Source organism: Vulpes lagopus, chromosome 22 (genome assembly GCF_018345385.1).
Source record: "Vulpes lagopus strain Blue_001 chromosome 22, ASM1834538v1, whole genome shotgun sequence".
Classification (NCBI taxonomy): Eukaryota; Metazoa; Chordata; class Mammalia; order Carnivora; family Canidae; genus Vulpes; species Vulpes lagopus.
In genome coordinates this window covers 16,580,386-16,724,564 of record NC_054845.1, presented here as the reverse complement: position 1 = coordinate 16,724,564, position 144,179 = coordinate 16,580,386, and the positions used below count along the sequence as shown (strand labels likewise).

At 39.0% G+C, this 144,179-nt stretch overlaps 2 protein-coding genes and 1 pseudogene across 7 annotated transcripts; 1 reads left to right on the top strand and 2 right to left on the bottom strand.

Annotated features, from left to right (window-relative positions):
- Window positions 1–36,447: 36,447 nt before the first annotated feature.
- LOC121480581 lies at window positions 36,448–36,915 on the bottom strand (annotated as a pseudogene).
- A 20,812-nt stretch (window positions 36,916–57,727) lies between these two features.
- On the bottom strand, window positions 57,728–142,345 carry PIKFYVE (phosphoinositide kinase, FYVE-type zinc finger containing). Of its 6 annotated transcripts, none has more exons than XM_041737258.1 (43): window positions 141,949–142,345; window positions 137,573–137,753; window positions 135,337–135,489; window positions 135,035–135,070; window positions 132,685–132,803; window positions 131,790–131,961; window positions 126,458–126,665; window positions 124,280–124,369; window positions 113,993–114,131; window positions 112,306–112,463; window positions 110,969–111,080; window positions 109,885–110,032; window positions 109,195–109,362; window positions 103,197–103,256; window positions 101,531–101,660; window positions 100,927–101,107; window positions 100,209–100,283; window positions 97,897–98,004; window positions 95,387–95,527; window positions 94,180–94,306; window positions 92,737–93,899; window positions 90,710–90,810; window positions 88,363–88,434; window positions 87,277–87,448; window positions 85,536–85,714; window positions 83,788–83,901; window positions 83,300–83,408; window positions 83,044–83,198; window positions 82,037–82,127; window positions 76,939–76,999; window positions 75,966–76,103; window positions 74,593–74,713; window positions 72,738–72,833; window positions 71,159–71,242; window positions 70,213–70,310; window positions 68,178–68,342; window positions 66,594–66,653; window positions 65,545–65,721; window positions 64,659–64,762; window positions 63,583–63,711; window positions 62,228–62,489; window positions 61,748–61,822; window positions 57,728–61,007 (listed from the first exon to the last, which is right to left on the bottom strand). In XM_041737258.1, the coding sequence occupies exons 2-43, from the start codon at window positions 137,742–137,744 to the stop codon at window positions 60,892–60,894; spliced, it is 6,339 nt and encodes a 2,112-aa protein (XP_041593192.1). In that variant the 5' UTR covers window positions 137,745–137,753; window positions 141,949–142,345; the 3' UTR covers window positions 57,728–60,891. The 6 variants fall into 6 exon arrangements, with proteins under 6 accessions (XP_041593192.1, XP_041593191.1, XP_041593194.1 ...); XM_041737257.1 differs by lacking the exon at window positions 141,949–142,345 and adding an exon at window positions 141,808–141,942; XM_041737260.1 differs by lacking the exons at window positions 109,195–109,362; window positions 141,949–142,345 and adding an exon at window positions 141,808–141,942.
- Window positions 139,495–142,105, top strand: LOC121480831 (translation initiation factor IF-2-like). The gene is made up of 3 exons (XM_041737746.1): window positions 139,495–139,514; window positions 139,574–139,601; window positions 141,242–142,105. Exons 1-3 carry the CDS (start codon window positions 139,495–139,497, stop codon window positions 142,103–142,105), a joined length of 912 nt encoding a protein of 303 aa, XP_041593680.1.
- Window positions 142,346–144,179: the final 1,834 nt, after the last annotated feature.

Below are 144,179 nucleotides of genomic sequence, written 5' to 3'. Positions count from 1 at the left end.
AGTCTCAGAGGAAATCAAAACAATACACTGAACTGACTGAAAATGAAAATTCAAAATATCAAAACGTGAAGGCATAGCTAAAAAGATGCTGAGAGAAACTTGCAACACTAAATACCTGCATTGGTAAAGAAGAAAAACCTCATATCAATAACATAAGGCCCTACCTCAAGAACCTGGAAAAAGAAGAGCAAACTAAAACCAAAGCAGGTAGAAAGGACACAATAAAGATAAAAATAGAAATCAGGGGCACCTGGGTGGCTCAGTCAGTTAAGCATCTGCCTTCGGCTCAGGTCATGATCCCAGGGTCCTGGGATCAAGTCCTACATTGGGCTCCCTGCTCAGCAGAGAGCCTGCTCCTCCCTCTCCTGCTCTCCCTGCTTGTGTGTGCTCGCTCTCTCTCTATCTCTCTCTCTCTCTCTCTCAAATAAATAAAATAAAAGAGCTAGGTCTTTGAAAAGACAATAAAATTGACAAACTTCTAGCAAATGAACAAAGGAAAGAAAGAGAGAAGACACAAAGTAAATTATAGAAATGGAGAACAGATTAGTAGTTGCCCTGGGGTTGAGGAGGAGGAGATGTGAGTGTGTCTATAGAATGGCAACAGACGGGGAATCTTTTGGAGATAGAAAACTTAATATCTTGACTGTATTGATGTCAATATGTTGGTTGTGATATTTACTATACTTTTATAAGATGTTACCACTGGGAGAAACTGGATAGAGGGTATTAGGTTCTCTCTGTATTATTTCTTACAACTGCATATGAATCTATAATTATCTAAGTTAATTTTTTTCAAAAGAATCAATCTGTCCTAACTTGAAAAAACACAATATATATAAAAATATTACCTCATTTTAGTACATGATGATCTGCCACAAGGTGGTTGTAAAAAACAAAGGTAAATAAGAAGTGTTAAAATATGACTATAGTTTTGCAAAAATATCTCCTTTATAAAGTGAAGTTTCCTTGATGTACATAATGCCTTCTTAGAAAGCTATTATAATATTCATATACTAGATTTGGCTCTAATTCAGAAACGATTGAAAGAATATGTTTAAAGAGAATGCATTTCTTTGGACTACTTTCCACAGCCCAAGAGAAAGGTGAGCTGGTCTACAATAAGGACTTTTGTTTGGAATTCAGGATTTGTCATATGGTCTAGTATCAATGAGCCAAATAATAAACCAGTTTTATTAACTTTCTACTCATGTTTTTACACAGGTCTCAGAAGAGTTCCTATAGACCTATTAATATTTTATTTTACTTTCTTAAGTACTGATCTCACTCTTAAGAGTGTGATTCCCTTAAGAGCAGCCAAAGTTTTACATTGTAAAGTGAATCTGAGATGAAATATGTTTTTAATTACTTAGAATTTACTGTCTGTAATATTGGGTTCAAATAGAGAAAAGGATTCTGTTATAATAAACTGATAGCCTTGGAGAAAATATTGAACCATCCACCTTTAATTAAAACATCAACTATGAAAGTGTCTCCCCCTTTGTCCTTTTTTAACTCAAACAAGTAAAACAAGTTATGTAGATAAAATACACAGCATAAACACACGCACACATGCACTCCACCACACAAGTGTCCATACCTCTCAAGTTTTTTAATCCTTTCACAAACTGAACTCTAACTCGGAACCAAATCTAAAGACCAGTCCATTTTGCATATTAGACAGTAAATCATAAAACTTCCCAGGACTCTGTTCATGCAGGAAGCAAACTGAAAACAGTTTAAGAATGCAATGTATTAATCTGTGGCCTCACTGAAAATCAGTTAGGATCCTTCACACCTATCATTCAACCTTCTTCTTTCATTTTAACCACTCAAAATTATCAGGTATGTGTAGAGCTCCAATACTCCGTAGAAACCAAGAATAGGGGGCACCTAGGTGGCTCAGTGGTTGAGCATCTTGCCTTTGGCTTGGGGTGTGATCCCAAGGTCCTGGAATTGAGTCCCCCAGTGGGCTCCCTGCTTCTCCCTCTGCCTGTGTCTGCCTCTCTCTCTGTGTGTCTCTCATGAATAAATAAATAAAATCTAAAAAAGAAAGAAAGAAAGAAACCAAGCATAGTTAATTTTTTAAGTCATCTAATGATTATAGAGATGGAGAACAGATTAGTGGTTGCCAGGTATTGGAGAGAGCAAGGGACACGATAAGAGAGGGAAGAGGCTGTAGCTATGGAAAGGTAGCAGGAGGGATTCCTGTGTTGAAACTCGTCTGTATCTTGACTACAGAGGTGGTCACGTGCATCTGCACATGTGACAAAACTGCATAAAAGTAAATGCACACACACACCATCGAATACAAATAAAACCAGTGACACCTGAATTAAGCATGTGGACTGCATCAACAGCAATTTGCTGCTTGGGCTATTATATTACAGTTATAAAAGATATTACCACAGGGAGAAATTGGATAAAAGGTATACAATATCCCTATATTATTTCTTACACTATATATGAATCTACAATTTTCTCAAAATACTTTCTTCATTCATGTAATAAAGAGTTTTTAGCGAATTGTATTTAGTTTAATGATTATAACTGTGACAGAAAGACCAACCAAATTTTCAATTAAATGCAATATAATCTACTAGTTTGAACTAAATTAAGTTCAAATATGTTTAGATTATTTGGCAAAGAACTTGAGTGCAAAAGAAAATCATGGATTAGGTAGCTCCCCAAAATTTATAGGCTCCTATAAATATGAAAGATTCCCTACCGTCTCAAAGAAAATCAATTACAACTGACAATTTTTAAATTCCCACCCATTACTAGATCTCCCAAGCAAGAGATTGTCAACTATTAATCATCAACTAATTTAAAATGACTCCCTTGGCAATTCAGTGAAGTAACTGCATCTTCCTCAAAAGTAATTTACTTATTTTATGGGAAGTTGCCATCAAAACACAAATTCTGAATTAGCCAAGTTAAGAACTATGCACACAGGGTCAAGTAGGTTTGTGCAACATTCAATTCCCAAGTCAAAAGCTCTATTTTCAAATCTCAGCAAAATTGGCACAAGAGTTTTAGTTACTTAAAAACCTAACTAGCTAGTACATCTAGAATGGCTTTCAAAAATCATTCCACACTGAGAATTTGGAAAGCTTTCTACAAACATAGAAAAGCTAAAAATTTGCTTTGAATGGTGTCCCTGTAATTATGGGGAAATACAGAATTTCAAAAACAGGCATACCTCGTTTTAGTACACTTTGCTTTGCAGCACTACTCAGACGCTATATTTTTTTACACTTGAAGGGCTGTGGCAACCCTGCATCAAGTGAATCTGTTGACACAATTTTTCCAACAGCATTAGCTTATTTTATGTCTCTGTGTCACATTTTGGTAATTCTCATGATACTTCAAACTCTTTCATTTATTATTATATTTCTTATGGTGATCTGTGATCAGTGATTATGAAACACTGAAATCTCAAATGATAGCATTTATTCAGCAATAAAGTATTAATTAAGAAATGCACATTGTTTTATTCAGACCTAATGCTATTACACACTTACCAGACTACAGTATAGTATAAATAAAACTTTTATATTCACTGGGAAACCCAATAATTTATTTGACTCACTTTCTTACAATATTCGCTTTACTACAGTGGTCTGGAACCAAACCTGTAATATCTCCAGGGTAAGCCTGTAGATCTTAAGTGTTCTCATCACACAAACACACAAAAAGGGAGGTGATGAATTTGTTAATCAACTGGATAACCATTTCACAATGTATATATATACTAAATCATGTTGTACACCTTTAAAAGAATCACATTGTACAACCAAAGGGAAAAAAATGAAATGCAATACAAAGTAAGTAAGCTACCCCCACCCTAACAACCAGTGTTGGCCTGTTTGGGGATGTAACAAATCATCAAGAAGATGATTATTTCCTTCAGGCAGTTGGCAACCAGAATTTGAGGTAGAGAAAATCAGGCTGCAGGCCAAATTTCAGTGGCCAACATTCCATCCATTTGTATCTATAGTGTCACCACCCCAGGCAACACATCTGTCATGCAGCATAGCTGTGGGATCCCGGGAAAGAGTAGCGGCTGGGAAAAATAACATGATTGATATCCAATGGGAATGAGAAGGCTAATTCTGAGCAACAGCAATGAGGTAAAATCACCATTAATAATAAGGTCAACAAACCATAAGGTAAGTTTCACATAGTAGAAACTCTGTGCACTCAGTAGCTATACAAATTATGCATGTCTGTTAAGAGAATAAAGGAAATTTATGAGAACTTGTAAAGTAAACCATATTCTTTGACCTCTCAAAAAAAAGGAATGAATATTGGAATGAAACTTTGATTTTCCTAATTTCTAACATAACGATGTGACCACCTATCACACAACAGTTAGCTTTATGGATGAGAGAGGAGGTCAAGGTATGATTGTTTCTAGATAGCTGAATGAGTAATAGGGGGCAGGGAATAGGGAAAGGTAACATGTAATGAGGAATTTAGTCAACAGATCTGGGAATAATACAGGGGTTCTAAATCAGTGAGAAGAGTCCACATGGACTTACTGGCAGAAAAAAAAAAAAAAACAACTGAATCTAGTGGGCCAAGAGTTGGGGGAGCAGGAAAGAGCTGTATTTGACAAGACTGTGTGAGGTCAGTGTAGTCTGGGACCCAAACTTTTGGACAGATGAGGAGACACAAGAGGGAGCCACTCAACGATAACAGTGCCTTACGAGGTTGACTTCTCTCCCAAAAGAAAGGTCATCACTCAAAGGTTGTATTAAACATTAATTCAAATGTAGAAATCTTTTTAAGAATGCTGAACATGATCTGTTTGAAAATGTGGGCATGTGCTTGACTGTATTTCTATTTTCAGTGATTTTTACAGTGTCCAGCATAAGTGAGACCCTCAAAGTACTTGCTGAACTGAGTTGTCATGTATTGAAGGTTATGGGGTTTTTTTTATTGTTGTGTTTTAATAGACACATAATTGGGGCAGCCTGGGTGGCTCAGCGGTTTAGCGCCACCTTTGGCGCAGGGCCTCATCCTGGAGACCCGGGATCGAGTCCCACATCAGGCTCCCTGCATGGAGCCTGCTTCTCCCTCTGCCTGTGTCTCTGCCTCTGTCTCTCATGAATGAATGAATTAATAAATAAATAAATAAATGTTTTTTTAAAAAATAGACACATAATTGATATATAACGTTATATGAGTTATATGATTTTCAGATGTACAGCATACTGATTTATATTTCTATATATTGTGAAATGATAACCACAGTTAAGTCTAGTTAACATGTCACCATATATTTACAAAATTTTTTTCTCCTGAGGAGAAACTTTAAAATCTACTCTCCTAGCAGCTTTCAAATATGCAATACAGTATTCTAACTATGGTTATCATGCTGTACATTATACCCTTGTGACTTATTTTAAAACTGGAAGTCTGTACCATTGACCACATTACCCATTTTATCCTGGAGTTTTTTGTTTGTTAGGTAAGGTGTTCAATTTTTTTTTTAACAGCTGTATTGAAATACAAAAAACCAGAGGTTTTTTGCCTGGGTGACTTGGTCTGTTAAAGCATCTGACTCTTGGTTTCGGCTCAGGTCATGATCATAAGGTTGTAAGATCGAGCCCCACGTTGGCTTCCATGCTCAGCACCAAGTCTGCTTCTCCCTCTCCCTCTGTTCATCCCTCCAGCTCGTGCACATGCATGTTCTCTCTCTCAAATAAGTAAAATCTTAAAATATATATGTGTGTGTGTATATATATATATATAAATGTATATATATATATAAAGAAATACATATATTTAATGGGCACATTTTGATTGGCTTGGACATATGCAAACACTTACGATACCATCACCAAAATCAAGGTAATAGATGTAGCCAACATCTTCCAAAATGTCCTCATGATTCTTGTTTGTTTTTTGTGGTAAGAAGAGTTACAAGATTTATCCTCTTGAATTTGGAAATGAACAATGCTGTATTGCTGTTAGCACTAGGTTGTCCTGGAGACCTCTAGAACTTGTTCACCTAGCACAGCTGAAGCTTTACTAAAAAGCTGTTGGTCAATAGATAAGGTGTTTTTGTTTTCCTGTATCTGCATAATAAAACACAAAGCTTATTTTGCCTTCAATGTAAACCTGTGTCAATGTACATTTGAGTGGATAACCTAAGGAAATGTCTTGGCACGTGCATGTGCATCCATGGGTAGAGCAGGCTTCAGGAGAACGAGAGAATGCAAAATTCACAAGGGTAGAGATTTTGAGTCTTGCATTTTTTTTCACAGTGCATCCTTACTCAACCACTTGTACTCGCTTGCCACAAAGTTGGTGAGGAATGGGATGGATGTTAGAGAGGCAGTAAAAATGTTCCTTCCTTCCTCTTAAGTTTGTTGTAAGGATTAAAGAAAATGCACATAGGTGCCTAGTTAAGGGCCTTTATAGGGCAAACCTGTATACATATTAACCAGTATTAACAAATCTATACTTTTATGACCTTCTACTTATACTTGACCAACATAGACTTAACGAAGCAAAAAGACAAAAATGCTGAATGTGAAAACCTCTGGCAGAAATCAGGCAGGCCCTTCTCATCTCTAGCTGAGGACTTACTGTCTACACCACACAAGCATGGGAGTAAAAGGCAAGATACACTGGGAAGAAGGAAAATGGACAGATGCAGCAGGACAGGAGATGCCAGGCACAGAGCCCCACTTCGCACTGTTGGCTTTCTGTCTCCCCCTCGAGTGGAAGCTCCTTGGAGAACAGGGCCATCTCTTAATCACCTTGAGGACCTACACAGTGAAGACAAAACTTAAGGGACGCCTGGGTGGCTCAGCAGTTGAGCATCTGCCTTCAGCGCAGGGCATGATCCTGGAGTCCTGGGATCAAGTCCCACATCGGGCTCCCTGCATGGAGCCTGCTTCTCTCTCTGCCTGTGTCTCTGCCTCTCTCTGTGTGTGTCTCACATGAATAAATAAATAAAATCTTTTTAAAAAAAAAACAATTAAAAAAGCTTACTAGTCCAATGCAATTTTGCTGAAGTGAAAATGAGAAGACCTAGGGAAAAAATTTTTTGGAGGTACCTCCTTATGCTCACAGAAAACCTGTTAGCCAGTTGTCTGCTCATTCTACACAACTAGCTGTGCTGGTTTAGCAGTGAGGATCGTCGAGTATATTTATTCTACAATATTTACTGAGACCTTTCATGGACAAGACACTATTCACAGACATTGTGGCAGAAGATAGATATAAAAGAAACCCAAGCCATGGATCTGGCCTTCAAGTACGTCAGGGGCTACAGTATGGCTCTTGGGCACTTCTTACACAATGAGCATGAATGGTAAAAAATGTGTTAAACTCACAAACAAACTGCCATTACTAATATATTACCAATCTGGTGGGAAAGAGAAGCATGCTATGTCTTTTGGATTGATTTTAAAAGGCCTTTTTAAGACTGCAGGAAAGCCCCACATGTCTCCTTATGGTTTCTTCTAGTTTTTTAGGTATCTCTGAGTTCAATGAATCAAAGTGAAAATCATGCTTAAGTTTTGCTTACATGACTACCCAAAAGCTTCTGGATGTCGTGTCTTACGACATTATTCATCTAGGAAATAAGACACCAGAATATATATTGAAAGAAATTCCACCTTGGTGCTCGTTACACACATGAGCGCCTTTCGGAAGGCAGATTCTCTCGCGGTGTAGGCAGAAGAATATGCAAGCTTATCTCATGCCCACAACATGGGCTTAAATGCATTTTTTAAACACAATCTTTGCTCTTAGAAAGTGCATTTAAAAAAATAACGAAAAATTTTGTTCTCATAGAAAACAGAACTAGCCTGATTATAGAAGTAAGGAAAGTGACAAGAAGTATAAATGACTCTCATTTAAGAAATTGCAGCCAGTCTGCAATTTGATGTAAATGGTCTCACAAAGGAGAGGCAGCAGTTACCTCAATCACACACAGAAGTCTGTTCCAATCTAGTCATATAAATATTTGGCCAAATAGTAGTATGAAGCAACATTTTTGTTTGTTTGCTAGGTTTTTAAGGGTGTTATCAGTATGTATCTTATTATTAAGAAGAGTATTTGACTTATTTGGTGATTCAAGCAGCAACGTATAATAATATATAACATCTTCCACCTATGATCATGGAAACACCGATATTGAATGAGTATCTAATCATCTAATGTGAGGTACCATATACTGTAGAAAAGTTATTAAGAACCAGTTCTTGCCCTCAAGTAGTCCACTGTCTGTGGCAGAACTTCAAAACAATTCATATGACATATTTTTAAGGAAATAGCATATCAGGAGCGCCAGGGTGGCTCAGTCAGTTCAGTGTCCAACTCTCAGTTTTAGCTCAGACCATGATCATGGGGCCCTGGGATTGAGCCCCGTGTCAGGCTCTACACTCAGCGTGGAGTCTACTTGAGATTTTTTTTTCTCTCCTTCTCCCTCTGCCCCTCCCTCTCATGCTGTCTCTCTCTCTCTCTCTCTCTCTCAAGTAAATAAATAAAATCTTAAAAAAAGAAATAGCATGTCATTTATGGCTTTAAAATAAAAATCCTACATGATATAACTCAGAACTTTCTACAATAGCCTACCATTTAACAATTTAATAAAATTAGCACTGATGAACATGAACAAATATCATACTTGATAAATCTTTAGAAGTCTCATTGAAGTAATAAACAAGATAAGACACATGTAATAACTACTACTGTCCAACATTACATTGGGAGTTGTAGTTAATGCAGTAAATAAGACAATAGATAAAAAAAAATAGATATAGTTATTGGAGAAAATTGTTACTGCTCCAGAATAAACTTGGTAGGTGTGAATCAGTAAATAAAAATAATCAAGGGACGTCTGGGTGGCTCAGCGGTTTAGCGCCTGCCTTCGGCCCAGGGCGTGATCCTGGAGTCCTGGGATCGAGTCCCACATCGGGCTCCCCTCCAGGAACCTGCTTCTCCCTCTGCCTGTGTTTCTGACTCTCTCTCTCTCTCTCTCTGTGTCTCTCATGAATAAATAAATAAAATCTTTTTGAAAAAATAATTGAGTCTCTATGCCAGCAATAGCTAGTTAGAAAAATAATAGAAATGATGATGACGATAGTAACAACAGTAAGAGAGTGAGCAAACTCTGTGACAGGTGCTACAGGAAATGTTCCTTCTGAGGTTTCCATGGTGTGTAATCCATACAGCAACTCAATGAATTTGGCATCAGGTCATCCCCACTTTTCAAATGGGTTCTTGAGATGTTAGTAACAGCTAGAGAGAAGGAAACAGATTCCAAACTCAGTTCTGATATCAAAGTCCATAATCTTAACCATTTTATATACTCCTTCCCCCTCCAGAAAGCTATGATTTACTTTCAGTGAGCATCTATAAAATTCCATCAGCCAATGGAATAACTGTCAAGCTCAACACTGAGCCTACTTTATCAGCCATTAGGAAGAGGGAGCTCTCGAAACACTGAACTCTCTTAGAGACCAAGGGCACTTGTCTCTCCATCTCCATGACCAGATACTGGATCTGTGACCTTTGCCCCTCAGAATAGAGTGACCTTTTTAAAATTAAAACAGAGAAAAAAAATAAAATTAAATTAAATTAAAACAGAGTAAATGATTAGAGCCTTCGGTTCCAAGTGGTGTTAAAGAGGATGAATTGTCTTAAAAAGAAAAAAATACAAATAAGCTTAACATTTAAATGTTAAATACATTATTGTATTTAAACATTAAATGTTAAATACATTATTGTATTTAAACATTAAATACAAATAAGCTTAATACAAATAAGCTTCAAACATTTTTGCAGAACCTACTATCCAAAGACACCATGCTGATTGTCACAGGGCATTTCAAATTGTTTGTTTGTCCATTTTTCCCTGTGAATTTACAATTTCGAGGTAATCTTATAGAAAATCTATCTGTACACCCTCTTTTAAACAAGTTAGCCAGTGCTTTTACTTCCATGATACTCTCATTGAGAATATCATTCACACATGTGGTTTCAGGTACTCCCTATAAAGTGCTGGTGCTAAATCCAGAGTTTTCTTAAGCTTTTAAAATCCAATATCCAACCATCTAGTCAATATCTCAGGCATTTCACTCTCAGCTTATCTAAAAATTTCACTCCTTGTATTTGCTCCAATCCACTCTTCCTTCAGCTGAATGTACCTTCTATCTCTTGAATCCATCTGCCTTCTTGCATCTCTAGTTCTACAAGGACACACCAGTGATTGTCAGAACAGTTGCAACTGCCTTCTGATTAATGGCTCTGTCTTCAGAATGACTTCTTCAAAGGGCAAGACAGATATTAACCAAGTACTGGTATTAATAAATGTAAAATTATAACATCTGTCAGTGCGAAGAATAAAATGTCCAATTGCTGTCAGAATGCAACTGGGTTCTAAAGGGGAAACTGTAAGGTATAGAAGGCACATTTTTGGAGGCAGAAAGAATACACACACACACACACACACACACACACATACACCATTTAAAAGCCTTCAGTGCAACGGGGGTGCACCTGGGTGGCTCAGTGGTTGAGCATCTACCTTCGGCTCAGGTCGTGATCCCTGGGTCGTTGGATAGAGTCCCACATCAGGCTCCCTGCGGGGAGCCTGCTTCTCCTTCTACCTACATCTCCATGTCTCTGATGAATAAATAAATAAAATCTTTTTTAAAAATAAATAAATAAAATCTTTCAGGGACTCCCAATCAGTTTAGAAATAATCTCAATCTAATAATCATTCCATTAAAAAGCCCTTAATGAATCTACTAATAGAAAAGAGCTGGCATTTTCATTATTGGGCACCTTAAGGCTTTTGTGCATTTGCATATTTTTCAATTCAATATTCCCACATCCCCTGAGATAAACACCATCATCACCGCCACAATAGATTGGAGGAAACAGGAGGCTCAGAAGGTACTGACTGCCAAGAGTCACATTGCTGTTAAAAGATTTAAAGCCTAACTCACGGAGAAAGCAAAACCTGAACAGAGAGACAAGAGAACATGGATTCTAGTCGATGACAAAACCCACTGAAGCTCACAACTGGAAAATAAATGGAATGTGTGAATGTTAGATGAAAATGTTCAATTTTTATTCATGAAGAGTTGAGGAAGTTCCAAGGAAATGAAACCTCCCTGTGCGTTGCCAGGAAAAGGCCACCCCTGCTCCCTGCCCTTGCAGCTCTGAGGCCCTGGGGGGCTGAGGATTCCACCCACAGCTGGCGCAGCCACCCAGAAGGCCGCACCCCAGGGATACAAGGCTCACCCAGGCCCAGCAGACAAATGAAAACCGTCCTGGCTGTCGAAGGGAAAGAAGGAGAACAAATGAACCACTGGATCTTTAACCACAGTAGCGCTTCTGGAAGTATGCATGATGCAGACACACTCAGCAGCCAAGTTTCACCTTGATGTTTTTCAGAGTAGTCTCTTAGCCAGCGTCTCGGAGAAGCTGCCTATGTCCTAATGACGTCCTCATCCTTGAATCTACCAGTGATGGCTTGTTGCTAGTTTCATCTGCTATCACCACGATCTCCACCTGATACAGAGCTTGAGATGTGGCTGTAGGCCTATTTGTTTTTCTATCTATCTCTCTTTTTTATCTCTATGCCCCACTCCTACATCTCTGCCTTCCCATATGCAACCACTTATGTGAAACTTATATACACATATATCTCTTATCTGGATGTCTACACAATATGTATGGCTGCTTGATTGTGCATATATTTAAATATATGTAAACAGCACTGTGTCATATATCTCATTGTTTATATGCTATATCCTATTCTGTTTGAAAGATCTCATACATGCTGTTTTGTGTACATTGAATCCACTGCTTTTTATTGCCTCGTACCCCACTATAAATACCCATATTGACCCCAATACCACAGAATTATTGCAATAACCATTATGAACTTGTGTAAGAAATTCCTTGGGAAATATACACAGGGGTGGATATTGTTGGGACAGAGGGCTGGAGAGACATAATTTAGCTAAGCAGTACCCAACTCATCTCCACAATGAGGACACCAACCTGAGGGAGGGGTTCCAGGGTTGAAATCTGGGTGTGAATCATGACTACTCGTTAGCTGTGTGACCTGAGAATATCACCTAACATCTTAGTCCCATTTTCTCACTTATGAAATGAATAATTACAGCGTCTATCTCACAAAGTTACTATGAGAATTAAATGACATAATAATGGATTAAAGTGCTTAGCACAGTATTTGGCACTTGGTAGGTAAATAAATATTATCACTGATTGTCGTCCCCTCCCCCCTAATAAGAGATTTCTGATTCCCCAAAGACTGAATCTTCACACCGGAAGGTCAGTAGAGCTAATCCTTCTCACTGAACAGAGTAAGAGTAGAAACATCAAGTTTCACACCCAACGAGGTTGCATGTTTTCAGAGGAGGGAATGTGAATGTGGCTTTTGGGTTCCCAGGCCATTCTTTACCCACATCAGAATGTCCATGAGAGTGTTGGTATTCCACGCAGGCAAAAAATGAATGATTACTGGAAAACAAAACCTGCCCACTAGTATCTGCTCATGCCTAGTATTGTATAGAACTTACATACTCCAGTCATGGTGATGGATTTGTACTCTCTTCAGGCACATACACTGTCAGAACCACTGATATGCAACCATGGAGCCTGGGGAAGGTGACTGAATCACATGGGGTCAGCCCATTGTCAAGCCCAGCAAAACCAACATTGTTCCTTGATAATTTCATAAGGAAGGCAGACACAGAGGTGCACCACTGACTCAGTCCTTCAAGAAAGAACCAACTATTTGTCTGGAAGGAGTGTGGTTTTGGGACAGCCTCCAGCTGCAGTACTTCAAACATCTGTCTCAAGTTTGAAGCCAAGTGTACAATTACATAAACAATCCTGAGCTAATGAGCAAGCAACAGTTAGAGTACAAGGACCTGGCCATTCTATCATCACATGGGGCTCCTCTGGTGGGCAACCTGTATCCTGAGCTCTCCACGAGGTTGGCCAAGACTGTGCCAGATTTGCGTCCTGGTCTGTGGCTCTCCCTGTCCAAACCTACTTTCTCACTATTTTCTCTTTCACAGGCATCTCTTTCACAGGTACTTTTCAAAGTACCCCCAATAAACCTACTGTACCACTAATTCCATCTCAGACTCTGTGTCCAGAAGGACCCATTGACATAGCAAACAAAATACTACACATACTTATACAGTGCTCCCCATTCCCATGTGATAATCTGACTTCAAGAAATGTGTTACGAGGCACCGTAATGACACCTGATACATGATGGCATGAGTTCTGAACTGTGCTTTGAAGCAAAGGGAGCCTCCTCTTTGCCAACCAAAAACCACAGGGATTTTTAAAAACAATTAATAGATACTAGTCTATATTATCTATTTTGTGATGTTTATTAAATATTAAACATTTGTTCGACACAAGCTATTCTGCTTTGATACATTCCCTTCGTTGTTCTATCAATATAGTTTCTAAATTTAATATATACGTTAGGTAGGAGTGAAGATGAAGAGACTGAAGACCAGAGAAGGTGTCAACGTGTCAATGTAAATCACTTTATTTTAACCTTCAGATTTTGTTTAAAGGGCCAAAAATTTAATACACTACTATAAACTACCATTTCATACATTCTTAATTAACAAACATAAACGGAAGTCAACTTAAAGCAAGGTATCTCCACCAGGGCTCATTTTTGAGAGAGACTTTCGGCAACATCTAAAGACATTTACATGATATAACTCAGAACTTTCTACAATAGCCTACCATTTAACAATTTAATAAAATTAGCACTGATGAACATGAACAAATATCATACTTGATAAATCTTTAGAAGTCTCATTGAAGTAATAAACAAGATAAGACACATGTAATAACTACTACTGTCCAACATTACATTGGGAGTTGTAGTTAATGCAGTAAATAAGACAATAGATAAAAAAAATAGATATAGTTATTGGAGAAAATTGTTACTGCTCCAGAATAAACTTGGTAGGTGTGAATCAGTAAATAAAAATAATCAAGGGACGTCTGGGTGGCTCAGCGGTTTAGCGCCTGCCTTCGGCCCAGGGCGTGATCCTGGAGTCCTGGGATCGAGTCCCACATCGGGCTCCCCTCCAGGAACCTGCTTCTCCCTCTGCCTGTGTTTCTGACTCTCTCTCTCTCTCTCTCTGTGTCTCTCATGAATAAATAAATAAAATCTTTTTGAAAAAATAATTGAGTCTCTATGCCAGCAATAGCTAGTTAGAAAAATAATAGAAATGATGATGACGATAGTAACAACAGTAAGAGAGTGAGCAAACTCTGTGACAGGTGCTACAGGAAATGTTCCTTCTGAGGTTTCCATGGTGTGTAATCCATACAGCAACTCAATGAATTTGGCATCAGGTCATCCCCACTTTTCAAATGGGTTCTTGAGATGTTAGTAACAGCTAGAGAGAAGGAAACAGATTCCAAACTCAGTTCTGATATCAAAGTCCATAATCTTAACCATTTTATATACTCCTTCCCCCTCCAGAAAGCTATGATTTACTTTCAGTGAGCATCTATAAAATTCCATCAGCCAATGGAATAACTGTCAAGCTCAACACTGAGCCTACTTTATCAGCCATTAGGAAGAGGGAGCTCTCGAAACACTGAACTCTCTTAGAGACCAAGGGCACTTGTCTCTCCATCTCCATGACCAGATACTGGATCTGTGACCTTTGCCCCTCAGAATAGAGTGACCTTTTTAAAATTAAAACAGAGAAAAAAAATAAAATTAAATTAAATTAAAACAGAGTAAATGATTAGAGCCTTCGGTTCCAAGTGGTGTTAAAGAGGATGAATTGTCTTAAAAAGAAAAAAATACAAATAAGCTTAACATTTAAATGTTAAATACATTATTGTATTTAAACATTAAATGTTAAATACATTATTGTATTTAAACATTAAATACAAATAAGCTTAATACAAATAAGCTTCAAACATTTTTGCAGAACCTACTATCCAAAGACACCATGCTGATTGTCACAGGGCATTTCAAATTGTTTGTTTGTCCATTTTTCCCTGTGAATTTACAATTTCGAGGTAATCTTATAGAAAATCTATCTGTACACCCTCTTTTAAACAAGTTAGCCAGTGCTTTTACTTCCATGATACTCTCATTGAGAATATCATTCACACATGTGGTTTCAGGTACTCCCTATAAAGTGCTGGTGCTAAATCCAGAGTTTTCTTAAGCTTTTAAAATCCAATATCCAACCATCTAGTCAATATCTCAGGCATTTCACTCTCAGCTTATCTAAAAATTTCACTCCTTGTATTTGCTCCAATCCACTCTTCCTTCAGCTGAATGTACCTTCTATCTCTTGAATCCATCTGCCTTCTTGCATCTCTAGTTCTACAAGGACACACCAGTGATTGTCAGAACAGTTGCAACTGCCTTCTGATTAATGGCTCTGTCTTCAGAATGACTTCTTCAAAGGGCAAGACAGATATTAACCAAGTACTGGTATTAATAAATGTAAAATTATAACATCTGTCAGTGCGAAGAATAAAATGTCCAATTGCTGTCAGAATGCAACTGGGTTCTAAAGGGGAAACTGTAAGGTATAGAAGGCACATTTTTGGAGGCAGAAAGAATACACACACACACACACACACACACACACATACACCATTTAAAAGCCTTCAGTGCAACGGGGGTGCACCTGGGTGGCTCAGTGGTTGAGCATCTACCTTCGGCTCAGGTCGTGATCCCTGGGTCGTTGGATAGAGTCCCACATCAGGCTCCCTGCGGGGAGCCTGCTTCTCCTTCTACCTACATCTCCATGTCTCTGATGAATAAATAAATAAAATCTTTTTTAAAAATAAATAAATAAAATCTTTCAGGGACTCCCAATCAGTTTAGAAATAATCTCAATCTAATAATCATTCCATTAAAAAGCCCTTAATGAATCTACTAATAGAAAAGAGCTGGCATTTTCATTATTGGGCACCTTAAGGCTTTTGTGCATTTGCATATTTTTCAATTCAATATTCCCACATCCCCTGAGATAAACACCATCATCACCGCCACAATAGATTGGAGGAAACAGGAGGCTCAGAAGGTACTGACTGCCAAGAGTCACATTGCTGTTAAAAGATTTAAAGCCTAACTCACGGAGAAAGCAAAACCTGAACAGAGAGACAAGAGAACATGGATTCTAGTCGATGACAAAACCCACTGAAGCTCACAACTGGAAAATAAATGGAATGTGTGAATGTTAGATGAAAATGTTCAATTTTTATTCATGAAGAGTTGAGGAAGTTCCAAGGAAATGAAACCTCCCTGTGCGTTGCCAGGAAAAGGCCACCCCTGCTCCCTGCCCTTGCAGCTCTGAGGCCCTGGGGGGCTGAGGATTCCACCCACAGCTGGCGCAGCCACCCAGAAGGCCGCACCCCAGGGATACAAGGCTCACCCAGGCCCAGCAGACAAATGAAAACCGTCCTGGCTGTCGAAGGGAAAGAAGGAGAACAAATGAACCACTGGATCTTTAACCACAGTAGCGCTTCTGGAAGTATGCATGATGCAGACACACTCAGCAGCCAAGTTTCACCTTGATGTTTTTCAGAGTAGTCTCTTAGCCAGCGTCTCGGAGAAGCTGCCTATGTCCTAATGACGTCCTCATCCTTGAATCTACCAGTGATGGCTTGTTGCTAGTTTCATCTGCTATCACCACGATCTCCACCTGATACAGAGCTTGAGATGTGGCTGTAGGCCTATTTGTTTTTCTATCTATCTCTCTTTTTTATCTCTATGCCCCACTCCTACATCTCTGCCTTCCCATATGCAACCACTTATGTGAAACTTATATACACATATATCTCTTATCTGGATGTCTACACAATATGTATGGCTGCTTGATTGTGCATATATTTAAATATATGTAAACAGCACTGTGTCATATATCTCATTGTTTATATGCTATATCCTATTCTGTTTGAAAGATCTCATACATGCTGTTTTGTGTACATTGAATCCACTGCTTTTTATTGCCTCGTACCCCACTATAAATACCCATATTGACCCCAATACCACAGAATTATTGCAATAACCATTATGAACTTGTGTAAGAAATTCCTTGGGAAATATACACAGGGGTGGATATTGTTGGGACAGAGGGCTGGAGAGACATAATTTAGCTAAGCAGTACCCAACTCATCTCCACAATGAGGACACCAACCTGAGGGAGGGGTTCCAGGGTTGAAATCTGGGTGTGAATCATGACTACTCGTTAGCTGTGTGACCTGAGAATATCACCTAACATCTTAGTCCCATTTTCTCACTTATGAAATGAATAATTACAGCGTCTATCTCACAAAGTTACTATGAGAATTAAATGACATAATAATGGATTAAAGTGCTTAGCACAGTATTTGGCACTTGGTAGGTAAATAAATATTATCACTGATTGTCGTCCCCTCCCCCCTAATAAGAGATTTCTGATTCCCCAAAGACTGAATCTTCACACCGGAAGGTCAGTAGAGCTAATCCTTCTCACTGAACAGAGTAAGAGTAGAAACATCAAGTTTCACACCCAACGAGGTTGCATGTTTTCAGAGGAGGGAATGTGAATGTGGCTTTTGGGTTCCCAGGCCATTCTTTACCCACATCAGAATGTCCATGAGAGTGTTGGTATTCCACGCAGGCAAAAAATGAATGATTACTGGAAAACAAAACCTGCCCACTAGTATCTGCTCATGCCTAGTATTGTATAGAACTTACATACTCCAGTCATGGTGATGGATTTGTACTCTCTTCAGGCACATACACTGTCAGAACCACTGATATGCAACCATGGAGCCTGGGGAAGGTGACTGAATCACATGGGGTCAGCCCATTGTCAAGCCCAGCAAAACCAACATTGTTCCTTGATAATTTCATAAGGAAGGCAGACACAGAGGTGCACCACTGACTCAGTCCTTCAAGAAAGAACCAACTATTTGTCTGGAAGGAGTGTGGTTTTGGGACAGCCTCCAGCTGCAGTACTTCAAACATCTGTCTCAAGTTTGAAGCCAAGTGTACAATTACATAAACAATCCTGAGCTAATGAGCAAGCAACAGTTAGAGTACAAGGACCTGGCCATTCTATCATCACATGGGGCTCCTCTGGTGGGCAACCTGTATCCTGAGCTCTCCACGAGGTTGGCCAAGACTGTGCCAGATTTGCGTCCTGGTCTGTGGCTCTCCCTGTCCAAACCTACTTTCTCACTATTTTCTCTTTCACAGGCATCTCTTTCACAGGTACTTTTCAAAGTACCCCCAATAAACCTACTGTACCACTAATTCCATCTCAGACTCTGTGTCCAGAAGGACCCATTGACATAGCAAACAAAATACTACACATACTTATACAGTGCTCCCCATTCCCATGTGATAATCTGACTTCAAGAAATGTGTTACGAGGCACCGTAATGACACCTGATACATGATGGCATGAGTTCTGAACTGTGCTTTGAAGCAAAGGGAGCCTCCTCTTTGCCAACCAAAAACCACAGGGATTTTTAAAAACAATTAATAGATACTAGTCTATATTATCTATTTTGTGATGTTTATTAAATATTAAACATTTGTTCGACACAAGCTATTCTGCTTTGATACATTCCCTTCGTTGTTCTATCAATATAGTTTCTAAATTTAATATATACGTTAGGTAGGAGTGAAGATGAAGAGACTGAAGACCAGAGAAGGTGTCAACGTGTCAATGTAAATCACTTTATTTTAACCTTCAGATTTTGTTTAAAGGGCCAAAAATTTAATACACTACTATAAACTACCATTTCATACATTCTTAATTAACAAACATAAACGGAAGTCAACTTAAAGCAAGGTATCTCCACCAGGGCTCATTTTTGAGAGAGACTTTCGGCAACATCTAAAGACATTTTGTGGTTGTCGCAACCGGGCAGAGGGGACATTACTGGCATCTAGTGGAGAGGACGGGAATGCTGCTAAATATCCTACAATGCACAAGACAGTCTCACAACAAAAAAATTATATGGCCCAAAATGTCAGTAGTGCCAGTGGAGGTTTAAATTATAGAAAAATTGTCCAATGTCTTGAGTGGTTTACTGAAAACTAAAAGTAAGAGAAATATTCTGCCCACAATCTCAAAATGATATTTCGTTGTGGTGCTAAGCCATATCTCCCCCATTCCCTTAACAAAAGCAATCTGGAACACTGAATAAGGTAAATGGCTACAGATCACTTGCCCCTTGTGCAAGGGAGCAGTGTTTTTAAGCATATTATTCAAATACCTTATAAGATACAAATGTAGGAAGTATATTAGAGATCACCAGAGTTCCATAACTGTCACCAAACCCTTTTTTTTCCCATTTGCTCATATTCCTTCTGTTACCTTGGTGAAATGTTTCAGGTTTGAGCATACCCTACCTTCAAGCATCCATTGCTAATATTCTTAGTCAACAACACACATATTGTTTGATTTTTTAACAAAACAAGTTTGCATTAAACATCCCAGCCATGTTAGGTGAAGCCCAGTATTTAGCAGGGCAGGGTGCTATAATTTTTTTTAACTGATGTGGGCTATATGGTAAATAATAATAGTAATAATAATAATACTTTTTTAATTGCGCTTTTAGGATAATTGACTTTTAAACTGGTCATCTGGGATCCCTGGGTGGCGCAGCGGTTTGGCGCCTGCCTTTGGCCCAGGGCGCGATCCTGGAGACCCGGGATCGAGTCCCACATCAGGCTCCCGGTGCATGGAGCCTGCTTCTCCCTCTGCCTGTGTCTCTGCCTCTCTCTCTCTCTGTGACTATCATAAATAAATAAAAAATTTTAAAAAATCAAAAAAATAAAATAAACCGATCGTCTGAAAGCCAAGAACATAATATTAAGTTTAGATAGTATTAGTACATAAATCAATGCCTTAATATTCTCACGGTTAAAGAATTAAAAACCAAAAAAAAAAAAAAAAAAAAAAAAAACCAAACTATTTAGGGCTCCATTTGACGGTCGAGGTGCGCCCCCTGCTGAACAGAAGAGGGAAATGACGTTGATACAGTTTAAATTCACGGGGCTCCTAAGCCTGCATTGACCCACCTCGCCATACACCTCGTCCATACAGCTCATCCGAAAAGCTGGGTGTAAACCTCATATTTTATTTGACTCAAAAAAAAAAAGAAGAAGTGAGGTTGAATTGCCACTTGCACACTAGAAAGGTCCTATTGCAAAAGATCACCCAGAAAATCTCTAAAGAGTATTAGCAACACGAGATGCCAACTAACATTTGTTCTTAACGTGGACGAGCTGAGCCCTCCTGAACACTGTGTCCTGTTTTCTGTCAAGTCTCTTCTCTTTAATGACCCGTGGTTCTCTGTCGGGGGAGCCGTCACCCTCCATCCGAGAAGTTTAAGTTCTCTAAAGTGACGGTAAACTGCCCGCAGGCAAAAATAGTCTAGATGAGTTAAACGGGGCCCAAGGAGTCTCCCTCCGGGCAAGAAGACTTCGTTCGCCTCCCAGTCCGGCCCTCCTGACCCGGAAAACACCCCGTGCACGCAGCCCCGAACTCTCAGACGCCCCGCGCTGGTCCGCACCGTGCCGGGCCCGGGACGCGCACCTGGAACATCCCTCGCGGCTCCACGAACTGCCCGTCGAACCCTGAGGGGCGCGCGCGCGCGTGTGTGTGTGTGTGTGTGTGTGTGTGCGCGAGTGTGTGTGTGTACCCGCGTGTGTGTGAGCGCGAGTGTGTGTGTGTGTGTGCGCGCGTGTGTGTGTGTGCGCGAGTGTGTGTGTGTGTGAGCGCGCGTGTGTGTGTGTGTGTGAGCGCGAGTGTGTGTGTGTGTGTGTGTGCGCGCGAGTGCCTGGGTGTGCCCGCGTGTGTGTGAGTGTGCATGAGCGCCCGGCTGTGCGCGTGAGTGTGAGTGTGTGCATGAGCGCCTGGATGTGTGGGCAGGTGTGAGTGTGCATGAGCGCCCGGCCGTGTGCGTGTGTGTTCGTGTGAGCGCGCGAGCGCCGGGCCGTGTGCGCGGGAGGCGGGAGGCGGGAGGCGGGAGGCGGGAGGCGCGCGGCGCGGTGTCCGCCCGTCAGCGCCGAGCCCGAGCCCGAGCCCGAGGCTCCCGCGGGCCGAGGGGCAGCGCCGCACCTGCTCTTACCTGGGCTCCGGCGAGAAGGCAGCCGCCGAGCAGCAGCCACGCCCGCGCGAGGGGCGCCGCTCCCGGCCCGGCCATCCCGGACCCGCCCTCCCGGAGCCCGGAGCCCGGAGCCCGGCGCCGCTCGCAACTTGGCGGGCGCGGGGCACCCTCGGGGCGGGGAGCGCGGCGCGGCGGGGGCGGCCCGGGGCGCGCGTCGGATCCCGGGCCCGCGCCGAGGCCCGCGCCGAGGTCCGCCCCGCCCCGCCCCCCGCCTCCCGGCCCGGACGCGCCGCCCCGCGGGGCCCGGTGGGAGGAGGGGGCGCGCGGACCCCCGGCCCGGATCGCGGGGCGCCCCGCGGGGCTGCAGGGGGCGCTCCCCGTCGGGGTCCCGGCGTCCCGCCGCCGCCGCCGCCGCCGCCCCAGCTCGCGCCGTCTGCACGTGCGTCCGCTCGGACCCGGTCCCGGCCCCCGGCCCCTCGGGGCGCCCCGGTGCTCGGGGAGGGCTCCGGAGCTGCCTGCGCCCAGCCGCGCGCTGCCCCGGGTCACGGGGGGCCCCGCTGGTGCGGCCGGTCTCCCGGCCCCCTCCGGTCCCGCCTGCCTGGCTCCTAACCCCACTAGTATCAAGTGTGTGTGTGCGGGGGGCGGGGGGGACTGAGAGAGAGGGAAGGAGGGAGGGACAGTCTACTCCAGCAGAAACCTCTAGGTCAAAATTTCTTTGCATCATTTTGCGAGTTTTGGGTCCAGGCATCATAGACAGACAACGGATATTTGTTTATAGAGTGTGCGCGTGTGTGTTTAAATATCTTCATTTGGGACAAAGCCTGTTCCCTTATTTTTCTAATAGGTGCAACCATCAAGATGCCAGAGACCTTGCTTTAGGGCCCTTGAGTCCGGGAATATTTAGTCTCCCAGCATCTGATCCAGCTTGGAAAGAGTGACCCCCGTAGACAGAACATGGTCATTCCCTCCTCGCTTGACCATGACGATCTGTGATTTGTCACCGTCAGCTTTCATGAGTGCCAAAGTGAAAACTGGGTTTGCTTTTAAAACTTCCCGGTTGTGAATGGTTGGCCACCCTAAAACACTAGAAAGGGGTAACTTTTATTTCCACTTCCCCAGGTCTGAAATGTTCGCTCCTATCTCTAGCTTAATAGCATTGTTTACATTATATGTGTGTATTGTGAACTATCTTGTGCTTTTTGGAAGTAGCAAAATATATTCAACATATGCATATGCACAGAGCGGTAAAATTACCAAGTAAAGTTCACTTTCTACTATTCTATCAAAGATTTATAACACTCTCTATGGTGACTATTATCTCAAGTCTTCAGTTTGGTTAAATTATTTAGAACTGAGGCACTGAGGTGGCTCAGTTAAGCGTCTGCCTTGGGCTCAGGTCATGATCTTCAGGTCCTGGGATCAAGCCCCACGGTGGGCTCCTTGCTCAGCGGGCATCTGCTTTTCTCTGTCCCTCTCCCTCTGTCCCTCACCATTGATCGTTCTCTCTCTCAAATAAATAAAATATTTTAAAATAAATAAATAAATGAGAACTGCTACCTTTTCTATTATCCCACTCAAGCAAGAAAATAGTGGTAATAGTATTAATACTGATACATTAGGTATCTATTATCTATCAGTATAAAGCATTAAGTGCTTTATTTCATTGCAGTTACTCTTCTGAGTACTTTACATAAAATTAACCAATTTTCCATTAACCCTGTGAGATAGGCATTATTGCTTTCCATATTTATAGATGAGGAAATAGATAATAAGTCACTTGCCCAAGGTCCGGGTGTCCTATCATTGTGGCACCACTAATCATGTGTCCTTCTATTTGTGCAAAAGTATTATTACATATTTTTTCCATATTCCTTAGGCCTCAAAAACCAGAAACACTCTTCCAGGAGTTTTTATTTTCATTTGTTTGTTCCCCATCTCTAAACTAGAGAATAATTTACTGTGCATTATAGTAGTGGTTCTAAGCCAGGGACAATTTTGTTCCCCAGGGACATCTGGCAACGTGTGGAGAAATTTTGAGTTGTGTCATATTTTTGGTGTGTCACACTACACATTACTAGCACGTACTGGGCAGAGGCCAGTGATGCTGCTCAGCATCCTATAATTCACATGACAGTTTCTCGTGACAGAAATATCTGTCATTACTGATAAGGTTGAGAAACTCTACAGCACAAAGGGTACCCCAAATTGTTAGCTGTTTATCAACTAGATAGTCAATAAAAAAAGATAGGCCTATACATTGGAACTTAAAATCAATTTGTGAAATTTCCGCCATTCAAATGGTTCATTCAAAAAAACAAAAAAACAAAAACAAATGGTTCATTCATATAAATGGGTAAAAATCCACAGGCTCTACTAGAGCATATAAAGTTTTGAAGATATTAAATTATGCTAAATGAAAAAAGGTAGGTAAAATACAAAAACTGCTGTGATATCATCAGGATATTTGTGACTCTTGTCATAAAATATATGATTCTGATATTAGGGGTAAACTTGGAATAAGTATTTTAGTTGTAAACTGATAAAAAAAAAAAAAACACCCTTAGGGGTAATTGGGTGGCTCAATCAGGTAAGCATCCAACTCTTGATTTCATCTCAGGTCATGATCTCAGGATTATGAAATCGAGCCCTGTGTAGGACTCTGCACTTGGCAGGGAGTCTGCTTGAGATTCTCTCCCTCTCCCCTGCTCCTCCCCCTGCTAGCACTCGTTCTCTCTCTCTCTCTCTCTCAAATAAATAAATCTTTTTTAAAAAAAACCTTTATGACTTGACGGGATGAGCACTGGGTGTTATTCTGTATGTTGGTAAATTGAACACCAATAAAAAATAAATTTATTATAAAAAAAAACCTTTATGCAAAAATGGAGTGACTTAACCCAACAAATCTCTGCAAATGACATCTTGTCAATCCTTAAAATCAATGAAAGATAATGAGAGTTCTGATCATCCCCACTCACAAATGAAAAACAGGATCTTGATCATTAAGAGACTCAACCCCCAAGAAAATCGTAGCCCCAAGGAAATTATGTGATTTCTGGCCGTTTTGTTTTGCTATCTTTTGTAGGTCTGCTATGTCACATACCGACCTGTATCAGGATTAGTCAGCATTCTTGTTAAAAATGCACATTCTTGAGCTTTACTTCAGACCTGCTGAACCCCAATTTCCAAACCTGGGGTTTGGAAATCCACATTTCTACAAGCTCCTGGGTGATTCTCATACAAGATGAAGCTTCAGCACCACTGTCTAGGCTGATTGGGACACGCAGCTGGTGTGAGCTTCACAGGCAGTTGTGAGGTCTGATGGCCCAAGACTTCTCTTCCATGAAAAGTGCACTATCCTCTGCAAGGAAGGAGCAGGGGTGACGACGGGTCAACAGCCTGCTCTGTAAGGTGGAGATATGGGGACAGTAGGTTGTTAGGCCGACTTCCCCACAACTATATAAGAATAGTCACATTGTGAGGCGGACTGCTTTTGTTTTTGTTGTTGTTTTTCCATTTCTGAGTGTAGGTATCTTTCCGTGTTTTCACGCTGTGCTTTTGTGTTTGCATTTGCTTTTGTGTTTGCATTTGGTGCAGAGGACAGAAGGACCTGAAGCCTTGCTCTGCTCTTTCAGGCTCCCGTGCTCCTTGCTGAGCTTCTCTTGAGCAGACCCACACACGGTCTCTAAGGACCAATTTGAAAAGCTTTATTCTGGGAGCAAAGGTCCCTGCTATCAGCTGCTCTGTGTTTGGGGAAAGGGCAACTAAAATGCTAATATAATTAATTAAATTAAGATTCATTAATCAATGTAATTTAATTGCCTTAATGACTTCTCTAAGTTCTTTCAAGCTTTTTAATCCCAAGCTTGTGTCTGGTCTCTGCTGCTGTTGCTATGTCTGTGAATGTGTCTCTGTGTGTATCTGTGAATGTGTCTGTGTCTCTGTTTTTGTGTCTGTGAGTGTGAGGGGTGCGTAAGTCTGTGACAGTATGTGTTTGAAGGTGTATCTGCATTTAACATTCCAGGAATTTCTCAAAAATTTGAGTGTACAAATCTCATTCTTTGATGTTTTCCAGGAAGATGAAGTTTGATTCTTTAAAAATCCAGAGTTGGGGCACCTGAGTGGCTCCGTGATTGAGCATCTACCTTCGGTTCAGGTCATGAACCCGGGGTCCTGGGATCAAGTTCTGTGTTAGGCTCCCTACAGGGAGCCTGCTTTCCCCTCTGCCTATGTCTCTGCTTCTCTCTGTGTCTCTCCTGAGTAAATAAATAAAATCTTTTTTAAAAAATCTTAAAAATATAATAAAATAAAATAAAAATAAAAGTCCAGAGTTTGATCCCTGAACAATGCCGGAGTTAGACGCACTGTCCCCTATTCAGTCGAAAATCCATGTATAACTTTGATTCCTCAAAAACACAACTACTAATAGCCTACTGTTGACCAGAACCTTACCAATAACATAAACAATCAATTAATACATATTTTGTATGTTATCTGTATTAAATACTGTCTTACAGTATTTATTCTTTATTTATTCTTACAATAAAGTAAGCTAGAGAAAAAATACAATTAACAAAGTTGTAAGGAAGAGAAAATTTATATACAGTGCTGTATTTATCAAAAAAAAAGGCCACATATAAATGGACCCTTGCAGTTCAAACCATGATGTTCAAGGGTCAACTCTATATACATTTTCTCTCGTTCTAATGAGGCTTTCAGTAGGAAGTAGAAATAAATATATTCCCAGCCCACCATCTTTTTCTGGAAACGCAAGGTAAAATACATATTTAGAAATTCTTAGTCACACTTTTATTTTTTTAATTTTTTTTTTTTTTTTTTTTTTTATGATAGTCACAGAGAGAGAGAGAGAGGCAGAGACACAGGCAGAGGGAGAAGCAGGCTCCATGCACCGGGAGCCCGACGTGGGATTCGATCCCGGGACTCCAGGATCATGCCCTGGGCCAAAGGCAGGCGCCAAACCTCTGCGCCACCCAGGGATCCCACACTTTTCTTTAACAATACATACTCCAAAAGCAAATTTTGAGAATACAGAAAAATCACAAAGAGAACAAAAATCAGCCAAACTTCCTTTATCTCATCTTGTGTCTACTCATAATTATTTTAAAGTAAAATTGGCCTTGCAGTGTACACAACATGTTTTAAAGGAGGAGAAACAAACAGATTCAATAAGAATGTTGTGCTGGATGGGCTTTATTACTTTTAGTTTTCTATACTCTCTATATGGCTATTGTATGATAACATTCTGGAAACAAAAAAGTCATAAAAATATTCTAGAAACAAAAATATCACTGTGATAACTTTCCTTGAACATGTATATTTATGTGAATCACTGAATATTATCTTAAATTTTTAAATCAGAATTTGTATTAAAGATATGCTCAAATTTAAAGATTATTGTGGATATTTACAAAGTGAGACTATTTGTAGTCTCAATAGAGCATTCTCCTCTTGCTTTCATTGGCATTACGTTTAGAATCCTGTCCATTTACACAAAGATGACACGTCATTATTGCCTTAATTTTAATTTTTAATTTGCTGATAAGGTTCACTATTATGTGGGTTTACTGGGCAATTGTATGACTTCTTAAAATCTTCCATTCTTTCCTCTTGTTGGAAGAAATGAAGTGGCACGTGTAGTCTGAGGCCGGATAGCCTGGATTTGAAACCCTAGCTTTGCAACCTGGGGCAAAAGTTGATTGGAAAAGTTAAATGAGTTAACAAAGGATGAAGAGTACAGAAAAGCACAGTCTACATTTAGAATAGTAAATCTTTCCCTGGTATAAATACCAAAATGTTGTCCCAACACTATTTTCAGCCTAATTTGTACAATTAAACACTTGTCATGCTTTATCAGTGCAGAAACTTTTCAAAAACTTTTATGTATCTAAATCTATCAATGTTTTCTGACAGTTCTTCCTTAGTTTCTATGCTAAAAGGAAACTGCACACTAAAAATTAGAGTGGCTTTTCACCAGATTTTTTTCTAGTTATTTTCTACTATTTCATAATTTTACATTTAACATTTTAAAGAGTCAAATTTGTTCAATGGTGATTTGAGAGTTTTCCCAAGTACCTAACCAGTTAACACAGTACGAGGTGTTAGAGAATCCATCTCTTTAATGGGAAAGACATTTTGAAAAGAGACGAGGGATGAAAGTTTGCTGATGGCTCTGAAATCACAAACTCAGGCCCACATGAGGCTGCTATGCTGGAAGGGGCTTAGAAAAAAAGCAGAGTTTGCAGAGGGTTTAACAGAGCATCTTTCCATTTTACCCAGGGTAAGAATCCCATTCCTCAAACCCAGATGTGAGAGGCCCCTGTCAAGCTGTTGGAAGGGTTCCCTCCAAGTGTATAACTGTTAAGATTTGGAAAGCTGGAAGGAATGAAGCCTCTGAGGTTCAGATCTGAGGGCTTTCTGGCTAGAACTCAGGAAGTAGGCAGATAGCAGCAGGGAAAAGCCTGGCCTTTTTTTTAAGATTTTATTTATTTGAGAGAGAGAGTAAGCAAGCAAGCCATGAGCAGAAGAGCAGAAGGGCCAGGGGAAGGCAGTAAGCAGAGGAAGAAGCAGACTCCCCACTGAGCAGGGATCCTGACAAGGGGCTCCATCCCAGGACCCTGAGATCATGACCTGAACCAAAGTCTGAGGTTTGGCCAACTGAGCCACCCAGGCACCCCAAGCCTGGCCACTTATACACAGGTGTAGGTCAGTTACTCAGAAGGGAAGAGGTGCTCCACAAGGAGTGGGCTTCTGTCCGGACCACAAACTGATGTGCAGTGGCTCTCATGCAAGTGGCTTTCTGTCTGTTTACTCTGGGATGGTTGTTGTTATTAATAACTTGCTCCAATGTTCATATGAGAATTAAGTGAGGCAATTAAGTCAAAGAAAGTTATCAGCTGTACAGAATTACACAAAGGACAGTGAGTCGGTATTTACAGGATACTTTCATATAGCTATTACATTCAAGTTATAATTGCTAAGACGAAAAGTCCTACAAAATACTCAGTAATTAATTTGTAGCTTAAGGAAAAATAATGAAAAGGAAGCAACAGCAAATCTTAAGGTTTTCCTACTGAGAATTAAAGGAAATAATAAATAAAGTCAAAGCCCACCTCAGTCAGGATAAAGCCTAAAGAAAATTAGGAAGTTGGACAATTACGTGTTTGACATCATCGCACTTCCTCTCGCTCACATCTCCCTTTTCCCTGGCTTGTTAAATGCCCAGTATTTCTCATTTGTTTCTTGAAAATTAGATGTGAACCTCTTTCCCAATAGCTAACTCACACCCCAACTTACCCTTGCCTCCAAGACTTCTGCCCCCTGTTTTCTCTTTATATTCTCTATCTGTAGAGATTTTAAAATATGTTCCCAAAATTCTTTGAAAATCTTCCCATCTGTGTAGGGGATTCTGTGTCTCTTCCCCTTGATTTTGGGCTCTGTGACTGTTCAACCTATAAAATACAGTGGAAGTGAACGCTAGCCTTCAGAAACTGGTGGCTCTCACTTCTAGGGACTCCCTTTCACTCTTGGAATTTAGCCACCATGCTCTGAGGAAGTCCAAAAAGCCCACAGAGGAACTCACATGGAGACACCTGAGGACCTCAACTCTCATCACTGACTGATATTCCAGGCAACAACCAGTGCCAACTCAGCAGCCATATGAATGAGCATTGTCAGAAATGGATCCTCTAACCCAAGCTGAGCTGCCTCAGCTACTGCTATAGAGCAGAGATTTCTGAGCTAATAAATGGTGGTAGTTATTTTAAGTCATTAAAATTTGGGTTAGCTTGTTACACAGCAATAACTGAACACCATTGCACCATCAAACAACTTTTCCTGTGGTCACGAGATCTCTCTATAATGTTTATACAGAGAGACAAAAGACCCAGGATAGCCTACACAATACTGAAGGAGAAAAAAAGTTGGAAAACTAACACGGTCCCTACCTGCTGCTGTGTGTCCTTCTGCAAGTCATTTGACTTTTCTCTGTGTTTCTCTTTCCTCATCTAAATGGTCCCATGACTGAAATGAGTGCCTTAGTTTCCTCATCTTCTAGGATTGTTTGGGGGCATCAGGGATATCTTGTTGACACAAATATTTTGTAAGATATGAATTTATGAAGGGAATTTGTAAAAATTTTATAGAGCACTATGAAATCCAAGAGATTGTAATTGGCAGCCGACTGTAGCCCTTTCATCTGGGCTACTGCTCTGTCCAGTCAGATGCTTTCCATGTAAATCTCACTACCTCAAGAATCTTTTTATTGAGGAAATATGGCTATAGGTTTGTAGAGGTGATTTAAGTATCAGGAAGAAATTGAAAGATTTTTCAAATACTTGTATTTTATGGCATCTCTGGGGAAGAATCACATTTCTCAGAAATTCTTGACAGAAGAATGAGTCAACCTTGAGAAAGCCATATGATTTTGGAAAGACAAAATGGAGTTTTAAGGCAGAAGGGGTTACCTGTCTAGTCAACATTTGGCCAAGATTGAGTCATGGTTACAAATGACCTAACAATGAAACCAAGTTATTCTCATATTCTATGCCAATGTCTAGATGAGATTTTTAAGAAGAAGACTTTATTATTTTTTTAGAGTAGTTTTAGGTTTACTTCAAACTTGAGAGGAGGGCACAGAGATCTCCCATATGCCTACTGCCCCCACACATGCATAGCCTCAGTTTTGTCAGTGTTCTAGATTTTGGCCATTCTAATAGTTGTATAGGGCTATCTCCTTACTGTTTTAATTTGAATTTTCTTAGGGACATGTGGTGTGGTGAATGCACTTCAGCATCTACGTAAAACTCCACTCTACTAAGTGACTTCTCAATTATTTTCCCATTTCTCCCACAAAGACAATTTCCAGCAGAATCACATTTTTTTTTTCAAGAGATTCTTGTTAAACCAAAGGATTAGTCACATTTCAGGCAGTATGAGATATCTATCAATGATTTATTTTTTTGAGCCTTTTAACACAGGGAGCCATATGCTCCCAATGATATACTAAATAACACTTAAAAGTGAAATTTAACCCTGATAAGAAAAAGAATGACACTTTAATTTGGAGATGGATTAGGAAAAAACATTGAAAATTGTTTTTAAGATTTTATTTATTTGAGAGAGAGAGCATGAGTAGGGGAAGGAGCAGGGGGAGAGGGACAAGCAGACTCCTTGCTGCTGGGGTTCCATCCCAGGACCCTGAGACCATGACCTCAGCTGCAGTCAGATGCTTAACTGACTGAGCCACCCAGGCACCCAGAACATTGAAAATTTTAATGTAGTTGTTTCTCTAACTCTTAAAAAAATAAAAGGTTCAAGGAATCTTGAAGAAGCTAATCTGATTAAGACTTTAAAGTGAAAGTTTGTTAGCAATTTCTACTAGGAGCTTTCTAGATATCGAAGCTCACTATAAGAAGTAATATTGACAAAAACGAAGAAATAGAACATATTATTTGTGTCCTAAAGAATATATATGACAAAGCATAATGCCAACATAACCAAAACAATGTATTACGAAAATAGCTATGGGGTACAGAGTGAGGGAGTGATCAAGTTGGGACTGAGGGGACCCGAAGGAGGCTTCTGGAAGGTAGGAAGATTTGCAAAGCTTCTCAGGTGATATGACGACAGGAGAGGGCACTTATGTGCTTTGCCATGGCACAAACTCACTACAAAGCTGGGTATATCATACGACTATGATAGAACCACATTGTATAATAGGTACAAGGAAGCAGGAAGAAAATGGCCTTGCCAGTGAGAACAGGAAGGTGAGAAGTACCAGGGGCTGGGCATCCCTCGTTACCTAAGGCACAGAACTGGCAACGGCATGGCAGCCAATCATGCACTACTGCAAAGCTGAGACATTAAAATGTTTCCATGAGAAAAAGCGTGCTGTTGGGTCTGCGCAGGACAGATGCAGGAGGAGGAACCAGGGAGCCACGTCAGAGGACCAGTTGTAGTAGGAAGGGCCAGAGCTGGATGCCAGAGCCTCACAGGGAGCATCCTCTCCTGCCTCCAGTGTGTCCCCAAGAGGGACACGTAGCCCTGTGTGGGTGAGAGAGGATTTCGGAGAACATGGGGACTGAGTGTGCAGAGCGGCTGTGCCCGAGTCAACGCAGGACACAGAAGAGGGGTTCCAGGCAGAGAGAAAAGTGTGTGCAAAAGGAGGGAGACTCGGAGAGCATGATGGGCTCTAGAATAGCAGTTGTGAGGCGGAGGAGGCGGTGCAGCCATAAACCCAGAGAATCAAAATGAGAAGTAGGAAAATACACCAGAAGGGACAGCGCTGTGAGAAAATGTGAACAAAAACATTAACAGGACTTGGTCACTGACCGACATTGAAAGATAAAAGGGATGGTGGGGTTAAAAACAATCCCCTTTTGGGGCTCCTGGATGGTGCAGTTGAGCACCCAACTCTTGGTTTTGGCTCAGGGTCATGATCTCAGGGTGGGATGATGGAGCCCCTACTTGGGCTCTGCATTAGAGTCGGAGCCTGCTTAAGACTCCGTCCCTCCCCCTGCTCTCTCTCTCTCAAAATAAATAAATAGGAGCACCTGGGTGGCTCAGTGGTTGAGTGTCTGCCTTCGGCTCAGGTCATGATCCCGGGGTCCTGGGATCCAGTCCCACATGGGGGGACTGCTTCTCCCTCTGCCTGTCTCGGCCTCTCTCTCTGTGTCTCTCATGAATAAATAAATAAAATCTTAAAATTAGTTAATTTTTTAAAATCCCCTTTTGCAAGTTTTGGGGACCAAAGAATGGGGACAGTGTCAAAGGCAGGAAAGGATATACTGTTTTGTGAAGGGAGAGATGCTCATCCTTAACACTTCATGTTGCCTTTCCAGTAACATTAGAGCATACGGGTGGCAGGAGGGGGACAACTCGTGACTTTAGAGAAGGGGAAGTGGGACAAAGATGAGCCCTGAAGACATATTTTAAATTTGGAAGAGTCCAGATACAAGTGGAAGCTGAGACCACGAGTGGATGAGTTACTTGAAGAAACTCAATATACACAAGAATGCAAATGATTTCCTTATAGGATTTGTATACACACATACCTGGAGTATAATTAATGAACGTGCAAGCACAATGCTGCTAAACTAGATCGATTGCCTCTGGTATCCTATCCAGTTGATTTCTACTCCAGAAACAGGAAGTCAACACTTGTCAAATATTGATTAAGATCTATTATGAAATGTACATTTATCTTCTTCACAAAACTTTTTTGCTTGTAGGGAAAGGTTCAAGAGATACAAATACATCTGTTTAAATATCCAGTTAGACATCAAATGTCTTTCAATAAAAGAAAATCTTGCTTAGTTCAATATAACACACATATTTCTAGTATGTGAATATATATAGAATGTATATTGTAATGTGAATATATATAACACATACTTCTAATAAAATATAGATAGGCTTTAGAAATTAAATAAACTATTCTTTTTTTTTTTTTAATTTTTTATTTATTTATGATAGTCACAGAGAGAGAGAGAGGCAGAGACACAGGCGGAGGGAGAAGCAGGCTCCATGCACCGGGAGCCTGATGTGGGATTCGATCCCGGGTCTCCAGGATCGCGCCCTGGGCCAAAGGCAGGCGCCAAACCGCTGCGCCACCCAGGGATCCCCCCAAATAAACTATTCTTAACGATTATATATTTAACTCTTACTGACTTAACTTGAAAAAATTTAGATAAAATTAAGTTACTGATTTTCCCATGTCTAAAATAATTTTCCCTAAATTAGAAGAAATCAACAGGATCTGTATAAAAAGTTATAGATAATATACTACGCCTAATGCCAAAATAATCCCTAATATAATTTATTCTGAACCACCCCTTAGCAATCTGAGTAATGTTGCTGTTTTTATCACAATACCAGGCTAAATTAAATACCTTTTTAAAAAGACAAAGAAAAAAGCTCTAATGAGGAAATTCAAATAGCTCTTGCTATTTTTGAAAATATAAACATATCCCACTGCAGTGTAAATAGACATATCCTTTCATTTTAGGTGGTCCCAAAGATAGGTACTGATGACTAATTTAATAACTGAGCAGATTTTTTGGCAAGTTTTTCTCAGGATATTAAAATATTACAAAAGAGAAAATTCTACTGAAGTCAATTCTATCCCCTCACATTTTGGGAAATTTGGACATTACTATTCAAAATTCATATTCTGTCTTGTTGGTGATAAGCAAGTATGTTACCAGCCTCTGGACATAGAACCACTATAATATTTATTTTGGTAAGCAATAAACGCAGCATTCTCTGCAGAAGCAAATTGGGCCAAATAACTAAAAGAAGTAGCGTGAGATTTAGGAAGAGTTTAATTTTCCAGGTGATTTAACTGAAGAGCTATTGAATTTTTTTCCCTATAGGATTATCATTGAAAGTTTAAGTCTCCAGAGACAGAGTGAGTGAATGTCAATATAAAGGACTGGGAGGATATTACAGAGAGGTGTGGAGCTCCACTCTATGCTAAGAAGAAAAAGGTAAGTAGAAAGTCTGCAAACTTTCTATCAGAAAGGAAGGTCAAACCTCAAATCTCTTTGCAAACAAGCGGTATTGGGGGTCTCCAAGCCCACCATCTTCACTCTGGGTGTTTTGTTAGAAGGACTCATAGGACTCAGAAGCTGTTATACTCTTGGCCTCAGTTCATGGCAGTGAAAGGATACAGATTAAACTCAATGAAGGGAAAATGCACACAACGCAAAGTTCAAGAGGAGTCAAACACAAGCTTCCAGGTGTCTTCTCCCAGTGGAGTGGCACAGACAAGCTTAACTCTCTGAGGAATGAAGCATGACAACTCATGCAAAGCACTGCAAACCAAGGAAGTTCACCCGAGGTTTGATGGCCATTGTTTTTATTAACTTCATCTACTCCAGCCTTCTTCCACCTCAAGCAAAAACAGACATTTGCCACAGATCACATTGTTAGTGCAAACTACCTGGTCAAACTGAGGCAAACAAGCCCTCAAGCATATAAAACCACTCTTATCCAGCAGAGTATTCCAAAAACTCAGATCTGGTCACCCAGGAGCCAGCTCAGGGCCAAGTCCTGAAGATCGACCTTTCTTGGGAATGTGCAGGGTTTGAGCATCCCAGGCCTGCTCAGTTAACCCTTTCCTGCACATACGCTGATGACCAAATGTCCCAGGAAACTTACTAATGGTATTTACTAGGAGAGGAAAGATGATGGAGGGTTGGTATCTATAAAATGTTTGGGAGGATTTATCTTGATTATGTAGGTTGTCTATTAAAAAAACATAGAATTTGCAGATTTATTGGTGATATGGTTTGTTGCTTAATAAGGGCTGATCATTTAAAGAGTTAATCAATGGGCTATGAAGAAGAAATATTCCCTAACCCAAATTACTCCCTTTGTTTGAACAATGTTTCCACATACATTGCTTAGGAAGAATCTTGTCTATTAAATCTAAACCAAAGCTCACCCTACTGTGTAAGAGTAGGGCCATTTTAAGAAGCCATACTGAATGGACTCAGACTTCTCCAAGAAAAGACAGTTTTATTCGTGCCTGGTGTTTGCCTGAACTTTTGAACCATTAGTCAAGTTTGGTGCTGGTTAAGAGCTAGTATTCAAGAGGGTCTAATTTGACAAGTCAAGCCTCTGCAGTGTTATCACAAAGGACATCGGTCAACGAGACAACTCTTCTCTACATTAAGACCCAAATTGTTCTAGGCATGTATCAAATGGCACAAAATCAAGATAAAAGATTAAATTTTTTTAATTTTAGTAAAATTAAATTTTACTACTACTAAAAATTAGTAGTATACCAACTTTGGGGAAGAGAGAAGTCCCCTTAAATATTTTTAGCAGAGGGATCCCTGGGTGGCTCAGCAGTTTAGCACCTGCTCTCGGCCCAGGGCATGATCCTGGAGTCCCGGGATCGAGTCCCACATCAGGCTTCCTGCATGGAGCCTGCTTCTCTCTCTGCCTGTGTCTCTGCCTCTCTCTCTCTCTCTCTCTGTGTGTGTGTGTCTCTCATGAATAAATAAATAAAATCCTTAAAAAAAAAAATTTTTTTAGCAGAATGGTGTAATTACATTCCTAAACCACACTCATACTCCCCATATACAGGTTCTAAAATGACTCTCTTAATAATGATATCCCTTAAAAAGCTTTTCATTTTGAATGCAAGAGTGTAATTGTCTGCCCTTTTTCAGGTTCTGTATCTAATGACACAGATTTAACTCATCCATTCCAATCACTACGGTGATTGGAAAGGGGTAGAGCATTGATCTTAGCTGCTAGAAACAAATAAACCCTTCCAAACAATCACTACTATACACCCACTGTGAATGTGTTAATCCATTTCTTGCAGGAGACACATGTTTGGCTTTCATGGCCATTTTGGCATCAGATCCTTGAAGACAACACCAAGGAGTGCTAAATGTGGGATATGGATGTTATATATTAAAAATTAGGTAAACATTACCGTTTCAATAAAAATAATGAAGATCTATGTGTACTAAAACTAAAACACCATTCTGAAGGAAAAAGAAACCAGTATTTTTTAACGAAACAACTAGAGTAATAAATTCAGTTTTTTGTTTTCAGGGTTTTTTTTTAAGATTTTGTTTATTTATTCATGAGAGACACAGAGAGAGAGAGAGGTAGAGACATAGGTAGAGGGAGAAGCAGGCTGCATGAAGAAAGCCTGATGCCGGACTTGATTCCGGGACACTGGGATCACACCCTGACCCAAAGGCAGACACTTAACCACTGAGCCACCTATGTATCCCATAAATTCAGTTTTTTCCAAGACTTCTATGGCTTAAAGAATATTAAGAATCAAAGACTAAAAAAAAATAATTTTCTATTGCTGGACATTATTTTTAGACTGGATAAAGTGCTTTCTAGTAATAAATCATATGTATTATAATTAATTGGAGAATAAATATTTATTTTCTTTTTTTTTTTTTTTTTTTGGATGCTAATAAGAACTCAGTGTATTGGTTCCCTACAAAGCCTCTTCCAGATAAAGGGAAGGATTCTTGTTTGTTTTCTTACACCCCCAACAGTGGCAAGTTGTAGTTGTCCCAGGACAATGAACCCCAATCTGGGCCCCAAATATCTGAGCTTCCACTGCTGAGATTTTAAGAAGTGTGGTGTAGTAATAAGGCAGTGTTCCAACAGGGCAAGTAGACCAAGAGTCTTGCCCAATCCCTGTTACTTAAGTGTGTATATATACATAGTATGGCCTCCCTGAAACCCAACCAGAAGTCAACAAACAAACATATATGGTGAAAAAATTTATATTTAGATTTATAGCCAGCTGGACTCAGCTTAGATGATCCCAATTTTTTTGGCAACATCAAAAGCATCATAGTCAGGAGCCAGTCGAACATATGCTTTCTTCTCTCCATCAGGCCTGATCAAGGTGTTGACCTTGGCCACATCAATGTCATAGAGCTTCTTCCCAGCCTGTTTGATCTGGTGCTTATTGCCCTTGACATCCACAATGAACACAAGTGTGTTGTTGTCTTCTATTTTCTTCATGGCTGACTCAGTAGTCAGGGGGAACTTGATGATGGCATAGTGATCAAGCTTGTTTCTCCTGGGGGCGCTCTTTCGAGGATATTTGGGCTGCCTTCAGAGACTCAGGGTCTTGGGTCACCGGAATGCAGGTGATGTGCGGAACTTTTTTTTGTGACTGTGCACGCCTTTCAGCACAGCTTTCTTAGCTTTCAAAGCCTTTGCTTTGGCTTCGGCTTTGGGAGGGGCAGGGGCTTCCTTCTTTGCCTTTGGTGCCATCTTCGTGAAAGGGCTAAATATTTACTTTCAATAAATATTTTCTGATATGTGATCTTTGGAGACCAAGAAAAATATTAGTGCCCTCTCAAAGAAAGTACTAAAAGCAACTTGTTCATCTTTCTAACAAAATTTTTTGAATACCTAATATATTGCAGTGGCTTTTCTAGATTATGGCAATACAGTAATTTTTTTAAAAAAATCTTCTTTCAAGAAGGTTAAAATTTTGCTGATTGTTGATTTGCAATAAAACATCAATGTCGGGAACACTGTGTCAGCGGTAATGCAAAAGTCACTTTAACATGATTCACTAACTTCTCATGGGTCACATACAGCCTAGACGTTGAGGAAAGCACTATTCCAGAGTCTACACATTGACAAGCTGCCAACCAACATGAGCTAAATTTTATTTGTAGGCTAGAAATTAAAAGATGCATTTAATTATCAGTCCTCCAGTGCTTCTGTTATCTTTTGGCATTTATGAGAGTTAATAAACCACCATGGTTTCTGCAAACATAACTGGCAGTAATCCACAATTGATTGAGTTAATTAAGCAGAACAATTGGCAAGAGCTAAAAATAATGAGAAGAATTTTAATGAAATGGTGCATAATGCTGTAGACCTGCACTAAGGAGTATAGACAATCTATTTAGAGATTTTTTCTTAATAAATTATGTGTGTGCTTGCTTTTAATATATGTAAAAAGTATAGCATACTTTTAACATTCTGAGTAATGGAAAATAAATTAGAAATTTAGGCTTTTCCAATATCTTGAATGTATAATACTCTCTAATGCTTAAATTCGGATATAGTGAGAGCATCTTCATTATGAACACCCTGTAATTATTAATCAGAATCTCTTGATTCTAAGAAGAGGGTAAAGATATTGATACTAAGGCTACTTTATTCAATTCAACATATTCATGAAACGTTCAAATAATCTTCCACTGCTTTCTTATGTGTGTGTTATACTCCAAGGAGTCTGGGCTACAGGATATGTGTTGGTTACATCCATGAGCACTTACTGGGTATCAAATCCCCGGTTAGTAGTCTCTCCTTTTGTGTAGATGCCCGCTAAAAATTGCATTTGAAGCTATTGGGGGTAGAATTACAACCAAACACCAAGAGAAGCAGAAGTTCAAGGATACTGGGCAGGGAATTGCTGTTTCCTCCTAATAGTTTGGCCAAGGTCTTTGAAGGTTTTCTTTCTAAGTCATGTTTATTTTACCACTTCTACTTTGCCCAATGATATGATTCTTATCTTAACACGACTGTGCCATAGCAATTACTACTACTTGAAAATTCAAAGCACACAATTCATAACAATGCATTTTATGCAAAGATAGAGGATTTCAGGATTCACAATATCTATGTACCAACACAAAGTAGGTAGATAGGGAGATAAATATGACCTAAAAAGGTTATTTCAAGCCATGATTGAATGAGACTCAAGTGCGGCCACAATGGAAGAGAAACATCTTATGACTGTCAATCAATGGCATGGAACATCACCCAAGGTGAGACCTCACAGAAATAATGTGTGGAATTAGAACTTCAGTGCTGTTGAGACCAATGTGGATTGAAGGCTGAAGTCTTCAAGCATTGCAAGTCCACTTGTGGCTCTATCCACAACTCTGTAACCTATGTTCTAGGAAGCATGGCACAGTGTTAATGGACTGACTTTGAGTAAGTGAGCTCTGCACCCTAATCTAGGTTATGAAACTACCAGGATCATCTGCGATCCTGGGATAAGTTCACACTTGAACACCAGTTTCCTGCTCTTTGTAAAATAAACAGTGGGTGAGGCACCTGGGTGGTTCAGTCAGTTGGGTGTTGGATTCTTGATTTCAGCTCAGGTCATGATCCCAGGATTGCGAGATCAAGTCCTGAGTCCAGCTTCTTGCTGAGCATGGAGCCTGCTTAAGATTCTGTCTCTCCCTCTATCCCTCCCCGCTCTCTTAACTAATTAATTTAAAACGGGGGGGGGGGGAAGGGACACTCAGATCAGAGTTGTTGCAATGTTGTAATTAGTGATTGAGACAGATGCGGTTAACTCCCCTTTAGAGAATAGTCAAGTAAAAAGATGACAATGGTGTGACATCCTCTAGGTAATAATAGCATGATGGGGGAACAAAGAAGCAAAATCACCTGAACGTTATTTTGTCTCAGTGATTTTCATTACGGAAAATGATCATCTAATTGCAAAGAACAGAGCCACGCTTTCAAGAGGGGGATAGAGTTCTAGTGTAATTAAGTGGCTCCACATTTCTGAAGCCCCAGGAATTTTTTCTAAAGGAGCCAAAGCAGCAGACACAGGAGCTTCAGTGATCAGGAAAGTAAGGACAAAAAGTATAATAGGGTAGAGACTTTCAGGAGGGTGTTCCTTTGAGGGTATAGTGTACTGCCTGTCAGATTAATGGGATGGCTTGGGATGTGGATACCTGAATGTGCATTTGGAAAAACAAGCCTGTTTATTTAGGATTTAACACCACTATGTTCTAGCTGTATAAGTTACCCCAGACACCACCTGGAGCTAATCTGAAAAATAAACATGTATGACCTTTCTACCTTGTACAATGTTTCATGAAAAACCAAATTTGATACAGCACATAAAACTTTTTAATAATATAAAGTGCCATCTCTGCAAATATAAGATTATAGGATGATCATTATTATAATAGTGCAAATAACAATCCAGATTTCCAAAAGCAGAAACCTTTAGTCAAACTATTGTTCCTTTGCATATGGAAGTTCAAGAACTGAAAAGTAAAAGAACTTTTTTAAAGAGAGAACACAGACTACAAATTGCCATTTAAACTTAAATTTCTGTCATTAATGACAGATTCTTACATAAAGAATGCAAATTCTTGACATATTGCAACTTACCTGTGCTGGGCTTGAACATCTGGTCTCCCCAAAATGTATATGTAAGCCCCAATGTGATGGTATTTGGAGGTGAAGCCTTTGGGAGGTAATTAAGTCCTGAGGGTGGAGCCCCCATGATGGGATTAGGCCTTAGACACAAGGGACCTAATCTCTCTCTCTCTCTCTCTCTCTCTCTCTCTCTCTCCCTATCTCTATCTCTGTCTCTGTCTCTATCTCTCTGCCATCTGAAGATACAGCAAGAAGGTGGCCAAACCAGGAAGATGGCCTCCACCAGGAACCGAATCTTCTGGAACCCTAATTCTGGACCTCCCAGCCTCCACAACTGAGAAATGTCTGTTGGGTAAGCCATCCATTCTGTGATATTTTACTGTAGCAGCCCAAACTAAGATATTACCAAATAAGTTACATTTATTAGCAGGTTCTCCCTGTGTCTGGCTCTCTCTGCCTGTCTCTATATTTCTCTATCTCTTGCTCTTTCTGTAATTATTATTGATTACATTGTGCCAAGTGCTGTGCTAAGAGTTTCACATGTATCACCTTATTTATGCCTCAGAACTCAATAAGCCAACCTGGTTGGCTCAGCGGTTGAGCATCTGCCTTTGGCTCAAGGTGTGATCCCAGGGTCCAGGTGTGATCCCAGGGTCCAGGATCGAGTCCCACATCGGGGAGGAGCCTGCTTCACCCTCTGCCTGTGTCTCTGCCTCTCTCTCTCTCTCTCTGTGTCTCTCACGAATAAATAAAATCTTAAAAAAAAAATAAAGGAAGAAGAACTCAGTAAGATATTGGTGTTAGATACATTCTAGATGCATATGAAATACAAATGGAATTCTACAGCTGTGCTGTGTCTATGACAATATTATGCCTACATCCACCTGTACCATCATCTGCATGTACTTACATCTAAATACATCACAACACAGGGGCACTAGACGGGTCAGTCTGTTAAGCATCCAATTCTTGATTTGGGTTTGGGTCATGATCTCAGGGTCATGAGATCAAGCCCCACTTCAGGCTCCACGCTCAGCACAGAGTCTGCTTCCTCCTTCTGCCTTTTTCTCTTCCCTTCCCCTGCTCATGTGCTCTCTCTTTCCTTCTCTCTCAAATTAATTAATTAATTAAACTACAACACAAGCACAACGTGCTATATGTATATGCATATCGATGTGACTTATGTGAGTACAACTCATCAGGATTTAATCTGTGATGTCCAGAAGATGAATATGATAAAGAATGTAAGTCTAAATCTCACTTTCTCTGGCATAAGGTAATGAGGACACCTTCTTGTGCCAGATATATGAAACAAATCAAAGATTTGATGATTCAAATGTTTCCTGGGACTTTCTGTATCTGAAGAGACATAGTAAAATCAACAGTGGGGACAGAGATCTAGTTGCTAAAAGTAATCACTCACACAGAATATAGTAAAAAAAAGAGTGCCTAGATTTTGGAGTCTCTGAGTCAGGGTAGAGGTGGGCAGTTTCTTCATATGTGTTTCAGGTGGGTAGAGCTGTTTTGTTTAATAAGAAGAAAACTTTACAGTTTTTCCTCGGTTTAGCTCTTTTGACCTAGTAGGTGGTAATTCCGGCAATAAGGTATTTGTCTAGGAATTTTTTTTTTTTATCTTCTGTGTCTAGCTCTTCAGAGGCCTTTGAGTGTGAAGCTGGGAGAAGCCATAGCATGTCTAAAAACCCGAATCCCCTTCAGATCCAGAGTCCTACAAATAAATTTGACTTAGGAGCTTGACTTACCCTAATATTGAAAGTCAGTGCCAGAACCACTGCAAGAAAGACCCAGGAGAGGATCGCATTGTTCTGATGCCTCTGGACCTCATCAGGCTCTCTCTCAGATGACCACAGAGCTCTATACAGCAAAGTCTAGAAGTAGAAATGCTGGGGCAAATCATAAGGGTTTTTATTATGAGCATCAATTGCCAAAAGAGTTGTGTTGATTTGCAATCCCATCCATAAAATTTACACAACAATTTTCAAAGCATTAATTTTAGAGGCAAAATGGTATCTCATTATTTTAATTTGCATTTCTTTGAATATTAGTAAGGGAACACTTTTAACGTGTTTATTAACCCTGCTTACTGCTGGTCTTTTAAATGACCTGTTCATGTCCTTTACTCAACAGGCCATTTTAAAAATAATCAAAGCACATACACAATTAAGCTAAAGGACACAGTTCTTGGAACATGTCATTTCCTTGTATTTTTAAAAGAAAGGTACTAAATAAAAGTATTAACACTATCAAGTGTTGTAACATGGAGAAGGGCAAGCACAAATAAAATTTCTCTAGCCAATATTTTAAAGCACAAGGCTTTTATGTCTGTTCTAAGAAGGGAGTGTTGGAAGGGAGATGAGTGTTTCTCAAATGTTCCTGCTGTTTTTGCTTACGCTCTTTTATTTCAGTCCAAAACACTGAACCGGAATTGGGTTTGCTATATATACTTAGCGATAATCTCCCTTGTGAGGGTTAGCAACTAAATGGTCTATTGTTTTACAGGACTAGTGACTTTAGTCTAAAACAACAATTCTTCTGTCTGATAGAAAAATTCTCAAAAGAAAAATGTGTGTGTGTGTGTGTGTGTGTGTGCATATAAAGAAACCGGCACTCAACAGTAGCACTGAATCAACAATCTTTTTCCATACTAAGTTGTTATCAAGGGTACTATTCCTTGCCAAAAAGGTAACAGAATGGTCAGATGTTTGGGGTTTAACTCATTCTGCTGATCAAGTTCAGATCTTAAAAAAGCTTTCATATGTAGCTCTTTAAATTTCCAGAGTGCCTCATCAACATGCCTCCAAATGGAAATCAAGAAAGAGCCTCTGTACTTTCAAGGATTCCTTCTTTTCATCACACGCTACATTTACTGGGTTTTCTGACTCGAATACTCATGTGTCCTCAAATCCACTGGCATGGCTGGGTTTTGGCGTGAGACACCCACCTTTTCTTTCCACCAATCCAAATCCTTAGGGACCTGGTCAAGCCCTACCTTCACCAAGAAGCCTGCTCATACCCATGTGGCCCACAAAGAGGGAGTACTCTGCTAAACTGCTTGTGCACTTGTTTTTCTGTGCCCCAAATGCTGCTGCTTGGTCATACACTCACTTGTTTGGAGTGAGACTCTATTTTTCACACAGATATGTTCCCTTTCAAAGTAATATTAGGTAGAAACATTCATTCCCTACTCCTAGTTTACACAGAGAAGGTCCTACTTGGAGGGAAAAGCCTGATCTTTCCCCATGTCCCACCCTCCATTTGCTCCAGATGAGTATCTTTGTCATGGCAAATAGTCATTCAACATGGAAGAGCTCTGTCTTGCCCGGATCATGTGGATCCCACTGATGCTCAGTGCGGGACTGGGATGTGCCCCTCGTCTCATCAGGGGAGTGACAACAGTTCTCATGGGGGATCATCAACACCCGTGCTCACACTCATGCATCATGCTTAGGTTTGCATGTTGCTGTTGGGAATCTATATGTTCCCCATTCATGACATCAGTGAAATGTTCTATTGCTAGATTGTTTCTCTGGGATCATTAACAGGCCAAGAAGCTAAAAATAATCACGTTTTTTTCTATGCTGCACAATGTAGCCAGAACAGACCAACCTTTAGAATTGTTAGAGTTGTCACTGCATGTTGTATGAGTGTCACAAGAATCTTAAACATTTATGCATTTCTACCTTTTGCAATAATTCTACCAGAAAACTTAAGGAATACCTTACTCTTCTAAAGTGCCTTGGGAAAAAAATAAAAATAAAAAATAAAGTGCCTTGGGGTCCCCGACAATATTATTTCTCCTCGGCTGTGTGTATGACTCTCCTAAATCTCCACTGGCAGTTACCTGTGAGCGGTTCAGCAGAGACACCAGGCTGTTGGAAAGGTCATCGGGAGGACATGACCACCGATTACCATACAAGCTGGACCCAGAAAATCAAAGTTTCCTCGTCCTTTCTCTTGTCCTTGGAATGTACATTCTGTCCCCCATTCTCGCAGCTGGAGCCATTTCAAGGATGCAGCATTGAGAGAATCATGTGTTGTTCAGACCACCTGGGTGGTACACTTACTGAAGGCCTCCATATAAACTTTTAAGATTCTCATGAGGGTGGTGGGAGTCTGGTATAGGGGTCGGGTTGCAGAGTTCGGTTCATCTTGCAGGTGCCCAAGAGAAGTCCCCTATGTAAGTTCCCTTGCTTATTAAAGCTGCCACTTACCAATGTGAAATGGTCTGCTTCCTTCCCCAGTCTCTCCCTTTATCCCATGTACTGGGGACTAGTTTCAGACTCATCCAGGGCTGCAAACAAAGATATGCCATGCTCTTTAACACATTTCTGCCCACATAATAATTCTGTGCAATTATTATGTGCCCATTGTGCACATAATAAAAGTGTAATCCAAATTACACTTAAAAGAAAGAAAAAATATTTAGCACCTTACAGTTTCTAACTACTTCCCTGCAAGTATTTTTTTCACTGATAAATTTCTAGACAACCTAACAATTTTACTGTAAAAAAGCCTTGGTATAGCCCCAGATCTTTCCATAAGGATGAAACAGAAAGAGTGACCTGATGAATGTGTAGGTACAGTTCTTAGGCAGAATAGACTAATCATAATGATAAGATGGAGCCCAGGACCCAAGGGGACAGCAATGGGAAGGCAGAGCAAGGAGTCTGTGTAGAACCAATGCTGAAGACCCTGCTTTTGAGCCAGGGCACACACTAACAGCATGAAGCGAACCTCACACAATGACAGAGTGTACTGGTCAACACAGCGCTAATAAACCTCCAGCTGAGCTGGCAGCTGGGGTGACCTGCATGGCCATTCAGGGAATCCATAAATACAGAGTAATATCAACATTTCCCTGAAATAGCATATATCCTTCCTGCCTCTGTGTGCTAGTTCAGTAACTAGAACAGAAAAGGGCCTGAAGGCTGAAGAATCCATCTCTTTGTGTGTACAGGTCAGACTCTACAAGGTGGTAGGATGAGCAAGCTAAAGCAAAACTTTCCAGCCCTGGTTTTCCATGTACCTGCTCCATCTCTCCACCCTCTCCATGCATTACCTGCACAATTCCTGCACTGACCAGGAAGCTATTGATTCTCTAAGGTTGTGGATATATGGCCTCAAAGTAGCTAATCTAGGTCTTCTTTTAAAACTCAAGTATGGTGAAACCATTGTAGAAAACAGTTTGGTAATTTATCATTATAAACATATACTTGCCATAGTACACACCATAGCCATTCTACTCCTATGTATTATTTAGCTTGATGAGGTAGCTATTATCACCCCCATTTTATCAACAAATAAACCAAGACTCGGGTGACTTGCCAAGGCCACAGAGTGCATGTGTGATGGGAGCTGAAACAGAAAGTCAGGGCCATTGTCCCGTCTTCCCTACCAAACGTGGCATTCCATCATAGCAAGGTGCCTCCTTAAAGAAAAAAAAAAGAAAAAGAACCCAAGTTTAGCTTAAAAAGGCAATGGAAAAATGAAAGGAAACATCTTTTTTTAATGACTCAAAAGTAAACCATATTTTTCTGAATATTTTCTTTGTACTGATTTTAACACCATTCATGCATTTCTTGTTCTAGTAAAGTATTTGAATATTTAATATGCCTAATCAATTTTGTATGGTGCTGATTTCATGAAAATAGGGGTTGCACAATTATTACTAAAAATATTTTACTCAAGCTTTATGGAAACCAAATTCTCCTTTCAAGACTGGTTTGGGAAAAAATAAAACACAATCTCTTGGGTGGATGTCATAAGTTAAACAAGACTTTTTTTCCCCTCTGGAAGACAATTTTACATTTATATGCAATTTGCTTGTTAGCCTAATATTACAGATCTGTAGAACCCACCTTCAATAATTTCTCTATTCTCCAGACAGGCTATGTTTATGTCTACAGAAGAGAAATTACTAAAGGTAGGCTCTACTGATCTATAATATTAGGCTAGCAAACAAATTGCAATGAATGTAAAATTATTTTCCAGGAAAACAACAAAACAATTATGTATTTTGATTAATATAAATAAGCCAGGATCTTACCTCTAGTTTAAGATGGAAAATGCCCATAATGTGTAGACTGATTGTTCGTTAGAACAAAAAATCTTGATTGCACCAAATGAATTTTTTACATCAAACTGGTTAGAATCCAAAGAGAATTACTGAGAACAGGTATCTCTGTAATATGCTGCTGGCATTACTCCTGTTTAAGAGGAAGTGGCTATTTATTGAATTTTACTGAAACAGAAATAATTATTCATTGCAGAAGAGGGTCTTCCTTGTATGTGAGTCATTATTTTCAGTAAGTAAAGAAGATCTCCCAAATACATGAATCAAAAGCAAGGTAACAAACAAAGAAGAAAAGAAAAATGCCCAAATCTACACAATGGTGGATCAGGCTCTGTTTAGAACTTCCATAATCTTGACCTAGCAATAAATGCTTGCCTGTGATTTCAAGACTTAATTTAGTAGGAGCCTAATACAAATCTAGCAACAATTCTTAATCAATTGGCTACCTCCTTGCCTTCCTATATTTTTCCAGGTCCTTATGAAATTCTTGAACTTTTATGAAAAGGCCATTATATTTCCAATACGTATGCTTATTTTTATGTTATACTTATTTATAACATTTGCTTGCGAAAGGCCTGGGTTGATCATTTTAAATATTTGCTAAATGCTTTTAAATCCACAGAGCAGTGGAAACTAGGGAAATCACACTCATTGTCAGATGCCCTACAATGTCCATTCTACTTGGAAACCCTTGAATGTCACAGCCACTGAGTTACCTCTATATTTAAATTAAATTAAAACACACCTGAATTCTATTAGAGCTTGAATCAGTATTCAGTATCAAGGATACCAGCTCCATCTGGGAGACCAAACATACATTAATAATTGAGTTTTTCCTCATTTCAATCTGAATTCCCGGTTTTATGTTCATGAATAGCACCATTAAAAAAGAAGAAAAAAAGAAAGAAAGAAAGAAAGAAAGAAAGAAAGAAAGAAAGAAAGAAAGAAAGAAAGAAAGAAAGAAAGAAAGAAAGAAAGAAAGAAAGAAAAAGAAAAAAAAGAAAGAAAAGGAAAAGGGGGAAAAAAGGCACATGTTCTCAAATCCTTGAAGGAGGGGAGGAAGCATTAGGTGCTGAAGGCAGTTGTCGATCAAATGTACCCTAGATACTTGAAAGAGGCAAGTATCAATAGGGGACTAGAAACTAAGGAAAGGTGAAAGGAGAATTGGTCTACTGCAGAAAATAGAGCCCATCCATGTGAATATGACAAATGCATATGCTAAGAAATAAAATGCTGTGTCTTAAAGTGTAACCTAGACTTTAATAGATGATTCAGATGAGTGTTTCCTTTTTTTCCTCGCTCTTACTTAATTGCCTGTGTGGGTTGGGGAGCAAGTCCAAAAATAATAGCTAAAACCCTGCGGGTACTCTTATAAATCAATTTACCAATTGTAAATGAGCTTCTGCTGATCAATTCTCATGGTAACATGAAATTTCAACTTCAAACAGGTTTTACAAAAGCATTTAATCTTCAAAGAAGTCTATCTGATGAAAATCATGTTTTTGCCAGTCTTGATTTTATTTATATGTACAAAACACATTAAAATAGAACAGCAGGCATTTTGATTTAAATAAGAACTATTCCAAAATAATATGTATAATAAAATTTCCTTCTCAGGCTTACCTAGTTAAATTTGGTTTGTAATACTTTTTAAAGTGCTAGTTTACACTAAAATCACAGTTTTTCAAGCATTACAATTTAACAGTATATTATCTTGGCAAAAAAAAATGCAAGCATTACTAATTGGCAAACAGAGTCAACATAAGGCTAAACGTGAATAGTATGGTGAAGTTGGCATGCTGTTACATTGTGTGATATGGCAATGGAAGCATTAATTCCTTTTAGAATTATTACTGCCTAAATATTGTATGAGACTCTTAGAGGCTGTAAGGAGCAGGTGATGCCCACCTCACCTGATGGGTATTTATTATGCACATGCGAGAAAGCAAGGAAGCCCTAGGACCTCTGTGGACTTCATGCAGATCTAGAAAAATCGTCGTTATTCAGGAGACAGTGGCAAGGGCTGGAGACAGGGGCATCTAGTCAACCTTTCAGAAGCCAGCTTTGTCTCACTCCTTCCTCTCCTGAGCCCACTCTACTCATGACTCAGCTGCCTTCTCAGCTTCTCCCTCAGCTACCTCTACTTACACACACAGTCCTTGCTTCTACTGCCTTCTCTGAAAATCCAAATGACCAAAGAAGAGAATTTGACTGGATCCATTAGGCACCATCCAACATGGAGTCCTTCTACTGGACACACTTCTCAGACCAGATCATCTCACAGGCTGGTAGGCTCTGTATATCTAGCCTATTTGGAGAGTTGCTCTGGGCATAAAGGAAGGGGGAGTCAACCAGTAAGAATCATGAAAACCACCAAGTCACATGACAAAAATCATGAGAGTTTATTATACAGAAGAAACTGTGGCTGCTTAAGTAGCACTCTGTCCCCAGAGTGTCATCGCTTTGTTTCCAGTTCAACTATGCAAAGAACTGTCACGGGGGACACAATAATGAGTAAAGAAAGGTCTCTGCCTTCACAGAGCAGTTTCAATCTATTAATAGTATGTTTTTAGGTGGGATTTCGCTTAGATGTCTTCACAAGGGTTTTGAGTTATCCTCCTGCCTAAACTTAGAGAACCTCCCTCACTGAACAATTCAGTCAGTTCCATGAGAGAGGCTTAAAATTATTCACGTTAAGCTTTCTTCTTCACATTCACAGGGGAGACGCAACACTTTACAAAGCAGACTGCATCAAGTTCACACTGTAAAGAAAAAAAAATATTTTTGTAACATTCTCTAAAATTAAAAAAAACAAACAGATCTCTTCTAAAGTCGCTTAAACATAGCATTCTTCAAACCAGCAAATTTGTCATGTAGCTAATTGTATATTCTCAGAGAATACAGCTTACCCCCATTAACAAAATAAACATTTATCAGTCTTTACCTCACACCTTATGGTTGTTTTATATCCATTTCCGCCACTGAACCATAAGCTTCTTGAGGCTGAGAGTGGGGTTGTTCATGTCTGCAGCAGCAGGACCTAGTCAAGAGTACACATTCCATATGTGTTTCTTGATTGAATGAGTGAAGGTGCTTATTACCACCAGTAGCCAACACAAAAGTGTTGCTGATTCAGTACTGTGAAATAGCACATGCCCTGTTAGTGGGAAGTAGCAGATAAAAATCTCACTCTGGCAGCAGCCAGATGGAATGCAACAGATAGCAGCCTCCAGGCCTGGACTAAGGCAGTGCATGTCCATCTTCCATCATAATCGTAGAGCTAGGAGTTCTCAGAGCCACCACACCCATTTTCTGTAGCATCACTTATGATGCACTCACTTCTAGTGGACAAGGAAAAAGCAATACCTCTGAAATTAAGAGCAACATCTGCAATTTCCACCTCTGGGTATTTAGAAATGAGGGCGGAAAAGATCCAACAGGGCCCCAATACAATGATGGTGTGACCAGTCAAAACAGATGGTACTAGAGGAATCACTTCTAGAACATCAAGGTGTGCTTTTCTGTTAGCAGCTCGAGCTGGACTCCCCCTAAGGAGTACTTGCTTAATGATTAGCATGTTGCAGTTTGGCACTTTATGTGGCATCCCTGCAAGGAGTGACAATAATCAGAGTCTGCAGGGCTGGCTGGAGCTGCCCGTTGGGTTTCCCCCAGATCCATCAGTGTGTTAGCAACAGAAATGCCTGTCGAATTCTATGTGGAAAAATCTAGAAGTTTATCTACTAAGCTCTGCTACCAATAAACTAGAGGGCAATTCGTTATGCCTAATGTTTAACATTCTTGAACAACCTTGAAGTTCAATAGCATTTTCAAGATGAGAAACCAAAAGACTGAATCATGGTGGCAACACCAGGAGCCTGGCTCAGGGTTCTTTGCTCCCCAGAACATGCCCTACCCGGTGACATTGTATATTCGTGTAGAGGATCACAATTACCTGCTGGCACCCCAAGGCATATTTCTGCATATTGAACTAAAATTTCCTTTCCTAGGAGCACTTGGGTGGCTTGGTCAGTTAAGCATCTTGACTCTTGATTTCGGCTCAGGTCGTGATCTCAGCGTTGTGAGATCAAGTCCCACATCAGGCTCCACGCTGGGCATGAAGCCCACTTGATATTCTCTCTCTCTCCCTCTCCCTCTTCTCCTCCCCCCACCAAAAAAATAAATACAATTTTTTTCCTACTTACATTTTCTTTTTTTTTTTTTTTAAGATTTTATTTAGTTATTCACGAGAGACACAGAGAGAGAGGCAGAGACATAGGCAGAGGGAGAAGCCAGCCTCCTTCGAGAAGCCTGATGTGGGACCCGATCCCAGGACCCTGGGATCATGACCCGAGCCAAAGGCAGACACTCAACCACTGAGCCACCCAGGCATCCCTACGTTTTCTATTTTAATTCGTTGTAGAAAACAGGATTCACTAGGAAAAGATTATATTTTTTTAAATCATTTTTACAACAGCCAAGAGAGTATTACTTTTTACCTGACAGAGAAAACATTGTATCTTAATTCAACACAGCATTTAGATATAAGCTTTATAAATTCCACCTAACTTGGGCTTCTGCTTCTGGCCAAAGTGAGGTAGTAGGGTCCAGATTTACTGGAACAATCATGAAAACCAGGCAAAATACATAGAACAACAGTTTTCAAAACTGGGGATCAGACAATAAAGGACAGTGCATCCTTGAGAGGTGACAAACAAATGGGGTGAGCCCAGTTTGTCCCAGATTATGCTCAGAAAGTTTCAAGGCCAACACAGAGGGAGGAGCAACTGAGGAGGATCCTGTTCTACTCCTTGGGGAAGACCCAAGGCAGATGAGTTTGTAGGACAGAGTACAGGAGACGAGAGGTCCTCCCAGAGAGGGCCCCAGAGACCTGCAGCTGGTGGGTGCCCAGCAGCACTGCTCTTCGCTGCACGAGGAGGCTGCCCCCAGCAGGATGGGGGGGAAGAAGCCACCAGAAATGCAAGCATAGCCTCTTTTTGCTTGCCTATCTTCTAAAGGACAGCTAGTTTTTTTGACTTGGGAAAGGAAGAAAGCATTTTAATAAGATAATAACAATAAAGGACAAAAACGACCCCCTGCTTTAATTTCATTAAATTCAGTATCTCTGAAGTGAGGCTCTTCCTATCTACAATATAATCCCTTGTTTAGTTTTTTGATTCAGAAAAAAAATCACAGAGTAGAGATAGTTTCCATACAGCCAGCTTCTCCTACTATTGGTATCTTACATCCGGTAAGGTGCACCTGTCACAATTAATGAACTGATATTGATGCTTTCTTCTCAAAGTCCATCCTTTGAGATTTGCCTAGTTCTTCCTAATGTCCCTTTTTCTGATAGTCACTTGTTTGTACTTATGACTCTATTTCAGTGGTGTATGGACATCAAATTTATCAAATATGTGCTCTTTCAAATGAAAAGCTTTTAGTGCTACTTTCATTTTTTAAAAAAGAGTTCCAATTCTGAGTAGAAAATATTAAATTAGAGGCACCTGGGTGGCTCAGTGGGTTAAGTGTCTGCCTTTGGTACAGGTTGTGATCTAGGCGTCCTGGGATCAAGGCTGAGGCTGCGTTGGGCTCCCTGCTCAGGGGAGAGTATGCTTCTCCCTCTGTCTCTGTCCCTCCCCCGATTGCACACACACACACACACACTCTCTCTCTCTCCCCTCCATCTCTCTCCCTCCCTCAAATAAATAAATAAAATATTTAGGGGGGAAAAAAAGAAAATACTAAACTACTTCTAACTTAACACCTCTCTCTGAAAACTACATATTCTAAGATATTACAGACTCTTGTCAAAAAGTAACTTCAAGGCACTTAGGACCCTGGTTAAAAAAAAAAAAATCGGCCCATGGGTCCCCTTGTCCCAGGGGGTACCTCTGAAGAGCTAGTTCGCATTATTTTAGATCCTAGTACTTCAGAGCCCTCTAGTGGCCACTTCTCACCACCGCAACCTCATTTGGGTTCATTCTCAACCTTAGCAAACTCCCCGAAAATACCTTCCTTCCTCAACCTTCCTCCCTCAACCATGAGAGCAGGGGCAGCTTTTATGGTATCTTGCTGAGAGCCATATAAGCACATTCAAAGTCTTAAAGGTAGGAATGTATAAGGTTAAAAGGTTTTCTCTGCCCTGTTACACATATTCTGAAAATTTGAGAATTTTAAATGTAATAAGCAGCAAACAGCAAATGATCAGAGCCAAGTTCAAGAGAGCTAACTCCAAGGATGCATTAAAGGACATTTACCAGAGTATAATTTCATAGCTTTTATTTTAAGTTTTAAAAATCAGGGATAGAGATTAAGAGGGAAAAAGAACAAACCGCCTTCTTTCAATAGGTGAAAACATTGAGAAAAACTCCTAGGGTAGCAACTGGTAGTCAGTCATGTCTCATTCATGACATTCAATTTCAAAACTTTTTACTCGGATATCTCCCTTCTCTTTTGTTCCAACCTAAGACATCAGAAGACATGTTCTAGAACATAAGTTTTCTCTTGGGCATGAATTGTTAAGATTGGAATCATACCAAATATCTTTACCAATCACAATGGAATAAAACTACACATCAAAGCAGTTGGAAAAACAGAAAATCCATAAATAGGTGAGAATTACACAACACACACTTGAACAATCACAAATTCAAGGAAGAAATCATAAGGGAGATTAGAAAATATCTTGAGACAAATGAAAAATTAGACAAACCATACCAAAACTCAGGGATAGAGTGAAAGCAGACTGAAGAGGGGAGTTCAGAGGTGTGAACATGTATACCGAAAGAGAAAGATCTCACATCAACAGTGTAGCTTTACACCTCAAGGAACTAGAAAAAAAGAACAACTAAACCCAAATGTGGCAGATGGAAGGATTTAATGAAGATTACAACAGAGAAAAAGTAGAGAATAGAAAAAAAAAACAACAAAAGAGTTGGGTTTTTGGAAAGATCAAAAAAATGGGACAGTCCCCCAATCAATAAAGAAAGTAAGACAGAAAATTCAAATATGTAAAATCAGAAATGAAAAAGGGGACATTATAACTAATGCCACAGAAATAAAAAAGATCATAAGAGAATACTTTGAACAACTGTAGGCCAACAAATTGGATAACCTATAAGAAATGGATAATGTCCTGGAAGATACAACCTACCAAGACTGAATTAATCATAAAGAAATGGAAAGTCTCAACAGACCTCTAACTAGTAAAGAGAATGAATCAATAATAAAAAACCGGGACGCCTGGGTGGCTCAGCGGTTGAGCGGCTGCCTTCGGCTCAGGGAGGGGTCCTGGGATCGAGTCCCACATCGGGCTCCCCACATGGAGCCTGCTTCTCCCTCTGCCTATGTCTCTGCTTGTTTCTCATGAATAAATAAATAAAATCTTAAAAAAAAAAAAATCAGAGACCTCCCAACAAAGTAAATCCAGGACCAGATGGCTTCACTAGTAAATTCTACCAAACATTTAAATAAGAATTAATGCCAATCTTTCACAAACTCCCCCTAAAAAATGAAGAAATGGAAAAATTCCTAAAATGATTTTATAAGGCTAGCATTACCCTGAGGTCAAAACCAGAGAAAGACATTACAAGAAAAAGAAAACTATAGGCCACCATCCCTGCTAAATATAGATGAAAAATTCCTCAACAAAATACTAGCAAGCTGAATTCAACAGTGCATTAAAAGGATTAGACACCAGCACCAAATGAGATTTATCCCCAAGAGGCAAGGATGCTTCAACATAAGAAAATCAATCAGTGTAATATACCACAGTAACAGAATGAAGGATAAAAACCACTTAACCATGTCAATCGATGTAGAGAAAGCATCTGGCAATACTGAACACACTTTCATGATACAAATACCCAACAAACTAAAAATAGACAATGTCAATATAATATAGATCACATAGGAAATGTCCACAGCTGGCATCACTCTCCACAGTGCAAGACTGAAAGCTTTTCCTCTAAGATCAGGAACAAGACAAGGATGCCCACACTCAGCATTTACATCCACAGTCACATCGACACCTGGGTGGCTCAGTTGGTTAAGTGTCTGCCTTCAGCTCCGGTCCTGATCCCAGGGTCCGTGGGATCCAGCCCCACATCTGGCTCCCTGCTCAGCGGGGAGTCTGCTTCTCCCTCTCCCTCCACACCTCCCCCCTGCTTGTGCGCAATGCATGCCTGAGTGCAGCACAACGCACTCTCTATTTCAAATAAATAAATAGTCTTTTAAAAAACAGGGATGCCTGGGCGGCTCAGCGGTTGAGCATCTGCCCTCAGCTCAGGTTGTGATCCTGGAGTTCCAGGATCAAGTCCCACGTTGGGCCCCCTGCATGGAGCCTGCTTCTCCCTCTGCCTATGTCTCTGCCTCTCTCTCTCTCTCTCTCTCTCTCTGTGTGTGTGTGTCTCTCACGAGTAAATAAGTAAGATCTTTAAAAAAAATAAAAATAAAAAACAATATTGAAGCCCCAGCCAGAGCAATTAGGCAAGAAAGCAAAATAAAAGGTATGGAAATTACAAAGGAAGACTAAAAAGATAAAATAACATCACCTTATATGTAAAAATCCCTAAGGAGTATATACACACAAAAAATGTTAAAGTCAATAAAATTGTAGTATATGAAATCAACACGAAAATCAGTTGTGTTTCTATACACAATGACTGCTCTGAAAAGGCAATTAAGAAAACAAGTCCATTTATAACAGCACCAAAATAAATAAAATACTAGAAATAAACCTAACCAAAAGGTGAAAGATCTGTTCTCTGAAAGCTTTAAGACACCAGTGAAAGAAATTAAAAGCAGCACAAAAGTGGAAAGACATCCTGTGATCATGAGTTTTGTTAAGAAGGACATATTACTCAGGACACCTGAGTGGCTCAGCGGTTGAATGTCTGCCTTCAGCTCAGGGCGTGATCCTAGAGACCAGGACCAAATCCCACAACAGGTTCCTTGCATGGAGCCTGCTTCTCCCTCTGCCTGTGTCTCTGCCTCTCTCTGTGTGCGTCTCTCATGAATAAATAAAATCTTAAAAAAAAAAAGTCCATATTACTCAAAGCAATCTACAGATCCAACACAGTCCCTAAAATGCCAATGGCATTTTTCTTTTGGCAGAAATAGATTCATCCTAAAACATATATGGAATCTCAAGGGCCCTCCAATAGCCAAAACAATTTTGAAGAAGAAAAATTAAGTTGGAGACCTGACACTTCCTTATTTCAAAACATATTTCAAAGCTACAGGAATCAGTGTGGTCCTGGCATAAAGACAGACATAAATGGGACTCTGAAATAAACCCTTGCTCATGTGGTCAAATGATCTTTGATAAGGGTGCCAAGATCGCTTAATGGGGAAAAGATAGTCTCTTCTGGGATGCCTGCATGGCTCCGTGGTTGAGCATCTGCCTTTGGCTCAGGTTGTGATCCCAGGCCCAGGGATCGAGCCCCTTATTGGGCTCCCTGCGTGGAGCCTGCTTCTCCCTCTGCCTGTGTCTCTTCCTCTCTCTGTGTGTCTGTCATGAATAAACTGACTATCCACATGCAAAAGAGTGAAGTTGGACCCTTACTTTACACCATATAAAATAGCTCAAAAGGGGATAAAGACCTAAATATAAGACCTAAAACCGTAAAACTAGAAGAAAAGAGGGGGCATGCTTCAAGACATTGGATTTGGAAATGATTTATTGGTTATGACACCAAAAGTACAGGCAAAGGGAGACAAATAGGACTATGTCAAACTTAAAAACTTGTGCATCGGGATCCCTGGGTGGCGCAGCGGTTTGGCGCCTGCCTTTGGCCCAGGGCGCGATCCTGGAGACCCAGGATCGAATCCCACGTCGGGCTCCCGGTGCACGGAGCCTGCTTCTCCCTCTCCCTCTGCCTATGTCTCTGCCTCTCTCTCTCTCTCTATCATAAATAAATAAAAAAAATTTTAAAACAAATAAATTCACAATTACTATTCTCAAATGGGCTTTCAAAATTGCTTGGCAATCCTGTAATTCTCTCGGTAATTCACTCTGCCATTCTCAAAGACAATCATTTAAAAAAAAAAAAAAAACTTGTGCATCAAAGGACACAATCAACAGAATGAAAAGGCAGCTTGTGGAATGAGAGGAAACACTAACAAATCATACATCTGATAAGGGAGTTAACATCTGGAATATATAAGAACTCCTCCAATGCAACAACAAATCTTTAAGATGTCACCTATTTATTCATGTGACACATAGAGAGAGGCAGATACACAGGCAGAGGGAGAAGCAGGCTCCCCATGGGGAGCTCAATGTGGAAGTTGATCCCCAGACCTCGGGATCACTCCCTGAGCCAAAGGCAGACACTCAACCACTGAGCCACCCAGGTGCCCCAGGAAGCCAAATTTTAAAATGGCCAAAGGATTTGGACAGAATTGTCTCCAAGAATAATATACAAATGACCAACACGCATATGAAAATATGCTCAACATCACTAATCATGAGAAATGCAAATCAAAACCACAATGAGATATTACCTCACATTCATTAGGATGGCTACCATCAAAGTGTTGGAAAAGATGTAGAGAAACTGGTACCCTCCTATACTGGTGGTGGGAGTGTAAAATAGCATAGTTGCCAGGGGAAACAGTGTGGAGGTTGCTCAAAACAAAAACAGAACTACCATGGGATCCAGTGATCCCACTTCTCTGTATTTATCCAAAACAATTTTTCACTTTTTCAAAGGATCTTGAAGTACATTCGCACTTCCATGCTCATGATTCACAGTAGCCAAGAGGTGGAAGCAAATGTCCACTGATGATGAATAAAGAAAACAGTGGTACATCATTCAACCTGGAATGTCACTGAATTTTTAAAAAAGAGGAAAATGCTACAACATGGACGAAACTTGAGGACATTATACTAAGTAACATAAGCCAGCCACAGACAAATTTGTATGGTTTTGTTTAAAGAAGCTAAAGTAGTCAAATCAGTGAAAACAGAAAGGTGACCAGAGTCCAGGGTGAGCAAGAAGAGTGGTTCAATGGGTATAGTTTCAGGTTTGCAAGAAGAAAAAGTTCTGGGGGGTATAATGTGCAATGTGGATGCAGCTAACATTACCAAACCATATATTTAAAAATAGTGAAGATGATAAATTTGGGGTGGTTTTAACCACAATTTTTAAACTTAGGTTAAAAAATCTTAGTTTTGTTAAGCGCTAATCTAGAATTGTACAAGAAAGGACTTTCCAACACAAGACGCTGCCAGGGAGGTGGGCCAGACAACTGGGTGCCTGGCCCCGAAGGAGCACCTTTCCACCACAGCAGGGGGAGCACCGCCCAGAGGCTCTCCTGCTCCAGGGTGAGCCCAGGCTTGGTGGAGGGGAGCAGGTGCGCCCACTGCTGCGGGTGGGGCACAGCTGGATCCACTCCAGGCAGACTCCTCTGAACATGCTAGGGACCAATTCATAGCTTAGAGAGTCTGCCAAGGAGGTGAATTCAGCCGTTCCTGGCTGAGAAAGGGCAGTACTTTCTTGAGTGTCCCACCAGGAAAGCAGAAACACATGGAGAAAAGGAGGGCAGGAGAGGCGAAGCCATTACTTACACAGGCAGAAGCAAACATGCAGATTTAAGACCCCCCCCCCTTTCTGGGACTTAAGAAGACCATTTACTAGTGAAAGACTTAAATTCTTTGGTGGGGAGACGAAGGGCAAGAAAATGAACAGAAGGCAACACTGCGAGGCGAGGGAGGAGTGGGGGAGGCAATGGAGGAGGTAGAGGGGAAAGGGGCGAGGGGCGAGGCTTGGACACCAAACTCCATCTCCCCCCTACCCCCCACCCCCATTAATTTCCGCAAACCGACTCAAAACTAAGTGAGGCTGATTCTCAGTTTATCGTAAGTCTTCTTTATTTACAGTATAAGTCTCCAAAAGGTCAAGGCAGTTTTATCTCTTAAATAACATGTCAATCATATAAAAGAGCTAGAACCAAAGTAGAGAAATATATACAATATAATACATTAAGTATTTTCAATATTGTTAATTGAATTTTTCATATTAAATTAAAAGAGGATATTATGATTTACAATGTCATTTCTCTAGTTAAAATTAAACCTGTCAAAAGACATAATGTACATTTTTTACAAAACCAGCACAGCAGCATTAATAAAACTGCTCGTGATTGTAATTTTTGTTTTTCTATAATACACTGCACCCGTGTTACAAAAACAAACAAAAAGGCATTGCACTAGATGGTTTGAATACTGCATAAGTCAGTATGTTAATACTTGAGGAACAATGAATGGCCTGGCCTGCTTCACCACCAGGCGCATTCAGGAGAGTTTTCACTCCCCTAGCTAAGCAAACTTTCTACAGGTAGATTACTTTTCCTTGGCAATTTTTTTTACAAGCCCAGTGCTAATGGGTAAAAAGCCAAGGAGACACTGATGCCACCGAAACCAATACAAACCTATTTACAATACCCAATAAAAGCCAAAGCTAGAAAACCACTCACTGCCGGATCGAGGAAAACATTATAAGCAGCACATTTTGTAGGAAATTTTAAACGTCTACAAATTTAAATAATTCAACAGACTACAAAAGGGCTTGCAATACCCGATTCCCCTTATTTGTCTCAGACTTGGCTAGGCAAAAAAGTAAACCTTTTTTATTTTTCCATAGAGTTTTGACAGCATCAGAAACCTTCATATTTATAAACAAAATTTTTATACAATGCAAAGCGTTCACATAGTTTTCTTGTGCAACTATCAGATATTATCAGGATTCATGTTTTATTTTAAGGAAGAAAGTAGTAAGATTTCTTCCTCAGTCTTTTCAACATGAATGTTCTCCAAGCCTCGAAAGGAAATTCAAGAGAGGTGAGTGGTCATTCAATGCTTAACACCAAGCAGCACGATATTTGAAACACCTTATACAGACATATACAGACACTACCGTGGCCTCAACAAAAGCACCGGGGCTGAGGATGTCGTCCTACTACTCACAATGAATTAATTTCCCTTTCATTAAGACAGTTTCCAAAGGACAGATCACCCTTGCAAGGCAGCAAGTGTTGCTTCAGATTATAGTATACTGGAATTTTTTTTTAGCCCCAAAATTATCTGAGAGGCAGCTGTGCTGTAAAAAACAGTTCAAGTCATGGGCAAGGAAAACAAAATCAATGTGACACACGCTACTGTCAGGAATTCTTCCAGTGGAGGACCCACACCTGCCATATGCAGGGTGTTGAGGCTAAAACCTAGAAACGACCCGATTACGGCTAAGGGAAGCCACCTTCTCCTGGCGGTGGACATGGCAGAGGGGGCAGGAAATGCACAGGTGAATAACCCTAAGTATCCTGACGGAAGAGTGTTTGTATTCAAAAGGAGTCGCAAAATCCACTGTTCCTGGACTCACAAGAAGTTAGCAGTCAGCGACGGTCCATCCACACGTTTCACTCGGGCAGGCGTCCGTCCTGTCCTAGGCTGTCACATCAAAATTAAAACCACCAGTGTGTTCTGTGCGTTTTCAAAAGGCACACCACATGTTTTTTTTTTTTTTTTTTTTAAAGTGCTTATCATCGGTCATTAAGTCCTTGGCCAACTTGTTTCTAGTTCAAGACAAATCACGTTTCCAATATGCAATGAACACCAAACTAATGTTTCCTTACTGCTTTCATTCTCTAAAGCAGACTTTCCAAAATGCTCCTATTTCACATACTTACAGAGTCTCTGTAACCGGAATGTACCCAGATTTCTTTTTCTTATTTTGTGAAAGTTACAATAGAAATGTGCTATTATAGGAAGCCTGAAAAGAGGAGAATGTTATAAAACTTTACAAATCCCCAAATTATCCTTGTTAGGGAAAGAAGCCACGAGGAAATAGTTGGCATTCTGTTATTTCCTCAAAGACAATTCAGCACTGATCACTTTTTAAACAAACAAAAACTCTATTAAACAAGAAGTTCCTTACTACAAATATTTAATCTCTTTAACATTTCTCAATAATCAGAACTGGCCTAGAAACTGGTGCAGAAAGTTAAGAAACAGATGTCCACACTTAGAAACCACTTAGTTTTACAGATGCCACTTGAATTGCTATTTATATTGAAAAAGACACTTTACCTTTACAAAAAAACAAGCAAGTGTTTACCTCTCACCCAATTTCTTGGATAAGGTCTAATTTCTCTTTTACATTAAAAAAAAAATCCTTAGTAATTCTCCCTTTGGGAATTTAGTCATTATAGACTCATTTACTGTTTCCCTGAAAGTGGAGGAAAACCTAGAATGCGGACAGGTACAGAGAAGTGCAGTTTAACATATTAATTGCACAAAAGTTATAAGTAAGCTTAAAAAACAGCTCCAAAAGAAGGCTGCTGATGAATGGCTAGTCTCCCGTCACCAACAGAGAAGACAAATAGCAAGCACGCTCAAAAAACAGGGCAAGGTAAGGACATGACAGGATTCCCAATTTAAGTCAAATTCCGCAAACAAACAAGGACAGACAGGGTCGATCTGTTTAACTGGCCATGAACAGAATAATTCAGAATTTTTTTAAAGGTTTCAGAAATTCTGATAATAGGCAACATTACACCATCACAGAAGAAACACAAAACAAATTCACCAGCTCTACCAATACTAAGTAAAGAACGTGTCAAATATGATGCCAGGAAAGCCACAATCTAGGAAGCGTTATTTTCTTAACAGGATTGGAAACAAATCTGACAACCCATGTTTCACCCTATCTCCTCATCTCTGACCCTACATTTGTATTTAGCCCTTTGAAATGTGCCTCTATTTTAGCTTATGTGGGAAAATGTTCATGAAACTTTCCAGCAGAAGGACAGCTAATTTATAGGTATCCAAAGCCAAAGTGCAAATCCGCGGAGTTTTAACCCTTCAGTTACAGACAGCCCACACAAGCACGGAATGGGAAGGCCTTGGCATGCAGTGGTGAATGTGATGAAGAAATAAAACATGGAGCTCCTTTCTGGTCCTTTGTTCCAGGGCCTTTTCACTTCTGGTCCATTTCAAAATCACGTGCTCCATTTCAGCAATTCAGACCTAAACCTGTCCAGTGGTCTGGTACCATCAGGAAATACTTGTCCATTGCTTCACAAAATCGAGTCCTGTACAACTCTGGAGAGACCACAGTTGGCATTTTACCTAAGATTATGAAAGAACAAAGGGAAAAAGCTGTTAAATGGTTGATCAACAACTGACTTGAACAGCTATATTCTTTCATGAAAACTGTCATAAAGACACACATACCATGACAGTCTCAGAAAGAAAGAGGGAGTGTTCACTGTGCCCCACGATGTGGGACAGGCCCTTCCTAGTAGGGGTTCCCATTTTAAAAGATCAGTTCTTGGAGCATTGGTGGCTCAGTTAGTTAAGCATCTGACTTGATTTTGGCTCAGGTCATGACTTCAGGGTCGTGACACTGAACCCATGTCAGGTTCTGTGCTGAGCATGAAGCCTGCTTAAGATTCTCTTCCCCTTTTCCTCTGCCCCTACCCCTACCCCACCCCAAGCCCCGGCCTCTAAAAATAGAGATTAGTAGCTCTTGCCTCCAGGTGAGAGATGTATGAAAGTACAAGTGTAGCTAGCAGTGCTCAGAGAACCAGAAGCTTTCAAGTGTTAATTAAAAATAACCTCTTATTCACACTCTTTGGCCTTTTTTGGGTAACTTTTCATTCTGGCATTTTAACACAACTTTAAAACCAATTATTTCCCCACCTATATAGATCCCTTTATTATTTGATCATTTTGGAAATGATAAAATCAGAGATAACCACTTCTTTACTTATTTTGGGGGGTGGGGATTTTAAAAAGTACCCATTTTTTAAATGTTAACTGATAAGGAAGAAAAGAGAACAGTTTAAATAAAGAAAAATTCTGCTCACCTTGTCCTCCTAAAATTCCTGTTGATTTCACAACCATCTCAAGTTTTTTGTCCCATGTAAATGTTCGAATATAATCTGTTACAGGAGGTGAGATTAGAAATAAAGTTATGCTAGTAAATAAGGAGACAACAACAGTAATTACTGTTACTTCTACAATGTTTACTGAATACTAACAGTATTGCCAAGCACTGTCCCGAGGGTTTTTTCCATAGTAATTCTTTTAATCCTCCTAATGACTTCCTAGGGCTTCATTTATGAAGAACTTTTTGAATACAGATATTTTTGGTAAAGAAAATGAAAATGAAAATGAGGACGCTGAATAGAAGGTAACTAGAATTTAAAAGCTATTGTTGAATTTTCAAATGAAAGTCGATGAAAATGTTTAATAAGCTATGACTAGACCAAATTCAGATAATCTTCAAATGTACTCTGGCTTTAATCGTGAACTATAATAGAAGTAAGGTATGCTTACTGACTTACCTATAATTCCGACTACCAGCTCATTGCTCGTATCATCTCGCCCAACCAGCAAAGAATAATCTATAATGAGGTGGCTAGAAAGGAAGTGGGAATCACTACGAATCGAGGCTCTCAGCACGGCTTTGGAATGAGAACGGATATACAGAGGGTTGTCTCGAACCATCTTTAAGAGGTTTTCATCCAGCAGGACTACATCACAACTCTCTTTCCCGGTATCGGTTTTTACATTTCTATTCCTAAGTGAACCCTTCAAATCAAAAACCTAGCAGAAAGAAAATTTTCTGTTATTTATGCATGAGTTGCATAATTAATGTAATTAAATTGGAAATGCAAAAAGATGCCCTATAGCCTATACCATTATATATGCTTCTAAATTTAACTTTAAAACTTAATAACATATAAATGTATTAAACATATTGTTTATGTATTAAAAATATATGTAACACGAGTATTAAGATTGTGTAATAACATAAAATAAATGGTGATATGATTCATCATTAAAAATTAACACCTAGGAATTCAATTACTCAAACATTTCAGGAATACACTAACCCACTTAATCAACTTTAAGAAACATTAGCAAATAACGCCAAAAATGTATCACTGGATCATAGAGCAGTTTAAAAAACTGATGCAAACAGTTTTAGGAAACTTAGCTTTGATACCAAAACTCCATTCAATACTCATGGCAGTGCAGAAGCAACTGTATGTCCCTAGAAATGTTGGGAGTGGTAAAAGCCACACACTCAAAGGTCAGGGGACTTAGATCCTAGACCAGTTGCAACAGGAAGTGTATTCTACAGACCAGTGCTAAGTCAGCTGTTCCTGCTCATGATGACCTAAGCAGCTAGTGCCAGAATGTGAAACAATCACATCAGTAAGTAAGCACACTGTTCAGTTCAGCAGAGCAAGACATTCTCAATGAAGAAAGCAGTGCACTGAATGATATTCTAGTGTAAGCTCCTTACCTCATCACAGACAGGAAATAGTTCAAGGACCAACACTTTGAAAGCTACTGTTCTAGAATCTAAATCAACCTGAGTTCCTGGAATACCTGCGTGACTGTCACAAATTTAATTTTTCTAGGCCTTCGTTTCTTCAACTTTAAAAACTCAAGTGACAGAAACAGATCAGTCTTCTAATTCTATGATTCTAATGTTTCTAGGATATTGAATAGGTTAAACTTTAAAGACCAGTCTACAATATTCTTTAATCTTTCCTATAAGGTTCAACAATTCCAAAGTTAAAGTTTAATTCTATCAAGTAACACGCTATTTTCTAATTCACTATATTCAGGAACCAGAAGTGCTAAAGGTTCCAGTAGCTACAGGGTTTGCACAGTTCAATGTCCTTACCTGTGCCATCTTTCTCCCATAGAAAAGATTTTCCATGACAAGGAGATCTAACTTCTTTTCAGTGTTGTTCTGAGAATTCTTATAACCAATTCTGTAAACTCCAAGAATTTTGGCCAAAGCAGTGGGCCTCTAATCAAGAAAAGATAAACTCGATCAAAAATGATTATTTGTAATTTAGTACCCATATCTGGATGATCCATGTAATATCCAAACATGATATTCTATTAATATGACCAGTCAAAGGACCTTGAAAAAAACTTAAGCCCTTGAATCTCAGAAGTAAAAAGTAAAACAGTAATGCTAATAAAAAACATTAGATCCTTTGCATCTCCCCAAAGGATAATGCTTTATAATTTCTCAAATCACAAATTTTGTTATGACATATAATTTCCCCCCAAAACATGCAACAAAACCATAAATGGAAAAAAAAAATCTACGTGACTCCTTTATACCCTTACTGGGAGGATCAATGCTAAATGTCAAGTGGGCAACCCTGAGCCAATGGCTTCCTTTCTACTTAAAGATCCATATACTCATGTCTCAACAAACATTTCTAATTTGTCTCAACAAAATTATAAATTACAATGTGCAGCTATTTTCATCCAATCTTTTTTTTTTTTTTTTATAATAACATTTTTTTTTTTTTTTTTTTTATGATAGTCACAGAGAGAGAGAGAGAGAGGCAGAGACACAGGCAGAGGGAGAAGCAGGCTCCATGCACCGGGAGCCTGACGTGGGATTCGATCCCGGGTCTCCAGGATCGCGCCCTGGGCCAAAGGCAGGCGCCAAACCGCTGCGCCACCCAGGGATCCCTATTTTCATCCAATCTTAATGTTTCTACACACACACACACACACACACACACATTAAATGCAACCTGCTCGAGATCTCTTGGCTCTCACTGGTGAAGTAAGAAAGAAAGTTTGAAATAACTGCATTCTATCACACCTTAATAACATAACAGATCCAGTCGTGTCCTGCTCTTATCTTAGCATGGAAAAAACTGCCACTGGGACTCTCAGGATGTAAAAAAGTCCAGAAAACTCTAATTATGGACCAAAGTTTGAGATTTCTACCTTTTGTTGAACAGCATTTGTAATATAATTGAAGTAGTGCGGTGCGAAGTCAAGGAAAGACTGGACTTCCAGACGAGGCATTTGCTTCAAAATGAATCTATCATCTAAAAGGCAGAAGTGTATATGTGTTTATTCAGTCACAATATTTCCTGACGTAATTTACAATAAATCACTCCAAAGATCCCAAAAGATTTGTTTCATGGCTCTAAGGGAGATTTTCTGATGTCACAGAGAAGATTTTAATCAGAACATAGTTCTCAAGGAATTGAGGGCTCAGAAGGTTTCTGAGGATTTACAGAGTCAAGAAGCCTCTACCTTTGACAGTACCACACCTAAATTCATAGCTAGATCATCTACTTTTTAAAACTACTAAGTAAAATTTTATAAACTCCTTTGTTAACAATGCACAGTAAGTCACAGTTATGAAATAAGCTCTTATCAAGCAACATCCTTCCTGCTGCATTTTCTCAGATAACTTAGTTTTCAGGGTATGGAGAATGGAATGTGAAGTACAAACAGTCATCAACTTCTATAAATCTCTGCAGGTTAAGAACTTGGCCTTCCTATTTTCAGGTCAAGTATTTGTATTTTTATCATTCTCTCATCAGCTCTGAAGTATCATTTTGAGTCTTCTAAAAGTTCGCTACCACTACTTACATTTGTACAAGTCAGGACCAGAGAGAGTTTAGTAAGGATCAGATCAATGTCTGTCTCTAACTGCACATCATATACACGCGTATTCTTTTAAATATTGTTATTACATCCCCTCAAACAGAAAACTTCATTTGCCAGTTGACCATATCATACAACCTCAGCTCAAGTGATTCAAATTATCTGAGGGGAAAAGATGGCTACGACTCAGTGAGTGAGTGACTAAAAGACTTACCCTCAGTTGCATAGAAGGCAGCTCCTGATTTGCCCCCACGAGCCTGCCAGGGCGAGGAGTGGGAAAGAGAACGAATGAAATCCTCTTCACTGCTGCCCAGAATCACTTCGCGCATCTTATGAAACTCTCCCGCATAGTAGAGCCGACAGTAAAACTTGGCATTCGCATCAGAAAATTCTATAAACAGAAGTGTTGAAAGGAGGGGGGGGGGCTTTTATGAATCAGAAATCTCTCTTCGTTCCTGCCCACTCCCCATGCCTGACGAATGCAACCATATCATTTTCTCCAGGATAGCATTTCTCGTGTTAAGTCTACATCCATTTATGTAGCTCTATTAAAATGATTCTTAGGGAAGACTGAAAAGCATCTTATGACCTTACAGAAAATCAAACATAAAATAAGACCCACTTCTAAATTTATACTGGATACCGTACTTTCATCATTATACTTTCACATCTTAAATTTTACTGTATGATTATTATTCTGGATGATAAATTTTTGCCACTCACCTATACATACACAATTCTATTTTTTTTTAATATTTTTTTTTTAGATTTTTATTTATTTATTCATGATAGACACAGAGGGAGAGAGGGAGAGAGAGAGAGAGAGAGAGAGAGAGAGGCAGAGACACAGGCAGAGGGAGAAGCAGGCTCCATGGTGGGAGCCCGATGTGGGACTCGATCCTGGGACTCCAGGACTGTGCCCTGGGCCGAAGGCAGGCGCTAAACCGCTGAGCCACCCAGGGATCCCCTACATACACAATTCTAGACAGCTGGTCAAGGCTCTATGGCTCGAGATTACCCATTAGTTAAACATTAGTAATTAAATCAAATTATAAGATACATTAAATTATAATTTAAATTTCTTTATAAATTTTTATTTTATAAACTAAATCTAGATTAAATAAAGCTTATGTCGGCACACAGACTTAATATTCATTCCAAGAAACAGGATATTTATCTAGTATAAAGATAGAAGTCTTAAATAATATTTTTCTCAATTACAGTCCCTGTCCCCAAACCAACAGTATTCTATCTCATACTTACGAAGCTCCACATGAGGATTTATGAGTTGTTTCTTTTGTGTATCTCCTCCATCTCCTTCATCTAAAAAGTATAATATTGTTAGGAAAGCCAAAGTTTTCAATGGGTTATCAGTTCATTTTGTTTGTTCTTTTTCCCCTCACATAACAATAAAAACTAACAAGTCAATTCTTGTTATCCTGTTCAAGTCACTCTCAAGCAAGCATTATGTGAACAATTAAACTTTATAAACTATTACAAAGTATAAGTACCTTTTGAAAGAGCAATTTTCAGATGAAAATTAGAGAATTCAGGTTGAAGAATAACTTTTCTTATATTTCATTCCTCTGATAACAATATACTAAACTCCACCTCTGCAACTCATACTATATGTTAATCGATTTTAAGTAGAAAGAAAAAATATAGATTAAAAAAAAAACAAAAAAAAAACAATATATTAACTCAGCTCTTACATCAAGTTTCCATTACTTTTTTTTTTAAGTTTCCATTACTTCTTTATCAGTTTATGACTGTTTTCCCTGTGTGTGGAATAATGTTTCTCTAATAGCTTGAGATGCTTTGTCACATATTCAAATATATATATATATTTATATATATAAAATACATAAAATATATAAAATATATAAATATAAATATATATATTTATATATTAAATATATAAAATACATAAAATGTACTAGCATCTACTTCAGAGCTATTTTTTATATTTGATTTGTGTGGCAAATCCACTGTTAGATTCACTCTAAGTATTACAAATTTGGAATATATCTCAATAGCTAGAAGAAGTGATCCCCTAAGTGTCACATTTCAAAACTATTTTTTCAAAGCATCAATGTCTTCCAAGGATTACAGCCCAATGGAAGTCTATAGAATACTACACAGATATCTTAATTACTAATGACAACTTATTATGCTACCTTTTAGACTACTAATTCATGATCTAATCCCAGGGGTTGCCAAACTATTTCTGTAAGGGGCCAGATGGTAAGTATTTTATTTAGTCACAACTATTCAACTTATAAATATGACACAAAAGCAGCCAGATAACTGGTAAATGAATGGGCGTGCTTATGTTCCGCTACAACTCTATTTACAAAAACAGGTCAGCATAGTTTGATGCTTGGCCTCACCCCACATTCAAACACAATCAGGTAGACAAATTTTTAAATATCAAAATGAAAGCAGACATCAATGCCCTCAACCCTACAGAGATTGGTAAAGGAAGGAAATGTCTGAGGGGGTAGTGGAATGAAAACATGTGAATATGTAACTGATTTATAAGGGGAGATAGATGTTTCACCTGTTTAATGTCACTCAGTCTTTAGTAAACCTTGTAAGACATTGCTTTTGCCACTTTACAGTGGAGAAAATGGAAACTTAAGGATTTCTGATTCTACCACAAAGAGTGATTGCAATGACATCTAAAGCCAGTAGGACTCTACAAGCGCCATGCTTTTTCCACTCTGCCATGCTACAGCATGAGAAGAGAGTGAATGCCCTGGTTTCAGCAGGAAGAATTATCGACTCAAGGCTCTAAAGAACACAAGCAAGTAAAACAGGCACAGTGGTCTGTCTCCTTTAACACACCTTGAGGCTCAATGCCTGGATTCTCCGTCCCCTCCTTGCCCGTCTGCCCGACCTGATAGTATGCACTATCTGCTCCACGTAAGGTCTCTCTTTTCTGGGAAGAAAGATCAGGGCTCTTTCCTGCTGCCCCTCGGAAGAACGACAGCATCCCAGAAGCCTTTTTGGCTAAAAATAAACGGTAACATATTAAGTCCAGGTCACTGCAGGTGGAAAAATAAGATTTTCAACTCATTCTTTTGTTAGCAGTAACCATAATATGAGGGTAATGAATAGGAGTCACACTGATACTTTCATTTGCAGACTATTATTCTACATGTTTCATGGGGTCTGGGGGGGGAGGTTATTAGTCAAGCACTTTTATTATCAGAAATATAAAAGAAGAGCAGTGCTCAGATAGCCATATGTCAAAATGTGAGAAATTCTACAGAAAATCTTTCAAAAATATCTTTACATGGTAGTCACAGTATCTTTTTATTTTAAAGATTTAACTATTTCAGAGAGAGAAAGTGCATGCAAGTGTAAATGCAGGGAGGGAGGGAGGAAGAGAATCTCAAGTAGACTCCCTGCTGAGCATGGAGCCCAAAGTGCAGCTCAATCACATGACCTATGAGATCATGACCTGAGCCAAAATCAAGATTCAGCTGTGCAACCAATGCAGCCACCCAGGCATCCTGCAGTCATAGTATCTTAAGCAACAAAATTAAGCAAAAAAATTTAGGGCTAAATGCTTACATTATTACAATAGTTAATTAAACTAATACAAAGCAATTCTACAACCAATAAGAATTCAGAGTTTAAGATAATGTCTCCTTATCATTTGTGTTCCTACATTTTTAACAGAGCAAAATCCAAGATTTCTTCAGCATTTTTCAGAAATTAGTAAAAGATGGCCACAAATATTACCAAAACTTACTCTATATATTTTCATTCTTAGTTTTGAGCTTAGTATATGTATATCATCTATGTATGACTTATGAGCTTAGCATGTATGATTATAAGCTTGTACATTTACCATCTACAAAATCCACATAAAATATCACTCATTAAAGTGCTTAGGGTAGCAGACACCTTTATGGGCTCTTTACTATTGAAGCCCACCTTGTTCCTCACTGAAATAACTGCAATTTAGTTTGGGGCAGCAATGTAGAGAACCCCAGAAAATGAGTCACGATTTGTATAAGCAACTAGGGTGGTGCTACCCACTACGATCTCAGTCTCCCATGCAGGGAGGGGTGACTGTGAGACTCAGTTCCAGTCAAGGAGACTAAAGGCGAAGCCTCTGCATTCCTAATTAAAGGAAACAGTTGCAGCTTATGGCTATTTCCCTTCTTTCTATTTTAAATAAACACATGAAATGGAACATTTTGATCATTAGGAAAACTTAAGAGAATCATAAAGAAACACCCCCTCTCTGGTCATGACAATGTAGACTAACTGAACCAATGCCAACAACTGCCTGCCTGCGGACACTGCAATTTTAGAAAAATACACTGTCATTTGTTTAAGCCCCAATAGTCACTTGAGTTTTCTGTTATATTTGTAGTGAAATACATTCCTGACAAAGTCAAAGAGTCTTATGTTCAAATCCCAGCTTCCAGCTACCTCTGTAATCTCGAGCAAGTTACTTAAGTCTTAACTTTCTTTCAAAAAATGGGAATATGTTAAATAACTATTATGTGGCTATTAAAGGGCAGGACACATGAAAAATTATTTTTACCATGCCAACGATACTGTAAAAACTTTTTTAAAAGTCTTTTTAGCTTGTATACTTTAAACTGAAAGCTCTAAAATGGCAGATTCTGCTGCTTTTTGCATAGACCTATGAGTTGCTAGAAGTTTCAAACCCAATAATAAGGTAAAGATCAAAGAAAAGCAAAACAGTTATAAAAGAGGGCATATAAAAATTTTTTAATGCATATTATAAACACCAGATGTAATAAATTCTTGCCAGCTGGCATTTCTTTAATGTTTTCTCCTTCAAACCATAATTACAAATAAGACTAATAAATAAGTACTCCTCCATGTATAATCTTACTTGGCTGTGGTTCTGCTTCTGCTGTACGGTTTGTCTGTCCTCCACTGACCTCAGGTAATCTAATAGGGCTGCTGCTCTTTGGTCTGCTGTCTAAAGTACTGAAAAAAAAAAAAAAACCAACGGAAAAGTTAGTTTCATATAATTCAGACAAAAAATGACTCCTACATTAATCTACTCCCCACCTAATCCACCCATGGTATCCAAAATCTGATTCATAATTTCTGTAAACACAGGTTATAACATAGAAGAAAAAGTCTTGAAATGTCTATTGGACTTAAGAAAAAGAGCGCAAAGTGTTATGAATATAAAAGTATGGAAAATACATGAAAGCAGAAGCTTTTATATTTCCCCAAGTTCATTAGAAAATACCAATTTCATATCCCTCAGGCTAGTTAACATGATAATAAACAGATCAAATAAAAAAAAAATTAAAAAAAAATAAACAGATCAAATTTTGTCACATTAGTAAAGGTGAAAAACCTACTTCAGTAAGAATCAAAATAACGAGCCTACGACAATTTCTGTCTAAATGTCTAAAATACTGAACATACTAAAAGAACTGGTTTGGGGGTTTTATTTTTAAACTATTTAGAATCTTTAATGATTATGAAAAATTCACAAGTACTTTAAATTACAAAGTAAGGCAGTAGATTACTAATTTTACAAGTTACTATTTTTTAAATGAAAACAAAGAGAATTGAAAATGCTGAAAGCCTAAGTCTGCAACATACACCAAACTTCCATGGAAATTATCAGAAAACTATCCAGAGGCACTGTCTAAAGGCCTTTTGCTCTACTTGAATTCTGTTCTATTGTTGGCTAAAGTTGGAGTGCCACTGGCAGTATTCTAGTAACTTTCACATGGATAATATGCTGTAATACGTATGAGCATTTGAAAAAGGATGACATAGCCAAATGAATTAAATTCTACTCAATCACGGATCACCTATTTGTCGGAAGCCCTTCCTCGGCACTGCTCCGCTGAGTCGCTTTGGACAATTCCTCTAAGGCATTTCGGTATTCTTTACAACTTAGGGTAGAAATAGGTTGAAAAATGTTAAACATTAAGCTTCTTTCCAAAATAAATCACATACTTTAGAATTAACTCTGCAGTACAGAAACACAATCATTCTATGTGTTCATAATTAAACATACTTGAGTCAACTAACAAAATTATCAAGTAGAAGCTTCATGAAGAAGGCTATCTTCACAGATAATAAAGCATAAATACAACCCAACACACCAACCAGTATCAATATCCAAAACAATGATTGTGAAAGGCCATATATTAACATTTAGATTAGATACCTCCAGGGATAGAACAGGCAATTCAAAGTATAGAACTTCAAACTTTAATATAACAGCAAGAAAAGGAACTTGAATAAAGGTACTGAACTTTAAGAAACAAATCCAACCCTTGGACTAGCCGTCTGAGAGCCCTAATTTAGATAAATCAGATAAACTCTTGGACTAGCCGTCTGAGAGCCCTAGTTTAGATAAATCAGATATCAGGGAACAAGAGAAGCATGTACTATTTTTCCAAGACATTAGAAGAAAGTGATTTCTTCTGGAATACTCAATTCCTAACAGTACAAAAGAAATTTTTTTATTTGGTTGGCTTTCCTACCTTCCTTATCTATTAATGCAGTGTGACTAAAGCAATAAAAAAACAAATACTAACTTCATAAAGGCCAAAAGGCAGAAACAAAAAAAATATATCATATGGAATCCCCTAAAGGAAAGAAACTCCTCACAATCCAGACGGTAAACTTCATGAATGCTAAGGCATAGAAATTGATCTTATTTATTCCTATAAATCCAATACCTACTATACCATATATTGTAGCTATTTGAATATCTGTAGAATAAGCAGGCTCCTTGCAACCAATATATAAAAAGAAAAATTTCAATTTCAATGCCTTCCAATAGACAAAAAGTTTTTTAATTAAACATCTTCGATTATACTTAGACTAAGTTCTACCACTACCAAGATATCGGTGTGATTAAAAAGCACTTTTTAGACATAAGATATAAATATTTTTAAAGAAATATACTTTTTAAAGACATAACTGTGGGCATGTAAGTGGGTTGAGGCATAGGAATGGCATTATTCTAGTAAGAAAACTTTACTTGCCATGAGAAGTAGAAGGAAATAGAGGACAAAAAAGATACTCTGATGACATAAAATGTTCTATTATATGAATAAGTAAATGCAATAAGGAAGGGATACAATGGATACACAGTATAATACAGAGAATGTTTAAAGGATATAAAGTAAATAACTTGCCTAGCCAATTTAGTTAGTAGAAGCTTGCTTAAGAGTCATTCTGTAATTATTTGAGCAAAGAATACACTTCAGACCCAAAGAGAACAAGCTATCATGCCCAAAGAATATATATATATTTTTGCTTATATTATTTAATCATTCTGCTCTACTCTCTATAAAAGATCTAAATAAGGTGATTAATAAATATACATAAAATATAAAGATCTAATGATAGCTGGAAAAGTCTCATGAATAATACCTGAGAGCAAAAGCGATGATGGAGCTGGGTTCCTTCTCACAAACTGCAATGGGTACCCGTTCATGTTCATACATTAAGTAGTGTTTATCTGGATCACTGTTCAAAATTTTTAAATAAATAAATAAGAACAAAATTAGCAGAAAATGATATATACAAACAACTGAAACGTTATAAGAAAATTTCAAGACAATTTTAAGTTACCTAGATACTGTGCAATTCTAAGAATATAATTAAGTACACCAAAATGTATGCAGAACGTGAACCAAACAGCCAATGAAAATGTATCAACAGAAAGTTTTTAAAGGCAATTAAAAATCATCAGAATTAGTTTCAAATCAGAGGGTTCTGGAATAGTTATCCCAAACAACGCCTTCCATGCTACTGAGACTCTGAGCCATGTTCATCTCAAAAAGTATTTATAATGGGGCAGCAGAAATGTGAGAGGTTTTGTTCTACCATAAGAATAAAAGACAAGTCTTCTAGAAACTGTGGGAAACGTACTATCAAACTATCAAACCAACAAGAAATAATGTAACACAGCCACTTTCCTATTATCATATGGAATCTCAATGGTGTGACCATTTTAACCCAAATCTTGATCCCCTGGTTTCCATCCTAAAGCCCCTAGAGAAGCATTCATCTGTGTAACAGCTACATACAGAGCACCCACTGTGCCAGCACGAGACTCAGTATTCAGAAAAACTAATACTAAGCACCTAACTTGCACAAGATGTTAACAATACACTAGTGGAAAAAAACAGGCATGGTAGACTTTATAGGACAGTGGGGTGTAAAGAAACAAATAATCCTACAAATAAATAAAATCACCTTTTGTGATAAGTGCCATGATGGAATCATGAGAGCACGTAACAGAGAGATCTAATCTGGCTAGGGCAGAGAGCAAGTGGGCGGGTCTAAAGTTTTCCTGAGAAAGAATTCATAGGAGTTAACAACTAAAGAAAAAGTGAGGGCATGGGCAAAGGCCACACAACAGGACAGACAATAACCCACTGAAAAAGCTAAGATATTGGAGTCTGACCCAGCATAAATAGGGACTCTCACAGTCTGTAGTACGAATCTCAACTTGTCTCCTCCTTGAGACTGTGAGCTCCCGACAGTGGTGATTTTCCTGATTTATCTTGTTCTACATCCTCGGGCACTAGAGCTAGCACTCAAGAAATTTAAATACTGACTGAATAAATAAATACAAAAGCCAGTTAAGAATAATGGTCCTTATTAACAAATGTCCAGTTTTTGGATACACTTGTACCACCACACAAGAGCAGCATTTAATGGCTACACAGATCAACCAGTGGGGAAAAGACTCACAGCCACCAGCCTGTCTTCTTTCCTATTCAGCGAGCCCCGTACAAACAAGATCACATGAAAACTTGTATGAGTCATTGTACTATATCGCCACTGACAGAAAAGTATCACGTCCCAATAAGTTATTAGGTCAGTAATGTCATCTTCATATACAATCAGTAATATGTTTCTATGATTATGGGATCAATAGATGTAGCAGTATATCTTTAAAAAATGTATATAAAAAAAGTATATAAAAACAATTATTCTCAGAACTGGTAATCTTAAGCATTAAGCAACATTAGTTAATGCTTTTTAATCCAATCATCTACTATGTAATAATGATCACTATATAATAATTCTACAAATTACACTATACCAAAAGACACCTCTCTTTTACTATGATGAAGTGTAATTTAGGATTGAGAAGTACGTATATATTTAAATAAACATATCTATATATGTGGAGAATAACTCTATACAAAGATTTTTTTTAAATGAAGTGAAAATAAAACTACCAACAACAGTCACTGACTTTTATAATACTTACAAAGGAAATGGAATAGGGTTATAACTATTCCCTGGAAGCAAATTTGCAAAGATGGCTTTCATGGTTGATTTTTCCTTCACTTGGCTATCTGTGGATCCCAGCAAATGTCCATCAAACACATCTAGGATAAAAAATATTCTAGTTATATGTTAATATTCAAGAAGAGAAAAAAAACAAAACTATAAAGTATCAATATTATTTCCTGTCATTTTTGGAATACAGACATATGCACACCATAATTACCAATTATGGTACAAAATTTCTGATCTAGGAATAAGGACTCTTTGGGGATGAAAGAAGCAATAGTGAAGCATTTACAGACAGCAGAGACTCCAAGGAGCAAACTATTTTACATTTAAACTTCTCTGAAATTGGTATCATCCTATAATCGATGGCTTACTATTGCAGTGACCAGGCAGCAGCCACAATATAATTACTGCCTTAGCCTGCATGAATTTAGCCATAGCTCTTCTTGTCATCACTGCAACTCTCAGTTAGTTATGTATACTGTGGCTGTTACATCTGAGCTTACCTACAATTTATTGTTATTTTTAAAGTTTCCACTACTTCAGTAGTTACTGCTTAAACACAAGCAAGGCATAAATTTGCTATTACTGAAATAAACAGTTGTTGGAAAAATGGCTACAATTTCTCTTATTTTCTTACAAGGCAACAACCATGTTTTATCGGACTCAAGAAAGTAATATCCCAGAAAACAAATGAAACAATTTACTGAGATATTTATATGTCAAGTAAAGCAAGTGATACAGTAAAAAGCTCTATCTAAAACAGCACTTTTCAAAAAAAAATTAGAGAGAATACACGTGTGCATGCACATGCCCAAGCCGGGGGTTGGCAGGGGGGCAAGGGGAGCAGAGGGAAAGGAGAGAGAGAATCTCAAGCAGACTCCCTCCCTGGCTGAGCAGGAAGCCTGACTCGATCCCAGGATCCTGAGATCACACCTTAGCCAAAACCACGATTCAGCTGCTCAGCCAACTGAGCTATCCAGGCGCCCCAAATAGCACTTTTAGTTAAGTATAAAATTTACAAATCTAAAATACAAGAAAGCATTGTATCAAAGCATTCACAGTGCTCTCCTTTTTTGGATAAAGTACAGTAAAAAGGGGCAGCCCCCGTGGCGCAGCGGTTTAGCACCACCTGCAGCCCAGGGTGTAATCCTGGAGACCCTGGATTGAGTCCCACGTCAGGCTCTCTGTATGATGCCTGTTTCTCCCTCTGCCTGTGTCTCTGCCTCTCTCTCTCTGTCTCTATGAATAAATAAAATCTTTTTATAAATAATAAATAAATAAATAAATAAATAAATAAATAAATAAATAAATAAATAAATAAAGTAAAAGGGACTTTAACGGCACCTTCCGAACTGCTGGCTGTATCGAGTTCGGGGGGCCCCCCCACCAACTGTTCAGGCAGGACTTCTGGTGGAGTAGGTAACTGGAGATGGGTAGAACTGGTGGAGCTCTGACTGGACAGGGTTGTTAGGAAGCGATCCTCTAGAGAAAAATAAACTTAAGTGAGTCATTTAAAAACACTGAGTCCATGTCTCCCAACAGAAATGTTTTTTAAATGCCTACTCATATTTCTACCTCCTAAGCCAAAGAATTTTAACTTCCTAAAAATTACTTAGGTCATTTTAGCACATATTTTAGAAACCAATACAAATATCCAAACAGGTTATATGAACTGACCACAGTCAAGTCTTAGTGATAGCACTAGGACCAGCAACCCAAGTCTGATTCTTGTCCAATATTCTTTTCCACTAGGCCATAATGGCTACCTAAACACTAGTTCATTCAGTTTAATAGGGAATAAAATTTGGACATCACTGGAAAAAAATCACATGCTCATTCTCAAGGGGAAAGTTCACTTAATTATAATAGAAAATGACAAGAATTACGAGTTGAGCTCATGTTCCACAAAGACAGTCTAAGGAAATTTCTCTACAAACTTTCTAGGATGGCATCAAATTATTCAATGAAATACTATGAAAGACAGCATAGGTCTAGGAAAGATTTTAATGACATAAAAACGTAAGCTTTCTAATATTTTTGCAGTGAAACCTGCTGACTTTGGAACAGGCAAAACAAAATTTCAATTTCCTTTTTTTCTTTTTTCTTCCCCTAAAAGCAACCATCTCTAATTTATTTTCTTATAATAAACTTTATAATAATCTTAAACTTACAGTGCTACAATACTCTATAGAAAGGAAAAAACACATCTATAACAACTGCATCAGAAAAAATTCTCAAAATTAGCCAGTGAAACAACTTATAGACTAAGAAATTTCTTTAAATCCAATAAGGAGGTGATCACTACTCAAGGACCAACCTTTTTCTCCATTTTGAAGTCCTGGAGAAATATTTCTCGGAGCCGCATCCATCGCACTTATCTGTAGAGAAGTAAATACTTTATTCTTAAGGAAATTTGATTAAAATCATATTTTTAAGATTTTCTAACCTTAAGCCTCTTAAGAACTATTAAGACACTCAGCTTTTGTTTATATAGGTTGTAACTTTTGATTTTTATCTTATTAGAAATTAAGACTGAGAAAGTTTCAGAATACGCATTAATTCATTTTAAAAATAATAAACCCCGTGGCAGGATACAAAATCAATGCCCAGAAATCAATGGCATTTCTATACACTAACAATGAGACTGAAGAAAGAGAAATTAAGGAGTCAATCCCATTTACAATTGCACCCAAAAGCATAAGATACCTAGGAATAAACCTAACCAAAGAGGTAAAAGATCTATACCCTAAAAACTATAGAACACTTCTGAAAGAAATTGAGGAAGACACAAAGAGATGGAAAAATATTCCATGCTCATGGATTGGCAGAATTAATATTGTAAAAATGTCAATGTTACCCAGGGCAATTTATACGTTTAATGCAATCCCTATCAAAATACCATGGACTTTCCTCAGAGAGTTAGAACAAATTATTTTTAGATTTGTGTGGAATCAGAAAAGACCCCGAATAGCCAGGGGAATTTTAAAAAAGAAAACCTTAGCTGGGGGCATCACAATGCCAGATTTCAGGTTGTATTACAAAGCTGTGGTCATCAAGACAGTGTGGTACTGGCACAAAAACAGACACATAGATCAATGGAACAGAATAGAGAACCCAGAAGTGGACCCTGAAATGTACGGCCATCTAATATTCGATAAAGGAGGAAAGACTATCCATTGGAAGAAAGACAGTCTCTTCAATAAATGGTGCTGGGAAAATTGGACATCCACATGCAGAAGAATGAAACTGGACCACTCTCTTTCACCATACACAAAGATAAACTCAAAATGGATGAGAGATCTAAATGTGAGACAAGATTCCATCAAAATCCTAGAGGAGAACACAGGCAACACCCTTTTTGAACTTGGCCACAGTAACTTCTTGCAAGATACATCCACGAAGGCAAAAGAAACAAAAGCAAAAATGAACTATTGGGACTTCATCAAGATAAGAAGCTTTTGCACAGCAAAGGATACAGTCAACAAAACTAAAAGACAACCTACAGAATGGGAGAAGATATTTGCAAATGACATATCAGATAAAGGGCTAGTTTCCAAAATCTATAAAGAACTTATTAAACTCAACACCAAAGAAACAAACAATCCAATCATGAAATGGGCAAAAGACATGAAGAGAAATCTCACAGAGGAAGACATGGACATGGCCAACATGCACATGAGAAAATGCTCTGCATCACTTGCCATCAGGGAAATACAAATCAAAACCACAATGAGATACCACCTCACACCAGTGAGAATGGGGAAAATTAACAAGGCAGGAAACAACAAATGTTGGAGAGGATGCGGAGAAAAGGGAACCCTCTTACACTGTTGGTGGGAATGTGAACTGGTGCAGCCGCTCTGGAAAACTGTGTGGAGGTTCCTCAAAGAGTTAAAAATAGACCTGCCCTACGACCCAGCAATTGCACTGTTGGGGATTTACCCCAAAGATTCAGATGCAATGAAACGTCGGGACACCTGCACCCCGATGTTTCTATCAGCAATGGCCACAATAGCCAAACTGTGGAAGGAGCCTCGGTGTCCATCGAAAGATGAATGGATAAAGAAGATGTGGTTTATGTATACAATGGAATATTACTCAGCAATTAGAAACGACAAATACCCACCATTTGCTTCAACGTGGATGGAACTGGAGGGTATTATGCTGAGTGAAATAAGTCAATCGGAGAAGGACAAACAGTGTATGTTCTCATTCATTTGGGGAATATGAATAATAGTGAAAGGGAATATAAAGGAAGGGAAAAGAAATGTTGGGAAATATCAGGAAGGGAGACAGAACATAAAGACTCCTAACTCGGGGAAACGAACTAGGGGTGGTGGAAGGGGAGGAGGGCGGGTGTTGGAGGGGAATGGGTGACGGGCACTGAGGTGGACACTTGACGGGATGAGCACTGGGTGTTTTTCTGTATGTTGGTAAATTAAACACCAATAAAAGTTAAAAAAAAAAAATAATAATAATAATAATAAACCCCTAACACACAAAAAAAATGTTATTTATGTTACATTTTAAATATTTTACTTACTTATTCATGAGAGACACAGATAGAGGGAGAAGCAGGCCCCATGCAGAGAGCTGATGCAGGACTCGATCCCAGGACTCCAAGACCACACTCTGGGCCAAAGGCAGGTGCTAAACCGCAGAGCCACCAAAGGATCCCCCAACCACTGGACTTTAGAGTCTCATTATCCGTAGGTAAGATATATTTCTTTTTTTTTTTTTTAATTTTTTTAAATTTTTATTTATTTATGATAGTCACACACAGAGAGAGAGAGGCAGAGACACAGGCAGAGGGAGAAGCAGGCTCCATGCACCGGGAGCCCGACGTGGGATTCGATCCCGGGTCTTCAGGATCACGGCCTGGGCCAAAGGCAGGCGCCAAACCGCTGCGCCACCCAGAGATCCCAGTAAGATATATTTCGAACCACTATAAACCCTGTGCATAATTTGAATACAAAGTCATTCCTTAGATGGCTACTTAGAACATTTTTAGATTTGCTCACCATACCAGAGAGATCTTCCTGGCAACCTTTATAAAATAAGCCACCACCATCCATTCCCTGGGCAATACTCTCCATTTCCCTTATTTCTTTCTTCATAGCCTTTTTTCCATTTGTTTTTTAAAAGTTTATTGTTCAGGGATCCCTGGGTGGCACAGCGGTTTGGCGCCTGCCTTTGGCCCAGAGCACAATCCTGGAGACCCGGGATCGAATCCCACGTCGGGCTCCCAGTGCATGGAGCCTGCTTCTCCCTCTGCCTGTGTCTCTGCCTCTCTCTCTCTCTCTGTGACTATCATAAATAAATAAAAATTAAAAAAAAAAAAGTTTATTGTTCATTGGTTTACTGCCAGTCTCCTCTCTCATTAGACAAATGTTCCACAAAGTTAGTAACTATGGCCTTTGTTCAGAACTATATGCCTCAAACCTAGAATAGTCCCTAAAAGTACTCAAAAACTAGTTTCTGAGTGAAAATACAGGCAATGCTACAGAGTTTCAAATCATCGTTCAAACCTTCAAAAAGATGATCATTTAACCGAATGATTTTGTATTTTCAATTATGTATCTACATATTATAATTAAAAGTCTTACACCACTTCGAAGGGGAGGAGGGCGTGTGTTGGAGGGGAATGGGTGACGGGCACTGAGGCGGACACTTGATGGGATGAGCACTGGGTGTTTTTCTGTATGTTGGTAAATTGAACACCAATAAAAATGAATTTAAAAAATAAAAAAATAAAAGTCTTACACCACTAGCTTTGCAGTTTCTTCAGTGGGCAAATGGAAAAGCCACTAACAGTCTGTGTTAGCCATTAATAGCTGTAGATTAGTTGGCAAATACTAATGTATAAATCATCTTTGGTAACCCTTACTCTTACTCTCACCTAAACCTTAAGGAAAAGTAATTCCTACACAGTTGTTTCTGAGATGAAAAAGAAGCATCAAGATCCAAGGCACTTGAATTTATTATTCTATGAAAATACTTCCCTACAGATACTATACACTTATATACATATATAATTTATATATATACTTATATATATATATAATATATAATTTATATTTATATATAACTTATACATATATATATAAATTCTCTCAAAGTCCCTCATCTTATCAGTATACTAAACCCTTATGGAGTGCCTGGGTGGCACAATGGATTGAGCATCCAACTGGTTGTTTTGGCTCAGGCTGTGATCTCAGGATCATGAGATCGAGCCCTGCAATGGGGTCTATATTCAGCAGAGAGTCTGCTTGGGACTGTCTCTCACTTTCCTGCTGCCCTTGCCCCTATGCACACTCTCTCTAAAATAAAATAAATCTTGAAAAAAAAATTAACCCCTTATATTTTGCTGACACTAATAATTTATCTGAAAATATGGTTCATGTAATAGGCAGAATTCTAAGATGACCCCCAGGAATCCTACCCAGTATACACATCTTTCTTCCCCAGTTATTCAAACACTAATCTAAATACTGCTGTTAAGGGATTCTGTAGGTGTATTTAAGGTCCCAAATTGATTAACCTTAAAATGGGGAGAGATTATCCAGGTAGTGACCTAATCACACAAATCCTTTAGATCTGTGTCAGGGCAGAGAATAGGAAATAGGAAATCTGAAGCATGCATTGTTGCAAACTTTGAAGATGAAAGGGGGCTCATGGCAAAGAATGCAGGCAGCCTCTAGGAGTTGAGAATGGGCTCTGCTCAACTGCCAGGAACAAAAGTGGGACCACAGGCTTATAATCACTAGGAATTAAATTCTGCCAACAACCTGGATGAGCTAGGAAGATGACCCTGACCTCAGGTAAGATAATGGCCCTGGATGAAATCTTGACTTGAACTACTTGAGACTCAGCAGGGATCCTAGTCACACAGGATTCCTGACCCCTATAAAATGATATACTCGTGTGTTAGGTCACAAAGTTTGTGGTAATTTGTTACGCAACAAGACAAAAACCAATATAGTTAGGAAAAGCCAATTAAATCAATGTGCAGAACTAACCCAGTACAGATAGGTCCTTTAAGAAAACCTTCTCACTTAAGCACAGAGATAAAAAACACACAAAACTACATAGTAAAATAAATTAGGACGCTATTATATAGAGTATCCACAACTTGTTCTTTATAGCATCTACTGCAACCATGATGCTATCTCCAGTGATGCCTAGATAGTGGCTTTTGATAAATGTGTGAAATGAATGAACAATTTTATTTCAAGCAAGATAAAAAAATTAATCCAGGACATGTCTCTTTAAAACCTCACAACTGCGAAATGAAAACCTCTATCTAATATTATTAAATGCAAGTATCAAATTGCCACTTTTGTCTTAAATGAAATTGATTATAATACTTATATCAATGAAAAACCAATTTTCAATGAAAGACCATGTTTCATTACCTTGCTTTCTTCCCCTTGTCTCAGTCTTCCAGGACTTGGAGGAACTGAAGGTCGCTTTCTACCCTTTTCCTGTTGGAAAAGGTCTTGCAATCTATAATTAAAGGGTTAGGACAGAGGAGGAGAGAATACAGTTTGTTTCTAATATTCTGAATAATGTTTACAAACTTTCTCTTTACAACTGTGAAGCCACAATTAGATTTTCCTATTTTGACTACAATAGATATTAAAATTTTTTATTATTTCTAATCAACTAATCAAGAGTTATAGTTATAGACATATAAGTGACATAACTATAGTTATAAAAGAATAGTAAATTATTATGAGAGCATAATGTAATTAAAAACAAAACAAAACAAAAAATAAGCTTTAGAGACCAAGAGACCTGAGCTCAAAACCCAGCTCTGACAATAACCACACAACTTGGGGAAATGTCTTAGTCTCTTATTAGAGCTACAGTTTCCTCCTCTGTAAAATGGCAACAGTATATACACTGTAGGATTCATAAGACCAAATAAAAGATGGAATGTCCATCTAATGCCTTACTCATTGCCTAGCATAATGCAGATGCTACATAAATAAATGAGATAATAATCTCTGAACTTTTAAATAAGCATTAAAGGGAAATATTTCCCCAAATAAATATTTACATAAAAGTTTAAGAAGACACATAATAATACATCTGAAAGTCCTGACCTAAAAACCAATAATCACTCCATGGAATACTAATTCAATTATATTATTATATTCAGTAAGCACACACACTCCTAAGTATTTGAAACAGCACTGAAAGCTGCTCTCATCCGGTTTTTCATCTTTATAAACTACCTGAAGATTAGCGTAGATGTTTTAAATGAAGAAGGGGAAGTGGTGACAGAAAAATAAAAACTTCCACAACTGGAGGGTAAAATGTAACGTCCATAATTATTAAAGGCCTTTATAAATTAAAAACATCAAGGCAAAGCAAATTTTGCAAAGATATGACAGAAATGCCAGACTGCAAAGCACACCTGTTATTCCAAGCTTGCAGCACTTCGCAGAGACTCTGCTTCTTGGCAATGAGGGACTCGAAGACGGACTGCAGCTGCTGGGGGGTGTCGACCGAGGAAGACATGAGCCTCACTTGCATCTTCTCAATCCAGTTCTTGAACTCACCCTCTTCCATCTATAGGGAGCAGAAACAATTCCAGCAGTCTGAGATACACCCCACCCCAAAAGAAACTTCTGATTAGTTAATTTTGAGTTTCTGTCAAAGAAATGAATGACCTCTTTTTGTGCAAAGATATCTTCCATTTTTTCCTCTCTTGTTTTGCTAAATGTATCCGTTTTTAAAGATGCAAGTCTTTCATCAACAGCGAGGTATACCTGTGAAACTCTAATAAAACCATAAACATTAAACTCTTTAGAAAAGTTAGAATTAAACTTTCTAATCTCACATAAATAGAAAAATTACACACACAAAACTTTAACTATAGTTTGTCAGATTAAGAATCATATACAATTTTGCAACAAAAAGACCTACAAGGATGTCCATCAAAATTGTAACACCGGTTATGTCTAAGAAGGTTTGATTTCTTTTTTATACTTTTATGCAGTCTACATTTCTTTTTTTTACATCGGACATATGCAACATATATTTAGAAAAATAATTATTTCTGTTTTCAAAGAAAGCTAAATGAACTAACGTGATATTTTAAAATGTGTACATGATAGTACTACACAAAAAACAGATGATCAAATAAACTAAAACTTACTTTTGAAAGAAGTCCTTCAGATCCTGAAGAAGGGACACTTTCAATGGGACCTGACGTTTAATGAATATTTTGGGGAGGGGAACACATACTTCAAGAAGCCGAATGGGAGAATAACTGGGAGAAAAAAAAATACAAGTAATAGTAAGAAAGTAAAAAATCTTTTCATATCTAGAGTAGAGGTAAACATAAATCCTATGAGACACAAGACAAAGTTTCTACAAAAAAGCATTTTAAAACAGTTATAAAAGTACTGAAGACAAGTTTCAACCATTATAATTATCCTCCCCAATTCTGGAATGGTTTTGTCTTGTTTGTTTCTTCACTGTCCTGTGATGTCATCATGTATCACCTGAGGCTGCCTCTTGCGCATATAAACCTCAAGGACTGGGATAAAAAGCTTTATGAATGAGAGGAACCCCTTCCTACAGTTAGCTTAGAAGCAAGTCACCTTCCCAGCTCCTGAGGATTCCTCATGAGTCTTTACTTCTCATGAGTCCCTTAGGAGCCCTTCTACCCAAGAGCTCATGTTGTCTAATAAATACTATCACCCATCCGAGCAGTGATTCATGTTTAATGCTCTTGCTTCCAAAAGGAAATAAGCTCTAATTGCCAATAATTCCTAAGGGCCTATTTTGTGTTAGATGTTGTTCTAGGTGCTGAGGATACAGCACTAAAAGGCCAAAATTACTGCCCTCCTGATTCAGGAATAAGGAGACTCAGGCAATAAACAAAATGAACAGTTAAAACATACAGTGTAAGATGGTAAGTGCTACAGAGAAAAAGAAAGCAAGCAAGGGAAGTAGGAGTGCTAGGGATGAAGAGCCAGGGCAGGTGAAATGTCAACAATGACCTGCAGGAAGGAAGGAAAAGTAGGCAGATATCCGGGGAGTGGAGGAGCACATGCAAGGCTCCCAGGCAGGGTTCCACCTGACTGAACTGAGGCTGCAGTGAGGGGACAGGAGGGGGTGAGGGGACAGGAGGAGGAGGCGAGAACAGGGAGGCACTAAGCAGCCAGAATACGTGGAGCTCACAGGCCCATAAAGGGGCTCTGGCTTTCGTACTCACTGAGACAGCCACTGAAGGTCTGTAGCAGAGGAGTGGCCTGAGCCAATCTTCATTTAACACAACCACTTTGACCACTGGGCTGCGATCAGACCACAGGGTAACTGGCTGAGGCCACTGCGACACTCGAGCGAAAGGCAACAGAGGCTCAGCGCAGAGTGGGAGTGGTAGAGAGGGTCGGGGTGTTCAGATTCTGGATATATTTTGAAGGCCGAGCCTGAAGGCTTTCACAAATCACTTAATACCACAATACCACTTAATATCATTGTGTGAACTAGTGATTTTAGCTCTATCTGGATTTCAGCTCTATCTGGAATACCCAAGTAACCTTATGCTAGTTAATGTCTCAACCTAAATTCTAACAAATGCCTACATGTAGAAAACTGTGGTTAAGACTAACATCTGAAGCGGTAGATCTACTCGTTCATCTCATGACTTCATCACTTGCTAGCTCTCTAAGTGACCTATAAACTCGAAAGTGAGGGTAATCATAATACTCTTTCTTAAATTAAGGATTAAATAAAATGACAACACTGAAAGCTCTTAGCACAAAATAGGACCCTCTGCATTTGCAAGAGTGGAAATGGGGACTACACACACTGCAAATTAATCTAGTTACTAAAGAAATGTTCACAAAGTCTTCTGGGGAATATGTGACTGTGTATAGGATCATTCTGACTTCTTACCTGAAAGATGCCACCATCTGATTGTAAGAGAAATACTGGTGATAATCATGGTGGATGGAGTGACCACATGGCTCAGCATTGGCTCTGCGAGTGTACTGGTGCCCATAAAACCTAAGTTCAAGGTATTTTGCAAATGACATGGACCAGGACTCATTGGAAAGAGCAACAACTGGTGTTACCTGAAATTCATATAAATCATCTGTTATGTAATTACATATTGAGAATCTCTTTTTTAAAAAATAATTTCTTTTCTAATACAAATCTAATATACTCTGACTCAAGAAAACCAGAAAAAGAATTGTTTAAAAGTGGATACAGGGGTACCTGGGTGGCTCAGTCAGTTAAGTGTCTGCCTTCAGCTCAGGTCATGATCTCAGGGTTCTGGGATCAAGCCCCACATCGGGCTCCCTGGTCACAGGGGAGTCTGCATCTACCCCTCCCACTCCCCCTGCTTGTGCTCTCTCTCTCTCTGTCAAAATAAATAAAATCTTTTAAAAAATAAAGTGGATAGAGTTAGGAGTGGTTGGGGGAGCAGTACCACTGGTGATCCCACCACCAACATCACTATGCTAGTATATTTACTTTATTTCTATGTACGTGTATATATATTTATATGTACATATATATGTATATGAACACATAGAAGGTACCCAGCCATTGTATTTATAAATAAAGTCTTTCCTATAATTAGCTCTATAGTCTTGTATTATTTTTACTTAGCAGTGAATCATAAATATTTTCCCACCTAAAATACTCTTAAGTAACTTGATTTTTAATAGCTATAGAGTATCCCATTGTATGGACATATCTAACCAATCCCTACTGATACGCATTTAAGACATTAGAAGTTTTTCCTCTATTCTGATCATGCTCTGATGAACTTCCTTGTGTATACATACATATGTGTTATATCCATAATTATTTCCTTGGAATAAATTAAGAAAAGTGGGAATTGGTAGACCAAATGGCATGAACATTTGTGTGGTCTTTGATACTTTTTGCCAGTCTTCCAAAATGGGGTATTGGGAAGGGCCCGGGTGGCTCAGTTGGTTAAGCATCTGCCTTTGGGTCATGATCCCACGGTCCTGGGATGGAGCCCCCCGGCAGGCTCCCTATTCAGCAAGGAGTCTGCTTATCTCTCTTCCTCAAACATCCTAGCATACTATACTGTTGTGCTACAAGTCTGTCTCCCCTGCTAAAGGACAGGAGCCATGCCCAGGCCCTCAGAGTCCCCGGCACACAGATGGTACTAAATAAGTGTCTGCTGAATAAACATAACTGAGAATTGTTAAGATATAATCTCCATAATTTTACCAAACAAGGTATCTATATTTTACATAATGACTGATAAATTCCAAGATGAAAACTTCCAGAAACAAACACTAAATGCAATACACAAAATGCAATTTACCCTGGGAGGTAAATGAAATAAGAGCCCAGTGAAAAATAAATCTAAAATAACATAGATCATCCTCTCCAAAAAGAACTACACAAATAAAAATAAATAAATGATGTTGGGCAGCCCGGGTGGCTCAGTGTGTTTAGCGCCACCTTCAGTCCAGGGCCTGATCCTGGAGACCCAGGATCGAGTCCCACGTCGGGCTCTCTGAATGGAGCCTGCTTCTCCCTCTGCCTGTGTCTCTGCCTCTCTCTCATGAATAAATAAATAAAATCTTTAAAAAAATAATAAAATAAATAAATGATGCTGTACAAAAATATTAGAGTAACAGGGTACATTTACCTGTTTGCAGATCCTGCACCAGGAATAAGTAAGAATTGTATGTTGATATCCAGGTACTGGAGAATCCAGCTCCTTCAGGATTATCTGCACACAGCCTTGGCCATGGACAAAGCGCCGAATATGATGCACCATAGGGGTATCACAGAACATGCTAGGACACTGATAAGAAGGCCTTTGACAAAAACAAAGTCCTCACGTTAAACCATGAAACCGAGAAGTAATGTTGAATGAATACTGGCTAATCAGAACCGCTGTCCGGGAAGCTCAGTGTCCTCTCTAGAGCAGTGATAGCCGGTGGACGACCTATTCCAGGCACCACTTGCAAGCTCAGAGCCTGCAGCTAAGCCTGTCTTCAGCTACAACTCAGTGATGGTTTCCACTTATTAAGCACCTTCTATTTGCTTCACATTTTTAAAATGTCACTTCATTTTACCTAGGAAAGCCCATGATACTTCTGGAGCTTGTTATTCCCTATAATGGGGGCTGGTAAAAATTACTTGCTCTTCTTCATGAAAGTGGCAGGTGATAACTCTGACTTAAACCAAGGTCTAGGGATCCCTGGGTGGCGCAGCGGTTTAGCGCCTGCCTTTGGCCCAGGGCGCGATCCTGGAGACCCGGGATTGAATCCCACGTCGGGCTCCCGGTGCATGGAGCCTGCTTCTCCCTCTGCCTATGTCTCTGCCTCTCTCTCTCTCTCTCTCTCTCTCTCTCTGTGTGTGTGTGTGTGACTATCATAAATAAATAAAAATTTAAAAAATAAAAAAATAAAAATAAATTAAAAAAATAAACCAAGGTCTAGATGATCTCTATGCCTCTCCTGCCTCTCATTTCAATCACTGTAAAGACACATATCCTAAAAAAAACCTCTTAGATGGCGGCATAATTAGACACTCAAAGATCTGCAAAACGAAGTAGATAAGACATCCTGGGATTGAATATGAAATAGATAACTTCTTTCTATGGTACTCTGACACATGATATTATAGTGGAGGCCACACAATACTTCAACTCCTCTTTATGTTTTAGGTTGAAATTCTGGGCATCAGAAAAGCATACACAGAACATAAGGAGAAAATCTGTTCTTACCTGAAACAGTATCTCTCTAAAAATATTCCTAATGTCAGATCATTCTTTCCATAAAATTCCATTGTCACAATCCTAAAAAAAGACAGTATTTCTTAGGAGCACGTCATAAGAATTACCACACTGCCAAGACACTGCATGAGACTACAAACTGATTACCTGTTAGATGTGCCTACAATGTAGTATTAAAATAGGTAATATTCTCTTGTTCTTCTACAACAGGTTTAATCTCATCAGGTAAAAGGGGTTTGAACTAGCCACACTATAGCTCCTTATCTATTCCCAGTCCATTAGTATCTTATCAAACTAGATCAGGATGCAAAAATAATAATGAGTAAAATGGATATGAACTAGGAAGAGATCAAAGTTTCCTACAAAGCCCTTATGCCCTATCACCATTAAATAGAACTCCTGTCTCCTGCTCTCTGGTCCACATCTTTACTGAGCATGGAGAACAGCAGCTCATATTCTTCCAGGAGAGCCAATTCCTGACTTTATACCTAACTTATGAATGCCTACAAATAAGAGAATTTGGCTATAGCCCTGTTGTAATCCACACTTTATTCAAGCTTTGACCTAAGGAGTCCATAAACTCCCACAGAAAACTCCTACGGAGAGCGCCTGGGTGGCCCAGCTGGCTAAGTGTCTGCCTTCAGCTCAGGTCACAGTTTCAGGGTCCTGGGATGGAGCCCCTGCATCTGGCTCCTTACTCAGTGGGGAGTCTGCTTCTCTCTCTCCCTCTGCCCTCCCCACCCCCACACATGCTTTCTCTCAAATAAATGAGTAAAATCTTAAAAGAAAAAAAGAAAAGAAAAAAGCCAAAAACCTGCCTGTGGGTTCCCCAGCCCTAAGTCAAAGTCTGCTAAGAGCTATATAGACACTAGAAGAATCCCTGATCTCACTGGTATAAATATGTGTTCCTGGAGTCCCAAATTAAAACACAGAACACATTTTGTCATGGAAACAGTGCTCCAAAAACAAGCTTTTAAAATTAAAGTATGCGGGACCAGGTAACTGGATGATGGGCATTAAGGAGAGCAGGTGATGTAATAAGCACTGAGTGTTATATAAGACTGATGAATCACTGACCTCTACCTCTACTTCTGAAATCAATAATGCATTTTATGTTAATTAACTAAATTTAAATAAAATTTTAAAAAAGCGCAGGAGAAACAAATTTTTAAAAATTAATAAAGTACATAGTACTTTAAAAACTAAAGATAAACTATGTAATAATTAGCCTTTTATGATTATCATATCATTTGAAACAAGTAATTTATAAAGTGTTTTTCTATCTACAAATAATTTATAAAGTGTTTTTCTATCTATCTACTTAGAATTAGGTTTTATCACCTGCACCCCAATGTTTGTAGTAGCAATGTCCACAATAGCCAAACTGTGGAAGGAGCCTCGGAGTCCATCGAAAGATGAATGGATAAAGCTGTGGTCTATGTATACAATGGAATATTCCTCAGCCATTAGAAATGACAAATACCCACCATTTGCTTCGACGTGGATGGAACTAGAGGGTATTATGCTGAGTGAAATAAGTCAATTGGAAAAGGACAAACATTCTATGGCCTCATTCCTTTGGGGAATATAAAAATTAGTGAAAAGAAATAAAGGGGAAGGGAGAGAATCAGTGAGCGTGACAAAACATGAGAGACACCTAACTCTGGGAAACGAACAAGGGGTAGTGGAAAGGGAGGTGGGTGGGGGGGTTGGGGTGACTGGGTGATGGGCACTGAGGGGGTAACTTGGCAGGATGAGCACTGGGTGTTATGCTATATATTGGCAAATTGAACTCCAATAAAAAAAAAAAAAGAATTAAGTTTTAGGATAAAACCCATTAATAAAGCTAAAGGCTAATTGCTTTTATGAGAATGATGCCTTACAGAAAACCTGCCTAAATTGTACATTATCATCAAAATGCTTAAAACTAGCTTTTATGGGGGCACCTGGCTGGCTCAGTCAGTAGAGCATTTGACTCCTGCTCTCCAAGAGTTGTAAGTTCTAGCCCCATATTGGGTATTGAGATTACTTAAAAATAAAAAAATCTTTTTTTTAAAAAAAAAAAAAAGCAAACTATTTCTCACCTTTATAAATACAAATTTCTCTTCCATCTCTCACATCCTTTTTGCTCTTACTCAAGGTACTTCTCACTTACTTCTTACCATGAACAAATACAAATTTTGTATTTAATTCACAAATTTAAAAGTCCTAGCAATTCATACATGCCCGGCAGAATGCCATGTACCTGAAAACAGATCCTAACAGCTGAATTTTCTTAAAGTTGTTAGAATTAAGGTCTTAAATACAGTGCAATAATACAAGAGGAAAAGAATCCTACCAAGGGCTGACACAGGCACTGGGGGCATTGCTGGACTGCGCAGAAGAGCTGCTGAAGAGCACGCACAGTCTCTGGTGGTTCACAGGGTTCAGACAGTCCACCTAAAAGAGGAGGAACAAATAAGCACCCAAAAGTAGTACGATACTCCAACCTCAATGCATGTTCCCTTTTTTTTTTCTTTAAGATTTTATTTATCCATTTGAGAGAGAGAGAAAATGCATGCACACAAGTGGGGGAGGCGGGGACAGAGAGAGAAGCAGTCTGTCTCCCCACTGAGCAGGAAGCCAGACTGGGACTCAATCCCAGGGCCCTGGGGTTGTAACCTGAGCTGAAGGCAGATGCCACCCAGGTGCCTCCCCATGCATGCATTCCCCCTGATTTGTGACACCTCCAGTCATCAATGAAAGGGTTCCAATGCAGACTGAAAACTGCCAGAAACTGAATAAATGAGGAAATGGAGCATTTCATTTTTGAGACAAAACAAACCAAAAAGTTTAAGTTAACTTAAAAATGCAAACAGAAGTCTAAATAGCTTGTTTTCCTAAATACTCTTCACTACTTACAGAACTCCATTAAATTATTTTGGAAGTAAATAGTTAACTAACTAGATCCATATGAAACAGTCTGAATGGATGGCTAGATATAACAGCAATCTTAAAAATTTAAATTCTCAGGTATTTATTTGCTTGTACTTTATACTGTTCTTGATCATTACATAGCCAACATTTGCTCTCTGTTGAAAATCAAACAGTACAGAGATACATGAAAAATTTCATGACGTACATAAAGCATCTCCTCCTTCGATTTCACTCCACCTCCCAAAACGATAACTTTTGACTCTAAAGTTAAAAACCATGCAATCTTTTTGCTAGTTTACACGCATTTACACACAAACACACCCACATATGAATACAAAGGTGATTTTGTTTTATAAAAATGAGGGGATGCTACATACAACACGACTTGCTTTTTAACACTCAAAAATAAATCATGGGCTCTATCTAGGTTGTTCAATGAGATCCAATTCATTCTTTTTACTGCAAACAACTAGAACCAAGGCCTCAGCAAATAACCTTTTACATATATTCCTACAAAATGTAAGCTTCCTTAGATAAAATGCTTACTTATTTCTGCAGAATAGGCTATAAAAGATTGGAATCCTGGACAATGGTATATATATATATATATATATATATATATATATATATATATATATATATGGAAACTAAAACAGATCTCCCTATCACTTTATATAAATTTACACAAATGTATATAAATGCAAATTTACATACAATTTAACATAAGCATTTTTTCACACCACATTAACCATGGCTCTTATCACTTTCCTTTTTTTGCCAATCTCACAAACACTAGTGTACCACAAAGAAAGTAAGGTCCTGTTATTATTTAGCACTTCCTCAACTTTCAGTGAAATTAAGCATCTTTTTATTTGTTCAACAATTTCATATCCTCATTTACAGACAGGTTTTTTTTTCATTAGTTTTCTTACAACCACTATCAATAATGTGTCTAGGGGCAAATCTAATTTCCCCTCAATCTCTGTTTCAAAAGAATAAGGGCACTATCATAAATAACGTGAAGTGTTTATGCTAAATAAATAAGTCTGATATTTTCTAAAAACACATCCATTTTTTGCAGGAAGCTTCCGTCTCGCTCCCTCTCAAGCATGAACAGGATCAAGGCCACATCACACCCACACCCACACCCACACCCAAGTCGGCCTTCCACAGATTTTACTCAGCTCCACCCTTCCCCCTACAGCAAAGTTCTTCCTACTTTACTGTGAACTCAGTGTGAGAAGTTCAAAACGCAGTTTCATTACTTTATATTCCTACTTCATACTTAAAGCAATAATAAGCCAACAGACTCAAGGTAAAAAAAAAAAAAAAAAGCATAGGAAGAAATAGTTAATAAATCTGCAATCTATCATATTTGTGTTTGTTTTTTTTTAAATCTGCCACAGCAGTCTTATAACACATCCTAAAAGTGCACCCAAAGTGCCTCACCTTTGTTGACCACACTGCATCACTTGGAATCAACCCTTTCTCTTCGTCTCCCTCAATTTTGCTTCCTGGTCTGCTGCTTGCCGTAGCAGGTGCTTCCTTTGAATGAGCAAAAGGGTCTGCATTTTTTTGCTGAATTCTTCCTCCTCTGGCCCGATAATCAGCCAGCATTCTCCCCAAGCTCTGGCTATCTCCGAGATGCTCAGCAATTCTAGTGCTCACTAGCTCGTGGGAGGGCAAGACTTGAATAGACTTGGCCTGAACACTTCCATTCATGCCCTGAAGCCCCGAGAGATCCCTAAGCAGCTGCTTCTTCCGTCTGCTCTCCATTTCCTTGAACTCTTTATTGAGAAGAGGAGACCAGTAAACCTGCTCCGCGAAATAATCTCGGGTAGAGCATCTCATCCCCTTTTCGGTTAGAAGGAAGGGCTCCCGGAATGTGATTACTGGGGAGATACAGAGGATCACATCTTTCAATTCCTGTTTGAAGGCCAAAGAATAAGTCTTTCGTTTATCTTCAGAAGAGGTAACCTCCTCAGTAATATACAATCCAGTGTCATCCTGCAAAGGGTCTCTAAAGGCTCTCATCTGGCTTTTGGGGTCCTGTAGCTCATCTGTGTGCTGTGAAGGCTCTGGCTGTGCAGTGCCCGTGGCATCCTGTTGGTCGTCCACATGGAGCGGCAGTAATGATTCTGGGACGGATGGAAAGAGGGCACAGGGGATGCCTGCTGCTGGGCAAGCTGCTGTGGCATACTCCTGATGCTTCAAAGAGGCAACATCCTGTGGGACGCTTTTATTTTCCTGGTCACCCTTCTCAAACACGATCCTTGATTCCGGCAAACCGCTATCATCGGAGGGCAGAAGCTCTGGAGGGAAGTCAGGCTCCCGGGGGAGGGGGCTTCCGCTAAATGGCTCTTGCACTGTCCCTCCATCCTCTCGTCCCTCGATCAGAGAATGGAAGGAAGGGTTTTGTGCTAACGTAGGAGGCATTGCAAATTCATCCATAAGGAAGGAGATTTCCAGTTGCGAATGATAAGCTACACAGATCATAAATATTAGGATCTCCTTAACTCGAGCCAGCTCATAATCAGAACCTCCTCTGAGCTTGATTGTGCAGCCCAGGTGCTGTGGACAGCCTTCAAAAAACATCAATGTTTTGGTTTGCTCTACAAATAAACAAATACAAAGTTTAAGAACACCAAGCTGGCAAGCCCTAAATCTGGACAGAGTTAATGCATCATCTTAATCTTCACAAGAAACCCTTTAAGCAAGATCACAGCTGCCAATCCTCATCTAACCACTGCTCACAAATATTTAGCATTATAACCAGATATTATTAATGGATATTAGATATTAGTGGGAGAAAGTAAACACTGTAGTACTGATGAGTTTACTCATTTCCTCTTGTCCTTAATCTCGGGTGAATCTATGCTAAAGATCACTCACCACTAGGTAACTGAAACATCTGCATGTAAAATTTGTGACAGGTGCCCAGGTGGGGTTTTGTAAGCAGCTGGTCCATCGACATCACTAAATCACCTTGGGTCATCCGACTGATTCGTTCTAAAACTTGCTAGAACACAGAAACACATTACATTACAAAATTAGAGAAGAATAAAATTCTCAGTAAATTTTACCTGGAAAATATGAAAATTTTAGAAATAAACCTCACAATTCATTTCCTTAATTTTAATTATATAATTAAATTATATACTTTCCTTAATTTTAACTATAGGGCAATTTTTTTTATTCTAAATTAGACTACTGGGGATCTCTGGGTGGCTCAGCGGTTTGGCACCTGCCTTTGGCCCAGGGCATGGTCCTGGGGTCTGGGGATTGAGTCCCACGTCAGTCTTCCTGCATGGAGCCTGCTTCTCCGTCTGCCTGTGCCTCTGCCTCTCTCTCTCTCTCTCTCTCTCTCTCTATATATATATATATATATATATATACATATATATATGTATCTCACGAATAAGTAAAATCTTTTTAAAATAAATAAGTAAATAAATAAATAAATTAGACTACTCCTATTAGTGACCTTATCAAAAGGTATTTAAGCATCATGCATTGGCATAGGATACTGAAGGGAAGGGGGAAAATTTCCTAGAACTAGCCTCTATCCTGAAGAGAGTAATTTTCCAAAAGAGAGAGCTTTTTTTTTTTTAAAGATTTTATTTATTTACTCATGAGAGAGAGAGAGAGAGAGAGAGAGAGAAAGGCCAAGACACAGGCAGAAGAAGCAGGCTCCATGCAGGGAGCCCGACGCAGGACTCGATCCCGGTTTTCCAGGATCCCGCCCTGGGCCGAAGGCGGTGCTAAACCTCTGAGCCACCCAGGCTGCCCGAGAGAATATTTTCTACTTGTACAATTCCCCAAATAAAATGACAGCTCAACAAAGACTACGTATTAACTAATGTCTATTACATTGATCTTGTCAACAACTATGAGTACTATATAATTAATTACACTTTCTCCCAGCCTGAGGTTCTAAACTCTTAAAATAATGAAATGGCTGTCATGCCTTATTGTCCTACTTTCAAATATGGAATAGCAAATAGATAAAGATCCCTGAATATCAACCATGCATGCATATAAATTTAAAAACTGAGATTTTTAAAATATTATATAAAAATGAAAAAATAATGACACTCACTGATTTTACATTAATGACCAAAGTAATGCCATGTTCTAGTAACATGTCTTGGGCAATCCGAGATACTGTTTTTTCAACTAAAACCAATGTGGGTCGAACATCAACTATTCGTTGAACATAATTCTTCAAGAATTCCCTTTCCTGAGGAAAAAAAAAAAAACATCAAAACTATTATACCTGGTACAATTCAAGATCTAGAAATATTAAAATATCAGGATAGTTTGACTAATAATATTAATCTAAGCCTAAGTTCTCTTCATCCACAAGTCCATAAGCGAGTTACTTCAAACACAACTAAGAGTATTATTCATAATTCTGAATTGCCAGTTAAGCGAAAGAGAGTTTCAAGAGAAACTCCATTTTCTGACTAATTTTGAAGGATTTTCAGTTCTTAATAATTTATAATATGAAAGCCAAAACCCAATCAGCTCTCAGAGGTTAAAAAAAAAATAAAAATAAAAAAACCTCACCTCGTAACTCCCCAAATGAAAGCAATTTCTATTTTTTTAATTATAGATTCCCCCATTAAATTCCAAAATTAACCAGGGTAGCTCTTCTTTGGGTATCTGAATAAAGAACTCTCGAAAGATGCTATTTTAGCTTCTTTTTTATTCCAATCTCCCAGATCATATTCTACCCAGAAGAGCTACAGTTAAAGATCTAAAACACAACACTTAATACAATTGCTTTATTGCAATAGAGGCTTTACTGCAGTGGTCTGGAACCAAACCTGCAATCTCGCTGGGGGATGCCTGTATCTACCCAAATTTCTGCTCCTTCTTTGGTTATTCCACACTGAGTGGACCAAAAGAGAGAGAGAGAGAGAGAGAACTCAAATCAGCTGATTCTATCAATTCAAACTAAAATCTTCTATAGGTGTTAAAGGTAAAATAAAATATGGTTTAAAGCACAAACAAGACATTTTAGGTTATGCGAATTAAATTATATTTCTTAAATACATGTTTGCCCAGAGCATACTCCTATAACACAGACAGACTTTAGTCAGCTAACCTAATCGCAAGAATGGAGTTAAAATAGAATGGATACATTTAAGTATAACTGTGGATTTCAGTTACCCAGTTCATCCAAGACCAGCAATTTTACACATTTTAACAAATGCAATCAGGATAAGCCTTACAACCAATGTACTTGTGATCTAATTTTATAAAAGTCTTCTACGTCATGACACCTTCGGTGAAATGAAGAAAACTCCCAGCATCAAAGAATCTGTGATTCTAAGAACAATAATTGCATTTTTCCCTATTTCTTATTTCAGTTCAACAATGAGAAGTCACAGTAAATCAGAGCTAGTAGGGATGGCATGATCCAGTTAAAACTCGATTTTTACTTATACACAGCTGAATTGCAAAGAGGAAGCAGCAGTGTTCATTAAGGCACAGAGTTCCTTCCATAAACCACAATTAAGTTTCTTTCTTCTGTTGGTGTCAATGATTTCAGTACAATAGTGACTGCTCCTAATGCTCTAGGGAAAAATGTGCCTATCACCTATGAATTTTCAAGTAATGCTTTTCCTAAATATTTCTGGAACTGAATATAAGTATTTCTACTATAATATGATAAACACATTCCTGAAAACCTCCCATTTTGAACAAATGCAAATGAAAATTAATTGTCTTTATGGGAGAAAAGGAATTGGGGCAAAAAACTTTTTAAACTGATACAACTTCATATCTAGTACACTAACAAAAATAATAATCAGTACTTCAAGAAAGAACTTGGAACAGCCCAGATAGTAGCTCAGCACAGCTGGGGGCTGCCTCAAGGGAACTTTAAAATGCACAACAGCAACTGCAACAGTACAACTAGAAATGGAGCTCTGAGGAGTGGAGCCATTAAGAGCCATCCAGGCAGGGCTGAGGGTACGTCTGTCTGGGGGAGAGGGTCCTTCGAGCAGGACAGCACTTTAAATTTCTTAAAACAGAGCCAAAAAGGTTCCTGCCTGTGTAGCAGCTGAGCTGAGGCCAATTCTTCTTTCCAGCTGAGGGTTATAATCCTATGAAGCTATTCTGGGTCCCCTTGGTTAGGAAAAACCACATAGAAATCAACACAATTTCCATCTGATGCTATCCCCTTTTACCAACCATGTATAAAGTAACTGGTATTCTAGAAACAGTGTTTTAGTAGGACAAACTATATTAGAAACTACGTATTGCCACTGGGAATCTGATAAGTTAGAAAAATCCTTAAAGTAAATCAATAACCCAAGCGGACAGAGAGGCCAGAATTCAGATTTTTCTTCCATATATTCCCCAAAAGTCTTATGTTCCCTTGAACAACTTTGAAACTCTAAAAGGAATGACGGAGGTTTTGGCAAGCTTCCAAAGCAATACATAAAAAACGTCTTTTATAATAAATTTTTTAAATGAAACAAAAGTGATCAAGTTTCTCTGCCTGCCAAACTTAATCAGCTAGAGTGAGTTTTAAGAGTGTGCAAACACTATGGTACACAAAGATACCTCCATATCATTGTTTCAGAAAGAAGTCCTTACCTGAAGCACAATAGGATCAATGCAAGTAAATTTAGTTTCTTCTCTGTAGAGATACTCAATGGAACACTTCAACAGAAGAATTTTGGGATTTTTAATACAAGAATTCATCTACAAAACATGAAATTTGTTAAAAGCTTTTAAAGTCTATACTTTATAGACTTTCTTTAATCATATCTTTAAATTCATACTTTTCATAATTCTTCCTAAATTATCCCCTTATATTCGTATTGAAATACTCTCATTTAGGTCTTTTAAGGTATTCTCTTACATACTTTTTCAAAACAAACTGCTCAGAGCAATGCAGACTTCCTCAAAAATTGGCTTTGTTTCACTGATTCTATTTTAACCTAATCCTCTACACTCTTAGAAGTTTTTTTCTCAATATTGCAAGAATAGATATCCAGCTCTGGGTATGGAGGAGAGGGGCATAATGACAAGATATTTCACAAACTCACAGAGATCAGCAACTTTGAAAGCATAATTTAACCTTTCTAAAATTCAAGGAGTAAGGAAGGAGAAAAGAATTAAAACACCTCCTGAGTAGATTCCATGCAGTTACAAATTGGCTAGCCAAACTGGGTAACAAGAAGTCAAAAAAGAAAACCTTAAAGTGTATCCAGAAGCACAGACTCAAACAATACACCGTAACCACACAACCAGCCACAAGCATGACAGCCCAGGCCCTGCAAAGGAGGTTTTGGAGTGACATATATATGCTTATATACTCCAAACTGGTAAATGGTCTTCAAACAGTACACTCATCAGTTGAGGAACTACATTTAGGGCTTTTTTTTTTTTTTTTTTTTTTTTTTTAAGCAACTACAACTTAAAGACTCTCTCTAAATATGGTCAGTGGAACAAGACAGTCATTCATGCATATGTTTCTACCACTCCTACATACAAATTTCAATTCTGGAGATAAGCTCAACAAATTTATCTTAGTTCAACAGGTATCATTTAACTTGGCTTAAATTACTAAATGTGATGGGTAATGTGCCTATTTTAATATGACTCTATGCAGAAATACTGACAATGGATCAAATCCAAGCAGTTTTATTTATCTATGGTCACTATTTTTGAAGGGCTTCATGCCTTACAAAAAATGAATTAGTCTCTGTTTAGAGAAGAATGAAAAGAGGACTGCAGTTCACCCATCAAGTTGCCCAGACTAGAAATCCATCTGAGCTCTCGCTGTGACCAAATCAGTATCTCCAGAACTGGAGGGTCAGGGTATCTCTCTTTGAGGTGAGTTTCCACAGTGATTGAGAAACACAGCAGGTTTGAAGCACTGCTACATCGATGGCTTTTCAAATTGTGAGGACCAAACCAATGGCTCTGGAAACACCTGCAGTGCCTACTTTAAAACCAGCCCCACTTGACGGGATGAACACGGTGTTATGCTATATGTTGGCAAATCAAACTCCAATAAAAACATATACAAAAAACAAAAAAAAGAAAAGCAGCCCCACCTTTCCCTTAGCCCCACCACACTCCCACTCCCTCAGACTGAATGAGAATTTCTAGGGGTTGGGCTTAGGATCTACGTATTTAACGAGGTCCACAGGCGACCCTGATGTACCATGCACTTTGAGAATCAGTGACCTTCAGAATGAAGTTCACGACTCTTTATAAATTTTTATAGAATTATAAAATTCTATTTTATATTTATATAAAAAATATAAAATTTATATAAAGGTGAGAAGGATAACAGAACACCAGTGATTGTGCTGCAGCTCAGCCTTAAAAGAAAGAACAAAGTTTTAAAATGCTAGCCCTGGGATCCCTGGGTGGCGCAGCGGTTTGGCGCCTGCCTTTGGCCCAGGGCGCGATCCTGGAGACCCGGGATCGAATCCCACGTCGGGCTCCCGGTGCATGGAGCCTGCTTCTCCCTCTGCCTGTGTCTCTGCCTCTCTCTTTCTCTCTCTGTATGACTATCATAAATAAAATAAAAATTAAAAAAAAAAATGCTAGCCCTCTGAAAGGACTCTAGTCTATTAGAGAAACTGTGTCTCCCTAAGATGTTGGAGGGTCAAGGGAGAAATGATACCAGTATCCTATCATTCTGTTGCTCTGGAAGCCTGACCCATCCTCCCTTCCTTCTTCTGTCTCATGAATTCTCATTGTCCACATCCTAAACATAATCAGCTCTGGGAGACCTTTCCTGAACCTCCAAAATTTCATGCCATAGCAGACACTGCTAATCACTCCTTGCTTTCTATTCTCCTTCTCTCCTGTGAGTAGGGCACCCCAACTTGTTGGTTTGGTACAGTGTCATTGTTTGCTGAACTTCACTGTTGAACAGATCACATTACCTTTTTATGTGCAATATTTTTGGTACAAACAAATCCATTGACAACCACAGAATCAAACTTCTTTCCACCTGGAATCTAATGAAACAAGAAAACAAAACTCAATGATATATTATTAGAATCCAGTCAGATGGATGCTATTATTTATTTCCATTTTTAACTTTAACTATTATATAATTAAATCGGAAGAGAAAGTTCCAGAATATAATTCTTCCTTTCAACCAATTATTAATGACATCTAGCATGACTGTCTATTTTCCCACCTCCTGCTATTATCTCATCTGGTACTCTAAAATACCCATATGACCGAACTGGCAACTAAAACCATTACTAAATCAACATCATAGGCAAAAAATACATATAGGACTCCACTACTACCTAAATAAGGCAGTTACCCACTGTTTTTCCTCAGAACAGTGACAGTAATCTGTGGGAAGAGGTCTTCTCACAGATGATGTGTCAAGAAAAAGAAAGCAAAAAAGGAAGAAACCAGATTTGTTTGGTTTCCCAGCTCCATGCCCAACTCACCCCTTCCATTCACTTCTCACTTCCTATAGGTGGCTTCTATGACCCCTAAGTGCACTGCTAATAAAGAATAGAGAGAAAAACTTCCCCCTCCCTACTTAGAACCCGTTTTAGATTACCACTAAAAGACAAATTACTAGCAGCCCCCCCCCCCCCAATCAGTTCCAAGCGTTAGAAAAGCACTAGCAGAGCTCACTTTTTTAATATGGACAAACTGACGGATATCCATGTCGTCATCCCGGTTCTTGACATCAGGTCGGACTGTCTGAACAACCTGGCAGACCAGTGATACAATGATGTCCCTCCAAGACGGTGACAATGACTCATTATGGAGCAACTGTTGGAGCAGTGCCATCATGTGGTTATGATTAGCTGAACTACAAAAATGTCACAAGAAAGAAGTTTGCATAGTTAACCTTCTACTGTCAGAGATGGTAATTCTGAAGACGCATTACACAGCCTACAAAGAAACAAGCTTATGAATTATGGCGCAAAGATGAGATTTTTCTTGAGCCAATCTTACTTTATCTGTACCTTAATGATTTTGCACATGAATGAAATCTATATCTTCAATTAAGATAACCCCTTTAATTCAATGAAATTCTAACACATAAATTACAATTGGCACAGACAAATGCAGTTTAGGACTCTTGTTTTATAAGAAATTTCATCAGAACAGGCTTTATTTCCCAAGTAATCTTAGTATTTTTTATCTTATGAGGAAGAACTACACATACGCCCATCACGTCATTGAAAATTATAAAACTGGAAAATTAACATCAAAAAGCTCACTGCCTTACAGCAACCTCTCCATGGCTTGTTTCTCTCCATTCTCCTCCCTCAGCAGCTCCAGGTTGTTATGATGCCAGCCCAAAGGTGTGAAAGGCAGCTCTTTGGATTTCTCCTCAACTCGACGATTAAATAAGGATTCTAAATATAAAATAAGAAATTGTACCTCATTGTTATGTTTAATGCCATGTACTTAATAGACTGAGAAAGTGCCAATTTATCTTTTTAAGTTTTTTTAACTTGGCCAATTCAAACTGCTGGTGTAAAAAAGCAAGGACATGTGTTATACAAAAAAATGAAGTGTAAGTTAGATCATCAATATTCACAACAGCCAAAATCAGAGGCAGAACAATGAAAAGCAAATTTACATTAAAGTAACTAGAAGTCTCAAGCCAATAATTATAAATATGGCTTTTGAAAAACAAAAGGGATTTTTACAGTCCTTTCATTTCACTGGAGACATTAAAAAGGGGGTGGGGGGATGCCTTTCCCTGTAAAATCACAAACTAAAAGCTGCATTCAACAGAACTCTGAATGCCAGCAGAAGAACATATGATAGTGTGGGTGCTGAACTTTAAAGAGAAAAGCTCAGCTCTCAGATATCTGAATGAATATAGGCCAGTGTAGACAATATATTCAGACAATTTTTTATAGTGTTTCTTTCTCGATATTAGAACAAAGGCCTTTTTTTAAGCAAAACTTTTACAAAAGTGAACCGTAAAATTATTAAAACATGATAAATAATTTACGTAAAATCTTTTTCAAAAAGAATGAACATGGATTTAGACAAAAAGTAGATTGTATTAAAAGTTTTGCAAAAAGGATGCTCACTATACAATCACTGAAAAATGTGATTGAATAAATGGAAAGAGGTGGGAAATGCTTACAAAAATTCTCTAATCCTTCCCCCTCTTAAAGCAAACCAACCAATCAAAAGACTTTCAACCTGTCTAGCATTACAAAGTAAAACATGTGTCCACAGTATGTGAGGTACAAAAACCGTACATTGTAATTATGTAAACAGCTGGCCTATAAACTTCTAATTGAACCAGATGTTCAGTGGTGAATTCAGTAATACTGCTAAATTATGAGACCTTATCTGAGGTCTGAGCTGTGGAGTGTTACGAACTAATTACGTCTTTACTCCACAATAGGATAAGTAGGGAAGGTATAAGAGAAGGCTGTCTTCTTCTATACTGCCTTTCGTCCCCAAGAAATTGATCAGCAGAGTCAGTTCTTTATCTCTTCTCCCCATGTCTCTTCCCAATTCCACAGGACAAGCAGCATCCTCAAATGCATGAGACTGAGGATGAAATCTCCCTGGGGGCTTTTTGACAGGTTTGAGAATCCTTGATGATATGTGTATCAACACTTAATATTATATTCATGATTCGGAAAGCATAAACTATGCCTTTAAAAGAATAAAATTCAAATTCTATTTAAAAGCTTTTAAACAACTTCTTTTCAGATCAGATGTCTTCTCTCAAACCAAGTCCAAGTTTATATTTTTAATTCCCAACATTCTCAGAGTTACCATGCATATTAAAACCTGTGCTAACATAGCACTAAAGTAATATTTATTTTCAGTACGTACTCTGTGCCAATCAATGTGCTAGGACCAAGTACATCCTCACAAATTAGACCCACTATCCCATGTACAGCTTTTGATAAAATTACCTTTGATGAAGGCGTCACTTATTGAGAGTTGTTGTCCTCCATTGTCAGAAATCAAATACTCTGCATACCAGGGAGAGAGCAGAGGAGGAAGAAAAGGAGACTTATGACTATAACACGCCGGCGTAATTATACAGAGAACACACCTACACACAAAGTATTACTCATACTAAACCCAACACTGCCCCACCAATTCAAGAAAGCTTTAGGCTAAAATGTATCTTTATCCTTATTCCACACACTTCGTGCTACATTTAAGAGACTTGAATAGTAACAGAACCTTGAAGCAGTAATACCAGATAATCTTTAACAGATTGCTTTTCCTTTTTTAAGGCTGAGCCAGTTTATGAAAATTGAAATCTTCAGTAATTTAGGTATGACAAGCCTAAAAAGTTACACTATTTTTTCTCATGTATAACTGTATGATTTCACAAATAATCACTCTATGTACAAAACAGTTCATAGAGAAGCCACTCAAAACAATAAAAGGTTCTGTTTTTTTGTTTTAAAATTCTAGGCTACGTGTTACAAAGCATAAATAATACAAAAGTGACATTGGCAAGGAATGAGTTAAATCATCAAGGTTTATGAGCTTTCAAATAAATTAGGGTTTCGGTTTTTCAAAATTCTAACTGAACACTTGCAGTGTTCTTTTAGAACTTTTAGAATATGATTTTTCTTACAAGTGAAACTTATTCTTTACTTCCCCATGAACTTTTTTTTGCGTCCATGACCAAGCATAGCTCAGTAAAGTTCTTTCTACTATGCAAACTAAACCACAGTGTATTTTAAGTCTTTCAAAATAAAGGTTCTCCACAAAATTCTTTCCAAGTAGACTTCACTTATAGCAAATGAGCTTCAGAAGCTGCTATGTTTATAAGTCAATATGCTTATTCTTTCAACAAGAAAGCAGAGAAAAAGTTTTACATTGAAAATTCAAAGTGTACCATGCCGAATACAATAAATTAAGTATGTGGACAAATAAAAACATGTTATACTTTATTTCTACACCTCCCACACAGAAATGAGCAATGCCAACCTGTTTGTTCAACTAATATATTGGCTTCTCAAGCTTTACTTTTCATACTAAACATTAAGTATATATATGTATATACATATACATGAGATGATGATTTTCAAACATACAGAAAATACTGTATACCCTTCACCTAGATTCAACAATTGTTAACACTCAGCATCTGATTCCTCTCTACATGTATGTATTTTTCCCTAACCCGGCATATGAAGCTATACACATCATAACACCACCACCAATACTTTAGTATACATTTCTTAAAAATAAGGGCATTCTTCTCTATAGCCAAAATATCATTTACATACTTAAGAAAATTGACAATGTCTTTAAAAAAAAAAATTGACAGTGTTTTAATATGATAAAATTAAGGCACATTCTCCAAATTTATCTTTCCCCCAAAATGCTTTAATAAATTTTTTGCCTCAAACCTGGATCTAATAAGGTTCATATGCTACATTTCCTTCATTCTCTTTTAGTCCAAAGAAAACCCCCAACCTTTTTACTTTGTCATGATATTGAATTTTGAAAGAACTCAGGGCACATGTCCTGTGGAATGTCCCATATTCTACACTTGACCAGACTGTTTCCTCATGGTGCTGTTTAACTTGCTTCTATAGATTTTCCTATAAATGGGAAGTTAGATCTAGAGGCTTATGGAAGCTATGATTTTCACTTCTCTAGGTTCAATTCACTAACTTGCTTCTATAGATTTTCCTATAAATGGGAAGTTAGATCTAGAGGCTCATGGAAGCTATGATTTTCACTTCTCTAGGTTCAATTCACTAACTTGTCAAGACTGGTTCAGAATCTGGCTTGCAACACATAACAAAGATATTTTAACTGTACAACTCCCCAAGCTTTACCAATAGTGAAAAACTAAACAAGCAAGAAGATCGCACTGTTCCAGCTTTATAAGTTTATGAAAATGAGAGGTTTGCTTACATAAGATAAAAAAATACCAGGTATTTTTTAAGTACAGATATGTCAATTTTAGAAATCCAAATTTCCTCAGCCTTGGAAGATAATGAATTATTCCTAAGAAAATATTTAACAAATATCCTTTAACTTCAATGAAAAAATAAAAATCACCCATTCCCATTTATATTGTAAGAGGATGGAAAAATGGAGACAGACAAGTGTATTATTCTTTCGCCTTACTACACTTCACTGTGACGATCTTTACTTTCTGGTAATTGGTGTTAATCTTAACTACAAAGCAAAAAATAAAAATAAAAAATATAAAAAATAAAAAATTATTGTACTCAACTTCACAAAAATAGAAAAAGAACAATTCTTGTTAGTATGCTAAAAACTAACAGGACGGAACTGTGAAAGCCAGAAACTTTTATTAAAGGATTTAAAAGTCCTCAAATTTTAGACTCCTAGTTGCACATGACCTTAATAATTACCCCCTTTCTGATGTTGGAATGTCCTCCATTATATCCTTACTGAATAGGCTGAAGGATTCCTTACACTTCTTATATAATTCTTTTAAAATTCTAGGATCTAGATTTCTCATTTCAGATTCAGAATTAAAAGGAAACTTAGAAGTCACCAAGTCTACTTAACCTTTTATCCAATGTAGGCATCAGTCCTCAATGACTCTGAAAGGTGGACATTCAGATACCACCTGAACACCTCCAGGACACAGCAGCAAAAGCTCACTCCTGCTAACTCCTGAACCTAGCTTTTCCTTCAGCCATATACTAAATAAACAATTTCTCTCAGGCAACATCACATCAACTATCAAGAACAGTTTTCTCCAGAGTACTAATAGTAAACTTTTTAAGCCTAATTACATTCTTTTATATTTAAATGTGTTAAGTTTCATCCTATTGGTCTCAGTCTACTGCTTAAGAAAATAAAGATCTTTAGATTCCATTCTGCTATCCAACATGTTATTCTTTCCATACTTGAATGATTTGTGAATCTGGAAAACATTAAATGTACTGACCAAAAACTTGCTGAGCTACATGGAATAAAGATAGCCCTACAGCATAACCTGTGAGCATCCCTCTCCTTTTGCTATCAGGTTACTCTTTCAATATTTGGCACAATCATTATACAAAGTACAAATCCATGTGTTATATTAATAGTGACATTACTAAGTTCTTACAACTCCCAAACACACTAATCTCTTTAATGTGTGCTTTTTATATAGAGACTCATAGAGACTCCAGAACGTGTACTTTTAAAAGGTAAATATAACTACTGCCTATAATTCCCCCTTTAACATATTTCAAATGTGAAACTGTCCTCTGTCCACAAGGTTACTGAGATCGTTAAATGTCTTATAAACATAAAAGACAACAGTATCTACCCACAGTCTTCTGAGCTAACAATCTCACACCACCATAAAAGAAGGAAATGAGATTGTTGTTTATTTTAGTTAACCAACACTGGTGCCCAGGCACCAACCAACCCCTTTTCTAAATAATACAGTACATCCTCTTCATTAATTTTTTCTACAATGTTGTCAACTTCCAACGTCATATCAAAAACTTATTTTTTTACAAAATTTTAATGCCTCTGTCACTAGAATCATCTGAACCTCCTTTTCTCCCTAATTCTTCAAAGATAACAAACCCTGGCCCCATGATCACAGCTCTAAATTCTTTTAATAACCTGATATATATTTTCCCTGAACCTGGCAAAAGACCTATTTGAAATAACCAGGCATTCTCTATCTTCATTAACTTGGACTTGATTTTCCTTTTAACCATATGTGTGTTTTCCTGATAAAATTATCGTGATGGGGGCGAGGGGGAGAAGCTTCAATTAATATTGTATCAACTTCCCCATAGTAGTGTCCTTTCTTTGTACCACAATTTTCAAAATCTTTTCGGAGACATCACTGGCATTTACTCCATCCACCAGTGCAATCTGGACCCACATCTGTCATTTCTATTACAAAAGCATCACTCAGTATGCTCCAGGGGAACCACAGTTCCTCTCATCCAAGTGTCATGTCTACTCCACTGTCCTTTCATACTCACTCAAAAGTTTTCCACCATGTTTACAATTTATTTTGAGAATTCCCACAAAGATATGTATCTTACTCATGTTTAATGCTAGTCAAGTCTCCTCTTTTACCACATCCTCTCTAAATCTCTATTTTTCAATAAAATTTACCTTTTTATTACTATAACTTGCTATTGTTTCAATTTCTTAAATTCCATTTAGTTAACATATAGTACAATATTAATTTCAGCAGAATTTAGTGATTTATCACTTACATATAACCCTCAATGCTCATCACAAGTGCCTTCCCTAATACCCATCACCCATTAGCCCCCCTGCCCACCTTCCCTCCATCAACCTTCAGATTGCTCTCTATAGATAGGTAAGTCTATTTTATGGTTTGCCCCTTTTTTTTTCCCCTATTACTGTAACCCTTAAAGCTTTCTTACCACATCTTGAAGGTAACGGTTAATACTGACAATCATGAGAAATTAGTCACAGAATTTGTTTCCAATTATTTTAACATAGATGTTTAGATTCAAAAGCTTCTCTTTCCTGACCATATTTTTAGATGCAAAAATAGGAAGTAGCAAGGAATTAGACAGCATTTCCAATCTAAGGAAACAAACCAACTTTAGAGAGCTAAATGTTGGGATCCCTGGGTGGCGCAACGGTTTGGCGCCTGCCTTTGGCCCAGGGCGCGATCCTGGAGACCCCGGATCGAATCCCACATCAGGCTCCTGGTGCATGGAGCCTGCTTCTTCCTCAGCCTGTGTCTCTGCCTCTCTCTCTCTCTGTGACTATCATAAATTAAAAAAAAAAAAAAAAAAAAAAATTTAGAGAGCTAAATGTTAAAAATTCAAGTTCCAGGTGAAATCATGGAATAAGTTGTTTCATCTTTATAATGATATTTTAGTAGTTACTACAACATAATGAAATATCTCAATTACTTATGTATTTTTTTATTTATTTACTTTTACATAATACCTCTTTAGAGCTAAAATTGAATTTGGCTTTTAATTATATCCAATGAAGTAAATCTCGACACATCCGTTTTTTAAAAATATTTCATTTTTTATGTACTACTAGATTAGATTTTAGCAATGATTTATTTTTCCTTTCATACCGAATGCCTTTTGAATATGGCCATTATTATTTTTGAGTCAGTAGAATAAACCCTCAAATAAGACAACTATATAACAACTATAACAAATTCACTTTGTATTACTCAGAAAGACTTTTTTTTTATAAATATGGCATATACATCATCACAAGCTCTTTTTTTGTTGTTGAGGTGGACACAAGAATGATATTTTATTTATTGACAAAGGAAAACAACTACTGTGTGGCTTAGGAGTACACGTGAGAGTACAATCAACGTGATCCTTCCCTGCAGACAAACATCCGTGAGAAGCTTCATCATGGTTAGAAACCATGGAAAAAATACAATGATATCAGGACAGAAATTTGAATCTTCCATCTGTTCTTTCCATAAGAAGCACATTAAATTATAGTAGAAAGAGGTTTTGGACCGTGTATTTTCCCAATACAGTTTAAGCACCTGAGAAGATTTAGTGAAATACTATGTTACTGGTTAATAGCAGAAGCAAATAGGCTTTAAAATGTTAAAGAAAGAGAAATGAATAGAGCAGAACATCCATGTTATAAATGCAAAGAAATGCCACCTTGGAAGTTGCACATTATGCCAAGGGAAGAGCAGTGGTAGTAGTTCCTTATAAAGAGGTCGTTCTTTTTAAAGATTTGTACAAGTAAAGCTTTAAATTGGGTGTGGTGGTACTGAGGGAGAAAACGAGAAATCCAAGGAATCAACCAAAAAAAGTCTGCGGAGGAGGTGTGGGGAAGCTGAGAAAGGGTGGAACAGAACCCAACACCCAAGCCCCTCAGCCACATGGGACAGAGGAAGCCAGGAGGACAGGCTGCCTGAGATCCTGGGGCCCAGCTCTCCAGCCTGTTGCTGGATTCCAGACGGGAACTACCTCCTACCTTTTTGGTCAGCAGGGTGAGGGGGCACATGTGGGTACTTGGAGGGCTTCTTGATATGGAAGTTCACGTTGTCCAGCTCCACGTTCAGGCTGATGGAAGCGGCTGAGTCACTGTCCACTGTGGACTGGAAACTGCTGACTGATGTGCGCTTGCTAGGACTGGCAGAGTCTTTTAGTGTCGGGGGGAAAGAGATATAGGGAGAGGAGGCGGGTAAAAATGGGTTTCACCAGGGTATCGGAGGAAAGGAGAAAAATGTTCTTTTAATATACAAGCCCAATGTGCAATACCAAAATGGATACAGTATTTTCATGTACTTCTGTGGAGACTTCATAGAATTTGGACACATTAAATAGGAGTTTTTAAGATGGAGAAATATATTGGAGGTTCTGCAGAGAGAGAGTCTGGTATCATAGTGAAGAGGTGAGAAAGTTGTCTGCTGCGATATTAGCTCAGAGTTATTTTTAAGCTGCTGCAAACTAGAGACTATGGCAAAATCTGAAAACGCCAGTAGCCTAACAAGTTGGTTTCTTAAGAAAATACTGTATCTAGAACAAGGATGGCTATCGGATGTTTACATTTAGATGGTGCTATACAACTTAAAACTGTTTCAACTAAAACAAAACACCCATATCATCACATATACACAGTAATGAGTCATAAAAACTAAAATGTTAGAAAGTTTACACTCACTCGTCAAATTATCGTCACCTTCTTCAGCTATCTGTTCTGTGTCACTGTCATCAAACTTTATGTCTTTAAACCAGGATGGCTCAGAGTGTCCTTCCACGGAGTTCACTGAGTCACTGTCCGGAGAAGGGGTCTCAGAAAATTCTGTACTCTGGAAAGATCCAAGTAATTCAGCTTCAATGGCAACCGGGTGAGTCTGTCACACTACAAAAAACTCCAGCCCAATACTTCTACAACACTAACCACTGAATAAATTTACATAAAAATAAGCAAATTAATAGAGATTAAGTTGTAAGCCAGCATTAATCCTGACAATTCCACTCTGAAAATCATTAAGTGTCATTCATCAGTAGGTTTAGGCAGCTTATTCTGAGCAAAACATAATATATGGATTTTACAGTGTTTTCATTTCATCCTTTTCAGTCCTGAGAATGAACCTGGTTTAGAATTTATTCTAATCCTCTGCCAAAGCTACGACATATTCTGGAAAACAACTATTAAAATTTTAACAACACCACACCAGTCTTTTTGGTCATTTGTCTTTTCTAACCTTCAAGTTTCCAATTTTAGTTCACAAAGGTATTCCTAAACATTGTATCAAATTAACATAAACCAAAAGTGAAAGCTTATCTTTAAAAAAAAAAGTTCTATTTTAAATAATTTCCACTTCCCTAATTAAAGTAAAAAGATAAATACATATCCCTTGTTCTACCCCTGCTATACAATTTAAAACCGCTAATGTGTCAAAATCTACCACCTTGGTGATACTAAATTTTTTCCATCATTTTGTTATGCATACTCTCTCCTGGTCCTGAAAACACGGACACAGTGAAACTGAAAACCATTAAAGGTAAATGACAAGCAACTATAACCCCATGAGGCCAAGCAACTGAAAAGTGTCCAGTTCCAATAGGTTTTTCATCACTCCTACCTACCAAGTAAAAAATGTTTTTAACTTTCAAACAACAGGGAAAACGTGTTAGGAAAATGTATCTCTGGCTAATTCAACTACTCTTTATTCCCACCGATGAAGAAAGACTTCATATAAGCCACCCATACTCTCGGGAGCAGTGACGTGGAAAAGTACCTGCAGTGGTCTGTACAGCGCGTACTCATCTCTGAAAAGCTGGTCATGATGACTGACACAATCCAGCCAACGTCCATCAACCATCGCTTGTCCGATTGCTATAGCTTGTGCCCTGAATTAAGACCAATGAACATAAAGACTTAAAAGTCAGAGTAATTTCCCAGGTACATGATGAGAGAGAAACTGAATCTTTTTCCGTTCTATTTACAGCTGGAATTACAAATGGTCCGTGAATAGGTACTGGGCAAAACAAGCAAGACTTGAAGCTAAATTTAAAGATTTTCCCAGATACCAGAGTAAAAGAGAACCTGCTGGTAAGGCAGTCCTACCAAAACTGAATTTGACTTACAACACACACGTATCAAGTGCTGAATGGAGCATACCCCTGTCCTCACTAGAGTAAAACAAAATGGTGACACTAGCATGGTTCCTGCCCTCAAGGAGCTTACTATCTCAGTAAGAAGACAATACCAAATATTACAAAAATATTTATATATGCATGTGCATATATATAAAACTTAATACATGTATATAATAGACTGTGTGTGTATATATACATATATATATACTTAAACATATAAACATGAAATAGACACTTTACACATTGAACTTATATGGCACTTCACAATTTATAAAGCACTTTAGCCCATATTATTTCATTTTCATTCTCACAGCTTCTTCACAGGACCATATATTCTCCTCACATTGGATTTGAGAGTTTCAAGGCTCAAAGAGATTAAATAACTTCAGTAAAAGCATAAAAAAAGAAATAGCCAAAACTAGACCCCAGGGCTTCACTGCTAAAGCTTTTACTCTCTCTTTTTACATACTCATTTCTTCCAGGAAACGAGTAGCTAACCTAATCAATAGAATAACTTAGAGACATGCTGCCTTGAAAGGCAATAGGACCTGTCTGTCTCTTTCTCATAAATGATTCTTGAGGCGAGTTAGGACACTTCAAGTGTGACTTATGAACTCAATTTCATTGGACAGGTTGCAATGTCCAGATTAGGAAACTGCAGCCAGAGAATCTACTGTGGTCTTAATATCTAGGTACATTCCCCAATCCTACTTAATCGGAGAGCTTTGTGTTGGGGAACTACTACACACTTATGCTTTTAATAAGTAAGGTAAACTGTGACCCCATTTGCTCCTTGCATCTATTCACTACTGGTTAAAACCCAGAAGGGAGGAGTGAGTCATTAGCACCCAAGCACCAATGCAGGAAACAAACAGCATCCCATTCACAAAATTTGCTCCCCTTATATCTGTAACATTATGGCCTCATTAAAAATAAAGTAATTAATATTGAAAAATGTTTCTTACAATCACATTACCTTGTGGCAATGTGTCCATTTCGGATTAACCAGTTAACTAATTCTTTTCCCACAATGCAGTTGGGATGTGTTCTCAGCCAGTAACGGTGATCCTGAAACTCCATTCCACTACTGTGATGGCAGATTTTCTTCCACAGGTCCTTTAACTGAACGCTGTCCTGAAATCACATTATAAGCAAATAATTACTCTTGAGAAAGATGCTATATACCTTTGCAGCTTCTTTCCTGTGATTTTTAAATGCATAAAAGGAAATTCAATTCAGATTTGTCAGAGCCAACTCACACCATTTAATAGAAAGGACATGTCCATGGGGGGCAGCTTGAACTTAGCTCATCTAATCCCAAAGTAAGTTTTTCTCCTAAAAACCAACTATCCCAGGGCACCTCGGTGGCTTGGCCAGTTGGGTGGTTGCCTTCAGCTCAGGTTATGATCTCAGGGTCCTGGGATCAAGCCCCATGTCAGGCTCCCAAAGGGAGCCTGCTCTACCCTCTGCCCCCACCCCCACCCACTGCTTATTCTTGTTCTCTCTCTCAAATAAATAAATAAATAAATAAATAAATAAATAAATAAATAAATAAATAAATAAATAAAATCTTTAAGAAAAAAAAAGATCCCAAATAATTTTTTCAGTCAATGGCACATATGATCAGTCTCCTAGCTATTGAAATACAAAATTGCAATACAAAATTGCAAAATCTCTTTGGAAACAGGGCAAGAGAAAGGGCAGAACAGTCAATCACACCAATTGATTTCTTGTAGCCTTCACTCCAGCAGCTTCTCACTCCTCTCACCTGTAACCAACTGCCAGGCGAATCTTCCTAAAGGAAGGCCTTCAGTGAATCACTCCCTGCTCAAAAAAACTTCTAACATTGCTCAGCACCTATGGGTTCAAATCTAAACTTGTAAAGGCTGAAATCACCATGTTCCACCAGGTAACCCCAAGTAACTTCCATTCTCACTGCTTATACATGCCAACTTAATCACTCTCCCAACTTCTCCTAACTAATAAATCCTACTTCGGTCCATTGAAAATGTCATGCATATTTTCACTATAGCTTATCACACCTTTAAATAAGATTTGTTTTCCTCACTGCCTGCCCAAATCCATCTTCCAGGTCCAAGCCAAGCTTTCAGTTTAAAGCCTTTCCTGATGCCCTCACCACTAATGATCTATTTCCTATTAATAAAGTATTACTTTTTTACTATTAAGGATATGCCCATCAGCCTTATTTCTACCTTTTAAATTTTAAGCTTGAGGAAAGAAGCCATTTTCCATCTCTTTGGAGTCACTTTCAGGATTAAACACAGTATTTTACAAAAGATAAATTCAATAAAAACTGATTATTATCTCATATAAACATACAGTAGTAAAGGTATACAAAGCATTCCATGTGTGTGTTTCAAAGTTTAAAAGCACTCTGGGACCTAACTAAAAGTTCAGCTCTCTTACTATGTAAGCACCTGAACTCTTATCTTACCAGACGAAAAAGATGAAGGAAATATTAATGCATTATAAGAGCATGGAATGCTTGACCACTTTCTTAGGTAGTCCTAATAAAAACTTAAGCTAATTATTTCCTTTATTAATTTATATGCTAACTAGCTATTTGTAGGTTTTTTAAAAAGAAAAATCAGTGAGATACATAATCTTTATGCTCAAAAACAGCAAAGATACTGGACCAGTACCAGAAGAATTTTGCGTTCATCCTCAGTGGTCTCTGTCCTAACATATGTTCGGTTAGCCTGGGGACTGACAGATGTCTCATAAGAAGATACCATGGGAGAACCAGATCGATCCAGTGACAGGTTAGTAATGCTGGCTGATCTGGAAATAAAAACAAAAAGTGAAAACACAGTTGTAAACTCTTCGTTAATAAAATTATAGCAAAAATTCATTTTTAAATTAATGCTTATTACTCGCCAACATTAAGGGTACTTTTAAATGTAGTTATGATGGTTATATGTATGATATCACCATTGGGAGAAGTTAAGAGTATCCAGAAATTCTCTGTACTAAATTGTCCAACTTCTATGTTAGTCTAAAACTATTTCAGAATAAGTGTAAAGCAAAGTCGCTATGGAAAAAGATAGGAACGCAATGATACAGTTAATTGATCATTAATATTTCAAAGGAAAAAGACACAAACTCTTCTTGTTAAAATGCTGAAAGCTAGTGTTTTTTTTTTAACTAACAAATATGAAGAATCATAGACTAAATGCAGAAATAGTCTTGCAGATCAGGAACAGGAAACTATGGCCCACAGGCCAAATAGTTTTTGCATAACCAATGAACTAAGAATGTCTTTAGATGAACATCTGTAATCTTCTAACAAGAGAAAACATTAACTTTGAACCCCAACTAAGCAAATGCAAAAATAATTCCTTTCTTAAAACTGCATTGTCCTCAATTATATTTTGAATTTGATCAATAAAAGAATGAGTGAAAATGTGTTTCCTCTCTTGTTATATTATCACTTATATAATATCCTCAATTTTGCCTCTTGGCAAAGTTACCAGATAAATGACTTGTAAGTGGAATGTCTATAGCATCAAGCAAGCTTTTATTTATTAAAAAATTGTAGCTAGAAATTTTAGTTAGCTTCTAGTTAGAAAAAAAAGTGAAACCAAATTTTAGCTTTCAAATAAAGGATAAAAAGGCAGAAGTATCTACAATGAATTAGACACCAAACACATTTAATTCTCACAGCATACTATGGAATAGTTACTACTAAATCCATTCTACAGATAAAGAAGTCAAGAATCAGAGATTAAGTAATTTGTCTAAGGTAACTCAACTAATAATAACAAGGCTGACAATCAAAACCAGGTGTCAAATGAAAAACTATGCTCTCCCCAGCATGAAGATAAAGATACTTTTAAAATAATTTGGGGGCACTTAGATAACTAAGTCGGTTGAGCGTCCAACTCTTGGTTTGGACTTGCTACAGGCTCCACACTCTATAGGTAGTATATTTGACGATTCTCTCTCACTCCCTCCCTTCCCAAAATAAGTAAATCTTTAAAAAAAAAAAAATGTAAGAAATTATTCACAGGTTTCTAACAAGTTTATAAAAAATTATTCTTAACAGCTTATGAGAAACCATTGATATCAAATAAACAAGATTTTTCAAATAAACATTTATTTCTTGGCACATTCTTTTAGTGAAATGTCACCACTAGATGTCTTATTCCATTAATTAAAATGTCTTTTCCAATGAATGTTATTATCCATGTGTTCTGCTTCTCTAACATTCTAACTATCCCTGCACATATTCTCCTACAGAAGTAACAAGAACAAAAGAAAATTAGTCAAATATATTGTCAAATAATAAGTAGCCTAACTGTAAGAATGCTGGCTGAAGTTTTATTTAGAGATAGTACTGACTAAATTATATCTTTCCCAAAGATTTACATCAATCTTAGCATTAATTCAAATTGCATGGAATTCCACTGTAAATTAGCACAGCTATTTCTCCATTTGTATACTGCCAACAGAAATACTGCAATTCATCCCATCTTTTTAAAAACTGCCCTATGGGATCCCTGGGTGGCGCAGCGGTTTGGCGCCTGCCTTTGGCCCAGGGCGCGATCCTGGAGACCCGGGATCGAATCCCACGTCAGGCTCCTGGTGCATGGAGCCTGCTTCTCCCTCTGCCTGTGTCTCTGCCCCAATCTCTCTCTGTGTGACTATCATAAATAAATTAAAAAAAAATAAAAACTGCCCTAACTGGGCAGCCCCGGTGGCGCAGCAGTTTAGCGCCGCCTGCAGCTCAGGGCATGATCCTGGAGACCCTGGATCCAGTCCCACATCAGGCTCTCTGCATGGAGCCTGCTTCTCCCTCTGCCTGTGTCTCTGCCTCTCTCTCTCTGCATCTCTATGAATATAAAAAAAAAAAAAAAAAAAAAAAAAAAAAAAAAAACTGCCCTAACTCCACACCCCCTTGCTGCATTCCCGCCTTCACTATAGCACAACTCCCATCTCCAATCCTTCTTCTATTTAGGGAATCCAAACTGGTGCAGCCGCTTTGGAAGACAGTTTGGCTATTTGTTATGAAACTAATCATACTCTTTAACAAGTAGTCCAACAATCATACTCCTCGGTATTGATCCAGATGAACTAAAAACATGACCACGTGAAAGCCTACACACAAATGTTTACTGTAGCCTTATTCATCTTGTCAAAACTTGGAAATAACCAAGATATTTTTCAGCAGGTAAGTGGATAAACTGTGCTATATCCAGATAATGGAATATTATTCAATGCTGAACTGTGTTATCAAGCGATGAGAAGATATGAAGAAAAGCTAAATGAATATTACTAAGTGAAGGAAACCAATGTGAAAGGGCTACATACTGGATGAGGCTAACTATATGACATTCTAGAATAGGGAAAACTATGGAGACAATAAAAAGATCAGTGGTTGCCGTGGGTTGAGGAGGAGGGAGAAATGAAAAAGGAGAATACAAAGAATTTCCTTTTTAAAGATTTATTTATTTGTCTGTTTGTAAGAGAGCATGAGTGGGGAGAGGGGTAAGCAGACTCCACACTGAGCAGAGATCCCACACCCTGAGCTCACGACCTGACCCGAAATCAAGAGTCAGACGCTTAACCTACTGAGCCATGCAGAAGCCTCAGAGCACAGAGAATTTTGTTCTGTTTATTTTCTTTAAATTCAACTAAGTAACATATAATGTGTTACTGGTTTCAGAGGCAGAGGTTAGTGATTCAGGTCTCATATATACCAAGTGCTCCTTACATCATCTCATTACATTCCCTCCTTAATGTGCATCACCCAATTACCCCATCCCCTACCCTCCTCCCTCCCAGCAACCCTCAGTTTGTTTCCTATAATTAAGAGCCTCTTATGGTTTATACTTCTGATTTCATCTTGTTTTATTTTTTCTTCTCTTTCCCTACGATCCTATTTTGTTTCTTAAATTCTACATGAGAAAAGTAGTAATCCGAAGGGACCCCTGTACCCCAGTGTTTATAGCAGCAGTGACCACAATAGCCAAACTATGAAAGAAGCCCAGATGTCCACTGACAGATGAATGGATAAAGAGCATGTGGTATACAAATATATATATACATATACAAATATATATACACATACATATACATACACTAAATTTCATTTTGACTAAAAATGAAATCTTGCCATTTGCAATGACATGGCTGGAATTAGAAGATGTTATGCTAAGAGAAATAAGTCAATCAGAAAGACAATCATATATTCTCATGTGGAGAGAATTTTTTTCATCCATGTTCATCAGGAATATTGGTCTGTAATTCTCATTTTTGGTGAGGTGATTGTCTGGTTTGGGATTAAGGTAATGCTGGCCACACAGAATGAGTTCGGAAGTTTTTCCATTTCAATTTTTGAAACAGCTTCAGATGAATAAGTATTAATTCTTCTTTAAATGTTTGGTAAAATTCCCCTGGAAGCCATCTGGCCCTTGACTCTTGTTTGTTGGGAGGTTTTTGATAACTGCTTCAATTTCCTTGCTGGTTATGGGTCTATTCAGATTTTCTATTTCTTCTTGTTTCATTTTTGGTAGTTTGTATGTCTCCAGGAATGCATCCATTTCTTTCAGATTGTCTAATCTGTTGGCATCTAGTTGCTCATAATATGTTCTTGTAATTGTAGTTCTTCAGTATTGGTTGTGGTCTCTCTTTCAGTCATGATTTTATTTATTTGGGCCCTTTCTCTTTTCTTGTTGATAAGTCTAGCCAGGGGTTTATTGATGTTATTCTTTCAAAGAACATGCTCTTATTTTCATTTATCTGTTCGACTGTTCTTCTGCCGTCTATTTCATTTATTTCTGCTCTAGTCTTTATTATTTTGCTTCTCCTGCTGGGGGTAGCCTTCATTTGCCGTTCTTTCTCCAGCTCCTTTAAGTGTAAGGTTAGGTTGTGTATTTAAGACCTTTCTCGTTTCTTGAGAAAGACTTGTATTGCTGTATACTTCCCTCTTAGGACCACTTTTGCTCCACCCCAAAGTTTCTGAAGGGTTGTGCTTTCATTTTCATTCGTTTCCATGAATTTTTTTAATTATTCTTTAATTTCCTGGTTGATCCATTCATTTTTTAGTAGGATGCTCTTTAACCTCCATGTACTTGGATTCTTTCCAAATTTTCTCTTGTGATTAAGTTCCAGTTTCAAAGCATTGTGGTCTGAAAATATACAGTGAATGATCCCAATCTTTTGGTACTGATTGACACATGATTTATAATCCAGTTTGTGGTCTCTTGTGGAGAATGTTCTATGTGTACTCGAGAAGAATGTGTATTATGTTGCTTTAGGATGGAATGTTCTGAATATATTTGCAAAGTCCATCTGGTCCAGAGTGTCATTCAAAGAACTTGTTTCCATGTTGATCTTCTGCTTAGAAGATCTGTTCACTGCAGTGAGTGGGGTGTTAAAAGTCCCCTACTGTTATTTTCGATGTGTCTCTTTAATTTTGTTATTAATTGGCTTATGTAACTGGCTGCTCCCATGTTAGGGGCATAAATATGTACAACTGTTAGATCTTCTTGCTGGATAGACCCTTTAATTATGATATAGTATCCTTCCTCATCTTTATTACAGTCTGGTTTAAAATCTACTTTGTATGATACAAGGATCACAACCTCAGCTTTCTTCTGATGTCCATTAGCATGATAAATGGTTTTCCACCCCCTCACTTTCAATCTGGTTGTGTTGGGTCTAAAATGATGTCCTGCAGACAGCATATCAATGGGTCTTGCTTTTTTATCCAATCTGATAACCTGTGTCTTTTGATTAAGGGCATTCAGCCCATTTACATTCAGGGTAACTACTAAAAGACATAAATTTAGTGCCATTGTATTACCTATAGTCACTGTTTCTGTATATTGTCCCTATTCCTTTCTGGTCTACATTACTTTTGGGCTTTCTCTTCGCTTAGAGGATCCCTTAGAGGATCCCTACAATATTTCTTGTATTATTATTAGGGCTGTTTTAGTGATCACAGATTCTTTTAGTTTCTATTTGTCCTGGAAGCTTTTTATCTCTCCTCCTGTTCTGAATGAGATTGTAGTTGTATAAAGTATTCTTTGCTCTATATTCTTCTCACTTAGCACCCGCTGAATATATCATGCCAGTCCTTTCTGCCTGCCAGATTTCTGTGACTAGATCTGCTGCCAGTCTAACGTTTCTACCCTTTTACATTACAGACCTCTTGTACCCAGCTGCTTTCAGGATTTTCTTTTTGTCTCTGAAATTTGTAAGTTTCACCATGATATGTCAGGGTGTTGACCTATTTTTATTGATTTTGAGCTGGGATCTGTGCCTCCTGGACTTGGATGTCTATTTCTTTCCCCAGATTAGAGAAATTATCTGATTTAATTTGCTCTGATATACTTTCTGCCCCCCCCCTTTTCCTCTTCTTCTGGGATCCCAATTATTCTAATATTGTTTTGCTTTATGGTATCACTTCTCTCTCAAATCTTTCCCTGGTCATCCAGTACTTGTTTATCTCTCTTCTTCTCAGCTTTATTCTCTATCATTTTGTCTTCTAGGTCACTAATTCTCTCTTCTACCTCATTTATCTTAACAATTAGAGCCTCCATTTTTTACTACATCTCATTAATAGCCTTTTTTATTTCAACTTCATTAAATTTTAGTTTTTATTTCCCCAGAAAGGGATTCTCTGGAGTCTTCTATGCTTTTCTCAAGACCCGCAAGCATCTTTATAATCATTCTGAACTGTAAATCCAACATCTTACTTATATCCATACTGATTAGGTCCCCAGGCCTCTTGTTCTTTTTTTTTGAAGTAAGTTTCTCCATCTTGTCATTCTATCCAGAGAAGAGTTGACGAGGAATCAAAATACTAAAATGGCAGCAAAGACCCCAAAGAAATACACATTAAATAAAAAAGGCTCAAAAACAAAAACAGAGAGAGAGAAAATATAATCAAATAGGTGACAGAATGAAGCAATACACTGGATCCTGTGTGTATTTTGGTCCATTTGTTAGAAAACAAAATCCCAAAACTATAACCAAAGAAAAACTCATATGTGACAAAAAAAAAAAAAAAATAAGTACAAATTAAAGATAGAATGTAACTATAAAAATGAAAATTAAAAGACAGGAAAAAAAAAGAAGAAGGAATATAAACAGAAAGGTAAACAGAACAGAGCAATACACTATATCCTGAGTGTATTTTTGTTGGTTTGAAGAAACTACACCTCAAAATTTTAAGGAAAGAAAAACATATATATACAAAAATAAAATTAAATACATTGAAAGGATAGAATGTAACTGTAAAGATGAAAACTAAAAAAGACTTAACAAAATAGAAAAACCAAAAAAAGAAAGAAGAAAAAACAAAACAACAAAAACGAATATGATTAGACAGGTAAAGAGAAGAGAGCCATACACTACATTGTGGGTGTATTCTGGTGATTTAGAAGCAACTGCATCCCAAAATTGTCAAGAAAGAAAAACCTTTATGTATACGAGATAAAATTAAATACAATGAAATGTAATGTAACTGTAAAAATGAAAATTAAAAAAGATTTTTTAAAAATGGAGCACCTGAATGGTTAAGTTAAGCATCTGCCTTTGGGTCGGGGTATGATCTCAGGGTCCTGGAATCAAGCCCACCATCAGGCTCCCTGCAGTGGGGAGCCTGCATCTGCCTCTTCCTCTGCGTCTCCCCCTGCTTGTGTGAATGCTCGTGTGCTCTCTCAAATAAGTAAATAAAATCTTAAAAAAAATAAAAGAAAAAAGAAAAAAAGATTTTAAAATAGAGTTGATAAAGTAAGAAATTGGTAGAAAAAGGGAAGAAAAAAAATAATTAAAACTAAAGACTAGAGGGGATCCCTGGGTGGCTCAGTGGTTTGGCGCCTGCCTTTGGCCCAGGGCGCGATCCTGGAGTCCTGGGATCGAGTCCTTCATTGGGCTCCTGGCATGGAGCCTGCTTCTCCCTCTCTGCCTGTGTGCCTGTGTCTCTGCCTCTCTCTCTCTCTCTCTGTCCATCATGAAAAAATAAATACATAAATCTTTAAAAAAAATTAAAGACTAGAGAATCGTGGGGGGGCACGGGGGGGAACACCATAAAACCATAAATTCTACATGCTATATTCCCCTGGCACCTGAGTTTTACGGTTCTCAGTGTTCAGTAGACCTGGTCTTGACTGGATGTTCTTGCTGATAATCTCGGGGAGGGGACTGCGGCACTACAGACACTGCGTCTCAAGCACCTTTGACAGGTGGAACTGCACTGCCCTTGCCTGAGGGATTGCTCTAGGTGGCTTTGGTTCCCTGAAGCCTTTCTGTGCTGCGGCTTTAGGCGGGGAGAGTGAAAATGGCAGCCTCCCAATCTCCAGCCCCAGAGCCCGAAGCTCAAGGCTCCACTCCTCAGTGCGCCCTCAGGGAAAAGCAGCCAATCCCTCCTGCCTCCCTGGGTCTGCTCTCGTGCTGACCCAGCCTGTGACTGGGCCTTTCTAGCTCAGGCACGCGACCCCGCTTCAAGTCTCCGAACCCTGCAGCCTCCGGCGGCACACACGCGTGTCTCGAGGGGCGAGGAAGGGGGCATCTGCTGGCTCTGCTCCTCGCTGGGCCCCTGCTCAGAGCGCAGTCACGCAGACTGCGCCGCTCTCTGCGGGTTATGGCATCCCCCAGCCGAGAGCCCACTCGTGGGCTTGCTGACTGCAGCCAGCTTCGTGCTCCGATGCCTAGAACTCTGGCACAGCTGGGCACCCCCGGTCCTCCTGTGAACCCAAGGATCCTGACACCACACTGTCCCACGCAGGATGCTGCCCCGCTTCGCCGCCTGGAACGTCCGTCACCAGAGCAGACTTCTTATAGTACCAACTGTGCACTCGGCTGCTCTATCACTTGCCGGCAGCCGGCTGACAGAGGCTCTGTTCCCGTGAGGCTTACCTTCCCACATATCCTCTCGGATTAGCTCCTCTTGCGCCTCCTACCTTGTAGAAAAGTGGTCACTCTTCCATTGTAGAGTTGCAGCTATTCTTTTCTTTTCTTAAATCTCCGGTTGAGTTCGCAGTTGGTTCACAAGGACTTAATAGCTAACTAGCCGAATTCCTGGGACCAGATGAAACTAAGGTCTCCTACTCCTCTACCATCTTGGACTCCTCATCTCAGAGAAGTCTTAAGGCAGTGAAACTACAGTGTGCTGTGCTGCAATACTGGATACATATCATTATACATCTGTCCCAGCCACCAAAGTACATCACCAAGAGTGAACCCTAAATTATGGACTTTGGGTGATAATATTTCAATGCAGGGTAATAATATGTTACAGTTGCTCACCAACTGTACATACCACTCTAGTGCAGGATACTGATCATGGGGGAGGTTATGAGGTTAGGGGGTGGGGGATACAAAGCAATTCTCTGTACTTTCCACTCCATTTTGCTGTGAGCCTAAAACTGCTCTAAAAAATGAGGTTTTTAAAAAAGCAAAAGATCCTGATATCTGTAACTTATTCTCAAATGATTCAGAAAAAAAAAGTATATAATTAGTAACAGAGCACATGGGAAGATGTAAATTAATGAACCTTAATAAAGAATTGGGATCCCTGGATGGCGCAGCAGTTTGGCGCTTGCCTTTGGCCCAGGGCACGATCCTGGAGACCTGGGATCGAATCCCACGTAGGGCTCCCAGTGCATGGAGCCTGTTTCTCCCTCTGCCTATGTCTCTGCCCCATCTCTCTCTTTGTGTGTGACTATCATAAATAAATAAAAATTTGAAAAAAAAAAGAGAATATATTAAAATTCATTATTCTTGCAATTTTTTGCAAATTTGAAATTTTTTCAAAATAATTTTAGAAGTTTTTTAAACACTTGAACTTTCTAGTAGCTTCCCAGGTCACCCAGAGTAAATGGCCAAGTCCTACAATTAACTGTAAAAACACTCTACTCCAGGTACAGAGGGCCTCTTGTTATTCTTTGCCAGCTTTGTTTCTTCTAGGAATTTGCTATTTCCTGTTTTCTTGGTACACTCTTCTACAAAATGTCCACATGGCTCATTCCCTCACATCCTCAGGTTTTTGCTCAAATGTCATCTTCCCAGTGAGATCTTTTCTGATTACACTATTTAAAATGCCAATCTCTACCCCTATACCTTATTGCTTTTTTGTGCATTCAATGTTTGTTTGATTCACCGCTCTATTACATGTACCTGGTTTCTAGGTACTTAATAATACTTGGAAGAAGAACAAATTGAAAGTATGTTAAACCAAGGTCATTCAAATGTCTAGTTCTCCAGATTAACAGCTACTTATTCACCACTTAAAGTTGTAAACTTCACCGTTCAGTGGTGTGGATATCAGTAAGATCTAGGAAGCCAAAAAAGGAGGAGGAAGTGTGCAGGTATAGAATGATTACGGGCAGTTATTTCTTCTTGACTAAGAAGAGAAGAAATAATTGAGAATATAGGTAAATAGATGAATCACAAAGGAGAAATTTTTTTGCTGTTGTTTTTAACAGGTGATCTAAGTTTGTTTAAATGACAACCGTAAGGAGTCAGCAAGGAGAGGTAGAAGGTACAAACATCAATAGGATAATTAATAAAAAATGAGAAGAGATGGGATCCATAATACAAATGGAAAATTAGCTTGAATAAGAGGCAGAAAAAAAGAAAACTAATGCACTCTAAATGTTATTAAGTTGGTAAGTGGTGGTAAGAACCGAGGAAGTGCCCATTTAACTCCTCTCTTCGCTATATAATAGAAAATAAGACTGTAGGCTTCCTCTGAAGCCAGCAGAGACCTGAAGCCAGTGGAAAACACTGAAAAAGAGAAACTGAAGGAATGCAAGCCAGAGCTGACTAGCAAAAAGGCAAAACAATAGTTTAATTCAGCTTTTGGAGCTAAGAAAGTATAATAATCAATACTACCCCATTTTAATCTGTTTGCTCTTCTCATTACCATGAAAGAAAGAAAAATCAAATACAGAATACCGAGATTTCATTTGGCAGTTTACCTATTTCGAGCAGGAGATTTCCCAGCATCCTCTTGAACAGATACAAGTCTTGTTGAAAGAGGAGTATTTGAGGAGTCTGGATGAATCAAACTACAAAGAAAGAAGAAAAATACTGAGATGATTTGGGACAGGAACAAGCAAATCCAATTTCAATGAAGCGCTTTAACATTTAAAAGCTGATTGTTTTCCCCTGCAATAATGAGATTATGGGTCAGTTTTGTTTTCTTATTTTAATTAAGGTAGAAATTATGGTTTTTATATTAACTACATCAACTGCCAAAAAACTGGTAGTTTATTAAGTATATGATACGCTCTTAAAATAATAACATTGGTTGGATCTGTACTTACAGAGCTCATTCATCCATAATATACACAGAATTGGGAGGATTTGGGGAGGAAGTTCTGAATTCAAGTATTTTATTTTCAGTTCACATAGCCCACTGGAATAGCACTGCAGAGTCAGACTTTGGTTCAAGTACAGGCTCTCCCTTTCTCTCACTAGCTGTATGACCTCAGGTCTATTAGTTAATTGCTCTAAACCTCAGCTTCTACATCTGTTCAAAAGAAGAAAGCAATGCCTACCCAGAGATAATGATAACTAAAAGAAAATGAACATGAAACAATTAGCACAGAACTAAAATTATTCTATCTTTGACATGTATCCTACATCTCTCAGAAAGCTTTCAAATCTAGTTTATTAGAGGACATTTGCCAATTATGGACTCACACAACAAGGCCAGGTACACCTAAAAGGCATTACTAGATAAAGTAAGAAAGAGGTGAGAATCCCTATACTTTTTTATTGCTCTATTAAATGTAGAATCAATTTTTAAAATTTTTAAAATATACATAATATATAAAGAATCATGATGCCACAAATACCAATGTACCATTAGCAATGACTCTGAAATGCCTGTATTCCCCTACCCAATCCTATTCCACTCTGAGCCCTCAAGGAAACTACTACTGTCAATTTTATATTTATCATTCTCTTCCTTTCCTTTAAGTTTAGCACATCTGTATATGGACAGTGTGTTTATTTTGTGTACTTTTTAACTTCATAAGTAATCATTGTGTGTGTGTGTGTATATATGTGTGTGTGTATATATATAACATATATACACAAACGTGTATATATATATACACAAACGTGTATATATATATATGTAATATATGTACACACACCTTTCTTTTCTGTTCCACATTATGTCCCTGAGAGTCATATATGTAGACTGTAGCTATAATTCATTCTTGACTTCTGTTTAAATTCGTTGGTTACCTATTAATTCGTCACACCTTTAAGGGGTGATCAATAAAGTAACTTATTGGAACGAGGTTAATTAAAACTCTATGCTCTTTGATATGGCCAGATTTAGTATTATTTAGAAGAATATAACTTAGCTAGAAAAAAAAAAAAAAAACAATCAGAAACTGATAAATCTAGGACCGTAATTCAAACACTTCCATGTAACTTGCAAGAGTCAGTAAAATCCTTCACCAGCAGGCAGTATACATATTTAGACCTACGGAAAAACATGATCCTTAGAAGAAAAAAAAAATGTTACTTAGGGAAGAAAAAATCTAATTTCATTTACAAACAACATGAATACAAAGTTTATGAGCATTTTCTTTCTCTAAAAAGGCTACATTAGAAATTATTAATCTCAATCACTTTTGTTGCCTATTCAACAAACATTATCCAGACCATATATATGCCATACACTCTGTTGCCAGTGGGTAAACAGTGAACAATAACAATAGAAGTCTCTCTAATCGTAGATCTTACATTCTAATTAGTCAGTATAATCACTATCCATAAACATTCTGTGATCCTTCTGGAAGCAAGCCAAAGAAAAAGGAGGGGAGGGAACCCTGGGTGGCGCAGCGGTTTAGCACCTGCCTTTGGCCCAGGGCACGATCCTGGAGACCCGGGATCGAATCCCACGTCGGGCTCCCGGTGCATGGAGCCTGCTTCTCCCTCTCCCTCTGCCTGTGTCTCTGCCTCTCTCTCTCTGTGACTATCATAAATAAATAAAAATTTAAAAATTTAAAAAGAAAAAGGAGGGGAATTCATAGGAAATAATTCAAAGAAGATAAATATTAACTGAAGCCACTCATGGGTCACAAGACTATCTGTATTTCTCAAATATAAATGAAATTGTTTTTAAGTGATAGTACCTTTGCCAGGCAAAATCATCCTCTAAAAATATGTTGCGGCTGGCTTTTCTACTTCCGACAGGTGTTCGAGGTTCACCTGGATCAAGTACAGATACAGAGGATGCGGAATCTGAGAGAGCATTCAAGTCTTCCCCAATGGAATTACTGTCTGTGGAGTGAGCATAACTTAAGGCTATTTTTCTACAGTATGTACAAGCTCGGAGGTCCCCTAGGATGGAAAACAAAACAAGAAAATTAACTTAAAAAATGATAATAGGTTACCTAACAGAACACATTAAATCCTTGGGTTAATAGTTTTTCAAGTAACAGAACGTTTTCAAGTCAAGGCTACCAAAAACAATGTTTTCAAAATGCAAAACAATTTTACTGGTTCATTTATGTATTTTAAAAACCATCATTATGATAAATTCATCCAGGCATTCAAATTACCTCAAATATTTATTAATGAGTTAAGAAACTAGCACCCAATGATACCAGCAAACTCTGCTTAAGACTGTTTTTTAAAAAAATATAAGTATTTTTCAAGGTTCTAAAAATGAAATAAGGAACAGTAGGTCTGAGCAAAAAATTGTTTCAAATAGAGTAAATAAACCAATACAATGGGAAACAACATATTGTCCCTGGGCAGGAAGTAAGGAAGAAAATGTTAGGTCTCCTTTGTGAAGCCTTTGAGTGGCCTCCACAAGGGGGCACCGTCTTAAAAACAAATAGAAAACAGGCTTACAGACAATATGAAATATGTGGGGGAAAATATTAAACATTTCCTATAGCAAATGAAATATTCTTCAGAGGACAAACAACAAGGTAATTTAATACTTTCATATGCTGTCTTTTTTTTTTTTTTTTTTTTTTTTAGAAAAAAATGCAGCCCTGCCCAAACCGAAGTTTTCATCTCTATCCTACTTTATGGTCACTATATGTGTGATTCTGTAAGTTTAGTGTACCAAAAAAACCAAAAAGGTCAGGTAATTAAACTTTACAAATGTTATTTAACAATTTTACCTTAATTTTTATTTTACAATTAACATTAGAAAACTGATGTAACATGGAACAAAACATTTCTTAAAGGCAACTGTACTCTGATTTTACTGTAATTATAACCAAGTATATAGTAAATGGCATTTTAATTTTTTTCTCTTTTAAAGATTTTATTTATTTATTTGCCACATAGAGCCAGAAAGCACAAGTAAGGGGGGAATGGCAGAGGAAGAGGGAGAAGCAAGCTGCCCACTGAGCAGGAAGGCCAACCTGGGGCTCAATCCTAGGACCCCGGAATCATGATCTGGGCTGAAGACAGACACTTAATTGACTCAGCCACCCCAGCACCCCATTTCTTTTTCAAGACTACAACTATGTAGTCCTCAGTCTTGTTAAAGTATGCATATATTTTGTTAAATTATGCATATATTTTAAGATTAAGTATCACCTGTTGCATTACTCATTTCCGATGCCAAAAATCAACAGATGAAATATACCAAAACCAAGGAAAAACATAAATATTTCAAACAGGACCAAAAAAAGTGAATCCAGTCTGGAATAAATGAGGGTCAGGACCACCAGCGGACCAAAGTAGAACTGCAGTAAGAAAGTGAAATCACATCCTGCAGCAAGGTCTTTAAGTTGCCACAACAAAGGTTTGATTTGTTTCTTACTATAAGGAAATCTCCCTTAACCAGTCAGCTATTAGAATGAAAATGATCAGGACACAGTCAAACCTGAACTTAAAAAGTTTTCATTCCATAAAGAACCTTCATCAGCAAGTACCTGCTGAACGCTTGGCTATATTATGTGATGGGATACAAAGATTGAGGAAACATAGCTCCACTACCAATGAACTTGGTCCACTAAGGTGAAAGACACACATATAATTAAAAAGTTGCATGACAGGGCACCTGTGTGGCTCAGCTGAGTATCTGCCTTCAGCTCAAGTCGTGATCCCAGGGTCCTGGAATAGGGCTCCATATCGGGCTCCCTGCTCAGTGGGGAATCTGCTTCTCCCTCTCCCTCTGCCCCTGTTCATGCTCTTTCTCTCTCTCTCTCTCAAATGAATAAACTAAAAAATCTCTTGAAAAAAAGTTGTATGACAGATGCAAAGATATTATTGCTACTGCCACCAATACCTGCTTAATATTCATTTGTCCCTTTCTATGTGCCATACATTGTTCTAAGTACTTGACAATTATTTAAGGCTATAATATACAACTGTGTGCAGCAAATACTATCCCATTTGCAATGGTTAATTTTATCTGTCAACTTGGGAGACTGGTTGGTTAGTCAAAACTGTGAAGGGTTTTTGATTAACATATGATTAACATAGATAATCTGTTGGCTTTAATTAAGTATATCACTTTCCATAAAGTGGGTATGCCTCATATCTTAGAATATTTTTGTCAAAATAGCAGGTATAATGAGACTAACTGGTTGCTCCTATTACTAGACAAAGTCAAGGGGTAAGGGAGAAAGGATGACTCAGGAATTCAAATTCCCAGCTGTACAAATTACTTGGAAGTTTCTATGTCATCCCTGAAAGAAATCATCATCCCCTATAGCCACAGAGCTGAAAATCAAACTAAGAGTTTCATCCTGTAGGTGGCTAATTACAACACACACTGAATCACTAATCTTGCAGTATGACTGCTGTGAAAATGAGGGCGCTGATTAGTAAGGAATGGAATCCTGAAAAGTAGAGAGGACATATGGAAAGATCCTGATGAAGCTGGGGACACTAAACCCCAAAATTCTGCTGAGTCTTCTTTTGCCTTTCTTTGCACCCTGTCAGAGGAGATTAACCCTAATTTGTCTGAGAAATCCAAAATGGCCTGAGTTTGCTACCTTGCAAGACACTGCTTATTCTACTCAGGACCCACTCCCACTATACCCTCTTTGTTTCTAGAACTATAACAGGCTGGGACTCAAGTCCCAGCAAGCCCTGAAAGGTAAGATATAGTGTGACCCACGAGAAGGTACACTACATTCCAAAAGAACCACATGATTTTTCCAATGTATATAGACAGAAACCCAGGGAATAGGTATGTAGATATCTATCAGAGGTATAGAAGAAGAGTGGAAAGAACATAAAGTAGGACCCAGATGAATTTATTGATATGAGCCCACTAAGTAGAGATTCTCGATTGAGTAACATAGCTTGAGAGGTAAAAAGGGGCCCTAACAGTCTCACTGGTTGACTGGTTGACTGAAACATGGACCAAAAGTGGACTATACTGAAAGAAGTTGAAAGGCCAGAGCTGCCCTGGTATACTATGAAGGAAGGGATCCAAAGAATTAGGGAGATTAAATGTTAAGCAAGGTTTTACCAAGTAAGACCTACCCACTCACACCAGGAGGATCTGGAGCATATACCTTTCATGACCATGAGAAATAAATTTGTGAGGGCAGCCCCAGCATCCTTGTAGAGCTTTGTGGTCACTCCTCTCTGTAGGTCAGAAATTACAGTGGGAGCTGCTGCCATTGAATTGGGAAACCTAAATGCAATGGAGACCATTAGATCCCAGGGTGGCCGGGGCAAAATGCTGGCATTTAATCATGCCAGTGACAAGGTGGTCATGGATACTATTAATAGACAGTAGAGTCAAAGCAACAATCAGAATAGTCTGGCTTGTAGTGACCTATGGCACTGATCAAGGTATTCCCAGAAGTGAAGTCGATGGGCAGTCTACTAAATTCTTACTTGATTTGTATAAGAACTCTAGATCAAGTGGACAGGAGTCTAACTTAAATCAAAAACAGTCATGGCCTCTCAATTAATTCTAAGACTTGAGCCATTTACAGACCCAGAATTTCTTGAATGAAGCAGGGAGTCTGGGTCCCCTTAAGGAAGAACCTTGCTACACTGCCAAAAACTTACACTATTAATCTTTCTACCAACCTTCCCCAAAGGACCTATAGCCTTTTACCAGGGTTAACTGTGTATTGAAAAAAAGGTAACAGGAAAACCTCTGGGGAATTATTGGACTTTGGTCTAATTCCAGGAGACCCAAAATCTTATTTTAATCTATTAGTTAGAACAGAGGCTTATAGAGGTCAGGTGATCAACAGCGTTTTGGCTCAGATCCATTGGATAGTGGGTTCAGTGGTTATTCTGCAGTTACTCCTCAGTTATAAAATATATAATTGGAATCAACATTCTCAGCAAATGTCTGAGTCCCTACATTAGTTCCCTGACCTATGGAGTGAGAGCTATTATGGTAGCTCTGGCCTCCAGAACTGTGAGAAAATAAATTTCTATTGTTCTAAGCAATTCAGCTTGTAGCATTTTGTAATGGCAGCCTGGAGAAACTAACACAACCATATTAACAAGATAAGATTTTATCCTCAGGGTAACAGGAGCTCTGAAAGGGTTTTAGGCAGAGGAATACCCCATGGGCTCAAATTAACATTTAACAAAGAATAATGACCAGAGTGTGCAAAAGGAATTAGAGGTAGGGAAAACTAAAGGTAAAAAATTATTTGAGGGCAACCCAGGTGGCTCAGCGGTTTAGCACTGCCTTCAGCCCAGAGTATAATCCTGGAGACCTGGGATCGAGTCCCACATCGGGCTCCCTGCCCTCCCTGCATGGAACCTGCTTCTCCCTCTGCCTGTGTCTCTGCCTCTCCCTCTCTCTCCCTGTGTGTCTCTCATGAATAAATAATAAAATCTTTTTTAAAAAAAATTATTTGCAAGGCTGTAGCCACAATCTTGATAAAAGATGACTGAGCTCTAAACCCCTAACAGTTTGGGGGGAGGGGGAAGCGGGGGGAGTGAATGAAGCTAAGAGGAAGATTTGCATGGTAACAAAAATAATTTGAGAGATGAAAAAAGTGTTCTTCTTTTGGTAACTTCTGCTCACCTTCCACTCCCAAATCACTGTATAAATCCACACACCATTGTTTAGTATTTTCTGCTTCAACAAATAATTTAAAATTTCCATATTGATAAACTTATGAAAGAATATGAATAAGATGCAATTTGCTCAAGTACAGTGTCCTATAACTTGGCGTTGATCTGCATTTTGAAGAATAAAATTTCTCATAGTGATATATATTAGTAATCTATCCTAACCACCTTGTCTAATAAATATTAATGTTCCTGTGGTTTTCACTAGCATCTATGATACGCTATCTTTTACTCTAGTTATTTATGAACCTCTCCATCTATTTTATTATTCGACTGTAAAGTCCTTTAACGCAAAGCTGCATCTCCCTAGCTTCTGTCCCCACCATGTCTCACACATGAAACCCAAAATAAAAATTGGCTTAACTTCGGTCCTGTATTACAACTATTTTATAGTTGTGACCTTTAAAAACTGTAAAACTATCAATAAAATGCATTTACCTGTATAGCCCATAAATTTTCCAGGGATTTCTTGATTACAGCAACGACTACAAAAAATCTGCCCACATAGGCGGCAATGGTGTCTGCGTCTGAAGGTTGTAAATTTCTCACTGCAGTCATAGCACTCTTTACATTGGCTGTCTGGCATCCAGTATTGCTTTAGGTCGCTATCCTGTAACAGTAACAATTATGTGAAATTGAAAATATGAAAAGATTCAAGGGCGAATGCAATGCTAATCAATATCCTACACAGGATTTTTCTGCAGAAATTGACAAACTATTTTGAGAATTCATATGGCATGGAAAAGGCCAAAATGACCTTTAAGGCAGCCTTAAACAAGAACAAAGTCGAAAGACATATTATTGGCCATTAAGACTTACTCTAAAACTAGAAAATTTGAAAATTCGTTCAGGGATAGAAAAAAATAGAATTCTAGAACAGAAAACAAAGCCCTGACACACCCTCACACATGTATATGGACTTATGACAAGATTTATAATGCAATCAGTGAGGAATGGTCTTTAAAAAAAAAAAAATGGCACTAGGTGCAATTAAACATGCATGAAAAAAAACTAAAGCTTGACCCCAAAGCTTCACATGAATAATAAAGTTTCTTGAAGAAACCATAAAAGACTATTTACTGACTCTGGGCTAAATAAATACTTTCTAACCAGAAAAGCACTAACTTAAAACAAAAAGCACTAACTATAAAGGGGGGGAAAAACTGGTAAATTAAAATTAAGAATTTATATGTAAAACTACGAGTTCATACCTGGAGGAAGTACTAACTAAACATTCTTTTGAGTCAAGTAGCACTATGCCATTTTTAGTGAGTATAGTACAAGCCCCATATAAGTATTTAATAAATAATCTTCTAAAGCCCCTGGAGAGTACCTGGCTTTTCCCTTCCATGATTTCTTTGAGGCGTTTTAATACTGTGCTGAGGCTTCGAAGCTGAACAGCTGTACGAGGGTCATGACCTCCAAAGGTAGGTTCTGCTTTCCTTCTTGTGTCTGAGCCAGATTTACCAAAAAAAAACAAAACAAAAAGCAACCTGATTATTCATTCTAATACCTGTGCAAAATAAAATAAGGTATATATGTGATGCACAGTGCCTTTATGTTCTCCCAGCCAGTGACATGGATTGATAGTTAAAACCAGTCTTTATAAAGGTACAAGGCTGTTGCAAGTCCATGTAAAACACTGCTTCACAAGCAAGAGTTATCTAAGAAAAGCACTAAGATCACTGACAGTTTTGAGGCCTCAGACAGACACACTACTTAAATGGCCCCAAAATTCATTAATGATTTATTAGGCTCTTTAGTCCTAAGCCATAACAAATACCTGCTAGAAATTTAACAGAAGAAAAAGCAATCGCTGAGTTAACCTGGCTCAGTCTCTCCAGTCAAACAGTTCAGTTTACAGACCGAGTTCCTAAAGCCTCATGAAGCAGATGATCAGAAAGGACTTTAATAACCATGTCCCCAAAGACTGGCAGTGTTCAGAACATACAGGGTGGTAATTTACCCATACAATTCCCTTCACAAGGTCTAAACTGATTAAAAATGCCAAAGCATTGCTAGAACTCCAATCCTACCCTTTCCTGCCACCTCCTCAATGCTGTATCTCCAAACTGGAAGGGATCACTTACACTTTTTTTTTTTTTTTTTTTTACAACTTTTGGTTGGGTGAGACAGAAAGGATTACCAAAAAATAAGAGGTTCTGCTCTAAATCTAAACTGACAAAGAACTTCCCAAGACAACTGAGTAACACAAATTATCGAAAGTGCACCTATGTTGAAAAACTTTAAAAACTTTATATTTCTATAAATAGTAATATGTTAATTTCAGCAGATACCTCATGTGTTGTCACTAGAAAACAATGTGTAAGTATTATAATGACCAAATTTTTCTTGAGTATCACAATATAAAGCAAGTGTCCATAATTTGTAAGTTAAAAAAAAAAAAGGCAGATGAAGCTGTTAGATTGCAATGGCTGTGCTCCCATGCAGGGACAACAAATAATCATGAAGGCCCTTGAATTTAGCTCCTTAGAAGTAAAAGAATACGAACAGCATCATTCGCTAGAAGAGGAAGAACAAGGCTATTCCTGGAACCAACAGAATCACAGGTCTCAGAAGAAAGCGAAAGAGTCCTGAGAGAAAATCTGGTCTAGCACTCTGCCCTAAATAAAGTCACAGTGCTAGTAAATTGTGGAATTATAGCCTTTTAGTAGAAAAAGGAACTTGATTGGTCAGTCTCAGGCTTCTAAAGCTTAAGCGCCTCTAGCAGCTAAGGCTAAAGGAGCAGTGGGGATTGCAGCAAACTAGACATTACAAGCTCCACCTAGTGATACTTAAATTTAAGTTTATCCAAACACTAAGGCAAGGTGTGACAGGCTGTCAGGTTGTAATCCCTAATAGAGTCTAGTCCTTCTCCATAAATAAAGAAATTCTATGCTTAATTCAGCATAGGTCAGGTTCACAAGCAAAGGCGTTTACTGAGCTTAAAGGTTAAAGTGGGAATGGTCTCTTCCTTCCAACCATTCGGAGTAAAGGAAGAGCTTCTTTCTCCCTCTCCTTTCCTTCCCACCTTCTAATTCTTCCTTCCAACTGGCTGCTGTAACCCAGGCTGAGGCTCATTGCCCTAGGAAACAGGCAGAGGTGATGTAGCCAGCTCTGCTCCAGTCCTCAGGAGGTTCTGAACCAAGTCTCGGCTATAAGATATCCTTCTGCCAACATCCATTACCTGTGCCTGCCTACTTTTCATTCGAGGATCTCTCTCATGGGGAAGACTGGCCAGACAAGACCGGTCTGGAGTTCAGGGACACCTGACTTCCAATGCTGCACCTCTTTCTCTATTATGCCACCTCTCACTGCCTTTCTTCTATCACCTTGAGCAGGGCAAACCACTGTGCTGAGTTTAATACTCTAATAGAAATAAAACATAAAACAACTCACTTTGCCTTATGTCTCAATTCAGGTACTGATCCCCACCCTATACTCATCAGAAGAGCATGAAAATGAAGGAGATGACTATAGTACACCAGGACAGAGAACAAACAGGCAAGAGCTCAGCTTATCCAGCCACAATGACAGTCTACACCCCAACAAAGACAGACGGCCAAGAGCAAGTGGCAGCCCACTAACGGAGTTGAGAGTTCTGCAGCCAGAGGCATGCACACCACATGACACTAGCCATCCCAAGAACAGATGCAGAATTCATTCACAAAGTTGAAACTAACCTGTGCTCTCCTGGGGATGTGGCAAACTGTTCTCTTCTGAAACCCAAGCAAGTAATTATCAAAAAACAGTCAAGAGATCTGTGCTTGGCCTAAATTAAAATTTAATAAAATGCTTAAGAATTTTTTTTTTTTTTAGGTACCAATGAATTCTTTCACTACCGAGGTTAACAGTTTCATTAATTCTGAAGAGCACCTGACTATTCCAAACAGCCGAAAAGTAAAGTCAATAAACAACCTGGGAAACACTGTGACTGGAAAAAATCTAACACAAGAGAGAAATGAAACAAGAAATACTGTCTCACCTAACACCGCTGACGATCGTCGCTGGAGTTCCTCATTTAGCTGCTTTTTATAAGGTGTAGGTGACCTCACAGACTGTGTTCTTGAAGGGAGCTGAGGGCTGGTCCAACTTCCACTTAGACACTGCTGCTCTCCCTGGCCCCCTTCTGCTCGCTCTGTAGCAATGGAAAGCTTGGCATTATTTGAAAAAATAAGACTCAGAGTATAGCAAAGAGAAGGAATAGATGAAATTCTTCAGAAAATAATGTATATATGTATTTACTTGCATAATTAAAAATTACATTAAAAAAAAAGAAATCCAAAGAACATGGCACAATTATAGGCCGGTATTACATCCTTGGAATATGTGATCCTCAGTTTTTTTTACTTTTCATTAGAAATATCTTGAGCATATTAAAGGAAATAGATTGCAAGCTTTACATGACTGCAGAGATTTTTTTTTATCTGTTTTGTTTTTGAGATAGATCCCATGCACTATTAAAACCATGTAATAGTGGGTAGTATGTGCTCAATGAACATTCGGTGAATAAAAAGATTACTGTCTAATAATGACTAAATATAATTTGGTATCCCCAATGAGATCATAGAACAGAAAAATGAATTTAGGTAGAAACTGAAGAAGTATAAATAAAACACGTACTTTAATAACAATGTGTCAAAGATGGTTCATTAATTATAATAAGTATACTACAGTAATGTAAGCTGATAGTAATAGGGAAAACTGGGTATGGGAGTATATGAGAACTCTCTTCTATCTTCCCAATTTTTCTGTAAATCTAAAAGTAAACAATAAGATTTTTTTAAAAGTCATCATCTTAAAAATGGACTAATAGATTTTACACGGCTTTAAATATGACTACTACTAAAAGTCAGTTACTACTATTAAAATTTCTCCTGAATAACCCTCAAATTCCTTACAACAAGAGGGATTATTTTCTAATGCATGTCAAATAATACAGCCCAAATAAAAAGTAAATATACAGGCCATATTTCTTTTTAAATTTTTTCCAGGTAAAAAATGTATGACTTAAAAAGAGCTCACTTAAAAAAAGTACCTTTCCACTTCCAGTTATGGAATGAACAAGTCATGGGGATGAAAGGCACAACATAGGCAACATAGTCAGTGGTACTGTAATAGTGCTGCATGGTGGCAGATGGGAGCTACGCCTGTGGGGAACACAGCATAATGGGAAGACTTGTCCAATCACTATGCTGTACACCCGAAACTAAAGTAACACTGTGTCAGCTATACTTCAATGAAAAAAAGGAAAATAAGATTCCAATTTAAAAATATTCTGTAAAATAATTGGTGTGTTCTCCACAAAAATGCCAGTCTCACAAAAGACAAAGAATGAGAGACTAAAGATGGATGAAAACTAAATGTAATACGTGACCTTGGACTGGATCCTGGAAGGGAAGTTTTCTTTTGAGGACAATCATTTGTTTGGAACACAGACTGTTGATTAAATAAAAGTACTGCATTGATATTAAATTTCCTGAAATAAATAAACAGTATCTTTAAGCTAAAAGCATCTTTTCTCTTGGTATTACTACATTTACACCTTAATCTAATGGGTTTAAGTCAACGGGCATGCTGACAGTTTCAATTTTGGAAAAATAAGAACGTTTCCTCCCATATGCTGATTCTTCTAGTTTTATGGGTTTAATTAAAATCTTTTGGCCATTGGGGGATCCCTGGGTGGCTCAGTGGTTTAGCGCCACCTTTTTGGCTCAGATCTTCAGCATGATCCTGGAAACCAGGGGTGGAGTCCCCTGTCAGGCTCCCTGCATGGAGCCTGCTTCTCCCTCTGCCTGTGTCTCTGCCTCTCTGCGCCTCTCTCTCTCTCTCTCTCATGAATAAGTAAATCTTTAAAAAAAAAAAAAAAAAAAAAACTTTTGGCTATTAACCCCTACAAGAACAAAGTTCATTCTGTGAACTTAAGAGAGTTGAAACATTAAGGAAGTGGGGCTGGGAGAAGAAAAAATGCTAACCTCAAAGAGATGCCTCTTTTTAACATTAGTTTTCAATTCAGATCTTCAGTTACCAATAATTAGTAAGATTACAGGGAAAATTCTAGCTTTCTCCTCTTGAGCAGTAAACCCCAGTAGCCCACGACCCAAGCTGTCTCCTTGTTGACAGTCCACATTCTTGCCAAGACACAGCCTGAAAGCTGAACAAGGGAATTTCAGAGACTCACACCCGCAGGTTCTCTGACCCCGTCTGAGAAGACGGCCTACCTTTGTTAAACCGAAAGAGGTTGACGAAAGAACTATAGGCTGACTTGAAAGGAGGTTCGTCCTGGTCAGGAGTCAAAGGTTTGAAGTGTGTGAGGTGAGAAGGACTAGTAGGAGACCGCGGCAGATCATTAGCAGCGTCCAATGTTGGGGAAGTCTTATCATCTGTGGCCATCTCATGAGTCTAAAAAACAAAAAACGGGGGGGGGGGGGGGGGGGGGTTCTACGTGAGCGATTCCAAACAGCATCCCTAAATGTCTGGAAAATCTGACTCTGAAAATTCAGACCTCCGAAAACCAAACAGTGAATGATCTGATTTAGCACACATCGCAAACTGAGGATTAAAAACATTGCAGTCTAGATTGTAAGGGTCTCAATCGCCTGAAACTATGATCACACAGCCAATCTAACTCTCACCATTGCGATTCAATCTACAGAAAATATCTAGATCATTAACAGTTTGGAGGCACAGTATAAATGTGAGCAGGAAAAAAAAAGAGCATTTTGACATAACTTATATCTTTTTCCTTTTAAGATTCGTTTTGGAAAGACAGCTACTCAATAGCTCTTTAAAGTTAGGGGAGGGACGTCTGGATTGCTCAGCAGTTGAGTGCCTGCCCTGGGCCCAAGGCCTGATCCAGGGATCCTGGGATCAAGTCCCTCATCAGGCTCCCGGCAGGGAGCCAGCTTCTCCTTCTGCCTGTGTCTCCGCCTTCTGAGTCTCATGAATAAATAAAATCTTAAATAAAAATAAAGTACTAGGAGAAAACTGGTTTTATATATGTATGTTAATTCCTCAAAATTTTTTGAACTTATTTCTATTTTTTTCTTTTACACAAAATGTAACGCAGGGGCACCTGGGCAGCTCAGTCAGTTGTGTCCAACTCTTCTTGATTAAATGGTCTCAGGGTTGTGAAATCAAGTCCCATGTAGGGCTCCACACTGAACGTGGAACCTGCTTGGGATTCTCTCTCCCTCCCTCTGCCCTACTCAAGCTCTTTCTCTCCCCTTACCCCCAAAAAGTAAAACATAACGGGGCCTGGGTGGCTCAATCAGTTAAGCGTCTGACTCTTGATTTCAGCTTGGGTCATGATCTCAGGGTCATGAGATAAGACCAGGAGCCCAGCATCTGGGCTCAAGCTCAGCAGGGAGTCTGCTTGAGATTCTCTCTAAAATAAATAAATCTTTTTTAAAAATTTTTTAAAAACAAAAAAGGTAAAACATAAATATTTCCAAGGAAAGAAAAGTCATCCCTTAATGACACTTCTGTATAACCTCGAGCTATGTCTTATCACATCAAGAACTAAATCAACAAGCTGTTCCTATCATCTCTTCTTCTAGGCACATGAACCTGGCTTTTCTCCTTTTAAGGGTAAACTCACAAAGACATTAAAATGAAGATCTTAAAGGGTTTTTTTCTAAATACCTAAAAATCCTCACCAGAAGGAGGTTACAGGAAAATACCAGTATCTGTTTCCTGTCATATTAAGATCTCAAATAAATAAGAACGATAAACCATGCATAACTAGTCATCACAGTGCTATAGTTTGTCATCTAATTTACATGTTACAAAGGGGACATCATATTCGTAAAATGTTTTTCACTTTCAAAAACATATCTACCAAAAATAAATCATATCTACCATCCCATTTTACTTTTAGAGGTCGCACAGAGCTAGACTTATTAATACATTTTACCTTTGAGCCAACCAATGTACACAGAACCTAAAACAATAGTCCGGAGGGTCACACAGTCAGTGGTAGAACTGTAATTAGACCCCAAAGTTTCATCCTGAAATTCCTCTTTAGATCAAACTGATTTTTGTAGCTCTTCATAGACTTCCAATTCTAGCCTATCTGAATTCTAACTACTCAAGACACAGCCTGATTAATAATTGATTAATTAAACACAGCAGAAATGAAACCATGGACCTGAACATGATTTGGCAATAATGTTTATTGGTTGGAGGAGGGGGAAGAAAGGAGGAAGAAAAAGAGGAAGGAGTGTTGAGGAAGAGCAGAGAGGGAAGGAGGTAAGGAAGGGGTTGGAGGGGAAGGAGGAGGAGAGGGGGAGAGGGAGGGAGAGAGAGAGGGAGATCTCTAATATCACCCTGTATGGGGGAGAGTAGTCAACAATCCATATTCCAGCATAAAGGATTTTGAAGCAAGCTGCTGACTAAGTGTAGACTCACAAGGGGGTGGGAGGGGAGGAAAAAAAGGGGAAGAAAAAAAAAAAAGAGCACTAATAAGAAAGGATTATGTGATTACAATAACCCTCAGGCCTGGGAAAACAGTCTACATTTTACTTTGACACAAGTAACATCAGAAGCAGAGTTAGCAATGTGCATAAAGAACCTCAGCATTACTTCTGGGGGTCACCCACAAACAAAACTAATTAATAAGCTTTAGAGATGTAATAAAAATTACCATGACAACACTCAGCAAGTGTAATCTCTGAAACATAAACGTAGTCACAGAGTTCACCTTAAAAATTCCATACTGACACTGGGGTCTTGAAAAAACTGCTTTACAACTCTCATTCTCTGGCAGCTTAATAACTATCTGCGACGTACACCAGGACTCTTTGCTAGCTGATAAGCAATTAATTAGAAATAGGAACCTACTCTCCCACATGCCAGTTCCTTTGCCTCTTTTCATTTGGTGGCCACTGGTATATACGGACCCATCACATACTATCTCCTTGATTGAGCCAACATGAAGGCTAATCAGGTGTTAAGCATAGAAAATAAGCCTGATCTAGCCAATTTCAAAACATAGCAGATGAAAAAAAAAAAAAAAAACTATCAGCTGAATCATTTCTGACTACGGTTTTTAAAACTACTTAAAAACATATCCAAAACAATGCAGGTCAGCTGAAGACCAGAAATGTCAGTTTCCAGCAACAAAGATTTTTTTTGTTCGATTTTTCAACATGCCAACAGATACACTAAAGCAAGACCACGCGTGATCCGTATTACTCCTCCCAGAAAGAGGAAAAAGGAGAGCACAGAGGGGAAGAAAAAGGGAATGCAGTCTTGCTCCACAGAAGAGACTTAACCTGCCCCATTCTGAGTCAGAAACCCAAACCCGGGCAGCCCGGGGGCTCAGCGGTTTGATGCCGCCTTAAGGCCGGGGGCGTGACCCCAGGGTCCCGAGTTCGAGTCCCGCGTGGGACTCCCTGCAGGGAGCCTGCTTCTCCCTCTGCCTGTGTCTCTGCCTCTCATGAATAAATAAATACATTTTTTTTTAAAAAAGAAACCCAAACCCAACCAAAACAAACTAAAAACAATCAATAACAACAAAAAACAAGGTCATTTTTTAATCCTGACAGAGTTGAGGGTTTTGAAGCGGCAGGAAAGCAGATTTAAGTAAGTGAGGAATAAGAGGGCGCAGTACCCCGAGGCCAACTACCCCTACCCTCAGTAGGGCCCTTATTTTAAGGCCGAGGACGGGCTGATCCCATGCTGATCCCATGCACGCTGATTTAGCACGGAGAGGCCCGCAGGCTTCAGATAAACACAAACAACTCGCTGCATACGGAATCTCACACTTGTCACAGCTCTTGGCCCTCCCGAAACTAATAACCCCCGCGTGGGATAGAGGACTCTCAGTCCCCCTAAGGACGTCCATCGCATCCCACCTCCCCTCTTCCTCGGGCACGTCCCGAACACAGGAAAGAACACCCAGTGGGAAACCAAGCCTCCTCCTCAGCCGCAGGGAGAAACAAGGGAGGCGCAGGAGCGGAGCAGAAGCGGCCCATCCTTTAAGGAGGCGGGGGCTCCTCTGCCAAGCCCACTGCCGGCGTCGTGCTCCGCGTGCAGCTCGGGAACTTTCCTCTCCGTCCACGGAGGCACCGCTGGCGCACGGACCACGAGCTGAGCCCAGAGGGGGGACCACCTGGACCGGGCACCCCCCTAACCAGCTCGGGGACACGGGCCGGGGCGGGGGGGCGCACGGGAACTTCAAGCGTCTCCACGGAAACCTCCTGCAACACAGCAGCCGCCCCCGGCGCCCTTCCCCGCCCGCCGGGCGAGGGGCAGCTGGGCAGCCGGGGGTCCGAGGGGCCGGGGGGCCGGGGGCGGCTGCCCGCGGGCACAGGGTCTGCGCCCGCCCCCGTGGCCCGGCCTCGGCGGCGCTCCGGCCTCCCCTCCGCCCCGGCCCCGGCCCCGGCGCCCCCCACGCCGGCCCTCTGCCCCGCTCCCCACGCCAGCCGGCCGCGCGCCAGGCCGCCTCCCTTACCTGCGCCTCCCGCCCCGGCCCCGCCGGCCGCCCGCCTCCCCAGCCGCCGCTTCACCGGCTCAGGCGCAGGACGGCGGCCCCGGAGCGCACGGGGGAGTCCTCGGGCCACCGGCGGTTGCGGCAGGAAGCGCAGCCACTTACACGGTGGATGCGGCTTCTCGCTTCCCGCGGAGGCCCCGCCCCCTGTTGCTCCTTCGCTCCAATCGGCAACTCTCCCGGGCGCCGGCTCCGCCCCCTCCTTCCCGGCCGCGCCTCGTTCGGCTCAGACGGCCAGGCCAGAGGAGTCGAGCTCAAATAGAGTCGTCAGGGCCCGCCGGGCGGATTAGGCCGCCTCGGCCTTCCCCGAGGACGCCAGGGCGACTGCGCGCGTGAGCATCACGCGTGCGGGGTCACCGGGCGCGGGCTGGCTGGGCCCCTGCGGTTACCGTAAGTGTCCGAAGATACGGGCCCCGCGGGATGTTACCGCGCTCGGCGCTCCGCGGCACTGACACGGCGCAGCTGTCACGCTTCGCCTCCGATAACTGGCCGTGGGACCTTACACGGATGACTACGTTTTTCAAGCCCCTGCCCTCTTAACTGTAAATTGGGGCTGAGAACACCCACTTCACGGTTTGTTTGTTTGAGGATAAAGTCAAATGCTGCGTGGAGGGCGTTTGGCACAGTGCCTGACCCCGAGTAAGTGCGGAAGCGAGCTCTGTAGCTCGGCTTTTCATTCGGGCTTCGCGCTGCACCAAGACTGGGTGCAAAGAAGTCTACCAAGGCCCGCGAGGCTCGGGGTGGCCAGCGGTGGTGCACCCCTTGGTCCTGCCCGGAGCCTTGTGCGCGTAGCTGAAGAACAGCTGCCCAAACCCGCGCACCGCGATCGTGGGGCGGGGCCGGGGCGCTCAGGGAGGAAACCCATAGTGAGATACTGTTGAAATTAAAGGCTTCAGGTCCTGTCCTCAAGAGTTTTGGCAAATCCCCACCCAGCTTTCCTCGAGCTGGCCTCCTCGAAGGCTGAAGGCTCCTCCGCGCGCAAGGACACCCGGATCACCCTCCTCGGCAATCGTCCCAAGAGCAGCGAGCCTCCCCTTCCATTCAACTACCACCGGCCCCCACCACACCCCTCCCCCCGCCGCAGCACCTTGACTATCCTGCTCAGCAGAGAATCTCATCTACCTGAGTGAGAAAGCCTGGGTTCTTGGGTGTGAGCCCCCAGCAACCGCTTCGTTGCAGCGCACATTTATGGTTCTGACGGAGTCTTCTCATTGTGGTGATGCTGTGTGGCAGCCTATTGTGATAGATCGCTGTGCCTGGTATGTACTTCGCTTACACTGCTCTATTAGGTATTAGTTGCACTTGTACTCAAAATAGCTTTTCCTTTTTTAATATGGATTCCTGTAATCCAGTTAATTAAACAAGGAGGCCGTGGAGACTGAGAGAGTTCTGATGCCTTGGTAGCCCATAGAAGCAAACCCAAACTTAAGCCTGGAATGAATGCCGCAAGGTTAGGAATTTGAGACCTAAGGATAACCAATCACCAAAAAACCACCCGGGCTTTTTCAAGTAGGGCAACTGCCTAAGCTTTCAATTCATCAAGCAAATAATCGCTTGCTTTGCTTTTGCCTCTTCTCTATAAAAGTCTTTCTCCTAGCTCCTGTCATTGTAGTGCTTCCAATCATGTCAGGTTTGACAATGCCCAATTCCTGCTCAAATAAACTCTTAGAGATTGCAATAGGCCTCAGTTCATTTTTTAACAGTATCAGTACGGATTCGTGATTTTTTTACACTATAATTCATTACTGTGCCACTCTTTTTGACAGTCAAGTTTTCCCTGATTTGCCCAGTGAGAGCCCCTTCAAGCAGAGCTCCTGTACCTTTGACATGCCTTCCTCACTTTTTGAGCACTTCCTTCCTTTCTTATCCAATAATATATACCAGACTCACCTTGAACCATCTTTGCTCCAGGTCTATAAATTAGTCAGTCCTGTAAGGATCCCTGATTGCCTTTAGTAGAGAACACAGAGATGTTTTTAAAAATCATGAAATTCAGTTCTGCCTAGGAAGTAATGAAATTGGCATACACTGCATGTGAAAACATAAATAGGTATATCCCTCCTAGAAAGTGATTTGATGGATCTAACAAGCACCTTAAAAATGTTTATACCTCTTGATTCAATTCAATTGCAATTCTAGCAATTATGCCTAAGGAACTGATTCAAGTGCAAAGTAGAATGTAGTGAAATATGTTTTTCACAGTTATTTAAAACAGTAATATATAAATAAAGAGGAAACAAATCTCTAACGAACACAAACAACATGAAAGTAATACAGTCAAATGATGGACAATTATGCAGTCTTTAAAAATTATACAAAGACTTTATAGAGCAATA

Bases quoted from the DNA above. Each gene is read 5' to 3' on its own strand.
- LOC121480831 (XM_041737746.1), top strand. From the start codon at position 139,495: ATGGACCTGAACATGATTTG. The intron at 139,515-139,573 runs GCAATAATGTTT...AAGAGGAAGGAG, and splicing joins ATGGACCTGAACATGATTTG to TGTTGAGGAAGAGCAGAGAG. The intron at 139,602-141,241 runs GTAAGGAAGGGG...TCCCGAACACAG, and splicing joins AAGAGCAGAGAGGGAAGGAG to GAAAGAACACCCAGTGGGAA.
- PIKFYVE (XM_041737258.1), bottom strand. From the start codon at position 137,744: ATGGCCACAGATGATAAGACTTCCCCAACATTGGACGCTGCTAATGAT. The intron at 72,834-74,592 runs GTAAGTATTATA...AATTTTGAACAG, and splicing joins AACCCTATTCCATTTCCTTT to TGATCCAGATAAACACTACT. The intron at 64,763-65,544 runs GTAAGTCTTTTA...TCTGCCTTTTAG, and splicing joins TGCCTTCTATGCAACTGAGG to ATGATAGATTCATTTTGAAG.